This window comes from Platalea leucorodia (genome assembly GCF_965183815.1).
Source record: "Platalea leucorodia genome assembly, chromosome: 1".
Taxonomy (NCBI): Eukaryota; Metazoa; Chordata; class Aves; order Pelecaniformes; family Threskiornithidae; genus Platalea; species Platalea leucorodia.
In genome coordinates this window covers 141101424-141223319 of record NC_138823.1, presented here as the reverse complement: position 1 = coordinate 141223319, position 121896 = coordinate 141101424, and the positions used below count along the sequence as shown (strand labels likewise).

At 40.0% G+C, this 121896-nt stretch overlaps 1 protein-coding gene across 4 annotated transcripts; it reads right to left on the bottom strand.

The window, feature by feature from the left end:
- Positions 1 to 5078: 5078 nt before the first annotated feature.
- Positions 5079 to 107468, bottom strand: SLC25A13 (solute carrier family 25 member 13). 4 transcript variants are annotated; one of them, XM_082335956.1, is made up of 19 exons: positions 107387 to 107462; positions 105028 to 105113; positions 83168 to 83221; positions 78987 to 79129; positions 72297 to 72412; positions 56674 to 56813; positions 49899 to 50045; positions 48191 to 48329; positions 47265 to 47358; positions 47005 to 47089; positions 44743 to 44827; positions 44128 to 44286; positions 37128 to 37180; positions 36009 to 36089; positions 23161 to 23301; positions 11220 to 11358; positions 7276 to 7434; positions 7105 to 7195; positions 5079 to 6232 (listed from the first exon to the last, which is right to left on the bottom strand). In XM_082335956.1, the coding sequence occupies exons 4-19, from the start codon at positions 79094 to 79096 to the stop codon at positions 6043 to 6045; spliced, it is 1929 nt and encodes a 642-aa protein (XP_082192082.1). In that variant the 5' UTR covers positions 79097 to 79129; positions 83168 to 83221; positions 105028 to 105113; positions 107387 to 107462; the 3' UTR covers positions 5079 to 6042. The 4 variants fall into 4 exon arrangements, with proteins under 4 accessions (XP_082192082.1, XP_082192080.1, XP_082192081.1 ...); XM_082335954.1 differs by lacking the exon at positions 105028 to 105113 and having other exon boundaries at positions 107387 to 107468; XM_082335955.1 differs by lacking the exons at positions 105028 to 105113; positions 107387 to 107462 and adding an exon at positions 83971 to 84117.
- Between the last annotated feature and the right edge of the window lie 14428 nt (positions 107469 to 121896).

Sequence of the window (121896 nt, the reverse complement as noted above, 5' to 3'; positions counted from 1 at the left end):
ACGGATTGAGAGCAGCCCTGAGGAGAAGGACTTGGGGTGTTGGTTGATGAGACGCTCAACATGACCCGGCAATGTGTGCTCACAGCCCAGAAAGACAACTCTATCCTGGGCTGCATCAAAAGAAGAGTGACCAGCAGGTTGAGGGAGGTGATTCTGCCCCTCTACTCCCCTCTCATGAGACACCACCTGGAGGACTGCATCCAGCTCTGGGGCCCCCAACATAAGAAGGACAGCGACCTGTTGGAGCAAGTCCAGAATATGATCAGGGGACTGGAGCACCTCTCCTGTGAAGATAGGCTGAGAAAGTTGGGGTTGTTCAGCCTGGACAAGAGAAAGCTCTGGGGACACCTCATAGCAGCCGTCCAGTACCTGAAGGGGGCCTGCAAGAAAGCTGCAGGGGGACTTTTTACAAGGGAGCATAGTGATAGGACAAGGAGTAATGGCTTTAAACTGAAAGAGGGCAGATTTAGATCAGATACAAGGAGGAAATTCTTCACTATGAGGGTGGTGAGGCACTGGAACAGGTTGCCCCACCCCTGGAAGTGTTCAAGGCCAGGCTGGATGGGGCTTTGAGCAACCTGCTCTAGTGGAAGGTGCCTCTGCCCATAGCATGGGATTGGAACTAGATGATCTTTAAGGTCCCTTCCAACCCAAACAATTCTATGATTCTATGATAAATACAAAATTCCCTTTAAAAAGAAAGCATCTTCTCCAAGCTCTTTTGCCTACAAACATCCAGAGAACCGAAGGAAGAGCACAAAGAGTATGCCCCGTGCTCTAGCACTCCGAGACGCTGCCACGCCTGCTCCGGGAATGAGTTAGAAAAGAGCCTGGCTCTACTTTGGGGCCATTGCAAGTGAGCTTTCTGTGAAGGACAAAAACTGTGAGCTGGAGAGCACATCCTAACCAGAAGGGTAAGAAAGAGCAAACCCAAGTAGGGAAGAAGCAGGCAAGCGGCACCTGAAGATGAGCAATGTGGGCTAAGAAGGCAAAGGCTGAATTGAGGTTTAGGCTGGCGGAGAAGACTGTGAGGCGGATGTGGAAGAGAAAACTGTCCTGTGCTTGATGAAGAGAAGACCAGAGTCTCCCTTGATTTCAGTGCCAAGGATCAAAGCCACACCAACACAAGTGAGAGGCAGAGGAACGGCGTGGCCAGGGACTTGGGATTTGTTCTGAAAGGAGCTGTGAAAGGACACCGGGAGACATGGCAGGTGGCACTGGGGGTGGGAGCTGAGGGCATGACCTAGAAGGGCAAGCAGGGTTACTTCACCTTCATGACATGTACTCTGTTCAAGAGACCCCATGGTAGCAGAGGAAGAAGATGATGGCCAGGGCACACTGAAAGAGCACGCGCACAGCATTGGCCAACCTGGAATCTGGCCAGGACGCACAAAAACCGAGCGTGGGGCTGGAATGCCAGGCCCAGCATGTAAATAACAGCACTCGGACCAAGTGGACGCTTGAAAGGTGAAAATGAAATGGGCTACCTCGCAAGTCTGAGCACCACTTTCATTTCCATGGAAAGGCCATCAGAGCAAGTGTTTGCTGCTTGAGATTAGGCTCAGCAGAGTTGCCTCAAGCTTGTTACTTCAAAGAGAGAAGGCATGCAGGACAAATGGCGCTGGTCACGGCGATTCAGGAGCTGCAGCATTTTCCACAGGGTACTCAGCAGTGCTCCACAGCGAATCTTCCAAGATGAAAGGTGCTTCCTCCTGGGTCTCAAAACCAATGCCCCAAGAATTTGCTGCTTCTGGAAACACAGGAGCCCCTACCACGTCCTGGAACATCATAAGCTCTTACTGCAAATGACAGCCTGCATCTCTAGTGCTATGGAAACAACTGGGAATAGGTTCCTTCACACAAGACATATGGGAAAAGCTCTCAAGAGTTTTAGCAACCTTAGATACAAAGCAAACACAGCAGCAGCCTGGAAACCTCTCACAGAGCAAGATGGCATCCCACGTAGAGTGGGGTGGTCCCCACTGACCAGTGACAGAAAGAGGAGAGTCTGCTCTCACCGGGGCAGCATCCATCGTAATGAAGGACTCAGTGCCTCTTCCAGGAGTAGCAGCCTGTCCTTGGGAAGCTTACAGGACTGGTCCTCCTTGAGAGTCATAAGCAGAGCTACTTCTGTAGCAGCACCACCATGCCTGGTATGCACTGGCTGCCCAGCCTGCGGCGTGAGCGAGCATGGAGGGAGGCCAGGCAGCCCTTTGCAATATAACTGGAACAACTGGAACAAATCCTGCAAGCAACGGTACTGCTTCCCAGGGCGATGAGGAATAGTGCAAGAAGCAGTTAAAATAATCAATATGCATCTTAAAATACCATTTCTGTCTGAAAAGAAACAGACACCTTGATGACATCCTCACCTTCAGCGCCGGGAGAGGCTGCCCGTGCTCACAGCCTGAGCTCTCCGCTGCCCACCGCACAGAAAACAGAACTGCCCTACGGCACGCGGCGTTAAAGAAACCACTTCATCCCAGGCTGCTTCTGTATTGTTTGCTGTGTTTGAAGCTTTCTGGAGACACTCAAAATACAAATGTCTTGAGATTTCTATATTCTCAACCATTAAATAACTTACAAATGATCACCGTCTCTGGAAATCATCTTCTAGCTTATGCAAAAATGGCAAATATTTCAACCGAAAACAGAGTCTGAATTTCACAGCAGTGTTTAACCAGCAAGGTTGGACGGTTCCTGTCCGCCCCTCTGCCACGCGTGCGCTGGAGAGCGGAGGAGCGCAGCAGTAAGCAGCCTGCCATGCCTGTGCATCGCAGAGGGTACGGCAGGGACGTTCCCGAGCAAGCTGTCCCCTCCTAAGGAAGATGCAGAGCGGTTTGTTGGGTTTCATATTTTTAGCAGTTTTAGAAAAACCTGCCCAAGTTATTTTTGAAGCCTGTGGTATGTTTGCTCAGAAAAACGTCCCTGCAAACTGTCAATATTAAGTCAGTTTATAACCCAACCCATTCCCTGGGGACCAGGCAGAAAAGCATCCCTCAGCTTCTGCTGGACCGAGAAACACAAATACGGGCTAACTGCTTCAGAGACACCCCCACCCCACTCTCACGCTGACAGGTAACATCACCAATATTTGATAATTTCTTTCTTCTCTGAGTCCTGCCAAGCAAGGTTATATTTTATCCCATTCCTCACACACTTTGCATAACCCACTCAGAAACCCAAAGAGGACAAACATCTAAACATTGTCCTCGGGGCCCTTTGTTTGTTTGTAAGGCAATCTGACAATTTCTTGGCCTGTAAGCTTTTCAGAGCGGGAATGCATCCTTTTGTGTCTGGAGGAAGCCGACTGTGGGCACAGATCTTCCCCAAGATCTCTGGGCAGAGCTGGAGCGTGCTTTGAAATGTTTTGAACTGGGTTGCATGTTAATGAAGCGGTCGCTGGCTCTCCATCCCTTCTGCCTCTGCCTCCATCCTCTACTGGCCCTGAAAAGAAGGACAGAAGGACTGAACAACCCCCCAGAAGACAGTTAATGGGGAAGGGAAGGGCCACCATGGGTGGTGGTGGGGGTGTCAGTCCAGCCTTGCTCATCTGCCTGCCAGGGAGAAGGTGAAGGCTGTGGCCTTCTGAGATGGACCTGCCATGGGCAGGCTGTGCCTGAGCTTCGTCCCTGGGCCGGGAGCTTTGTCCCTTCATCCCTGGAATAAAGGATAAGTCATATATATACTGCCAGGCCTGGGAAAGAGAGGGCATCAGCAGGCAGAGGAATCGGTCTGAGTTATGATGTGCTTTGTAAAACACAAGCAACGGTCTTTATGATACGAGCCAAGAAGTTGTGCAAGTCTTAGAATAACCCAGCTCTAATTCCTCTTCCGTTCCCGGCTGCGAGGCCCCGGCTGCGCTGGGGTTCGGCGTTAGGCAGCAGAGGGACGTGCCCTGGCCGGCGCAGCCTGGTTCCCTCTCCAGGCTGTGCCAGGAGGGAGCAGCCGCTGGCCGAGCCCAGGCACGTGGCCAGGCCAGGCGCCTCCTCTCCCAGACCAGGAGGAGACACCTTCCTCAGCTGCTCACTTTCCACAGAAACCCTTGACAAGGTACGCCAGGCAAAAGTGAGGGATGAAGTGTAAAATCGGCTGCTAAATAGCCTAAAATCTCAAGTGTCAAGCACAGGCAGCTCCCAGTGAGAAAGCTGAACTTTTATGACAAGCCTTAACCAAAAATCCTGACAGTTAATTTTCGAGTAGTACAACGGGCGGCTTTTTTTTCCCATTTCTGAAAGGAAGGAGCTGTCATTTGGGGAGACTCAGATACACAGGGTTGAGAGGCAGCAGCCGGAGGCTGTCAGAGCCCAGCGCAGAGCCTCTGCACACTGGTTTAGCCAGACTCCAAGATGCAGCAGCAGGCAGGTGTCATCTTCTCCCCTCGCTTTCACGTGCATCAGTACTGCAGATGCTACTCCTGCCACGGCTCCATTCCACTGGTAACTTCGAAATGCAAATTAGTCCAAGAGAATAATTTTCATGATGACCCAAACACAAATACAATAATAGAGTGATTTCCATTTCAGTATTTCCACAAGTTATAGTACAATATGATACTGCATACCTAACTCATTCTTCTGCAAAGATATTGCATCTATGCGTTCCCTCAGTTTACAGCCAACGTTGAAGGCACCCACCCCAAGAAGAGAAGCAAGACCAAATTCTTCCTGGTCTTAAGAGGTATCGCAGAAGACACCCAACAGTACCTTCAGCTGACTAGGCAGTCAGACTGTCCGTAACACATTAACGTCCCCCCAAAAGTAAAGGTCAAAATACCAAAGCTTACTCCAATCCTGCTTTTTGACTGAGGAAAAATTTCTTTTTTTCAGTGACACCTACACCAACAGATATCTTTTCTACACAGGGGAACTGGGGTAATTTGTTCTCAAGCTGCAGGTGTTTTTATAGCCTACATGTCCAAATATTAACTTTATCTTAACCTAACTTTATAACTGAAGTTGAACAAGACATTTGATGTACTACGCTATTTCCGTAACAGAATACCATGTGTGCATCTGTTTGAAAGGTTTATTTCTATCTTCATAAATACATAATTTTCTAAACACTGTGCAAGGCACCAAAAAATTAAGTAAAATCTTTTCTTGTAGAGTATTTTAATCTCTTTTGACTCAATGAAGTAAATAAGAATCTGAAACCACCTATTTGCCAATTACAAGCCAGCAGTTAAGGCAGGTACCATTGATACAGTGCATGAATTTTCTATTGCAGTTATTTAAACAAGCAACGTTTTACTATAGAAGTGCATATACAAACTGAATTCCAAACACCAGCAACCCAAGATAGGCACCTAGTTATGAAATTTCCTTGTATGTGTAGTAGAATGCCAAAAGTTCTGCCATAAAGTGCAAAGACTACGGACAATAACACTTTCTTTTGAGCATTTTGATACCAGTAACATAATACAACGGCTAAACATTTATAAATGTGGTTTCCATTACAAAAACATGTTCCACATAAAAGCTTCATAATACAATCCAGAAACAGAACTTGTGCGTGTACATATTTAAAAAGTTGAAGCTGTACTGGCATACTTAGGTACCGGGTATATATTTGCTGACCTCTACAGCCACGCACCGAGTTTATAACCAATTTACATGTACAGTCAAAATCATTCCGCTTTGAGCACCGTGATATCCACTGAGTTTTTCCATTTGAGTGACGATGTGCGACATCCGCCCTGGTAATCTGCAACCGAGCATTGCCTGTAAGATGATCTGGTTCACAGCTCTCACCCAGCCCTCCCCAATAAACAGAACCTAAAATTAGTGTCTTCCCAACACAAGCACGTGTCAGATGTGGACAAATACATTCATGGTCCCAAACTTAAAACAACTGGTAGGAATTTCACAGTGATCTGGTTAAGGAAGCACAAAGACAAATGATTACATTTAAGATGAAAATTGCCTTAAAACTCAAATGAAGCTAAACTGTTATATGATGAGAAGCTAAAGGAACAAAGTATTAACCAATTAGAAAAGTGGCTCTTTCCCAACTAATAACAAAAAACCTACAGCAATAAACTTAGGGTCCTACTGCTGCAGCAGCCTTTGAGGTAGGTGGCGATGGCTTAAACCGAGGTAGGTAAAGTCCAAACTTGTTTTCAATCCCTGCAAAAGTGGCAACTGCCAATTTATAACCACCAACATGGTCAGGGTTAGGAGCAGGGAGCGTGATCCTAGATTTAGGAACTGGCTCTGATCCAGCTGGTTTTCTGCAAAATAATAAAAATAATAAATTAATTTCCATAGAGCAAAACCAGCATTCACAAAAATCTCCTCCATAAAGTAAGCTGAATGAGACATCTGAGTGTACCTCCCAGTAAGTAACTCAATTAAATGCTACAATGTAATGAGAAATACCTTGCTTTAAAACCTTCCAGAACAGTTAGGAGCCTTCATGTCGATTGAGTATGGGCAAATCCAGATAAAATTTGCAGCGCATTAATCAGAACTGCAGTGTGGGGGAGCAGGGGTTCGTAAGTCTCTGCTACAGAGCACAACCAATCCAGGAACCTCGCAGAGTTTAAGTAATGTTTGTGGTGGCTTTCAAACCACTGTCCCCAAAGCTTCGTAAATGGTCTGCAGCTGCTCCTGGGATCATATTAAACAGCAATATGCACATCCATCTGCATCGTCAACAAAGACAGGAGGCAGAGCTGAAGCTCCAACAAATCGGTTTTGGACTTGGTGACACCTATAGACTTTTTTGGATGCCAAATGCCCTGCCTAACCAGGGGCACAGCTCCTCCACCAAACTAATGAGGACTAATGCAGAGCGTATCCTGACCTGGAGGCGTCACGTTTCCCCTGCAGTTATATCCCCAGCCCATTACTGAGCCTCTCACTGTCTCTGTTTACACTAACACAGTCCCCCAGCTTGAAACGGTGATATAAAATGTGGTAATGTCTTGCTGTGAAACAGGTACTGGAATATCATCCTAACCTCCACCAGTGTAGTGTGGCTTAAACAATATTTACAAAGCCTTTGCAACGTGTCCTCCTGACACGTCGAGGAGCACCGAGACCCACACAGAACCAAGGGCAGCTTCAGGGTCCCAGGCAGATTCAGACACCACATACTTACACTCCCCCGAAGTCCACGTAAAACCATCTCTGCAGCAGCTCGTAAGTCACTAGAGTTACACCAAACTGAGGAGAAGATCGAAATACACGAGCTTGAAAGAAAAGAAAAGAGTTCCTAAGTGACAAAACCCACAACTGGAAATCACTTAGTAATCAAAGCTCTTTTACACACCTCCTGCTCCTTTCCACAGAGCCTTTGGACCTTCCTCTCGAAGGATCTTCACAAAGCAGTCTACAACGCCGCTGTAGGTGGTCTGTCCTGCCCGGGCTGCCACCTGTAGCCTTGTTTTGATCACATCCGCAGGGGTGACCAGAGAGGCCGCAGGCATACCTACACAACACAAAAATCATCAGGTGGGGACCACCGACTTGTCACATATGCTACACACCGCGTTTACCCAGGGGTAATCGTGCCTTTCATCCTTACATCAGGAGAATTCAGCCACGTCTGATTTAAGCAGAAGCTGGGAAGGAGAAGAAGCAACAAGAGGCAGCCGTTGTGGACGTGGCTTCACTCAGAGCGAGCTTCTCCTAGAGGAACGACCATATCACATGCTTCCTGCCGAGCCGGGAGGCACGGGCTGGGTTTTTCAGTGCTAACCAGAAACTTGCATAGTTAATAAGCACAAAGTTTTTGGAGGTGAGGTCGATCTTTCCCTTTCCTTTTCACGCCTCTCTGTGGTTCCTGGCATTCTGGTTGCACACTGTGCTAGAATAGCCTGTACGCGCGCGCGCACACCCGCCCTCAGGCAGCAATGTCACCAAGAACCAGATAATGCTGTGCACGCTCAGCAAGGCTTGAGAGCTAAGGTTTAAAAAAAGGGTCATTCTTCTCATTAGGAATGGCAGACTGCTCAGCTGCAAAGCCACAGCTGACATCCTCAGCAGAACACTTGGAGGAAGATTTAAATTTACCCTGGCAGATAATCAACTGAATGCAAAAAATACCAAATTACCAATGGGTGGTATTTCTAAAATCATTCCTATCCAAACTGGGGCTGCCCATGTTTAGAATTGAAAAAAAAAAAAAAGAAAAAAAGCCAAAAAAAAAAGCACCGAGACTGTACCCAGAAGACACTGTCTCTTATGGTTTTATTACTTTTCCATTCTGCATCTGTTCCAAACCAACTTGGTCAGATGTAGATGCATAAATCTCCTTTGCTTTTTTTTTTTTAGACTTAATAATTCTGTAACAACTTTTGTCCAAACCAGCATGGTCTGGCTTCAAGCACCAGAGCACCCTTCCTGCAGACTGCTCTGAGAGATGTAAGCGTGTGCCTATCACCAAAATAAGAACTCCTCCTCCTCTCCTGGACCCCCCAAAATAACGCAGAAGCTGAACTTGCACAGTGGTCAGTCTGGCAGGCAAGTGCTAAAACCCAGTGAAGGTTTCTCAACTCCAGAAATGTTGAAATTCCTCTTTGCTTAGCCTTACCCACACCAGGATATTGGTTGAGTCTTCAATTTAAAGCTGGACTTTTGTCCTTCAAAAGCCAACCAGTGTTTTCAAGGAAAACCAAAGGACATACTTAGAAACAATTCTGCTTACTACACGTTGACTTCCATCTCCTTATTCCTCATTCTTTATTCCTGAGGATATTTTGCAGTTAAAGATGTTTTTAATCTTCTTTTTAGGAGCTATGTGTACAGGACAAAAGACTTTACAGACAAATAAAAATTTACAGGTCGCTGCCGTGAGGAGCTTACAATCGAAATGAGACAAATGGCACAGCAGGAGATGACAATAAAAGAGAGGAGTGAGGGGAGGAGAAGGAAATTCATGGAAGCAATAAGCAGATGGAGCAAATTAAGGAGAGATCCTGTAGCTGACATTAGAATCATCTCAGAAAACACCATGGCACAACAGGTTGAGACATCTGGTGAACAGTGAAAACCAGAAGCAGATCAAGCTAGATGACGTGCATGTTGCATGTGACCCTAACAACGATGAAAAGGAAAATATACCCAGCACAAACAACACCCACTGGCAAAGGACACGGGTGCGCATCTGAGCACGGCAAGCTTGAACATCCCAGCAGCACGGGGCTGTGGAAAGGTGGTGTTTCCCACACTCGGACGGAGCTCATGCACACCTCTGAACTCCGATGACCAGGTGAGATCCCTGGCCAGAGCAGAGACATCAGCCCAGAGACATCAGCCCAGAGACCGAGCCAGCATTTCAGAGGTGTGGGGGGGTTTGTTTTGTCTTCCCCTTGACTTTCTCATGGCAGAACAGTGAACACATACGGCCCCACCATGCTTTACTTGTATGCAATAAAACAAATTCCTTGGTTTTGTAAACAGTACGATGAGTGTTGTATCTTTAACGCTGTAATTTGCTCATGAGAGTTATCCTAGGATGGGATTCACAGGAAGCACTGGATAAAATTCACATTATAGCTAGCTTGGTAAGCCATATCAGCAACAATAAAGACTGCTTCTGTGCCTGAACTTCAAAGGGACGGTTATCTCAGTCTGCAATCACCTGACAATGGCTAGAAAGAGAAAAATAGGAAAATCTAAGAAATGACTTGGCTTAAAAATGTCAGCTTATGTTTCAAGTCTGTAAATATGATCTAAAGTTCAAAAATTGTTTTGTTTCATTAAAATGGGTGAGAAATAAGCTAGCTGTAAGCTCCTGTTGGGGGACCTGGAGGCTGGCTCTGGTTTGGGGTGGGGGAGGGGAGAGGACAAGGGGTTTTTAAGCATCAGTCATTTGAACACAGCTGGTTTTCCTAGCGCCAGGTCGATTCCTCTGGACTATGAGCTACTGAATACAGAGCAAACCCAAAGAACTCAAGCTATACGCTTCAACAAGACAGACTAACTGATCTGCACCATCAGGCTTTGGCTACATCCTAAGCCCAGATACTGGCCATAAAAGGTCCCTGGCTCTTCAAGAGACACAGCCCCGTATATAATCCTGACCAAGAACAGTTTCCCCAGGGAGAAGAGGGCTTAAAATCAAATGAGAAAACATAGCTAAGCCACCAACCACCTATCTGTACTGGATTCATGCCACTCCATCATTTTTTCTCACCTGGCAGGTTGCAGCAGCCTCTCAGGGGCCACACTGGAGGAAGAACTTGCTCAGGGAGACCAAGGAGCCCCCAATGAACATGATGGAAATACCTGCTGATGGGAGCCCTCCTGCTCGCTACACATTCCCCCACAGGTCTTGCTGCACAAATTTTCAAGCTCATTTGTTTCCTGAAGGGAAAACCATGGACATAGCAGGAGCAGGATTCTCAAGCTCCCCTCTCCAGGAGGCAGCTACCAAATGGTGGTCCCCTTTGGGTGTAGAAGTTGGGTGCCGTGCCAGGCACCAGCTACGCAGCAGACACAAAGGCAAGCTGAGGCTACAAAGCGTGTCTGTCTTTTCCCTTAGGCTCTGGCGCACTCAAGTTAAATGCACCTGTGACAAGTTAAGCATGATTTGGCTCTCCTATCCACTACATAGCAGACTAAAACAAGCAAGCGCTCAAGATCACACTCAGCATCTCTGTCATATCTGGATATGCTAGGAATCAGCAACCTACAGAACAACAAAAATGTTTTCAAGGTTTTCTATTTTGTTTAATATAAAAAAAAAAAAATGGTAATATCCTCACAAAGCCAAGTAACTGCATGCGATACTGTGGGTAGCCAGTAATTGTCATCGTTTCGTCACAGGCTATGTCACTGTGTTTGGAGAGCTGTACTGCCAGCATGGCTTTTGGACTCCACATACCAGAATTCAAGACTCCTTTGATCATAAAGAATTTCACAAATGCCATGATTTTATTTATAAACCATTTCAACAAAACTTTACTAGTTAGTCAGCCAGCCACAAACAAAAACGGCACAGTAACTTCACAATTAAAGGTGATATATGATGACAAAACATCAGCACTTAAATCTTTCCCTTTGTTTTTCCTCCTGAACATTGTGATTATACCAGGAACTTACAGTATCTTTATTTTTAACATCAACTCACTCTACAGAATGGTAGCTTTCTGTTATTTGGGCACAAGGTTGCAAAATGCATATAGTTCTGAGCTTTTCAAAGTTCTCACTGCCATAGCTACTGCACTGCAGGTGCAATATAGTGGCATGCAAAGAAATCTCGGCACTTACCAGCTATTGATCCGGCCAAGAGCAGATTTCCAGGGCTAACCCTCCCATCTTCATTTGCAAATGAAGCTTTCAAATGAGCATAACAGGGGAAGTAAATGGCAGAGAAGGGGATGTCACGCAAAAAACACGCCTTAGCACCCTGTGTTGAAAAAGAGAACAAGTTTTGAGAATGAGCAAATTTAACATGATGAACCCCAGAGAACACAGCAACATTGGATTTTTTTGGTTTGTTGCAAAGGGCTTATAGAAAAAGCAATTCCTTCTCTCAAAATTTTGAGAGACCCATGTATTTCACGCTGCCGAGGAGTGTCTGTGTATTGTTTCTTAGATCAGTTATTTCTGTCATTGTATTTATCTTGTCTACTTGTTCTTCCTCCCTCCCTAGTATTGTAGTTATTTGCTGGTAATAGAGAAAATGTCATGTGTTGGAGTAAACTCTGGTAACACCTTTGCAGAATTTTAAATACTTGACATTGTAGCCATGCACCTGTAGTGGGAGTTTAGGATGTGTCTGAAGAAGATTGAGCCACAGGACAGGTTTGTCCCCTCTCATTCCCACTTACTTACAATAAATACTTCAAGGAAAACAGTGCCCAGTCCACGCATCTATGCAGACACTGCAATTGATATTGCAACATAAATCGAGGGAAAGAGAGGAAGAAAGAGAGTAGAGCCATAACACTAACTCTTTTGCAGAACAATAACAGGATGAATTACTTGTGATTTTTAAAGTACAGGTGATCTGGGACACAGTTTGTTTCAAGTAAGTTTCAGCCCTGACTGTTAAATTTGCCTTGCTATCAATTTTGTAAGTGGTACAAGCAGCCAGTGAAGTTACCAGCAATATAGCTGGCTTCAAATCTATGAGGGTGGCAAACAGGCAAGGAAAGTTTTGGGGTAGCAGCAAGCAATCAATCGTTTTTCAAGCAGGGGGAAAAGCAAAACAACCACTAGGGGAGGCAACCAAAATCAAATACAAAGAACCATAGAATCATAGAATCGTTTAGGTCCATGTTCCAACAGCAAAAGGGACTTGCAATCTGCCTTTCCTCAATATGGACATCCAGAGGACACCAGAGCCTGAACACACCAGGACTGAGACGGGCAGGAGGCATGAACAGGAGGTGGCTTTAGAAAATGGGTAAAATCTTCCGAGCTTGAGAAGGAAATGGTTTGTGGATGAGCCTAAGCCTCTTCTCTTTGAAGCGAGGGTGGAGTTGTGCTGAAACTGCTTGAGGTTCATCCACGAGCCCTCCCAGGGTGCCCTTGTTACTGTACTTCTCTTCTGCGCAGGTCTACCAGGGCACAGCTCAGTGCCAGAAATTTCACAGGGGACATGCTAATATCCACAGAATTTAATTAAATGTAATGATATGCCTGGACATATCTGTAATCTTAGCTTGTACTATAATAGCAGTTAAAATATAGTGCTTATCCAAGTCGGATGCTGGTTATCAAGCAAAGACACAAGAGCTGCAAGGTGTCAGAAAAACTAAAGTTGCCTTTCAGCGAGGCAAGGCAGGGGTGGGCGAGCCGGATCTGTGATGGGAAAACCAGGTCCTGCGAGCCAGTTCACAGGAGATGCTAATAAGTGCAGTCAGCAGTCAGAGAATGCCTCTGAGAAAATAAAGATTTATCTAAAAACAGCCATTAGATCTTCTAGTCAGACGTTCTGTCTGTCACAGACACAGTTATTGAGCAGGGCGAGCACAACACGCTCTGCTCCAACCCGAGGTGCTTTCCGCCACACTTTCTCAGCTCATTTCTTGATATTTTCAGACTGAGAACCAACCGCTTCCCCTGACAGTCTGTTCGGAGGTTAATGACTCCTGCTGTTAAGACCCTTTGCCTTGTTGCTTAGCTGGACTTGTCCGATTTATGGTGCCGGTCACTGGTTCTTGTTATGCCTTTCTAGATACACTAAGGAAAATGCCATAAAGGAACTCGAAGCGCTGAAGCACTGCGGTTGCAGCCCCTCCGCTGTTCACCCGCACTGAATGGGGTTATCAGCCACAGAACAAAGCGATGCTGGGCTGGATTCTCCTCTCAAAATTACCTGCAAAGCCCATACACTTTACCCTGAGGGCACAGAGAAGGTGAAGCTTTTGTATTCACCAGAAACACAAGAATTCTGGCCTCTCCTGCGCTACAGAAGCCCGTTTTACAGCGTACCTTTAATCTTCACATAAAAAGGAAAGACTAGGGTTTTACCAAGTTCTGTATGAAAAACCAACTTTTTAATGATCAAATGTCTGCACTGTATTTACCTCACAGAAAAATTATGAAACTCACTAATGAAACATTCACAGACCAACATGGTTTCTTCAAAGATTTATTTTTAGAGCATGCTTTTCCTCAGAGCAAATCTCCTCACTGCCTTTGCCCTCAGGGCACATTACTTTTATTTTCTTTGCAATGTTGTAATTAAACACTGCACACATTTTTTCCTCTGCATTTTTTTCATACTCTGAAATATCTCAACATAGTTAAAATAACTTACAGAAATCAATAATCTCCAAACGCGAGCAACTCTTAACTCAACCCAAGTTGCTAATATTCCTCCCCCTTCATTAAAAGGCTCTTTTTCATGAAGCAGAAACAGCATATTGTTAATATCAATAATAATATACGTTCAGGAACACAGAGAGGGAGGGATGTCCACCAACTTAGTTGGCTCAGTGTAAACAAAACCTGGATCAAAACTTGGATCCACTTTAATAATAACCCAGCTTGGCTCCGGTCCAGCATCGCAACAGTCTAAAGTTTCCCCCCATCGTTCCGTTTAAAGTCTGGGAAAGCATGTTTAAAAGCAGGCCTCATTTAACTTCAAGTTAATCATCCGCAACCAGCCTAGGCCAATTAGGAAGGCTTAGGGAGATTGGCCACAGTATCTTGAAAAGCAAAAGAAACATTTATTTTACTTCTCGCACCTTTTTGATGTGGACAACGTGCTGAAAGCCAAAAGGAGTTTTAATCAATCCCCAGAAAGCTGTAAGGATCATCCGCCCGAGTTTATTCTGGCAGCCAAGGTGCAGACCTGCCAGGCATGAAATTGTTGGGAGATCCTACACACCATGACATGCGCCTCCCTCACGCAACAGCCAGTTGGCTCCCATCTTCAATCTCTTTAATAACCTTAAAGCTCTTAATCTCGGATAGTATCTCACTGAATAAACCAAGGGAGGAAAAAAACCCCTGATTGTCAAAGATTCTGATAAGTAAGTCCAAGTCAGTGCTGGGGCAGGTTCTTTAGCATGCTAATTCCTGCTTATACCAGCTCTACCTGCAAATAAGGCTCTAAACAAACTATTTCTACTACAAGGGGAGGGTAATTATACTGACAAAGGCACCTCTGTGTCGGGTTGGGCAGAAGGAGCCGGCAGGTCTGGGAGACGCAGGCTTAACCTAGTCTCCTGCAGTGAATGCACATTGTCTAGTGCAGGGGGAAAAATGCCAGACTGGGGGGACCTAGCAGCATTCAAGACAACAGTGGTGCACCTTGTCTGAGAGGGTTATTTAATGCTTCTGGCACCTGTACTTACAGCCACCCCCTCTTTTTCTCCTTTACAGGTTTAGAATTTATTTGGCATGTATAATTGTTATTTTGATCCTATAGCTACAAACAATAGGCAGCATGTCATTTCTTGATCATTTTGCATTTTTCTTGGGTTTTACTACAGACTTAACCCTTTGGAATCAGAGCCCTAACAGCACCTAACAGGTTTGGTAACAGTCAGTCAAATATTACTGGCATTTGCTTTCAAGGGCTGTAATTTTTTTCTACTGTGAAATGACATTGCCTTAAAAGCTGCTGTAGGTTTTTATTCACATATATTTATATCAACAAAAATATGAAACTGATTTAGCACATCAAGTTAGAGGAATAAAACACTGATTTCAAATGGAATTCAATTGTGCTAGCAATTCAGATTCAGTTTGCAGACAAAAATTATAGCACTTCTTAGTTGGAAGGGCTTTTTTGGGGGTTATTTTCAAAAAAATTCTCTGAAGAGCAGGTTCTCACATATGAGAGAGCACAGTCACAAATAGGCATGGTGGATGCAAATGAATGTAACTCAAAACTTTTACTACTGTTTTGTATGGTTATCATCCTGCTGTAAACCCACAACTTCAAGAGGTGAAATACCTCAGCTGTTATCAAAGCGACCAGGTGGGAGCTTGGTACACATCCTGTCACCTGAGACTACACTTTCCAGGTCAACACACCAGAAGCTCATTTATGAAGTTGTCAAAAACAAACAAAAAAAAAAAAACAAAAAAAACCAAACCACAAGAGGAGACTTTTGGAAGCCTTTCTGACTAGTTTTGGAAATGCAAACTGTGTTGGTGACATCAGCCAAAGCACAAATCTGAGCTAAATACCTTCTAGTAATTGTAATCATAATCATTACCACAACCAACGTATCCTTTCCTCGAAGAATCATTTACTACCTTATTATTTACCGTCATCTTGGGATCACAGAATAACTTTGTTGTGCAAAATTATGCAGTGGCACTGTCTGTTATGCTGTAAAGCACTATTCAGAATGATTATTTATAAAAAGAGTAATATTTTATTAAACATTTTATGGCAGATATTATATGGATACAAGTTTCTATGATGTACAAAATAAGTAGGTGTACTTACAATGTGTATTTACATGAGCACTTTAAAGATGTCTTTTGAAACCAATAGAATATAAATTCAACTGACTTTAACGGGACTTTATGCATATTACTGTGTAAGACAGGCAGAAGATAGAAAATATATTAGCTAATCATGTACGATTACTTCAATATTCAACTGTGACCAGAAATTAAATAAAATCTATTAAAAATATTGAAAACCAGAAATGTATCCTTTCCCATTTCTGCCAACACAAATGACATTTTGCATTAGCTTTAATGATCTTTTCCCTGACTGGGATATGTTGTCTCCATATTTTTAAGAATAGCTGTCATCTACAGAACATCTGTAGCTAAAGAAGAATTTACTAGTCATAAGCTTCCATGCCCTGGTGCTTTCACAGCAACAATTACTGGCAGAAAGAAGACAAATAGAGGAAGCAAATTCCTTCTGCAAAAGTGCTGTTATGTGCCTCCCCAAAGGAGCAGCTGGGTTTTGAGAAGTACAATGTTTTAAAATACTTATTTATACAAGTAGTTCAGAATTTGAGACAAAGGCAGAAAAAAATATTTGCTTTCTAGCTTTAAAGAACTAAAGGGTTCCACCCAGCAGTTAGCCTAACGAGCTGTATGCATCAAATCTTTTTATTGCTGGAATTAACATGCATTTTATTTCTAAGCTGCGTATCATTACAGAATTGCTAGTATCTGAACACCCGCTGAAGGTGCAGCGAGTCTGGGAGGAAGCTTTGACTTTAAATTGTTGTACTTATTACGAAGGACAATTAATTGAAGTGAAAAAACCCCTCTGTTTTTCCAGACCTATTTGTCTTTAGTTCTTTGGTGGGGAAAGAAGAGAAGGAGAGGAGATCTAAATTATCTGACCTGGACCTCTATGCACTGTGATAGCAATTTTCCCCCAAATAAAAACCTTTAGATTTACAAAGGTACACCAAGATAAAACTGATCTTCAAGAACAGTTTCCTCAAAGCACTAGGATGGTCCATTCTACTGTGCAGAAGGTTGAGTAACCATGTCAGAAGGCCAGCATGGATGAACAGGGAACTCATGATTAAGCTCAAATGCAGAAAGTAAAAGGGAAGCAGAGGTGGGTACAGGCCACCCAGGAGAAATACAGTACCAATGGCTGGGCATGCAGCAATTGAGTCAGAAAAGCCAAGGGTCAGCTGGAGTTGGATCTAGTAAGGGGTGTGAAGGGGGAGTAAAAAGGCCTTCTGTAAGCACATCAGCAGCACAAGGACAATTAAATAAATTGTGAGGCTGTTGCTCAATGGCGGCAGGTACCCAGTGACAAAATACACGGAAAAGGCAGAGAAATTACTTTTGCCTTGCTTTTTACTAGTAAAATCTACCCTCAGGTCCCTCAGCTCCACGAGCTTACCAGAAAAGTCTGCAGGAGCACAGCATTACCTACAGACAGAGCACTTAAGCCATCTGCACATACACAACCCGTGAGACCAGAAGAGATACCTCCAATGGTGCTGAGATTGCTGGCTGATGTCATTGTGAGGCTGTTATTACCTTCAAAAGGTCAAGTCAGTCAAGGGGGTTCTGATGACTGGAAAAAGACAAACATCACACCCATCTTGAAGAAAAGCAAGAAGGAAGATCTGGGAAACTACAAGCTGTTTGGGTACACCTCTGTCCCTGGGAGGTTTATGGAGCAAATGCTCCTGGAAGCCATTTTCAAGCATATGAAGGGCAGGAGAGAGCTTGGGAACAACCAATATGGATTAATCAAGTCATGGCCGACCAACTTGTTTGCCAGACCTGTGGGTGAGGGGACAGCAATGGATGTTGTACACCTTGACTATAAGCAAGGCTTTTGAGATGGTCTGCCATAGTATCTTCACAGCTAAATTGGTGGAATGTGTGCTGTGCTTTCAGTAGATTAGTGGATGATACTGAATCAAGGGAGTAGCTAGTGTGCTATGGGGCAAGGCTGCTATTCAGAGAGACCTTCATAGGATGGAGAAATAGGCTGACAAGAACATCACGACGTTCAAATCAGCAAATGCAAAGTCCTGCATCTGGATTGGAATAGCCCTATGCAGCAATACAGGCAGAGGCTGAGTGGCTAGAAAGCAGCTTTGGAGAAAAAGTCTGGAGGGTACTGGTGGCCAAGTTGAGTATGGGTCAGCAATGCCTCTTTGCAGTGAAGACAGACAGCACACCCTGGGCTGTAGTAGCAAGGGTGCAAGGGAAGTGATTATTCCCCTCCATTCAGCACTGGTGAGACCACATCTGGAGTCCTGTGTCCAGTTCTGGTCTCTCCAGTACAAGAAAGATTTTGCCACACTGGAGTGAGTCCAGTGCAGGGCCACCAAGCCAGTTGGGTAGCCCATGGTGTATAAGGAAAGGCCAAGGGTCCTCAGTGTGCTCAACTCGGAGGAGCAGGCTAGGGGGAGACCTTATTGCTCTCTTCAGCTACTTAAAGGGAGGGTGCAGAGAAGACAACTCTTCTTGGAGGCGCACAGTGGAAGGATTAGAGGCAATGGACAGAAGCTGGAACATGGCCAATTCCAATTAGGCATTAGAAAAAGGGTGAGGGTTTTTTGGTTTTGTTTGTTTGTTTTAAACCAGGAAGGTGGTCAAATACTGGGTCGGGTTGCCCAGATGACCTCCAGACTGGCTTTCACCACAAATTATTCTGATTCTAACAGCAAGTCTGCAAGTAGAGTGGAGCACAGGGCAGAGATCTCGGCAGAGTACTACTGTGAATTGTTTTGTGTCACTAGCACAGTAGAGCACCACGTTAACATGCCAATGAATGACCCAAAAGAATATTAATCTCACTAATATAGAGGGGCATCAAAACTATGCAACCCAGCTTCTTGGTGATCCTCAAATGGCTATTCATTTGGACTAGAATGCTGGGATAATTACGGTCATAATCAATACAAGATTCACTCAGCTGGATGCAAAAAGGGTTTACATTGCATTTCCTTTGTTAATTGGATGACACGAGACATAAGATTTATTTGTCTGTGCCTTGGTTTTCTCTGTTAATGCAAGACAGAAACACTGAAATTACCTATGTCAGGGGTGTGTGGGCATTTTATTTTAAAATCCACAGAAAGTGCTTCATAGGTAGAAACTAATATAAAACACGGGAATTCAAACAACAAGCAGTAGGTCTTGCTAAGGCATGCAGGAATTTGCCTCGTGAAGCTAAGACCAACATATGTAATTCTTCGCATCTTCTGGCTGCAGTTATAATGAATGAAACTACATTCTTCCTCGCTGACTACTATATGGGACTCTTGCAGATTTTCACCTGAATTTCAGCATAAAAGATTCATAGGAACTAAGCAGAGCATGCCGGATTGATCTCTGGTGGTAAGAACAGCTTTCAAGATGATTTATTTCTGAACTGGGAAAAGAGAATTTTCACTGCAGTCCTTGCAACGCAGTAAACGAAAGAGCACCAAAGCGGAGCGAGAGAAACTGAAAAGCCAGTGTGCAGCAGACTGGATGACCAGTCCCAATTTAAGAGGTTTGTAACTTATCGACACAGAAGTAAACTCACATTGACGAGCAATGGAAACACTTCAGCTCTATTATGAGCTTGCAGACTGACTGGTAATGTTCTCATTCATCACAGAAAAACAACCGCTTAAAAATATCTGTGCTCCTATTTTGAAAAATTGTCATTATGCTAATGTTCATTTCAAGTTAACATCACGTCTTCTGGGCTCCATCTTCCTGTTAAATATGTGATATTCCTCCATTTATTCTATCTCTATAACAAGCCTATTTTCTCCACTGCTGGCAGTACAGACGAATTATTGATCTTTGTTCTCCGTGGATTTCACCAGCCAACTGTTAGGTTGAGGGAATCCCTTTTCTTCCCATCTCAAAGCAAGACCTTTAAGGAAATTCAGTAAGCAACAGAGGATCCTGTCCCTCTGTACAGCTTCTCATACTATCCTGCCCTACTTGGCCTCATCTAGACAGTGGCCACCTTCACCTTTTCCAGGGACACAGCACTACAGGCACTTGATATCCATGAATCCAGACATCAGAAGTGATTATTTGGGTGGTCAATGGTGGAAACTGCTGTAGAAAACTCTTGAACGGAGTAGCTAATTTTTGTTGGGTTTGCTTTCTTTTGGCCACAAAAGAAAAAGAAAAGAAACTAACAGAAAATAAATTCAGGCCATACCAAACAGAAAAAAAATGAAACCAAAAGTGTTGTTGTCAACTATGAAATGAAATATTACATTTAAATTTTGGATTGTTAAACTTTTTTTTTAAAAGAGAACTTAGGAAAAAAACCAAAGACATCCATTTATTTCAAATGAAAATTCCTGAAATGAAAAGTCTAGAATTTTGCTTTTAATGCTTCCAAAAGAAAGTTAATCAGTTGGTCCTAAATCATGGCTAAGATAGACCAGTGTTTAAACAGCTGGAATACTTACATGAAGGCCCATAAAGCCTATAAACAAACTCCAAGATTCACAAATAAAACTGTTTTCTAAAACAATTATCTATTTTTGTTCTTCTGCAGCAGGATGTACAGAGTCCTACTTAGATCTACTAAAATAAGTACATTCAGGGTTGGGATCCTAGCCTTGTGTCTTGAGACACAAAAGACAAAGCTAAAACAAAGACTTAAGATGCAAATGAAAGAGTTGTTTATGTTAGAGTGAACAACATGAAAAGTACTGAGGTAGACACAAAATCCTCATTCCTCTTTTAGAGTTTTAAAGCTAATTTGACTCATTAAGAGTACAGGCATTCCAAATGTACCAAGATATTTCAGTTGTCGTTAGCAGAACATTTATTATTTGATGTTCACTTGGTCATTATACTCACTAAATTGATTTATTAGAAGCACCACCAGAGAAAGTAGCACCTACCAACTCTAGTCTCATCTGAAATTCATTTTAGACCATTGATGTCCCTGGGTAGCATTTACTGGGGCTGGTGACCTTGATGCAATGAGTTATTAACCTCTGACTGGCCTCGCCAGCACTGCCAGCTTCAGCACAAGCATTCAGGAGAGGGTTGCTTTTGCTTCTAACACTACTGTTCCACAAGCACCTCAAGGCAGTATAAAACTCCTCTGACACAGACTGATGGGTTCGCCATGCCATGAAGCTGTTCCTCCCTTCGCCTGGGTACAATCATCCTGAGGAGCTACAGAGTGAGCTGGTCTGGGTTCAAAATAAACGAAGCCAGAAGGAGGAGAAGGCTCTCCTGTTCCAGATCATTATGTGGCTGCACCAACACTCTTGCTGGCATACGGGAGAGGGGGCAGAGAGGATTACCATTTTTTTTTTGGCCACGGTGCCAAAGTGTTTGGTGGACAACAGCACAAACCTGCCCAATGACAGAGCTAGCCGTGACTAAGGGTGCACTTGGACACAAGCCTTCTGACATGGCCTGTGCTCTGTTGGGTGGATGACTGTGATCGCCAGGTTAAATTCTCTAGTTTTGTCAAATCAGTCAAGTTTTTGTAGGCAATGAATCCAAACTGGACATAGAAAAGGACGTGAACACAAGGAGCGGAGTGGAGGGGTGGAGAGAGACAGAAACAGAGACAACAGAAGAGTAAAAACAAAACAAAACCCTTCCGTGGCTTTTTCGTGGAGGTAAACAGACTTAAGGAATGAACCAAGGAAACTGTGTGGCTTGTGATTAAATAACTGCCTGTTTCAATGCAACGTAGTGCTGTAACCAGCTCCTGTTCAGGTGTATTCCTTACAAATGTTCACCAATATCTACTCTAGAAAACAGAAATAATTCATAATATGATCCAAGACATCAATGCCATTTAAAAATGGAAAAATGTAGCAAATTCTGCTCAGCCACCAAGATCAGGTATTCAGGAAAAAAAAATCTTTAAAATGCTAACTTTAGGAAACTAGTTCATCACTCTTTCTCGGCTTATGTTTTATTTTTACTAGTCCAAGTAAAAGTCAGTAGCTGCCCTCCATTCCCACACAGCCTCAGGGATGCAGACTGTTTACCATATCCATGTTTTCAGTTGTAAATGTTGACCTGATCAACACCATAATGCCATTTACTAGGAGTCTACACAATAGCATCAGCTTCAGTAAAACACCTAAAAAATTAGCAAGTCAATTTAAAGGCAAAAACAACTCCCCGTTAAATCCTATTCAGACCTGCAACTTCTCTCCAGGCCAAAACATACATACATCTACTCGCAGGCAGGCTTCCTCTTTGTAATGTTAACAGAACAATTTAAAAGGATTGGGATGCTTAAAAATGGAGATGGAATTTAAATATTGTGGAGGAGGGGGATGGGGCTCATTTGGTGGTTTTTGAAGCATCTTCAATTTACAGTTGCACTGCTGTAAATAAGAAACAGCAGAATACTGCCTGCTGCACTGGAAATACTGGGACAAATGGGTAGTGTGAAAGCTTTTTCCCAAGAAGTAGGCTGCAGAATGTGAAGAAACACCACACCATGCTCTACAGTGGATGGCATTCATTACAGTTTTTGTTTCAATACTGTGCGTAATGGCTATCTCAAAGTACTCCAAGACCTTTCATACTCCCCCATATCTAGTCTCCTTCATCTAAAAGTAGAAGGCAGTATGTTAATCCTTTAAATTATTTGCAGCATACATCCTATTAGATTCAACAGAAGATGTTTCTAATCCTGCTGCAGTCTAACATTAAACCTAACTTTATTTCTACATATTTACGTATCTATGTGAGGACAGTAATGTAGAAAGCAGAACTGTAGAGTTTGTAGTATACACTCATAAAAGCAGCTTTTTCTGATATTATTTGTGGCAATGTTCTTCTAAACTAGCAAGGGGAAGCTTGCTTTAGTAGTTTATTTTTATGCTGGGCTCCCACCGTCTGTATTTCTTCACTATTATTATGCTGCAATTAATTCCCATCACCAGATTAACAATGACATCTGGGAAAGCTGCTGAATCAAACACAGAAGAGCAAAAGCACAGCTCTAAAACTGTAAGCTCTATATCATGAAGCAGATGAAAATAAGTCTATTTTTACACCAGGCAGAACATCAGGAATCACAAACTAATCCTCAATGAACAATACTTACACCGGCTGAAGTGAGAAAAAAAGTCTTAGTAAGATCCACAAGAACTACATGCTCAAAAACACGAGACAGTTTCTTCCCTTAGTTAGAAATGAAAAATGAAGATATAGTATTACATAATAAGGAAGAATTTTTTTGAAAGTTCAATTACATCCACCTATGAAAGATTCTGAGAACAATGAAATGATGTTTTGATTTGAAATATTCGTAATTGGCTTTTAATGCATATATATATAAAAAAAAGCATACCTTGTAGAGACCAAAAAAGCCTAAGTCCCGTAATACAGTGAGGGCACTAACTCGTGGACCAGTAGTAATTTCTCCAGCCACCTGTAATCGAATCTTGACAATTTCCAGTGGATTGGTAAAGATCACTTGAGAACCTCCAGCCTGAAATTAAAAGTGGAAGGCAGTACATTAACCCGTTACATTATTTGCAGTGTACGTCCTGTTACATTCAAGAGCAGACGTTTTTAATCCTGCTGCAGTCGGTTAAGCTATTAGCAGACAAGAGTTTTAATATTAATTAACAAACTGCAGCTCACAAGGTAAGAAACCTACCCCGCCACGAGATGAGTGGTCAGGGAGAACAGAGAGGAAGCAGGTCAGCCGCCGCAGGACACTGCAGTACAGCAGACACGCTAGCTCAATTCTTGCTGCAAGGATACATTCACCAACACCAATTTATGCAATACTGACAAGCCAAGAACATTATAAAGCAAGTAATGAAGTGAAAGGGAGAATTAGTAACTAAGTAAGAAACTGCGATGTGCATGCCAGTACTTAGAAAGTGAAAACACACTATTGAAGAGTAAAAGTCTGGCAGAAGCTTTTTCAACTTTGGCCTGAGTTCATAAAACAAAGAACACATGGATTCCAAAGACCAGAACTGCACATATCTTCTGCGTTTTTAAAACCCCACTGAACTACCAGTTTCAGTGCCATTAAATGCTGTTTGATTCGAGAGTCTGAGCTCCACATCATTATTTGTGCACCAGATAATAGAGAAAGTCTACAGACCAAAGGATTCCATTAATCAAGAACTGCTAAATGTTTTTAACATGTCCGTCTCCATTTGTTGGGAAGACATCACTCAACTGATTTCGAAAGTTAGTTTTAAAACACAACAGTGGCAAGCTTTTTAAATTCCCTACTAGTTCTAGCGAAGTCCATCTCATTCACAATACGTACTGCAGGGCATAACCTTTCTGCTACACTGACAGATCCCAAGTTAAAAATTTGAAACAAGAAAAAAAAGGTAACATGAAGTTTACCTAAGTGTATTCAAAAAATACTCATTCAAACTCCATCTGGCCCAAATTCAACAGAGTGTCATTCTAACTTCTGTTAATTTTTTAATTATGTGGCCCAACAGCTATGCCCTTCTTTAGGTTCTGAAATCACACAAACTATGGAAAGGGCAACCCTCACCCTCCCCACAACAAAACAAGAACTATTTTTTGTCTAGAAGGTAATGACTAAAATGAAATAAGCTGCATTTAAAAGCACTTGCATCTAGCCATGTCTAGTATGTAAACACTATATGCACATCTTTTTTAAATCATCCAAATGTTAAAAGAATTAATCATAGCTGAGATTAACTATCATTCAAAATAAAAAATATGCACAGTAATATGGTTTAAATAATGTGCTGAAGAAATGGCAAATCGGACGAACAACTATTCTTGTCTACCACTTAGACTGAGCATACACAGTGTGGTTACAAATTAAAGTCTTTACATAACCCCCAAAATATCCCAAATGTTTCCTATTTTGACCAGAAAAAGCATGCTCTTGTGTAACTCAACTGGTTTTGACTTTCAAATTGGCATAATTTAATTTAACTGCTTTTACCAAACCAAAATCCTGGTACATATAAAACTGCTATTCTTGTTGCCATCAGAAATTAGACTGATAAATTATTTGGCACATATGCTGACTTCAGTTTTGCACTTAAACTGAAACATATTAAGTAAGTATGCATTCAAAACAAAAAATTGAGACAGTTTCTTTTACTTGTCTACTCATCTTGCAAAGTTTCAAATTAAAAAAAAATCCTAGAAATGTCTTTACGGTGAATTACAAATTCCTATGTAATAAACATTTTGGTCTATGTATTACAAATATTAAGCGTTCCCACATGCCATCACACATATTTTTTTCTTAAAAGGATAAAATCCCAATTGCAGGTGATAATGTTCATTTGCAAGTTTGCTATACTACAGCCATCCTCTAAAACACACTACTTAAAAACTCATACCAACTGATCTATGTTAGCATAAATAAACTACTTTCTCTCAGTGTGATATTCTTGCAGTTCATTGTGCCAAGACTCCATGGGAAGTGTTCCTTTAACTTTCACTATGGGAAAACCATATTAAAATTTAAAGATGACAACAAAATTAGGTTTAATTTATTATTATTAATGCACCAAAACACTGAGCAATTTAAAATTCTATAAAAATGTTTATAAGTGAATGCCATATTTAAAGAAAGGAAACAGAAACATACATCTGATTTTAAAGGAGAATAAAGGCAAATAATTTCTGAATTCAAATGAATGGGAAGTACTTCAGGTGCTAGCACATATAAATGTTTATGTTTGCATGTTCAGCCTGGCTGCATCGACACTTGCAGCGTTAGATGTTTGTGGCTCTGGGTAAATCACACAAGACTTCCTCTGCTTCAGCTTGCTATTTGAAAAATGGGGATGCTATATTTACCCGCCTCATACAATCAAGCTCACTGCATTCAAATTTTTAAAACACTGAGACCTGCATGCATCAGGCATTACTAAAAAGACTATCAGTTTTGCTGCCCACAAAGGAGGTCTGAAGAAAGACATTGGAAATTTCCAGTGAAGTCTTTCCACAAAACTGTCTAGGTACTGGCCCAGAATTCCCTGAACAACCTTCGTCATCCTCTAAATTTGATCAAATATATCCTCCAAAAATCAAATGGTGAATAACTGAAAGCGATGAGCCAGACAATACCAGCCAGAGGGTCTCGGTAGGAGGGTTTCTACCACCTGCCTGCTTTGCGATGCAGAGGAAGGCTGGTTTATCAACCAGTGCAGAGTCAGTTCTAGCAGTAACAAGTACGGTTGCCTGGCAGGGAGCTTTTATCACCCTGTTATTTAACCATCTACACTGGTAACTGCAGCTCCTTACTCTCAAAATGAGGGGGAAACAAAGGCTACTATACTCTCTAATGAAATGATTTCTTGCTTGTCTAGTACTGGTAACTTCTATTGTGTTATTCATCATCATAGTATGCAAGTGTCTCATAAATATTAATGGTATTTCCTCCCAGTGCTCCTGTGAGGAAAGTGCAATGACTCCAGTTTTACAAGACAGGGATTTGAGGTAAAGAGGTTAATTGCACGCCCCGTGTGTGCGTCCCCTGAGCTCAAACACATACAACTTCTAAGAGTCTCCAGATATCCTGATCTCCAAAACAGTACTTAGAATCACAGTATGTACCAGTACTTAAAGGGGAGCTACAAAGAAGATGGAGACTCCCTTTTTACAAGGATTCACATGGCGAGGACAAGGGGTAACGGGTACAAGTTACTCCCAGGGAGATTCCGATTGGACACGGGAGGTAAATTTTTCACAATGAGAACAGTTGATCATTGGAATAATCTCCCCAGGGAAGTGGTTGACTCCACTACACTGAACACGTTTTAAGACTGAGCTGGACATGGTGCTGGGCCGCTCGTCTAGATTGTGCTAGAAAGGTTGGACCAGATGATCCTCAAGGTCCCTTCCAACCTGGTATTCTATGATTCTATGAATAGCATGGCTTCTGTCTTCTTCCTAAGTTTTTGCATAGTGAATGCAATTAAAGAAATCTCATTAATCTATTTTTTTTCAGTCTCTTCAAGATGCTGGTATAAACTGTTATGGAAAAAACAGACAAACCATCATCAGCACATCATATCACCCTGCTCATTCATTCTGTTTGGCCAAAAATTGATGAACATTGCCTTCTTGTTTGCTAACTTTTGCAGTGTATCTCATTTTAAAATATGCTTCCAAAGGTCAGAATTTGAAAACTATTTTTCGGCCAGAATAAACACAGTTTAAGCTCAGGTTGCTCAAGCTTAATGATTTCTCCAGTAAATGTCACAAAAATCACCTTTATCAACTGTTTAATATAGATAGTTCCCAGTAACACCAGTTTTTCTATATTGAAGTTACAAACTTGAACACACTCAACTCTGAATTCCTTATCACCTCTTCCAATCATTTTTAAAGAAAAAAAATAGTCTGACTGTAAAAGCAAATCTATTACTTTTCAGTTATTATTATGCGATTAAAATAAAATGTGCAATTTTGAGTTATTTATAGGAGTAGATACCTAGAGGTACTGCTTAGATAATTATCTGTAAGGGCCCACAAAGGGCCCATATTATTCTGAAAGAATTTAACATTTGACCTAATCACAAGCACTTACGGTCTTGTTTGATGCAAAGCAAGAAAATAAAAGGGAAATAGCTCCATCATCTAAGAACTCCTCATATACACATAGCTAGAAATCTGCATGCCTATAAAATGTTCAGTGTGCTTTAACACACAAACAGCTAGCTATGCATCCACACGCATGTGAATTTTTAAAAACAAGCTGGTTTTTTTTTATTTTTGTAGTACTTCAACTCTGCACTTGGTATGATATCACCCAACAAACACCGCTCGATGGCAGTACAGTCTTGTACAGTAATATAGTACTGTCTATCACATGCCTCCTTCTACTTTCCTACTTTACTGAATGGAAGGGAGAAGTAGAAATAGTTGAGGTATTTTTTTTTTATCCATAGGGAAATAAAACCCACTCTGTAGCGAAAAAAAATTAGTTTAATAACAACCGCTTAACAACACTCTAGTTTAAGAAGTCAGGACGTTTTCTACTTCTTCACGTGTTCAGATTAGCTTGCAATAAACTTTACTGGAAAATAAACAGATTTTCACTCCCGTCATTACACTAAGACAAGAACTTCCTGTTCTTTTTAATGTAACTGCATTTTGTGCCCTTATGAGATTAGATAAGAAGTAAGCATACCAGACTCAACTCTCCTAGAGCATTCACATCTCCATTTGAAAGCTTTGGTGTAGGTTCTGAAGAGAATACAGCTTGCAATTCAGGAAGAAAATCCTGTGTTTTCCATCCCAGAAGAAAGTATGAGATTCTTTTCCTTTCATGGCTACTGACCATTAGCTGTTCTTCTGCCTCTAATTAACCTTATTACCTACTTCAAATCATAGCCTTTTCCCTGTTCTCAGCTATGAGCATTTAGGGTCAGCATAGATCGTTCTTTTGCATCGCATACAACTGGTCACATATCACCTTTTAAGGTTTCATGGATGAAGAAGGGATTACTACTGCTATTAGAGTGTTAATATTTCCCAACAACATCACCAAGGGATAGCAATTATGGCAATTAATGGAATGGCAACCATTAAAATACATAAGCAGCATATTATATAATTATCCAAAATCAACCTCTGCAAAAGAAATAATCTACAATGTCTTGGTTACTCATTCAATTTACAAAAAGACAAGCAGGTGCAAGTTCCAAAATTTTTAGTCAACTGTTTATCACATTCAGTCATGCTGAATATTGTACACTGTCCCAGGCCCTTACTCCTTGCCAGTTTCAGATGCAGCTTGTTTTCCTGTGCATTTGCTAGCATCCATTAATCCTAATTAAAGTCAAGGTTCCTAAAGTGCTGAGCATTGTAGAGACACAAAATAAAGATTGTGCCCCATCATAAAAAAAAAAATCTAAATTAAAAATGCACTCAAGGGATGCAAGAATGGAAGAATTACCATCCTCATTGTATAATAAAAGGCAACTAAGGCATAGAACTATTACATGATTTACCACAAAATCACATACTAACTCTACAACAGAACAAGGCTTAGAAGCCAGATTTACGGAGTGCCACTGCAGTGCTTCAAACTGCCTCTAAAAGTCTTGGTGTTTGTATGGCAAAAGATCCCAAGAGCATCAGATGAATTGAGTTGCTGCAGAGGTGATTTCACTATGGACTTGCCTGTTACCAGAAGAGCTACCAAGCAACAGACTTCTGTCCAAATTGACTGTTTTTCTTATAGATTTCAAAGGTAACAACCTTAATTACGTGGCGCTGCATGTCAAGGGCAAAGCATACTGGGTTCTCAAAAGCTTGGTTCTGTGTTACCTTTTTTCCCGATAAAGCCATGCTTCAAAAATCCAGACAAGCCATCTCATGCTATTTTGTGTCTTCTCGTCTGTGGTCCTATCTATACAGGATCCTGATAATGCTCTTTAGCAACAGGAGTTCATATAGTAAATACCTTTTCTTCAGATCACAAGGAGATTTCCTGAGCCCTCAATCATCTGCTTTCCACTACCCCGACCAGGCTGGCACAGAAACAGCTTTCACGCTGCTCAGGCAGAGCTGTGTTTTTCTCCAGCTAATCTTTCTTGTCTTACGAGGACAGACTTCTCTTGGTCTGGCTAAGGTTTTGCTTTGGGCAGCTCAAACAGCAAACACTGCTAGAATCGCAGAGTCTTGTTAATGTCCAAATGTGCGTAAAATGTAAAGCAAGCTCCTTCAAACGCTCATGTAAAAGTGCTCATAAATAGAATTGCAATTAATCTGAACAGAAGTACATTCCTACTACTGCTTCAGACAGATTTCCAAGAGTCGGATACAGGTTGTGACGATTTCCCTACAATAGCTTATTAATGACCTGGCTAAACAGAAACAAACAGAGGTATGGTTTGTTTATAAGCACTGACCAAGTCCGCAGTAGGAAAAAAAAAAAATTGTGGATTTGATATTTTCCACGTTATAGGTAATTCAGTTCTCAGAAGCGTAGCCAAAAAATCAAAGTGGAGCCTACTTGATTGGCATTATAAAAGCAATTAAGTTAGAGACCTGTCAAAGATGTTAACATTTGGCTCGGTCTGCTCTACTTGTCTATTTTGACTACTTGTAGAATCATTTAATGATTTACAGACCTTTCAAGTCTTAAGGCATGGTAGCTGTATTAAAACTGTGACCCATTATTTCTTGGTCACATCATAAATTACTGTGACATCATAAATATCTTCCTTTTTCTCACAGAAAGCTAGATTTTAATTCCTGATTTGATTTTGAGGCTTTGGGTTTGGGTTGCTTGATTTTTTTTTTTTTTTTTTTTTAACCTGCACTGGTAAACACTAAAATATTTTACTGCCTGTAAAAGAAGTAGTAATAGGAGAAAGGGATGTGTAATAAAATATAATTGTCAAAAAAATTACATGTTTTAAGCTGTAGTGTATGGTCATATAAAATTCTGCAGTCATTATTTCTAATAAAATAGTAAAAAATTAATACATTTAAAATGGGAAGAATATTAAGTATGTTTGTGGGGAAAAAACGGGCTTTTTAATAGTTTTGTTCTATTAGAATTGTTCTATTTTAGTTATTATTAGTTTTGTTTAGTTTATTTAGTTATTATTAGTTTTGTTCTATTAGAATTGTTCTATTCTGCAATCAGAAACATATCAACCTAAACCTATCCATCCCTCTTTGTTTTACAGTTTGAAAAAAATTCCCCCCCCCCTTTTTTTTTTGGGTGGGGGGAGAAGGGATGAAAAGGAAAAGGAGAGGGGAAGCAAAAGGTGAAAGCACTTCTAATTTGTTATAGGAAATATATTTGGAAAAATATAAAAATTAAATTAAATAATCCAAAAGGAAAATTCAAAATAGTGAAATCATGTTCTGCATAACTCCTCACTGCTTTCAGGAAAGGCCAGTTTAAACAGGTATAACTGCAAACTATTTTTTAAAACATCAAAACCTGCAAGGAAATGTGGGGTGAGGTCAAAGAAAAGCAGGAACTCTATACCAGGAACTTCCCCACCCTTTGGTACAACCTCTTGGAAGGGCTATCGTGTTACTGGATGTTGCCTTCCCAAACTACATGATAAGGCTTAAATCTAAGATGAGCTGAAAATTAATCAGAGACAATTAAAACAGAGCAGTGTTGAAACACAATGGGTTTGCAAATGTGAAGTTAAATTTAAGTCCAGATCTAGCCGGGGTTTTTTGTATCAAAAGTTTACAATTAGATTAAATTATTTTCTGTATGCTGAAAATAACTACAATTACAGTGGTTCAGAGGAGAAAACTATACTTTAAAAATACCTAATTAATTATAGTATATTCCGTTACATTATATTACTTGCATTAAATAGACTTTAAATCTAATTAATTTATTTAACAACATAAATTTTATGTAAAAAGAAAATAACTTTAAATTTAACCAAGAAAAAAAAATTATTAGGAGCTTCTGAACCTTTCCTTAAACAAGAAATGTGAATGTTGGGCTTTTACACATGCAGGTAGAACTCCCCTTGAAAGTAATGGAAGTTACATGCCCTGACTACATGGAGAATGTACCTCTGAGAATAAATCTGTTAAGAGTTCAAGAGATCTATGCCATTTGCTTTCAAAGCTAATATGAGCAATCATCAAGATGATCATCATTACTTAACTATCTCAATAAACTATACCAAAAAACTTTTCTGTGTGATAGCAGTTGTTCATTTTTTTCAGATACACATGCAGAGATTTTTTTCCCCCGGCACACAAAATGCTCAGTTTCATTTTACCCTTACTCATAGCTCAGCCTTCCTTGCCAAACAGGACAGAATTTTATCAGATTTAGGTTTCCGAATAATGAAAGTAAGAATGACACCTTCAGTCTCCTTTAGCCTATAACTTAGAAATGTCTGAATTTTTGCAAGCAAGATGTCTAAGAAGTGTGCGAATTGCAGTCCATCCACCCTCTACCCCTACTGCAATGCAACAGAGAAAACGCAGCTCAGATGTGGACTTATCTTTATTACTCTCTGAAACATAAAATACATGTTGTAAGTAGCTTAATAAAACTATTTTCATTGGATCGGTTATTTGGCACAATTAATCTGGAATTTCACATCAGATTCCTTTATAAAAATTAATTCTGGACAGGATTTTGGACTTTCTAGATGAACTCCATCTTAACCGTACCTAATTTGTATGTTCCAAGCAGAGTTGAGGTTGTCCAAGCAGGTCCAATATGTTTTAACTTTATTATGATTACTATAAAGTCTCTAGAAATATGCCTAAAATTGTCTTGACAACTTAAATAAAAGCAGATCTGTACGGGGTCTGTAATTGTACTGTGCTACATGATTTAAACTGGCTAATAGTGAGCACACACTGAGCAGCTGGGAAGGAAAAGACTGTGTGTGCTCGGAAAGAGGAGGGAGAGCAGAAGGAAAGGTTAATAAAGCAAAATGTTTTTCCCTTTTCTTGCTGAACGTTAAGCCTCCGATTTACCTATATAATTGTATTACTATATGCAGAAAAAGCAACATACATTATATAGCTATTTCTTTTTAGTCATGCTACAATACTACTTCTGTTTTTCTCAATATTTTGTGTGTATTTTATGATCAGTCTTTATTTTGCATCTTTGCATCTCTTTCCTCGTTACTTCCAGACACACAATGTAAATTTTTCAATTAAACGTGGAACTGCTTTATTTAAGGAACTAAGCAAAACGACCGTCTCACCTACAAGCTCAGTGTTAAAGGCAACACCTCAAAACCCCAAAAATAATATTTATGCCACTTTTACGAATAGAGTTTTCAATTGGTTAATATAACTCAAAAATAAGAATAATGACTAGTGCTGTATCAAAAAAATCAGGTTACTTTTAACAGAAGCTTTTAAGTGAATTATTTAAAAGAAGTAAGCAACTAAACTCGGTATGACTAGTGATTATTTTTTATTTAAAATACAAAATAAACTGAAAGACCATGAAAAAAAGCTTACAGAAGTGTCAAGACTATTGCCAGTATAAAAAAAAAAAAGATTTCAGGTTGTACTTACAGCTTACCCAAGACTATTCTTTTTTGAAAGAATCCCTGAAGGTAACTTACAGCATTAGAAGAAATCAAACCTAGCATATTTGTCCACTTTTTCATTCAAGGAGGTTAAGTCAGATTCGTGGTTTAGATGCTCAGCAGATCCTAGCTCTACTGTATCATTACACTATGTCTTGGAACTGAAGCTTTTTACTAGTGTAATAATGATAAGGGCTATATAGGATTCGCATGAGTGATGAGAGTGCTAAATGCATAGCAGAGACCAGAGTTCATGGGGGGTGTCAGGCATTGTGCAAATCTGGAAGTTACATATATTTTTATGGGTAACAAATACCGTAGTCACTAGGAAAATTTCTTACAAACAAAGGAGACGGAAATTTTGAGTTAGTAATTTACATAACAACCCTCTTCAAGATTATGTATAAAAATATAAAGGTTATACTTTTAATTATATTCTTGGGGGTCTGAAAAAAAATAAATCTCAACCAACCTATCACTTTCATCTTCACAGAATAAAAAGCTATGAAACAGGCTGTTAACTGAACTAAGTGCCCACGAGGTCATGAAGTAAAAGATCTTTCTATTTTCTTCTTTTCTTCTTTTTTTTTTTTTTTTTTTTTTTTCCAGGAGGGAAAACAGTTTACAAAACAGAAAAAGACTTGTTCAATGAAACAATCAGCTTTAGTTACAAGTGCAAAAGTCAGCCATGTGTACTAATTCTCAGTAATTATGATGCAAAGCAAACTCCTTGGGGACTTAAAAGTCAACGCCTGGCAATGGTTGGGCAAACAGCGGAGTGGAGCTACTCAGGTGATACTGACCCCTTCAAAGCCCTTTGTGTTACTGACCAACCCAAACCATCCAAGTATCTGCTCGGTCCTCCCTTTCTTAGGTATTAATGCTATATTGTACTCATCAGGCTGGTATTTAAAACATTAAAATCTAGCATGCATCCCAGCACAAAGCCCTTGCATAAGCAATGAATATACTCCAAGGAAACAGAAGCACAGAAGAAGGAAAATTTAACATCTGTGTTTGTAACACAATCACAGCTGAGAATTAGATGTGGAGAGTGGAAAGGTGATAGGGCAGGTGTCTTTTATAAAATTCATCTTAGTTGGCTGCCTCTTTTTAGACTCTAACACATCATGCACTCTTGTCTTCTTGCCTCCCACATAAGTGATTACTACGTTGTGAAATGAGGTAAAAATCCAAGACTGAAAATTTTCAAAAGCATTCAACAGTGTCCTTACTGTTTCCGCAGTGAAATTGCAGGTTTCACGTTGGCTTAAACAGGGACAAAAAGTTAGCCCAATACAATGCTGAAAGCTATAGGAAAAAGCCTGTCTTTGGCATCTCATATTTTATGCGTATATTTGCATGAGAAAAATTCACCCTGAAAAACTAGGCACCACTTGTAATGAGAGTCTCTGTTGCTAGTCTGAATTGGGTTTAAAATTACAAAAAAAAACCCCAAAGACCACCTGCAGAAAAGACAAGTTCTAACCTATCTACCTGGCACTAGACTATGCCCTTAAGTGAGCACTCCAGTTAAAAGAAAACTCAGGGCATTCTGCCACTGCACGTCTACTGCTACAACTTTATGCAGCATCTCATTGTTAATATATATTTCAAATAGCAAATAGGACAAGCCAACATCTAAAGCGCATTTAAAATACGTCTCAAGCCACCTATCTGTTAAAGCAGATCCTTAGTTTACAATGAACTACTGGCAAAAAGCTTGCTGCAGCGTTCTCATGAATGACAGGTCTCTGTAAAGAGTGCTTTTTGCACTGCATTAAAAAATTCACAGCAGTCTGTAAAAATAAAAACTCTAGATCAAATGACATTTTAAATGAAAATTTTGCTGAATTCTCTATGGCTGCTATGTTCATAAGACGTTTTATTAGTGTAAGGGGCAAATACTTTTTACTCTGTAAGCACTTTATTGCATTTTTCCTTCATTTACAGCATGCTTTTTATTTAGGGCTTTAGAGACCCACATTCTTCTCTCCCCCCCTTCTTTTTTTCTCCCCTGAATGCTCCTAAAGTTACAGAACAAGGGGATCCTACCTGGCAGTCTACAACAGGTCAGTGATCAAACATAAGGAGCAGTGAGACAGCAGCCAAATCCTGCCCCATCTCCTGAGAATTACAGAAAGCCAGGGCTTCTCAGCCTGCAACGCAACCGAGCCACTGCACCCTGACGCTCCGATAATCGTAGTACGCTCTCTGCAAGCACATACGGCACTAATCTCCGCACCTACTGAGGTTAAGTCACAAGCATTTGGTTTTAAGTTGCTGCTCAATGTAGTTTTCGAGACAGGTAGAAGCTGCTTGAAAATGTGACCTCATCTGTCTTATGACAGCAGAAACAAAGATAGATTGAAAATATACCAACATTGCTTTGCCCCAGTGATCAAAGCCAGTTTAAATAAAGAGTGTTCTTTATCTGTAAAGTGCACTGGTCTTTGAACAACTATTCATTTTACCTAAAGTATTTACATTTGCTTGAACAAAATCAATACACCAGATAAAGCAAGCTGTAATACGAACAGACAGAACTAGACCAAACTGTGAAGTATTATCATTTACCCGGTAATATGCCAGTTGTTCATTAAGATACTACTTTGTGCAAGCAAAACACTCTTAAAAAACTTAGTGGGTTTTAAATACAGCCTACATTCAGGAATGCATTATGTACTGAGTTAACATTACACAGCCTACGTCTGCTATGAACTCAAAGAAGCATGAGTAGTTTTTGCCATTTCAAAAAGCCAGTATCACTGCAAAAAGTGAAAATTAGTGGGCGCAATAACACATCAGGAAAGAAGTGACGTGGCAGAGTGGGTGCCACAAAGTAGTAACTAATTATTAACTTCTGGAAAGGTTAGCATGAATCCTCTTTAGGCCATAAGCTACAGCCAACATGAATAAAGACACATTCTTTATTAAGGAAACAAACTCTAAGCCGTGAGAATTATACAGCACAGTTAAAAGGCACGATGCACAGAAACATTTACCCTTTCATCAAGAACGGCTGGCCTATCTAGGAAAGAATTGAGATGCTCTAGTAGAGTCTGCTCTTGAGCTGGATCTGTGGTTAAACAGAAGCCTTAGTCCACATAGTTACTCTTACACACTGCACTTTCATAAATCTCATATGAAGGAAATTAAAGATACTTACACAGCCACCAGCAAGAATTTCTGCAGCCAGTGGGACAGAGCCATCTTTAGTCATAAACTTATCTCTCACAAAATCATTAACCTTAAAAAACAAACAGTTATGAAAGCTGATAAATTAAAAGGTTGGAGAAAACACTCATCAGCTGTAAATTCTGTGCAACTGAAAATGCAAATACATCCATGCAGCTACCGAGCTAACAGATATCAAACAAATCTTAGATTTTATATGAAATATTGTAAAGCTGACTGTTTTTCTAACAAAGATTTACAGCATAATTCAATTATTTATTATTTAAAAAGATAACAATCACTAATTAAATAAAATCATTATCTGAAAATTAATGATAAAATCATTTAAGATTTTAGAAATGCTCGCTATGTTTACAAATTTAAATATAATTTCAAATTAATATCAGAATGTTCAATAGTAAGTTTTAAACACAATAGCAATTCAATTACAGGATTAAGTACCTTTCTTTTTTTAAAATGCGTATTACTAGCTTTGGCAAATACTAGCTTATTGGTGAATAACCAATACATTAAGATGGGGTTATAATAAGATATTCTTCAGTGCTTTAAACTCATTCAAGAAATAACAAAATTACAGAAGTAAAATATTTATGAAAAAAAAATGCATGTAAACAAGTTCTTTTCTTACCAACACTTCACTACGTGCTCATATTATCTCCTGTTGCACTAGAGTTAAACATACAGGAACCATGTGGAGATACAAAAACAAAAGCCCTCCAAGTCCAATAAATAATTCTTCGTTTTTGCTAAGAAGTGAAACCAAAGGCCTGCACTACTTACAAACAAGCAGATGAGCTGAACAAGTTGCACAAACTTGTTATATTTTGGAGTGAGTCCAAAAATAAGTTTTCAGTAAGATTCTTAAAATGTATATCCACATGTCACTTGTACACCACTTGTAATGTTCACAGGTCAGAAAGAAATAGTTGCTTTGTGCTTTTTGTAATTAAGTTTGTATCAAGCAAAGATGATGGAATACATGCTACCATGTTGCTCACACATTAAGGATAAAAATCCTTAACGCGCTAATTGTAATTAGATGGACTTTACAATGTGGAGAAATGTGAAAACAATCCATTTGCAAACTTACAGTAAGTTTTATGGCCTTCTCTGGTGCTACTCCTAATAGCTGTGGTAACAGACCTGTAACATGGAAATAGAGAATTCAGTGCATCGAGTAACTTCGTATTAACTAAACAAATCAACAAATATATGTAGAGATCACCACCTAGAAACGGGCAATTTTTACAGCAATTTTATGTTATTATACTTAATGAGAGTACTTAAACATTCCATTTTGAGAACAAACTTTGTGCTACCACTTCAAGTGCTACCATTGCCTATACGTATTTGTTTCTTCAGCTTTTTTAAATCCATATTACCTCACTTTACACTTAAACACTAATACAGAATTGCCAACTATGTTTCAGTACTCTGTCCTAAACTAACATTTATTTTCTGCATTTTCACACAAAAATTAAGACTTTCTAATTAATTTTGTGAGATACACGTTGCATCCACTTCAAAAATCGCGAGCGCAGTACCTTTTTCTGGCAAAAACAATGGCATTAGATGGCAGGACCCAAGGGGATAGGAATCAAAATAATGCAAAACATTCAAACATGTATGACTGCATTCTTGAGCTCTTTGCCCAGCTAACTCTCCAGTTCTTAAAACAAAGGAAGTTATGCTGCTTTTTTCCCAGGTATGGAATTTCCTATTTTATTTTGTTAGAAGTGATGCACTACAGAACTGGAAGTGGGAATCTCTGACTGCTGGCTTCACTTTCTTGAAGTGAATCGTTGATATTTTGTAAACTTTTGGACGACACAACCTAAAAATACGCAAAGCTTACCAACTAAGCCTGGGGCTAGAGTGGTGCTGCAAGCATTCATCAGCATAACAAAATTAGGACACTATTCAGAAATGTAAGAAAATCACCCCAGCTAGAGTTCCTGGTGCAGACCCCCTTTGTTTTAGTAGCTCAGGAAGCACCTTTGGGTACTTTCTACAAAGCGTGACGTTTTCACCTCTCCATGGTTTTATTTTTGGGGAAGAAGATAACAATTAAGGTTCCACCTCTAAGAGCTAACTTGCCGAAAAGCATTTTCCCAAAGAACTGAACGTCAGAATAACAAAGTGAAAAATGTTCGTAATGTATTCTTCCGTCCTGCTACCATCCATCAGCTCTACTGGTTACTACTGATGCTCTTAATAAACAAATGATGTTGGAGAACAGCACCATTTGGCTTGTGCTAGCAGGAGGGCCAGCCATATTTATATACTAATGCCTTTAAAATTTTGCACTTATATTAGCATTTTTGTTTTTCAAGTGTCAAAAAGAGTAATTAATTGTGTATACAGCTGATGTACATATACACCTCACATTTACCCAAGACAACTATGTTGAATTATGATCATATGGCTGAATATGCAAACAAAAGAATACAGTAGCACTAAGTTCATATACAGTTGCTCAAAAAAAAGACATTCTGCAGAGTAAGTTAAATTTCAAAATTTGAATTTCTTAAACATTTTTAGTTGCACAGGTGACTTGAATCCAGAATTCAATGAAAAAACACTAAGACAGTCAGAATTGTGTAATTAAATATTACATTTTCTGCAGCACTATGAAGAAAACACAAGGCTATACAATGAATAGGATTTTTTCAGTTTTAGCCTTATACAGACAAAATTGTCTTTGTAACTGCCATGATATTTACAATTTGCTATAGGACATGTGTGGCTTTGTATAGACGTTATGGCTAATGAATTTGTATCTTCAAAGATTAAAAAAACATTCCATTTACTTTAGAAGCACACTATCTGATCCTAAGCCTAATCCAGTAGAATTAGAGCAGGTCTGTAAGTAGATATGCAATTCCAAAAGAACCCGGAGATCATTAATTTTAAAATCCCATATACATGTATTACTACACCTAAGCTATATATAACATGACTTTGAAGTTATATCGTATCAAATAAAATACAGGAAAAGTCATTCTAAAATATCAAGATATAAAATTATAAAAATAGTCCAGTTGGAGATCTGTATGAACCTCCAGTGTTGGAAGCAACATAAGCAGGACAAATCAAATTCATTTTCACTAAACTGATCTGAAGATGGCCTTTTAAACATTTTTCATTTTTCAGCTCCTAAGACTTTGCATTTGTAAAGGCACTTGTAAAATCGCAGCAAAAACACGTTTATCTTGGCACAAGTTATTTTTTTCCCATCTAGTCCATTCCTTTTGCACTCAAATTTGAATGGGACCGTTACAACTCAAAACTTTCCATAAAACGTCAATGTAGAAGAGAAAGATCAGGTAGAAGTTACAAAAAAAAAACCCCAAAAACCAAAAAACCCAAAACCAAAAAACCCAACTGAACAACCAAACCCCCAGAGTATTCTTCTCTTTTTCTCTACTTCACACACGATTTGATAGTATAAAAGTGTTTTGTAAGTTTAATTACAGATAATGCTGTGCATGTCTACTGCAAGATAGCATACAGTATTCTAAAAAAGGTAGCATTAATTTTAATACTACATTTTATAGCCTTGCCAGATACCACCTAGGCCTACTGTCTCCAGGAGCTTAGGAAGGTAGGGGGACTCTTCATTTGCTCTCATACCTATGTAATAAAGCTATCTGTAAGTGGTACCTGTGCATTCTATACATTATGACTATCAAAACTAAATTATCTTTTCTTTATCGTTTTGATGGGAGCCCTGAAACATTGTTGAAAGATTTCTGAACATGACAAATATGGTAAGTTTTGGAAGGAAGAAAGCACATCAAGGGACACATATGAAAATGTCATTTTTCTGTTGGGGTTACCCTGACATGCTGGGAATTTTTCAGTTTTACTATGCATCAGCAGATCAGCAATATGACACATGCACAGATGTAGGACAGGCTTAGAAATGTCTGACTGTCTTAAAAATGTATGCCTCTTATAACATCAGAGAATAACATTTTACAGATAGGCAGCCTGCTAGTATAGTATACAGCAAATGCTATTCAATCCATTTTTATATATCCAAGGCTCTTTAGTAGCAATTACCACATACCACTTCATATTTCACACACTATCCTTGTAGGACTGTATGGGAAGGTGAAGGTATATGTGAGAGAGAGAGCACTGAGAGCTGCATTCAGAGTCTGCAACATCATACAAGTTACTTTCTGAAAGCAGTCTAAATACATTGTGAATATACATGCAATGGCTCGTCCAGCCCAGCTGTGGTGATGGCATTGAGTAAAAAAATCTTATTTGGCCAAAGTATTTTTTCAGACCTCTAACAGTGAAACTTCAGTTTCATACTGTGTAACAGACGTGCTTTTCCCTTCATTTTAGAAAAGCTCACTGAGTTGTTGTTCAGTCTAGGTAAAATATTTGAAACCATTTGGACATCTGATAGAAAGGCGGTAACAGAATGCTGCCAAATTTTTCTATTACTCGATTCACACAATAAATTGGACAATTAACCACCAGTTGCCATTCAAGCACAGCTCCCTCAGACTGTAAATGGGGTATTTCTGAAGATTTTGTGCTCTGATAGAACTCTGGGGTAGGAATAGGCTTGTACTTCCACTCTACAAAAATGGTACATTATTGCATACTTCTGGAGGAAAGCTTCTGTCATGGTCTTGTTGTATCATTAGCATGGGAGTCCACCAGTAATAATGAATTTGGATGATTAAAATCTAAGATTAGAAGGCACCTGGAGTCACTGCAGTGCTAGAAGCACCATCGGAAGAAATAAAACTAACAAGTTCCTTAACAGTTAATGATCACAGATAACAGAGTCTTCCACAGCACTTCCTGTCTTTTTATCATCTAAGAGAAGTGGCATTAACAGCATGGCTACTGAATGTTTTCATGAGCTACATTTTATCTCTGGTACTTAAATTTCCCATAGAATTTCTATCAAGTGTAGGTGAAATAATCTCTATTACATGTACTGCTTAAGACTGTGAAGCATTCTGTGACTCATTAAATGGTGGACTTCTGATTAAAATGATATTAAGAAATGGAGGTGACCTCATCAGCTGGAAGAGATGTTGACAAATCACAGCTTCCAAAATGTTCTTGTATTTGCATATATATATGCATATAAATACCTGTGAGTTTCTAAATATGTATTTCAGGTATAAATGTAGACACAACAGTAAATTATAGGTATACGAGACGAGTATTCTTTTCAGCTATGCTGAGAAAGAGACAGATGAAAAATTTATCTCAGATGTACAGTCTTAAAAGAATTAATCTAACAATATGGCATTCAAATAATGGACATTATAAAGACTCTACAGCGGTTTATATCATGTTTGGGTTGTTTTTTAAATCAAAGTATCTTCTCAGTGGAAACACTGATTATCCTTAGAACCAAATTCACATTAAACAAAATTCAGTGCTCTCTTTATATCCACAAGATGGTGTAATTTATCCTTATATGAGGTGGTGGTTTAGAACATGGTGGTTTTGCCCTTTTCAAGTTTGGAATAAAATAATGATACAAAAAAGAAAAATCAGTTCACTTCACTGGATGGAAATATGTGCCTTGCATTAAAAATATCATCTGAAATGGCTGAGTTCAGAGTAGGGTTTATAATTCCTGCTTGCTTTCTTGCAGTGCGGCATGACGAAGAGACCACTGCTCCAAATGTTTCTACTACAATTTTTTTAAAAGGTTTTGCATCACTATTCAGCTAAGCAGAACTCTACCAATGACTACTCCCTCCTCCAGTGGGGAAAAAACCCCACGTTTACTCAACTCTGAACCCACCTCAGTGTAAGAAAGAATACTGGTTAACAATGAGCAGCAAAAAGTAATGTACTCTGTAGTCTGTCTTACCTAGTGTAGTATTTAAGACTAGAACGAGATGATTCTTGCTATAACTTTACTGCATTAAATTGGGTGAATATACTAATCTGTAAAGTGTTCCTTTCAAATTTTCTTGTCCTCTCAAGCTTAACCAGAAAGCTTCATTCTACACTCAGTTGCTCAACGTTCTCCAACATGATCTCCTTAGAAATCAAGCAACAGTCCAAATTTACAGAACTGCACAGACGAAGCTCCACATTTTTAAGGAGTTTTCTCTAGTTGACTCTTTAAAAAGATAAGTTAAATCAGGGTGCCCTTTAAGTAGAGAATCTGTAGAAACACAGGTCTCAATTTGCCTCTGAAATGATGGTGTTCTTTGCCATCATACAATGTCTACTATATAATCCAGAAATGAGATTATTGCCCTGGGTTTAGAAAGTCCAGCTCCACCAAACTGTGTGAGATTTCACTATTCAGTACTCCTTGGAAGACTGAAGAGTAGTAAAGGGGATGGGGAACGGAAAGACAAGCTATACTGATGAATGTTCCTAAAGTTCCCCAAATTTGGCAATGAAAAAATCACTCCAAAAACACAACACTCAAATGGAGAATACACATTAAGAATACACATTTATGACATTTCTGAGGTTTGTTTTTCCAGATGAAAAAATCACTGTGCTTCAGAGTTTCAATGAGACAGAAGCAGATAATAGTGGAATTCTGCACATTTATTCTTTCAGGATCCTGGAAGAAGCAGACATACATTTGCAGGCAATACATTTTGTTCTTTAGCCAATAACTGGGACTTTTTATGATTCTGATTGCTATAAATCCTTACAAAATAGAAGCCATGTCAATACTCTTTATTAAATTACTAGGCTTACTCAAAAAATTGCCTCAAACTCAGTCAATAATAACAGAACCTTCCCATCTCCAATTGTGCTGAAATAATTACGAAGTCTGTATTTTGTGGAGGAGCTACTTAGCCAACCTCCGGTAACTCAGGTCATATGTTAAAGAGTGCACATGTATCACACCACTTACTTTTAATGTTGTCTCACATGTTGTCTTATAAACTGTTAAGTTTTTTTCAGGTGCATATAGCTTTGCCAGATCATAACAATATTTTACTGAAATCCTCCATTCTTCATTCCTGACTCAACTGCTTCGAGCAATTGATTTCTGTCATTACAACATTCTTATTTTCAAAAGTTAAAAAATGTTTCCCAGCAAGCTGGCTAAAAAGGAAGTAAGTAACACAAGTTTCAAATCCTTCCCAATGAAAATGGCAGTGGGGGGATAAGAGATGTCAATAATTGGGGTACCAGAAATATAATTTGCTTTATCTCTGTGACAGAGGAGAACCGCAGTCTCATGCAGTTCATGATTCTTTATGACTACTTCTGCATTACCTGAACTTATGACTACTTCTGCATTACCTGAATTTATACCATTGATGCCATAACTGGGACAAGGATAAAATAAAAAAAAAAAAGCCACCATCTAACGGCAGGCACTTACCTAAGATACCCAAAGTGATGACGATTTACATCCTGAACAGAGTAAATGAGCTTTTGGAGCTTTCTCCATTGACTATAAAGGGAGCTTGGAACAGCTAACTTGATAACGCGGGTGTATTGGTTATGTATATAAAGCTAAGTGGGTTGAAACCCAGCTAATCTCTCTGGCTGACTCAACAGTGACAAGCTAAGAAGAGGTATACATAAAACTTGGTAAAGATGACTATTCCCAATGATTAGTGAAGCACATGCAACTGGTTCAGAGAAACCTTTTTGTCACAAAAGATATCACAAAAGGAGATCTGGTTAATAACAAGGTACCATATTTTCTCTATGTTTTTATGTTTTTAAATAGAAAGAAAACAGATAAGAAAGAACACTGAAACAAAACCCCAAAAACAGATGATCTAACTTCTACCAAACAGGACAAAATATTCTTGGTACTAAGGACTGCTAAGGAAATTAAAACTTGACTAACAGTATACTTTTGCTGTAGGAAATTGCTATTGTTGCCCTACTGCAGATGAGGAAGGAAAGGACAGAAAAGTCCTACAAAAATGCTTGCATTACAATGAGGTTTTAATTATCAAGAAGTTTGTAAACTCTTCACCTATGCAGAATAGAAGCAAAAGCACAAATGAGGCAAAACTGAAGTCTTAACAAAACAGGCTTAAAAATCCAGAGTTCACTGAACTCTTATCAGTATCCTATCATTAGTACATACCACCTTTTAAACTTACCTCTATAAAGCCCAAAGAAACCTTCATAACGCAGCACTTTCTTGAAGCAATCAAAGCTATTTTTATACATAAGTTCTCCTACAAAAGAGCCTGTAGAGCGCTGGTTTTGCATTCGAGTTTTTACCAAATCAATTGGGTAGACTGCAGTGGCTCCAACAGCTGCAAATAAAAATCAAGCTATAAGAAAACATGATTTTGCATTTGCAGTGTTTGACTGCAACTGTCATCTTCCACATTTATATCTCAAATATCAGTTCTATCTTTTTTCTCCACAATATATTCTGGATACATTAAACTACCTCCCACAGTTTTAACCAAAACTTCCTGGCCCTACCTCATTATTAATCTGATTCTTCTGAAACTGGTTTGATTACAAATCAGATAGCAGCACCACCTGCAAACTCCAATGGCTCGTAAATTCCAAACCTCTCGTAGACCAGATGACCTCTTCCCCTTCCATCTTACAGTCATCCCATCCCTTAGACACGGCTTCAAGGGAAAGACTGAGAAGCCTTCCACACTTAAATGAACGGCAGAAGGGGAAGAAGGGCAGAAGAAAAGAAGAAAAAACCCAAACAGTGAAGATGAATATTCTTTTGCTCAGCCATGACTAACCTCCAGCAACTGAACCAAGGGCAAACCTGTACGCTGATTCTGCAATCTGGATGAGAACAGGTCGAGACACATCGCCTGGAGCTTTCTGTCCAGGCAGGATTTAAAACAAAAGAAAAGACAAGAAAAATAATCAGAACACTGTAGTTCATGAGAGAACATCTCATGATCAGACAGATATAAGTATAAAGACACCTGGAGAAAATCCCACAATACACTGAGGATTTTCTAAGTGCCATATAATGTAGCCTCTTCAGATTGGAACAGCAAAGAAAAGAAAGACTGATACTACAACAAAATTAGACAACTCCAAAATCAATGATCCAAATGTGCATATGTGGGCACACATATTGCACCTTAAGTAATTAATTTTCTACAGCTAAAAGCAACTCCAGTTTGGAATTTCTTTCTACTGTCGCCAAAACCAGGTATACCTATTACTTCTCAGGCTATCAAAACAAGTATGCAAGCACTGTTCATACATATTAGCTAAAGGAAAAGAAGGTTTCATAAAGCACCCCCACAATTTCATTTTGCTCACAGTCTATGAGTGCTAGATTCCACCCAATGAAAAATAAATTTCAGAAGTGCTCCAGGTATAAAATTGCTATCTAATGAAAGAAAAGAATTAGGAAAACAGAAGTTCTGCAAGGGCGTTAAGTCTTACATAGTTACTAACACTTTTTGTAATACTTTTTTTTAGGATACTACAGGTAAAAGGACAAAATAAAAATATGGACATATTTTTTTCCTGAAAATGTGTTTATGTTTTAGCTGATATTCCAATGTAGCTGGAGTTGGACAGAAAATAAATTGAAGGTATCAATGCAGCTGAAAAATCTTTTCAGTCTCAGCATCAAGCAGCTGACATTAAAAACGAATTGGATGGAAAAATGAAAAGGTAGAACACGTATGCAGAAGAAATGGTAAGATTTAAGTAGGTTCATATGTCCTAGCCTCTTAAAATGGCATAAATCATACAAGCAAAGATAGTGGCCCCAAAGCAAAAACTGAAGAAGCTGCTACTCTCACCATCGCATTTTTGGCTACATTTTACTGCCACCTATTGTAACTTATGTTACTTGATATTCAGTCCAATGCAAATGCTTTTAACTCCTTTAGGAGTCTTCTAGGAATAGATGGTGAGCTTTTGGGAGCCAACTCATTTGAACTCATCCCAGCATAGTCAACATTTAGTCACTGCTCAAACAAACAGAAAACCGCCACCCTAGATACTGTCTGTATCCTAGGTACTGTCTGTACCCCCCAGTGGTGGGGGTGTCCACATGTAGGGGAAGGAGAAGAAGAAGAAAGAGAAGCAAAGGAGACGCATGTGTACACACACACACAGGCCTGGCTTATGGCCTGGTAGTCCTAAAAATGTAGCCTGCATCAACTCATTGTGGTCAAACTGGCGTCTCCGCACAGACCCAGAGCAGGAAAAAAAAAAACCAACAAAAAACCCCGTAGTCTCACAAGACACAAAGTTAAGACTGCCTTAAAATAGAGACAGAGAAAGAGAGTAACAGAAACAGAGGGTTAGTTTTTAATCTATCTGTATAGAAACTTGTGTCAATAAAAATATAAGATATGCTAAAATAAAGCTAAAAAATCAACAGGTTTGACATTTAAAGAACACTCCTATTTCTTTTTGCCTCAAACACAACAAAAGTTCATTTTCTGTTATACCACTGAAAGTCAATATCCTTTAGTTTTTGGAAATGCAGAGAAAATTAATGCTTTTACTGAAACTGTGATGGTAGACTAAATGTAATCTCTCCTATTTTGATATTCAGCAGAGCATAAGGCAAAGCAGAGAATACTCTGAAGCTGGAAACATGCATGTGTGTTCAGAACAAGGGCTGCCATTTAATAGGCTAAATATGAATTTACCATCCATATTCGAAGCAGGAAGTCTTCTTTCCTCATTAAAAAGAACAGAGCGCAACAGAATCACAAAACATAAACACCTTAATTAGGTATACGCCTAATATTTACTGCATGGTTGGATGACACACATATACGTTTTATCTTTCCAAAGTAAATTACATTTAACCTGTCAAAATGCAGCCCAAGAGAAAGGGGCACAGAGAAGAGATGGAGAGGACGTGACACAGGTTAAAAATTCTAACAAGAAGGTATTCCTCACAGATATGACAGAACATAAGAGAAAAGCAACTTAGCTAGCAACACAGAAGGAGGTTGGCTATCTATTTACCTGGCACTGGAAACAGATAATAGTATCACGCTGGCTTCTGTTCTTACCTGCCTCTGAGCCTCAGCCAGGTTGTAGGGCAATGTCCCTTCCTCCAGAGGAGCAATTCTTTCAATATCAGCTAACGTCATGCGCCTGAGGAAATTAATTCAGCTTAGCATTTGCTTAGAGATGGGTTTTCAGACCACAAGAAGTTACCTGCACGTGACCACTACACTACACTCACCTGTTCCCCAACACCACCTCCCACTCCTTCCAAGAAGGAGATGGAGAAAAGGAAAGAGAGGAGGACAGGCAATTCTCCACTTACCCCCGTGGTTCATATAGATCTGCTAACTGAAACAAGATGTCAACTTCCATGGGTGTAACCTGACCAAATTTCTGAGCTGCCAGAACAAACTCCTCTGCAACAGAACAAAAGTACAGAAAAGAAGAACTGATCAAACCAGAACAAATACTCCAGAGCACCCCAGAGTTGCTTTATATTTTAGTATTAAGTAGAAGACTCTGGTGGGGGAGGGAGAAGGGGAATAAAAGTGACCCACCACAAAAGTGTTCCTGCCACTATATAAATGTATGTTTTAAATGGTCTATCGTTCATGCACATAAGTACAACTCTTGGGTTTTAAAGCTTAGCACTATCAGCAGGATTTAGGATATTTGACATACGGTATCAATCAGTTGCGGGTCAGAGGGAAAAAAAGTAAAATAAAAAGCAAACAGAAAAAAAACCCAGGAGTCAAAAGATGTGGAACTTTTCATGCATAGTCCCAGTAGGCCACATTAATGAAACTTTGGCGTTGCACAGGGAATTCTCTATAAAAGTGGTTAGATACAGCAGATAACATCTTGTTCCAAGCTTGTAGATCAGCTTACTGTGCCGCCAATACAAGTTTATGGAATTCTTCAACTACCCTTGAAGGTCACTTTAATAGGCTGCCAATTTGGCAGGAGTCCTAGGAAGTTTTTTAAACTTTTAAATATCTTTACATACTTTCCTCACCCTGCCCCCACTGCCGGTTTACTAGGACCTTTTTCTGATTGAAACAAAATGAAAAACCTGGAGGGTGGACTCCAACAGGAGTGTACAAAACTGAGTGGCGTACCAAGGAACGCTAATGAGGCAGGCTTTTTCCCCCTCCCATTGATTTAAAAGCATACAGATGAGGTCTTTCCCTCCACCCATCCCAACCAAATGCCCAAGGAAACTTCCAGACTGCAAACATTTCTACCAACCCTTAGTGACTTCCACATCTTTTCTATTTCCAGCCAGAGTACTGTAGATCTTTCTAATGAGCTCCATGTTGTTAAGGAGAGAATTAAATCCATTAAAATAGGAAAAGCTGACCTGATGGGAAGTGGTACCTCCAGCAGCCTAGAGTAGAGACAGTAAAAGAAGAAAAGAGAAAGGAGACTGTTACAAGGCTAAGAAAAATCTTGAAATAAAGGTTTTCAAACAATGTTATTTTACAAAAGAAACAGTAGCACAGGGTTGCTTTTCTAAAAAAACTGCAAAATAAAGAAAACTATGAAAGATTCTTATGTTACTGAAACTAATCATGACCAGAATGTAAAACTCTCCCCACCCTACAAACCTAAACAAATACATATGCAGGATTATAACAACATAACCAGTAGTAATTTACAAAGTTCAAGTTTCAGTACTGCTTCAGTTGGAAATGTTTCATAAGTTGGCTTATTTCTAGTAACGAGGAAATCTACTTCTACATGTAAAGTATATTACTATACAGAAAATTTCAAGAAAATCAAAACATATTCTGAAAAAGGTCAACTGAAACATTTAAATTCACAGGCATTTCAAGTCATGGAAAACCAGCAGTAAGCTCTCAGGCTTACATCAGGCAGTCAAACAAAATGGGAACAGTAAGGTTCAAACAGTTATTCATTCTCAAATGAGAACTGAGCCTAAATCTTTATTTCAAAGTGGTGTTGGGTCTGCACACAGAAAAATTATTGGATCAATTCCCTATTTAAAGTATAAGATTGGTGATCAAGTAAATTTCTGAAAACAATGCATAAGCTTGCCAAAATTTAACTGACCTTGAAGGAGAATCAAAAATCTTATGTTTTATGAGAGAATATATGACCCAGGAAAGTTGATAACAAGGCTGGGGAGAGAACTGAGGAAGAAAGTATCAGATCTCATTGTCAGACCCTAAGTCTTCTGGCTATGCTTTTTGCTGTATGCTTCTTCCAATATTCTGTCCAGAGTTTGCAGTTCTCATCACTTCACACTTCTCCCTGGAATTCTCCCTTGCAAGTCAAAGCAGAACAGATTTCTTTAAACCTTGATATGGCCAGACTTTGGATTACTTGGAAAGTGCTACTGCAAATTCCCAAGATTAGAAACTGTGGTCAAAACCAAACGTACCTTTTTTTTTCTTCAGTGAAATTGCAGAATTGTAGTATTTAATTTGGTTTATGCACGTCAAGCTGAAAAAAGTGTACACTCAAGTGTAACGATTATCAGTTAATATATAGTGAATGTTCTTGGGTGATGTTCCAGTTCATACACTGTCCCAGGTGCTGGGAAATTACACTCAGGAGCTTAGAATTGACATTACAAAGCAAGTCCTTTGAAGATGACTTCCTAAGTGGGATGCAATGGCATTTTGACATATTTGACACAGGCTACTAAGATGGAATGACTGAAATAGTCAGGCAAACTCTACATTTGTAGGCCATTACTAAGGTCCATCTACGGGCTTTGTCTTTTGTCTCAGGAGACCAGGAACATTGAGGATACATATGGATACATATTCAACAAGGGTTGACTTCCATATGTGTACATAATAACTGCTGAACTTAAAAACACGCATCCATAAGCTGAACTACATGCCACTTATAGTGGCAAGATACATAAAAAAGGAATCCCACACCTATGTTCCACGTCTTTCCCAGTTGGGATACAAGAACTACTCACAGCTACTAGACATTCTTCTACAAATGGTGTCAGCATGTGTGGCCGGATAGTGACCATAATGTCCCTGAAGTCCATAGCTGTGACTCTTCCAGCCTGAGCATTGTCTCTCTGCACAAAAGCTTGTTTTGCATGTTCTAACTGTATCTCCTGAAAACATACGGAAAAAAAAAAAAGTTAGGTTCAAAATCATCACCTTAATAGTTAGATTTTATATAATGCAGTCCTACAGGATATCTCATACTTAACAAAACACGATTACATGTAATCAAATTTAATTGGATATTGTATGTATAACTGTCAGCCTTTTCTATCGGTGGCATATATGGTCTCTCATCATTGAGCTCAATACCTAGGACAATCATCATGATTTCTCTGCTGCCTGGACATTAGGTCATGCAATTCATTTAACTGAGAAACAGAGAGCACGTATCAACATACCAGTGCAGGTAATCTCCCACTCATGAACCTTAAAGTGTTCCATGATGTGTATTGTCCACTTTATTGCATGTGTCACAGCAGGTCAAAATACTTTCTGTAGAAGCATTTGCTACTCCTTGAATGGGACAATGCAATCATCAGATTTCCACATAGACACCCACTAATCTTGAAAGTATTCCCTCAAAAAGCATCCTCATTTAAAACATAAAGTTATTTGTCTACAAAAGACACCAGCAGTTTAATTTAGAACTCTTTGTATCGTGACTGACTAAAAATCAGTTCTCAATATTTCAGCAGTAGTAACAGGCACAGATCAATCACAAGCATTATCTGATGCAACCACCTGATAACCTCATTTTGTGATTCAAATGTACCCCTGAGAGAAGAGGGGAGAAAAAAAGGCATTCAATCTCTCAAAATCATATCTTTTCCTACTGTGACCTTCACCCTTTCTTCATAAATTAGTTAGACTACTTCCTTATTTTTTTATTTTCCATTTAAAAGGAACAATCCTGCACAGATAGTAACTTGATAATACATATGAACTTTTTGTTCAGTTGTACAGGTTTGTCAAAACCAGAAATAGGTTTGATTTTGGTGATGTAGACAGACTTCCCAATCTATACTTCTTTGCTGAATGGAGGAAAACAAATCATTGCCATGTCCTCCCTTTAAATTTCAAAGCTTAGAAAAACTTCTTCACTGGAAATACAGCGCTTAGTCTGAATACATATTCATAATCAGTTATTCAGAAAATGGAATCAGAGCAAAAGTATGTCAGCAATACTAAGCAAGTAGTCTTGCAGTGAACCATGACTATTCTATGATTTCCATTATATTTGCAAATATATGCCTTAAAAGTCATATTAAGACAAGACTCAGGCTAGTCAAGAATCACCAGCACGATGAACATGGTCTCCTGTAAGTTGATATTTATCTCACATCAGCATTCAAGGGAATAGAGAGTGAAGGGCAAAAGGCAAGTTCAGCTGGCATAGGATCAGACCTGCCAGAGGCCTGCAGCCGCCATCCCTCCTTCTGCTCATGCCACGGCCGCCAACGCACACTGCCACTCAAACCATGCTTGTCTTTTCATCTCAGCCTCCTGACCTCTCCAATTTTAGTCCTAATTTCTAATTAGGACACTGTACCCTGACCTGAAAGGTATGATGAAAACCTCCTAGTATATTAGGCAGGAAGAGGAAAGGGGGGCGGGGGGAAGGACAGATCAGTGTTTCAACATTGCATTTCACTCATGGAATTATTCAGAAATTTCTTCTTTTCATGAGAAACGCTTGTGGGGGTTATAATTTGCAGTGTTACAATTTCAGTTCTGTCACGTTTCCTTTACATTACAGCCCCCTATGTGGAGGTGTTACAATTCAGCAATAACATTCACTCTGGCTGGATGCAGCCATGTAAGCTCTTGCTTCACTCCAATTGTGACTGTAATTTCAACAGAAATTTGGAAGCAAGCAATTTTGGGAGGTTTACGGTGGGAGGAGCACAAGAACACAAAAAACCTTCGTCAGCTTGAGGCAGGCAGCTACTCGGGAGGCAGAGCGCTCTGAAGAGGAATTAGGTATAATAACTCTTGTATCCCTAAATACTCACCACCTGGCAGGTGGAAACGTATGAACAAATAAGCAAAATTGTTTTTCATTAAGTGGCAGCATCACCAAAGAAAAAATAAATTGAATTTAGCAGAAGGATTACATGGGCAACTGTGAATGTTGCTTTCTTCTCTTCTCTCACTCAGTTTGTTCTAACCACTGAAACTGCTGGCAGTGTTGTGCTGGCAGAATCCAGCACTAAAATGCAGTAAAAAACCTGGACACCACTTGCAGAAGTCCAGTCTGTTACCATCTGCGTACACCCGTCAGTGAGTTTGGAGGTATGCATACCATTGGTGGGACCTTGGCTGACAGCGATGTCTCAGCCACAGAAGCAAAGCGGGGCTCACGTTCCAGAGAGATACGTTAAGTGCATGTTTCTTGTCATCACCCAGCTAATTGCAAAAAGGCTGTACAGCTGAGTACAAGCCAAAACACCCCATCTTCTCCTTGCTAACATGATTCCTTTCAATCTTCTTGGTACATGTGGAATCCACTAGAGAAAAAATTATCCCACTTGGTTAAACACATGGTCAAGGACCACGCTGTCATTTGCCCGTACTCTCGTCAGCTAGAAAAGAGCTGCTTAGCTGCAGACAGGCAGCAAGACAAAACTCTGAATAGGATGATGTCAGTCTTCTGGAGCTCCCTATGCGCACCTCCTCCTTAGTTTAGAAACGAAATGGTTTAAGCATACTGCAAATAGATACAGAAGACTCATCCCACCTTCTCAGAAAGGTAGGGTCTTTTTAGGCTACAGTTATTTTGAGATGTGCTATGCGTTTTCCAGTTGCACCGAGCAGAAAAAAGCACGGGGACCTTCAGCCACGTGACATTCCCAAACCAGGACTATGGCAGCGACACGGCATACAAGAACATGCAGACCATAACATGGTAACACACTTAATCTCAAAACTGAATTTCACCTATAAAGTCTGTCACAAAAAAACCCAGACAGATGTCACTTCTCTAATAACTGTACATTGCATAACAATGTAATAAACTCCTTAAAGTGTTTAACTCAAAAGAAAGGCTATCTATTCCCTCAGTCTCCAAGCCTGAAAGTTGAGACATCTCACAGCATGACTAGCTGCATTTCAAAATGAGGCTCAGTAGCTACCAGCAATTTATCAGGGAAATCGTTATGAGATGTTCGTAACGTTGCCTATGCTGTGTATACACAGCCAACATAAAAAATACTCCCTTAAAAATAAACTGAAAAATAATAGACCAAAGTTGTAGTGTATAGAGATGCTATCTGACTTGCAATAATTTTTATTGTTTCACCTATTTCAGGCCAATATTATTTACCTAGACAGGTTAAGGTTTAAAGAAATACAATCCCCATTGCTTCGCAATACAAATTACACATCCTAAAGAACCTTCTCTGACTAGACTTCTTGTAAACTTAGATATACTTAGAAAACAAGCTTCTCCCTTGGTGCTGGAAGTCCAGAATACTCCCAGGTAGCATAAGACTTTGTGAAAAATTAATTTGCACATCATGGCAGGCATGCTGACACCAGAATTTTCATGAAATTATTTCCTATCTAGAGATTTTACCTCAGCTTTCACTTACAGCTCATTAAAAGCTTCTTTACTTTCCACTTAGATAGAAATTTATGTTTGGGTTCCATCCCAATGGATTCATCAGATACAGGACAAGCCTTTCCACTGGTGTAGATCCCAGGGTTCAACTATAAAGAGTACTACTTCATCAACTAATATGCTGGGCACAAATAAATTCCCAGACAACGTGGAAATGGATTTACCAGGCCCACATACAAGCATATGTTAAAATTCATCCTGCGGAATAGATTTTACATGCTGACAAAGGGGCCAATGTTGCTCTTTTTGAAGCAGACTTGCCACTTAAGTGATGATGGAACTTGGCCATAACCAAACAGATACAGATGTGACAGATATATAGTGGAGATATATGAGCTAATTTTAAGCTAGCAAAATGAGAAGCAGGGTAAAACAACACACCTTGAGCTCTGGGTTGATGCAAATAGATTGTTAACTGTATTAGAGCCAAGCAGTTTGGACGCTATACTTTTGGGCATCTCTGTTACTGTAGACAAAAAAAGTGCTGGCAGGATATAAATATTCAGAATCCCATATAAACTCTTCTTATTTAAAGCCAGAAGAGATCCATCTTGTGCATGGATAAAATATACTAACATTATTTTCCACGTACCTTCAGCTTTGCCAGAAGAGATGATTAGCCCAAATGCTGCAACAGATAATGAATATGTAACAACTTTATGTGGCATAATAGGACCCAACGTGAATGAATTTGAATCTAGCTGGATTATTTCATTAGAAGTTGCAAATTGCATTGTACTTACAAAGCAGTACCTGAAGCGCCTTACAGAACCATCTGGTCCATGTTAAGTGCAATGTAAAGAGCATTCACACATCAGGAATGCAGAAAGGTAATTTGGTATCCACTGTGGTCTCCTGCTGTCTAAGGTCCAAGGTCTAGACATCAGACCAAGGAGACTGACTCATGCACAGGCAAGAATGTCAGAAGGAAAGACTGAGTACCAAAGGTTACAGAGCTTAAAGAAAGATTTCTATGCCTGTGAACATAACTCTCCAATTTGTGTTGAGAGTCATTTCTGTGCTCAAACTTCAATATCTATAATACAACGCTGCAAGGCATGAATCAGCAAGGAAACTTCTGGGTTTCAAAGACTTACAGTTCTAGAAAGTGGGTAAATAGATGTACTGAATTACTGTGGCTGACTGAGCATCCTAACAGACTGTACTGATAGCGGACAACTTCAGCAGCGTCTTAGGACAATTAATTTATTTGAAAGTCCTTGCTGCCTGCACCAATGCTCAGAGCATCTTTACTGGCAGCCTTAGAACTTTTCCTGAATGCATCTCACCTCTCTAGAGGACACCCAGCATCATCATCCTTATTCTTCATGTTTATGTTCTTCCTCCCTCTTTCTGTCCTATATGGATCATCACCACAAAGAGATGTCTGGCTAATAAGGACCACGGACATGTTCCAACACAACCCTTTACTCTGCACTGCAACTAGCTAAGATTCACTTTTGCAGTAGAGACAGTTAAAAAAACAAACAAACAAACAAGGCAGGGCAAGACACACCAAAACCAAATACACTTCTCCCCTGAATATGATCACATCCAAGAAAAGTCCTTTTAGACAAGGAAAGACGAACACCCCTCCACAGGATGAGAAAGCCTAGTAGTTAGGACTCATCTCCAAAGTTAGAAAACTCCTGCCTCGGCTCTTGCTTTTCCTAATTCAAAGAAAAAACATGAAAGAACCCAAAGACACAAAGAAAGAACTCAAATCTTCCAAATACCCAGCCATGAGGTTATGGGCTCTTTTAGGCCTGTGGCTCTAACCTCCCTCACCACTCCCCGCCTCCCTCCTCTTTTTGGCAAAAAGTGTCCCTTTTTTCATTCTAGGTTTTTCTTCAGGTTTTCCTCAGATCTCTAAACAAACAGATGCATGAGGCAAACAGGACTGGTACTCTGTTAAGACTGTGATTTTAATCCACCAAAATCAGGATACATGAACACCAGAACACGTGGCCAGAGACATTTTTTTTCCTAATCAAGTAACACATTTTCATTTTTATCCCAAAGAAGTTCTAGTTCACTGTTCTGTCACAAAACTGGTCTATGTTTTAGCTACTTAGGAGTTACAATAGTCAACAGAAAACCTAAGGGAATACGATTTAATCATGTGATACCTGACGTCCTCTTCATACGAAGTTAATTATGCTCTGTTCTACAAAGTCAATTTGAAACATTTGTCTCAATAGCATTATCTTAATTATTCCTCATCAAAATGATACCACCTCCTACTGTGAACTAACATACTTGTGTAAACAAGAAAAAAAGAAACCTTGCAGTCTTGAAGCAGGTTCCCATTTTAAAACTCTCTAGTGTAAATACTAATACAGGCATTAACTATTCAGAAGGAATACAAATAAGAAACTCACGTGTTTTACCACTTCAAGGATCACTTTTCCTACTGAAGACTATTTTTAACAGTACTGCTGAAATACAGATAATCTGTTTATTTTTTTATTAGCACAATATTTTGTTTTCTGTAACAAAGTACCCTAACGTGTAAATAGCCAAGAATTCCTTGCAAAAGAAAGACTGTATTTTATTCTCTATATACCACATTTCCCTGAGATACTCTAAATTCAAAAAAGGTCAAAAGTAAAGAACTGTGTGGAAAGGGCTTGCAGCAAAACATCATCTTTATTGGATACCAGCACCGAATTAAACACAAATTTGGTAAACATGCTGTTTACAGACAGTACTTTTTCTTAATACCACTCTGGTGACTGGGTCCAAAATGTTCAGTACTGTTATTCAGCATTCTTTGACTCATGTGATTTAAATATACAGGAGATTTTCAGACTTTGAGGTCTAGGTTTTTGATTTCATGTCTCTGTCTACACAACAGTGTAGAAAAGATCACCTTCTGCACACAGGTGCCAAAAACAAAACAAAAGAAAAAAAATAGATAGCCTGAATCAGGAATTTTACCACAAGCATATCCTCTTTGTCAACACACTATTAAAGTCCAGCACTCTGACTGTAAAAGCCTACACTCGCTCCATCTTGCAACTTTCCTACCAGCGTGGTATTTGGCAGGTTTGCAAATACTTTGATTCTTGCATTCTTCTTATTACTGTTGACAAACTGTATTGTATTAGACCCACCAGTAAAAACTGGGTGAACTCCGCATATGTTAGGTGTCTTTTTCTATCCTTTCCAAAATGCAGCTGTACGAACTCTGAATTCCAGTTAAACGGAATGTGCTGATGAATTGTGGTCTGGCCAAAAACTTGCTTAGCATCCTCTGGGAAGAAAAGAAAAATGTTCATTTAATAATAAAATAAAATAACAATAGATACAAGCATATATTTATACAAGTAAAACAAATATGATATTTTCTAACAGGAAAGCAATACTGTTCATATAAATTAGTAACATATTGTAAAGCAAACCTGATCTTTTTGTTGTCCAAAATCGTAACAAATGAAAAGTTTTGAACACCCTCACAAATACAATCTCTACATAGTCTCTATTTGTGAAGTTTTATACTCACAGCATGTGATTAGGAGAGACTCAACTAGATATTTCAAGTTTCAAAGTCAAGCAAGAAAAGCTTAAAATTAAAAGAAAATTTATAAAAAGATGACTAAAGCTAACCAATTTTCAGCATGATCTTTTCAAACTGCTAACAACGAAAGTTTTGTGCCACTATAATTCAGGCTTTTGTATTATTCCCAGAGTCCTCCACATTCAAACAAATCAACTACAAAAATATCAGTATTTCAAGACCCACTTTTCTGCAGTTACCTTACAGGAGCAGTGACATGCAGGGCAGGGGATGGGGGGGACAGGGCAGGCAGGAATACAAACTTATCACCACCTCCAGCACTAAGCAAACTTTAACCCTAGACCTCTGCCACAAGGAGGGGGGCAGTGCGACAAGTTTGTTTAATCACACCTAAATGCAAGCTTCATAGTTTAGTTCAGTTCAGTACTTGTAACTGGGCAATGGTTTATTACAGGCTTAGCAGACTTTTTGGTAATACATGGCATTTTTGGTGAAGAAACAACTATTTGAAATACAGCAAGTTGTACAATCAGTAATAAGGACCATACATTGCTGCAAGTGGACCGTACAAATTTTAACTAATGGAAACAGCAACAAGATCTGAGGAAGTACTTGTCTCACATAACAGTGCCCAGTTCAGTGTGATAGTCTGTCTCAGCCAAAAATACAGGGCAAAGATATCTTCTGAAGACAAGCTCAAAGCCAGAGGTTCCCAGCTGCTATATACCTTCTTAATTGCCCTATGACTCCTCCAGCAACTCCAGCCAAGAGCCAGTTCTTGTCTCCTGCTAGTTCCTGCAGGCATGGAGAGCTGGTTCCCAGGAGCCACTCCCTACCCACCAGGCAGGGCCAGGAGCTGGTCTCCTGCTCCCTTCACGCTTTGTGGAAGAAAGACCAGGAGCCCAAACCCAGCGCTCCTGTCTGTCTCTACAAGCAGCAGCGCTGGAAGCCAGTTCCCAAGCGTGGCTGGTGCCTGGGGGCGAGGAAATCAGCACAGCTTTGTGCCTGCCTGTGTGCAGAACAAGCTGGGAGCCACCTCGCTGGAGCCAGCCTCTGCCTACCAGGCAGGCCTGGGAGCCGCCTTCCAGCTCACCCCAGTGCCACAAGCAAAGGTGGGAGCCGACTCCTTGGAGCCATGAGGTCCCGTCTCTTGCACAGGTTGAGTTCTGGTTTCTGGTTCAGCCCATGCCAGGAAAATCCCAGGAAATCAGTGGTGAAGGAACAAGTTAGATTTAACCTACAAACAGAAAGACTGACCCCAGCTAACCTCAAATTCTTAAAATTCAGAATTTCAAGCCCTAATGTCCCATGAGAATTTTATCCAAGCAACATCAGACAGTGCCCCCAGGACAGCATTGTTCATTCACGTCTTCAAGCTCCATCACAGCCAGCTTGGATCTTGTCTGCCAGCATTCTCCAGGAGCAAAATTCTGCTCTCAGGGCAACAGGAGGGAAAGCCAATCAGTTCAGGGTGAGGTCCTGTCCCTCTACTGAATGTCTTTTATTTAGGATGCTTCCTACTGACACAGCTCGAGGCACCTTGCCACATGTCATTGGAGATCACCTCTATAAAGTCCCTGCTTTCTGCCAAACTTCCTTCCCCACCCCTCAAAGAAGGGAACCAGCATGAAGAAGACAGACTGTGTTTTCCGCAAGCAAGAGGAAATGAAGGCTGTCTCTTCCTGATAGCGACCACTCTGCTCTTCCAGAGGAATGAAGATATTTCCAGAACAGCTCCAGTACCTGCCTCTTGCACAGAAACCAGATGCTCATCTGCTTCCTCTTTCTGTCCTATTCCATCTCTTGAATTTCCCCAGAGCAAGACACTGCTACTGTCTGGATGACATTAGGAACAAGTCACTGTTTACCAAAAGCTATGTTTGGCTGGACTCCAGATTTGCCTTTGTCAGCACAAAAAGGTGCTTTCTTACCTCGCATCAAGCAAGAGATAGGAAAATCTTAGCTAGTATAAAAGCAGTCTCAAATTCCTTTTGATGGGGCCAGGTTCCTCAACAATCTTTACTTTGACTTGTTAACATATGAAAGTTACAGAGTGTCCTCTGATTATGCCACTGTAATTTTAGTTTAATTAGTTATCATACATTAGCTATCTTGAAGGTACAATGCATTTTGCTCCCCCAACTCTGTGCCTTGTAAACCCTCCTTAGTTGTGGCCCAAAAGAAAAATTCCAGCTCAAGAAAATCAAACATCACGAAGTGAAAAGAATGGTAATTTCAGACTAAATACAATGTTTAATTATTGGCATTACAAATGGGAAAGGAACTCACAGCAATGGAACTTAAAACATCATCAAGCCAGCTAGGAATACAGTAAGGTATATATCCAGGGCATTTGCATTCCCTTGTCTATTTTAGAGATTAAAGGCTACATGCATGCCTCAGAAGTTCATATAAGTAGAAATATCCTTCCGAACAGTCCAAGCAGGAGATGTATACTTAAATTTTGCTATGACTTGGAAAACACAGACTATCGCATTAGCGTAGGTATTTAGTACAATAGCGAGAGAACTCCGTACACTACTTGATCTTTTCAAAATCATACTGTATATTGATGTCATTATATCTTAGCAACTAATACCAGGTGCTTTTCTGACAGGGTGCACGTTGGATTATACTGCGCAGGTAGCTGACTGGAAGATTGCCTACTGTGCTTCTACTGATTCCTTGATGGCATGAGACATGGTATCCTGTTTGCTAATGCCTTTTTACACTTACCTTGCACTTCCTTTTTGCACTGCTTATGGTTCGCAAACTCCTATACACACTCAGTGGACAGCGTTTTCCTCGCTAGTCTCATCACCCATTCTACAACAACGTGACTGACTCAAGTCTTGTCTGTGGTCAGATTGCCCGATTCAGATGTTAAAGACCATTTGTGCTCCTTAAGTGTTTTAGCCTGTGATTTAACCATAAAAATGTATCCAACTACATACTAGAACTCACTCCAAGTTATTGTTCAGTTCTAACAGTGTCATCTCCTAATCATCTAAGTCCAGTATTAAAATAAAAAATGGACAATTTTAAAATGTAGTTTCACCTTAAACCTGCAGCTGAAGTTCCATGGCTATCCACAAGTTGCTGAACTAAACACAGTAAAGAGCAGCAATGTCCTTCAGTAGCCAGGAGTTATTTTGTTTGTATAGACTTTTTTTTTTAAAGGAACCTGTTTCAGAGAGTCACAGAATAATTTGTGATTGAAAGGACATCTGGATGTCATCTGGTACAACCCCCTGTCAAAACAGGTCCAACCAGTTCAGGTTGCTCAGGTCCATGTCCAGTTGAATATCTCTAATAATGGAGATTCCACAACCTCTCTGGGCAACTGTGGTTTGATCGTAAACCAATATTTAATCAAAATATTTGATAAAGTGAAGCTTTTCAATGCACATTAAAACACTGTTTATTTGTTCTAGTTTTGAAAAGACAAAATGTCAGTGCTCCACTGTCTGGAGCTGTAAGAGCACAAAATCTAAAGCTAGCAAAAACCATTTCTGTGTTTGCATTGTTTGAACCAGAGCTGTTGGAAAGCAAAACAAACCACAGGTTGGAGGAGAAGATTTTAAATATTCATTTTTAGAAATCCATGCTGTCAATTTGTGTCAATCTTTAAAAAAAAACTAAACTTTGAAATTCAATTTTAAAACAAATTGCAAAGTTCTATAATAAATAATTGTTTTTCCCCATGCTGCCTCTAATTAAAGAATAGATACCTTGTCATTGGTTTCTGATCACTATACAAAAAAGATGTTCTATTTTCTCTCCAAGTGAACTGCCTGCTGGTTTACAGTGGGGGTTTTTTGTCCTTTGGATCCTAGGGACTTTCTTCTCCCCAGTGTACTGATGTCTATGCTTAAATGCTTACTGTACAGACAAGTATACTGCATTCACATTTCCATGCTGTGATTAAGAATTATAACCAGAAATAAAGAGTGCTTTGGAATAACCACAGACCCTCATGACACAATGAAGGCCACTGGATTCCCCAAGTGAAAATTATCTATTTCATAATTTGAAATTTTAAACGGAGCAAACGGAAAGTCATTCCCCCGCTATATTTTGCATTTAAGAAAAGAACTCAGAAATTCTCAGCTCCTTCTATGCATTAATCAAGTTTATTGGGAGAATTAGTTGCACATGCCATCTAGTCACCTGACAGAACAAGCTACTAAAATCTTTACAGGCTACAGCACATAAATAGCTGATGTATTAAATCCGAAATTCTTTCAAACTTATTTGCACAAGTACCTGTTTCATGCAGTGTCATCATTCAGTCCAATGCAGTTAATACTATCTCAATGCACAGCTAGAAAAAATGCCATGATCATCTACAAAAATCCCACTCCCCTTACAAAATAGCTGCAACATTTCTGCAGAAAAGCTGTCACAATTGGCTTTATTTTCTATGTTATATGCTACATATATTTTATATATGATGTATGTTATACCTTTACGCACTTAAGCAATTTGTGCATGGTCTAGAAAATCTGTACCAAAACCTTGGGTCTTGATAAAAAATGAGATTTAGCCTGATGATAATGGTAATAGCAACTTTTGTAAAGAACAGAGGCTACCTTCTGCAAAGAGGAAAACAAAAGACAAATTTGAAAAGACATGAATTATCATAAGTTAACAAGAGTTCCACATGCACCAATAACCTTTTCAAACCCTTCTGCCAGTAACTACTTCTATATTCATCATACTTAAGGCCTTGAAGAAGAACATACAAGCATTATAGCTACAACTTGGATTAAAATAGCAAAATTAATGCAGAGTGTGGAATAGATATTTTAATATAAAGAGATAAGCTTTTTTAAACCTGAATATGCAAATCCCTGTCATTCTGCTCAGACAAAAGGTGATACCTTTACAAAATCATGTTTTGTTAATGGTTAAGCACTTCCATTCATGCATTTGGAAACAGTTTCCTTTAAATGGCTGTAATAAAAAAGTGCATTTTTTTCAAAGTCATGTAAAATAAATCCTACACAGAAGAAAAGGAAAAGAAGGAAGTCCAGCTGGTCAAATTAAACCATTAATAAAAGTAGCTGTTTCAGGATCGTGACTAGGAAACCCCAGCACCTTGCCGACTGCCAAGCAAGACCTGACTTAAAGCTCAGTGGAGATGAAAAAAGAATGATTTCCACAAGCTTTGCAATGGGTCCTCACTGACCATTTGAAACAACTCTACATTTTTCCATAATCTTCATGACCCTGAGTGCAGCACCAGGTTCTGCAACCTCTTCCCCATGCCCCACCCATGAACCTGTGGATCAGGGTCTGTGCAAAGTGTGGGAAAAACAGCTGGGAGAAACATCATCTCAGGTCCTTGGTCCTCCTTGCCTGAGCCACCCCGCAGGGATGCCTGTGCCTGCCCATGCACTTTGGTGACCCCAACCTCCTGACTTGGCTTTGCAGCCTGACCTTGGACCTGCCTCGTCCCTGCGGGCTTGTCTGGCCTTCGCTGGACTCTCAGCTGAGCCTGGTCACTGTCACCAGACCTGCTCTGCTGTCCTTGCTCAGGCTGCGTGGGACTGCACCCCTTGCTGGGTGGTCTCTGCCCATGCCCTGGCTTCTTGGCACCCTCGCTCAGCTGCAGGCTCACCTGCCTGGCAAAGCCACTGGCCCTTGATGCTCCTGGCCACAGAAGAAGTACAATAAACTTGTGCAAAAGTACATGCGTACAGAGGCATGCATATATATATGTCAAAAATACTCAAGTAATAATATTTTGTATTATCTTGTTTTACTGGAATTGTTGGGGTTTATCCAAGGTCTGGGTTGGCTTTTTTTTTGTCTGGGTTTTTGTTTTGTTGGTTTTTTATTTACTGTTGTGAACTTCAAATACACAGCTAGTTAATATGGTCTGGCACTAGGACTGTTCTATAATGATGACTTTTTATTGTGGAAAACATATGTCCACATCACAACTGCTCAGCTAAGATGTGGAACGATGGGTAGTCCAAATACTTGGCTGGGTTGTCCATTTATCCCCATTTACCCAGACAATACTTTGGAAGTGCAAGCGCTACAATCACTTTCTTGATCTCCCAGCTGCTTTGTCAAGGAAATGGGTTGAAATAGTTTTACAGGGGCTGTGCTGTAAATTAAATAATACATTGGAATAGCTTGATTACTAAGGATTCCAAAGGAAAGGTACTTATCCCTTCAACTTCCCTCAACAAAGCAATAAGAACAGGAAGGACTGTCACAGCCACCTTCTTCCACAGGTTAGAACCCCTGAAATAATACATTAATGCTGTATTTTCACTGCCTCTTAATTCCTTGCAAAACATGGACAACCTATTCTGCAATTCTGAATTAAAATAAATAAATAAATAAATTAGGTTCTTTCCTTCTTAAAATATTACTAGGAAGGTATCTGGTAGAACACTCAAACTGAACATGGCACACTAGAAACGGAGCACATAATTTGAAGATAATGGGATTATTACACAACTCAGGAAGGGGGGGAGTTGATCTGAAAAAAAACAGCAGCTCAGGTCAGTGCAATTTATCTGCACTCTATCATGTGGTAGTGCTACTGTTTTAAAACAGACTCATTCAAAAGAGTGCAAACCCCTCCATTAGTGCACCCAATCCATTTAGACTAAGATCAGTTTCACCTGCACCTGAAAAACGTGGCTGCACATATACACTTGCATATAAACACCTAAAAAAACCTGAATTCACTTTTTTTGATAATTTTGTGTGTGTGCACACATGTGTAAGTGGTAGCTTGGTTTTTTATAGGACTAGTTACTCCAAATTCAGAGAAAATCCCCAAAGACAAAATTAAACTCAAATAATAAAAACGGTAATTTTAACCAATTTAGCTATGTTGAGCTAGTCCAGCTGTGGACTAGTGCTGAATTGTAATGGACAAGTAGGGGTTTCTGCTGCTTAACATAAGCCAGTGTTGCTTGTGTGTAACCAAAGCTGTCCGATCAAATTCAAGGCCCCCGTTTCCATGTGGGTAACTGAAATCATCATCTGGACTCATTTCTGTTATCCCTGTCATGGAGATGTTAAAAACGCAGGACTTTCAGAATGCAGACTGACTCAACACCTTTCTTTACACTGGCAGGGGCTGACTTCGCTGTAGTTGTCCAGGAATACATATTTACTTCAGAATTCACATGATTGTTGCCTACAGCAGTTTAATATACCAACCCAAGTGATAAAAGCAAACTCCTGGCTCGAAGACATTATCCTAAACTTTACACGTTACTCTCCAATACAGACTTGAGAGCTCTATTTCTTTAACAGCTATTTTGCTTAGATAGATGGTATAAAAAAAATCACTTTCTTGCAAAGCATTAACATACATTTTCCCCCACTTAAATACTTCACTTTCAAATGCACCACAAAATGTACTCCCACAACAGTACCGTATTAGTATAAAACTATTTTAGTTCAATTAAAATGTCTAACTATCTACCCCCAAACCTACCTAAACTGTAATTTTCACTTTGAGCACTTCCACGATGTTCTCAGTTTTGTTTTCTTTTATCAGCTTATCAAATCAGGTCCTGCATTCCAAATGTTGGAAAAAAATAGTCATTAACTGCTAGGTAACAGCAGATTTTCCAATTTAGAAAACTAAATTACACACACTGCAAGAGTATGTGTATTTTGCTATCTGAAATTTCATATTAAAATTTGTAATAACAAAACACTTTCCTAGCTCTTAGGGCCTGCTGAAGTTTTTACCTTCTAATCTGTAATTCCAGGACAATTTGAAAAGCGGATGGGGAAAAAATGAAAATAAAAGTCAAGCTTAAAGTGGTATACTGCTGCTGCCACAGTTTTAAATATATTCTGGTGTGGAAGCTTCTGGTTCATCCCCAAATGCTGCCTATTAATCATGTTGGGCTTTTTTTTTTCCTAAGAGAATATGCAGCTGTATGAAAGATGGCTAACCCTCACCTTACTGTTAACCAAAGAGTGATCTCATATAGTTGAAATTTACTCTCAAATTGTCTTTTTCCCACCTTTTCTATGCCTATTTTTTTTCTTTTTAAGTAGCATGAAGTAGCAGCAGAAAGCACAACATTTTAGCCATCTGAGCATGTAGTATTCTATTATCCTACCAACTGGAAGTGCTCTCTGTTACCTCTGTCTTTTAAAATTGGAGCCCTTATAGTCAATCGTGCAAATCTACAGTTAGCCTTTCATAAAAAGTGGATTTTTGACCCACTGAACTGGAACAGCTTCTGAGTAGTTCTTCTGATCTCTGACAAGATACCATACAACACATGCATGCCAATCTGATATTGGTGTGCATCTATATTCAGTTGTTCAGAAAACACCGCTCATAAGTCATTAAAAAAAGTTTCAAAAATCAGAGCGGTTCTTTTTGTAGTACAAACTGATCATTTAAAGAAGTGCAATAAAGCTCCACATATATAAAAAATGGATACCTTCACAATAGTTTTCCACCTCCAGGTAACAAACTAACATCTGGAACACATCAATGGAAAGCAAAAGGTTATGATATTTGTTGGGATGCCCGCATAAAATGCATTGGTTGACTCGGCACATCTCCAGGCAGAAAAGAGTCTGTACTGCGACAGCCCCAAGGGAGTGCCAGCACCCTTAGGGGCAGTCACAGCAGCGCAGAGAAGCAGGATGCTGGAGTCTCTCACTAAAAGTGACTCCTTCCGTCCAGATGTGAACCACATATGTTTTGTGGTTGGAAGAAGCAACAAAGTCTGTATAGCACCTGTTGGACACAGAGGTGAGATTAAGACCAGGATTGCTAACCAAATGTCTTTCAGATGTTGTAAGTAGACTTTAAAGATGACAACAACCAAAAAATGCCCCAAAAGCCCCCAGCAAACCACAAAGTCCAGCATGAATCCTAACAAAAAGTTCAGCATGCACTCCCTTTCAAGAGAGAGGCACTAGCTACTGAACAAAATCCATTTGGGGGAATTTTGGTGGTTTTTTTTTATTTCCAACTTCACTGCCCTATCTAAACTTTTCAACAAGGACAGAGCAGCCTTACAGGTTAATTTTACGTTAATGAAAACATTACCACGAGAACATGCTTGTGCCTTCATGATTTTTCCCAATCAAAAGATCTACGATAAGCTTCAAGTTTCACCCCTCTGCTGAAAGTGTTCTCACTTTTAAAACCTCTTACCTTCCCCCTGCTCTGATAGTTTGTGCTCTTGTCACTTCTAAAAACTATGAGCTCACTTCCTCGTGATATATCCATACACTGTCCAGTTCAGCTTGGCCCTCACTTTTGACTGAGATATCTGAGCACATCTGTTACCTCTGCTAAACATTGCAAATATCCCAAAAAGCAGGCTCTTTCCAAAAGTACCATCACTTTCAGCAGTTAAGACTCTGGATGCAAGTTTGTCTGCTTCTTCTGTCCTACTTGGGGAAATAACATGACTTTATACACAGAATATTACATAATTGGCTTACAGAAAAGGTTTTCAACCTTTTTCGAAGATTCAATCCCTTAAAAATATTTCTACTTAAGCTGTGCATATCCATAATTTCCATTTACTGGCAACACCCTTACATTTCATTATTACCTTTCCTGGCCTCCTTAGAAGTGAGGAACAAACTGCCAGAGCCCAAAGACCACAGGTTTGGAAAGCACTAGGCCCTGCAAGGGCATAAAAACTAAATTTACCCCTTTTGCCCTGAAGAAGAATAATAAAAACATCAGATCACTTCCACCAAGGTAAACAGCATAACCTGGCTAACTAAAATAAAATACCGCTTTTATTTTCTCCATATAAGATAGTCGAGGGCTGATGCACATGACATGCGTGGAGAGGCTGATGGTACGGGGTTTTCTCAGACTGGAGGAGGGCGGGCTAAATGAGGACCTCATTTAGGTCTACAGCTACCCAACTGGAGGGTGAAGGTAAGATGGAGATGCACAGTGGAAGGACAAGAGGCAATGGATACAAGCTGGAACATGGGCAATCCCAACTAGGCATCAGGAAATAATTTTTCACTATGACAGTGGTCGAACACTGGAAGATGCTTGCTCACAGAGGCTGCAGGGTCTCCAGTCTCAGAGATATTTAAAACTTTGATTGGATGTTGCCCCCAGAGCAACCTGGTCCTGATGGCCCTGCAAGGGTTTGAACCAGATGGCTGCCACAGTCCCTTCCAACCTAAACTGTTTGATGATTCTATGATCATTCCTTGGGTTTTGGTAATGAACAAGAGAGATGTTCAGCCTTCAGCATGATGTTTGTCAGTACACAACTTTGATTTAAAAAAAAAAAAAAAAGAAAAAAAGACAAACCGAAACACAAAATTTCAGTTCTGGATGACTTGGAAAACTCACATTGCATTTTCTAGACCAAATGAAACACAACTGTGTAAAAGGATGGATCTTCTCTAATATTTAAAATGACAGATTTACTTTGTGACTAAACAGGCTTTGTTTTACTTAAGATGCCTTTATGAAAGTCTGCCTAGTTACATAACATTTTAGTTAAAAGAAAAAACAAAACAAGAAAAACTTGCCAAGTTGACATATGCCTAGAAATGAAATTCTCCAAAAATAGTATCAAGAAGATTTCAAAAATTGTTTCAAAGAAAATAAATATACTAACAAGCCTACCTTACATCCTCTTTTAATTAAAACTGGCCATTACTTGTGCAAAATCCAGTAGAAACAACAAAAAATATCAGAGACTAAACAAATTTTGCATTTGTAATGTTGCCGTTGAGATCATCATATCTAGGCAACTGTCATTTATAAACCAACAAATGTTTCACTGTGTAGGTGTAAGCTAACACATCACTAGCTACAAATGGTTTCTAACCAATTTGAAGAAGCAATGGAAATTTCACTGAGAAATACTGAATATTGCAATTTATCAAGTGATCAAAGCTTACAGCCTCAGCAATTGATTTTGGTAGTTCAGATTTAGCTTTTCCTTGCTTTACATGGTATTGAGCGTACCAGGCTGGACATCACTAAGCTAGGTGTTGTGCAAGAAAAAAAAAAAGAATTACAGATCCCATAAGGAAAGCCAAGTCATACCAAGCAATTACAGGGCAAAGCATAAAATAAATAATCCTCTGTAACAAAAGCAAGAGCTAGCTCACACAGTCTGAACCTACTCCTTTGGTCAGGAAAGCAATTGTGAGACTCCTGTAATAATTCTTTGCATATTAAAAAAGCATCAGAGCACTATCACAAGAGGAAAAACTCTGAAGCTCATCACAATAGCTGTATAGCTATTTAAACCTCTGTTAAGTGCTATGTGCTTTTAGAAAGTTTACAAACAAGCATTCAGGCAATTCAAGTATCAGATAAGCAAACAGAAGTGCTTAGTAAGATGTATCCTTAATTAATGTGCTTATCTAAGAACTGTACTGATATAATTAATAACAGAAGCAGAGACCCACAATAGCTGATGTCTGCATGTAAATAAAGTTTTGTTTTGAGACAAAAGCAGAATACATTGCTCGATTCTGCAGCTGTTATGCTAAACAAGCAACAATTTTGGGTTTGCTTTCCCCAATCCCTTCGCATTTTTTCTGGGCTTGGGGGGTTTTTTTAGCTTTTGCATTTTTTTTTTAAATTAAAGGACTGACTTGTTTTACAGCATACTCATATTTCTCAAAGCAGCACAGCGTAGCATCCATTTTGAAACAGTTTCAGGTTGAATTACAGGACCTTTAAAAAAAAAAAAAAAAAAACCAAAAAACACACAAAACCAGAAAAACACACACTATACCGCAGCTACATTTCATTAAGTACAAGAGCAAGAACTTCTGTCTGGTGGAAATTCTATTTTAAAACAAATCAGAATTAAAATCTTCAAAGCCAGGTTCAACGCCAGTTGGCAGCACAGACTCGGGCAATCACATCTCTTTTTGTGCCTTTCCTTTCTCTGTGATCAAAACCAACATGGACAACACTTATTTTGCCCTTCACTAGGGCTGCGAGAACCAGTACAAGAAAAGGAAAGTTCCAGTCCCTGGATCTCACCGCTGCGTTATTCACAGCTCAGAACTGTTAGCTCCCATCATTTCATTTATCCATCCGAAATTAGAGATGGAGGTTAAGACGACTTAGTTTTTAAACACTGACATTTTTACCCAACCCTCTCGCCTTTTTTAAATGCCATCTAGTAAAGAATTTCAAAGGGCTCTGCTTCTTTAATGAGGCATTAAAATACAGTCATACGACAAAAAAAAGCAACTCTACTAAGTCTCTTAAACCCCTGGACTTACATTATCAGCTTTTATGTGCCTGTCAACACTCAACAGTAAGAAGCAATGGTTTGCTCTTTGCCTCGAATTTAAAAGCCAGCTAAACTTCCTCCCACTTTCCTGCTGAGAGCTTTAACTCCTTGCAAACTGTCAAAGCTTTGACACTTCAGCAGCAGATAAATCTACGACATGATGCAACGGCCAGGTGTAGTCTCAGTCAGCCACTGGCCACTAATTTACTAGTGGCCATTTCATTCACCTCAAAAAGCAATAAACTAGGAATACTTCCCCCCTCCCAGACACACACTGCTTGCGGACCAGCCCTTTTAAATAGATGCTAGCTCTGTCAAAGAACCAGGTACAGTTAACTTGTAACTTGAAAGAAATGAAACATTTAAAATTGTAGAGATGTCAACATATGGCTAAAATGCAAAGGCATTTCCAACCCAGAAGTTAGAGTGCAGCATTTTTCAAGAAAAGTAAGTGTAAAGTATTAAATACTGGAACTTCTTTACCCAGAGCATTTCTCTAAATATCCACAGCCTGAATGTGGCACTCAGTGTAAAAGCTCATTGATGCAAAGCCCATTATTAATTTGTTTTACAAAGGTGCCAAGCTAAGTGCACCTGTAGAAGAATAAGATTTGGATGATTTGCTTAGTAGAAAATGTGAAGTTCACAGCTGGGAAGCCCTATATTCTGTTCGGTATAAGCTAAAATATTTATACCATTACCTCGGTATACAGAAAAACAACGACTGCACAGATAAGCCATGCTGTTTCTTTACAACAATAAAATGAGATACAGACTTAAAATGGGATCCTTGAGATACTACACTTAACAGCAGTATAGTGAAAAACGATCCTTTCCCTTTTCTTCTGCTCCTTTCATACTGTAATTCCACAGTATACAAAACCCCTATTTAAGTCTCCTAACCTTGATAAGGACTTGATCCCACTCTCATTCAAGTCAATGGAAAAAGATCTCATAATTAACCTCAAAGACGCATGACTGAGGCACTGAGTGGCAAAGTTACAGGACAGCATTGTAATAATTTATTCGTGAAAATACTAGGGTGTTTTTTTTTTTCATAATAGGAGAAAAAAAAGCTTTTTTCTTAGGACAGAAAGTAGAAAGTAGCTTTGTCTAAAGGTCAACCGTCTCTGCTGAGAATGCACAACACTGAGACAGCGCTCACATCCTCCCCACTCCAGGCGTTTGCTGGGGTGGTAGCCACAAGGTACTATACAGAAGTTACAAATGCATTTATGCTTTCAAAGGGGGAGAGGAAGGAATTTAAAAAAGCTATCTGAGGTTCTGCCAATGTTGGCATGCCTCCTCTTTCAAATACCTTAAATACAGCCTGGCATAGAAGTTTCTCTCATCACTAGAAGGACTTCAATGGACTTCAAATGCCCAACAAATCCCTTGACTCACTGTGTCAAACCCCAAGGGAAGCGTTTGCCAGCAGGACAAATACAAACAAGAATGCCAAGAGTTAAAAAGTTAAGTCGGACTGATTCAGCATTCAGATCAAACGACTACAGTTCTTCCTAGATTATTAACGAGCGCTCCAAGCAACCGGGGGCTCTGACGCAGACAAGAACCTGCACATCACAGGCATTCCAGGAACCCTGGTTTGTCTGTGCTGGAACAAAACCTCTGCAAAATATGCGCGCCCTCCTGATTTTAAAGCATGCTGTCTCTCGTTGCTTCTCTGTCCACACACATGCACAAGACTGTTAGGCACAAAATACTTCCTTCATCAAGGTTATGATCTGCAGAACTTTTTCCTGAAATTCTTTCAAATCCTTTAGCATCTCTAGTAATTTTTAAAAAGCTGTTCTAACAAGTAATATTGCACACAAAAAGCACATCTTTCACAGCCTCAACAGACGAGCATAATAATGAAAAATGAAAATGGACACAAGAAGAGACAGTCTTCTCACCAGCCGCAACTTCAAATACAGATTTTTGGAGGTGGTAGAAGGAATACAATGATGCTTCAAGCAATGGTAACAGGATCTTGTCAGTTCAAATGGAAAGGGAAGGGCTGTTTTAACTGAGTATAAAACATGTGTGGGGAATGCCAGCAAAAGACAAAGGACATGTGAACCATACATTTCGGAAAGACAAAGAGTCAATGTCACCCAACTTTCCTTTTACTTAAAACTGTTTAACAACCACTTAATAAAACTTGAAACATAAGGATAACCGTGTCCAAATGTAGCAGATTAGAAATAGCAATTTTATCCAGTGTAGGTACTTAGGGAAAAAAAAATCCCCCATACTTTTTGAAGTGCAAGCTCAATGTCTGAAGTTATTCAAAACTAATTTCTGAATCCCTCTTGCAGACAGAATGGCCCTTATCATTAGGCAGGTGGCAGACAGTCCTGCAGATATCAAAAGCTGTTTCTACAGTATCTAGAAATAAACAGTCCCCATAATCAAGTTTTAAACTGGCCTGAATATTTCTCATGTTGTCAGTGCAAACACCACACCTCCAATGCACAGCTGAATTTTCGGGGGCGGGGGGAGCGGGGAGTAATAATGGATTTATTCCTGTAAAAGCTCACAGAAGAAAGTTTTAAGCCTTAAAAGGAAGCCAGCTTGAAATATAGCCAATTTAAACAAAAAATAATTCAGGGTAATTTCAGACTCAGCATTCACCCAAGTCTTCTGGCAACTTTCTTGCGGTTTTACAATCATTTCCTATAGTCACCTTTCACTGCTGTTCTAAAGACCTGCACAAGCATGTTGGGGAAGAGAAAAAGAGAGGTGACCAGTTCTCCAGAGAAAACCATGAAGATGACCATGACCTTGACTTCATATTGTGCACATGTAAATGATTAAAAAAACTCAGCCAGAAAGTTGCTTGGCACTAGAGTAGTTCCACTACCAATCACTGTGTTTCCTATGGTAACAGAAACTGAAATAGAGTTTAGTGTAAGTAAGGATTTTTAAATTAAGAGTGTACATTTAAGAACAGTCTTACCAAAAGTAACTTCTCCTTTGCCAGTCTTGTCAAACAGCTGAAAGGCTACTATGAACAGTGCATCTGGAGCACACAGTACTGATTCAAACGCCACAAACTCTTGAAAGGATATCAGCCTAAGGGACAAAGGAAAAGAAGAGCTATGAAACCACTTGCTTGCAGAAAAATGAAATACAATATAACGTAGATTATACAAAAGAAATAAGATCATAACCAAAATGTGTACAAGATTTTATCAATAGGGATTAAAGTTTATCCTAAAATGCCCTATCACCAATGTTGTCAGGAGGCCTTTATATTGTTAGATGGAAATGACTTTGTTGAGCAAGGAACTATTCCTCTCAGCAAGTCACAACAAAACATAAAATAAGCAAAGTGCTCAGCATGGCTACTCACCTCAGCTTTAATATCTAACTTAACTGCCCTCTGGGGGAGCCTACCTCCCTCTGCTGGCAAGACAGAGAGCCAATAAAGATATGAGTAACTTCCCTCAAGACTCAGTACTTAAGGCTTCTGTAAAGCAAATCCATTCAAGACCTACATGCTGCCACTCACTTCAGAAGGAACCGATCAGAATGTGTTATCTGTTTGCTAGCAACTTATTAGTCATCCATCACAGCCCTCCAGTCCTGCGTGTTGAGTCACAAATCTCAAGCAGTAGTCTGCACGTTCTTCCTCAGCCCAAGAGCAGTTTATTCAAATTCTTTATTACAGCCAGGTTCCCAATGCACATTAGCAGAGCAAAGATAAAAGTAGAGGTGCCCTTCCCTAAGTTAGTTAATAAGCAGAAATACATGATTAGACAACTTGGCATTGTTTCCAGTGGTAGATTTGATACAGCAAAGACCTTGAGCAGTTCTAATTTCTCTGGGTCACACCCAAGAGTTCAAATGGAGATCAAACTCCTATTCTTACAGAAGGAAAGGCCAACCATTCTTCTGTTTTGCTACTTCTTTAATGCCTAGGTTGTACAGTTTAAAATCATCTTCAAATGTGTGGCTGCAGGGCCTGCTGGCAGTCTGGGAGGTTTAAGATTGCCCTCTCTCGAGGCTGCTTTATGGCAGCATAGCAAGCGTGTAGCTTTAATGGGTTCACATGGCAGTAGCTGGGGAACAAAGATTTATTTCTGAGAAGCACAAAATTCAGCGTAACAAACGTCAAGAAACACACACAAAACAAAATTATTTCTTTTTTCTCTTAGAATCTAACTGTATCCTTAGGACTTCTACTCAAAATGACACTGCAGCCAGTTCAATGAAAACTTCCACTCAGTATGCAGTAACAGCGAAGAACAAAGTGTTTGAACAGGTTGGAAAAGACATTAATTCCACCAAGTTACGATGACCCATGACTATACAGCAGTTTGCAGTCACCCTGTCTTAAAGGAATTAATTTCAAGTCAGACAGAAGTCTGCTTGCTGCATGTCAGCAGCCAAACATCCACAGGGTAACAGAAGCTGATTTCCGTGAAGAACGTGAAAACACAAGATGAACAAAAGAGGACATTAAAAAAAAGCATGGCACAGAGAAGGCCAGTAAGCGGTTCTGCTTTACCTCCCTCAATATATATATGCACTAAATAAAAGAAAGCATATGTACAGTCAGAAATAGTCTAACAAATAATTAGCTCTGGGAACTTGCCACCATAGGTTATTATGTAGTGTGAGAAATAAATAAAAAGAAACCTCCTCGGGTATTCTTAATATTAAAATCACAACTGACGATGCCAGTAAACATATAAGCATGCCTTAAGCTTTACTGGCAAAGAAGCCAAAGACTTACTACATATGCACATGTTAGCACATGGGTAGGCCATTGAGTCGTTTATTTTAAGCTCCTTGGGAGCTCTCAGTACTCCTCACTGTTAGATACTTCCATCTCTCCTAAGCCAAAAGAAATTTTTAAAAATGCAACATTTCTTTCAATTTTAAACCAGTATTTCACAACCTACTTAGTTTTGCATTTATGCATATTTATTGTTACTATGTGACTTACAGCTCATTATTATCCGTTATTATTGGTTACATACCTGACAACTTCTACAACAGCAACCAGATACAAAGGACTGAATTCTTCTGTCCAAAGATTACAAAGCCCGCACAAAGAAAGAACAAAATAGATAGCAGGCGACAAGACTCTAGAATAGCATTGTTTAGAATTAAAAATGTAAAATATCTACCAACACCATTTTGATAAAGCCGCTTTTTGTGGGAAACAACATCCAGCAGATGACCTTACCAACAGATCCCAGCACAGCGATAAGAGCACAGAAAAGAAATACAGCACCTATCCCAGCAGAATCCTAGCACCACGCTAATAACATATTCTATAATAACATATTCTATGTTATTAGGTCTGGATTTGATTAAAACTTCACATATTAACACTGCTACAAGATTTTATACTGGTAGAAGCATTCTTTGTCAGTACTTGCAAGTAATAAATCCCCCTAATAAGTCAGAGATAAATGTTTAAAATAACCCCATATCCATTTTTAAAAACAATTATTCATAGTACTAGGAAGATTAAAAGTGTACAAATTGTGTGGTTCTAGCCAGACTATTAAAGAAGAGGCATTAATATCTGCTGTGCCAGCTGAATTCAAATTAACCCAATTTTTACATGTTAATTAAACCAGCTATTTTCTTCTTATTGTATTTTTGCTCCCTAAGTAGACTAGCCTGCTAGTGATTCCCAACAGATCTATTCTAACAACAATGACGTATTCATTTACTTCTATTATGACCATACAATACAGTAACTGAGCAGTAATTTTTCACAGTCAATTACACGTGTGATTCTTAATGCTTAAAGATGCTGAAATAATGTGTACTACATAGCCATATGCTCACTTCTCTATACCGCATAAGGGTAGTTGCCTGGGTAACACATTTTCTCTCCGGTTTAGCATCACCCTTTTGGGTTTAGCATAACCCTTCACTGAATATCATTAGGTGTCATTACACAGTACATATTAACATGGACTTCAATATACTACTTAAGAGTTATTTTATCTAACTAAACAAGTGCTCATTTATGTTACGAAGGCAGAGAAAAACCTAATGATTTTAACAGTGCTAAAAGAGGAAGCTGAAATGTTTACAGAATTTTACTTCAGTCTTGAAGATATCCTACCCAACTGGTCGAAGTCTTCCTTTACCTTCACATCCTCGTTAACAGTGCCAACACTGCACAATTTATTCAGGAAGACTGAAAACCTGATATTTAAAAACATCCACACACAAGAGCTACAGTCCAAACACAACAACTGGGTATGGTGCAGCGAGACCACTATTTACTACTCTCTCCTTTCTTCCACACTTCTGCTTTTGGTGCTCACACCCATGGTATCTGGGCACCACACAGACATAATGCATTCCCACCAGAGAAAGTCCGCATGTAGCCATGCAAAGAAAAAAAGCTATTACCCACTGTAATAATACATACAAATGCAATGATGAAGAGGTTTCTTCAGAAATCAATGCATATGTTTTTACTGTATCAGCAATTTAAACTTGATAACATAATGGGACACAAATTGAAGCCACATCTATTATTTTACGCTGCAACCTAGTTAAACTAAGTATAGTGTAAATTGGTGCATTAGAGGATAAATTTATATCAAATAATAATGGAAAATGCTGGCATTTCCAAGTGTTATTTTTGAATAGTTTGTCCTTTCTAAAAATAAAGCATACACTATTTTTCAGTAAAGTGTTAGTTACTACAGTCCAAACAGAGATGTGCAGTAAATACTTATTTTGCTAGACAGATGTTTAAAAGTACAACAAAAGACTGAAAAACAATATGTACCAGTAGGCAGGATGGAAAATGCTTGGCCTGTTGCTGATAGGCCTTGAGAAAGCCACTGCATTTTGGCGGAGTTTCTGATCCAGCTGAAGCCAAAGGAAGCATTTTTTTCCAACTAAAATTAGGAATGACAAGCTTAAGGCTAGGAACCAGTCAAGGCTCTTTAGACCGTTTCATAGAAACTACAGCCATGCGACATAACACTTTTAAAAAATCTGTGCTATTACTGATCGACTACTTTGAAAGGCCCTCTGGCCATCAGCAAGAAAAGCATTTCATTTTTGTAAAGGAAACCTTAAAAAGATGCCTCCGTAAGAGGACGGAAGGAAAGCCTACCTCCAAATAACCCTATGCTCTGACTTAAGACGGAGGCAAAACTTGCTCCCATGGCAACAGATTCACTGAACACCAGAGGCGTCTGCCTTAAGAGGTCTCCTACCTTTGTCACACCACCAGCAACTCCTGTAGATACCCTCAAATCCTTAACCTCTGGCAATGCAGGAATTGTGCTAGAGTTACATGAGAGATTTTGTCCACAGCAACCAGAGTGAGACTGTACGTAAGAGCTACTGTTCTTTACACTTCATACTCAGGACTTCTTCAGTTCTGGTGTAAGCAACTCTTTGCCCATCTATTTGTTCTGCTCATGAATGAGAAGCTCTTGTGCTGTCTGCTTTTCACCCGTGTGACTTACCCATTTTAGTATTTCTCATTGATTACACTTAGTACCTATACCTAACTTCTCACCAAAATCAGGAGTTTAAAAACATTTTTAAAAGTGCTAGGAACAACCCTAGTGATTCCGGGCTCCGACCCTCTTGGTGAAGAGTGGTCACGCTCACCAGTCATGAAGAACAAATGCTTCTTCAGAGCAAAACTGAGATCCGAGATAGTGGATAAATGCTTCTAGAAATATCCTAGCAGTATTTCCAGAACCACACTACTTTAAGCCACTAACACTACAACAAAATTAACTTTTCATTGCTCTTGCAAGCTACCTTCTATTTTATACTAGAAATAAAGCTGAATTATTGAACAGACTCTCGTGACCTTAACAAGTGTAAGTCTCTAAACACTGACCAGCCTATTAAAAATGAACACTAACAAAAGTGGTTTTGTACTTCATTTTAAAACCAGGAGCTCTGAACTGCCAAGTTGGAAAAAATTCAATGGGAGAAGACCAGTAGGTCTTATTGCCATGCCTTGGAGATTTCATTCCAGGAACCAAAAAGCAAGTGACCCTTGCTTCAGACGATCACTCTGCTAATTACTTTATACACCACTAGAACAAGGTACAAATGCCTGGCCACATGGCAAAAAATGCTACAATGCCAGGTTAGAGAGAGAGGAATGCTATTCACTTTCTGAACTTTCCCCATTCTTTCACATATTAGTATAGCAGCTAAACAAGACAGCCTGAATACCAGAAGAGACTCCCCAAAGACATTAGGAACATGCAGTCCCCTGTCACTGCACAGTCTGGACTGCAGAAACAGTCTTTACCCATGGCAGAAAGCAGCAATTAGAAACCTCAATACTACACCACAAAACTCCTGCAAGATCATGCCAAGTTATGAAATCCCAACTTGTCAACAAGTTCACATAGGCTACAGTTTTACATTTTGCTCTTCCTGACACCGGCTTCTGCTTGTCAGGGAGATCCAAATCACAAGGTACGGATTATACTCTCAATCTTCTTATTACAAAATGGATTTGAAGCCATGCAATTTGGAAAATGCTGGTTTTGCAGGCATCGAACCAAGGGAAGAAATCTGAGAAATGTTTAATGTTTTCAGTCAAACGCTATCTGAAGCCACCGCTTTCTTGCTGCCATCATGCCAATGTTACCAATACAACCTTTTACAGAATTCTTTTATCAGGGTAACAATCATCACATTAACTTGTCTGCAAGGTTTAAGGTGTCCGGCTGCCAGATACATGAGGCTGGCTGAGCAGAAAAGAGAGCACAGAAACTATTGCAAATGTTCTCAGTTATGCATGCATCTGTTCCCTAGGAAGCCTGCATTCTCTAGTCATGTTTTATTTATCTCACATTTTACTCTCTGCAACCACTGATATGAGTCATGCCTGAAGTTTTCTGGTTTCTAAAAATGCCACAACTACAGACTTTAAGTCCACAGCTAATTATTCTAAAGTTTCTCTAAAGATACTTTAAAGGCAGGGTTCAAAAAATGCATTCATATGGGTGAAGAGACAGCTTGCCTGGGCAAGTACCAAAAGCAAAAGCTAGGATTTCATTAAAGAAGGGGGGAGGAAGATGGAGGGGTAGCTAATCTTGCCTATTGGCAAAGTCAGCCTTTCAAATGCAAACCATGTGCAACCAACTTCACTGCTGTCTTCCCAAGATTGCAAAGTGGCTCCCTAAATACCTTAGTTGCTACTCCTCCCTCTCATGTGAAAAAAACAGTGGCAAAAACCTTTAACAGCACTACAGCAAAACAAAGCAGGGGCACTTTTTTCTACAATCTCTTCCTACACCATCTGAAGTTATTTTGGATTGCTATTTGAATGTGTTTGTGACAAATACATAAAGTAAACAGAGACAGAAAGACTCATGGAAGGAAAGGAAAGAGGGAGTTAGGGGATGCAGCCAAAAAACATAAAAGGTTCAATGAATTAAAAATACGTAGTACACAGAAGGCGGTTTGCTCAGCTAAATGGTACATGCAGCCCAAAACATTGTTTCTACAGTATCCACTTAAAAGATACTGTATTCTTTTATGTATCTGCAGGCAAAAAAAAAAAGGCAAAAACCAAAAACAAACCCCACCGCCCTTCAGGGATCAGATTGTTTTGGAAGAATGGGTTTGTATTTTTTAAATGAAAAACATAAAAAGAAAAACTCAAAAAACCACTTACCCATCTTTCGTTTGATCCACCACACCTGCAAGGAGCTGTACAGTGCTTGCATTAGGCAAACCATCTCCAATTATCTTCAGGTACCGTGTGACAAAGTCATTTGGAGACATGAAGAATTCACCATTCTTCTCCACACTTGCATACTGTTAAATGAATACAATATTTAGTGCCTCAAATACATCCTTCTCCAGGTATTTATTACCACCACCCATAGTTTCCAATCAGGAGCAGGCTTACGTTACAGCAGATGAGACAGTTCTGCTCTGGAGAACGTACAGCCGACACCCAAACAGGAGAGAGTAAGTGGCGAGTTATTCAAGCAGCTGAAGGCTTGGCTCCCCAGGCAGAAGAGTGGCAGATATACAGTTATTTGGTTATCAGGTCAACAATTTCTCCATGGTGGTCTAGAAAGAGTTAATACTCCAGTACCGAATGTTTTTTTGAAGCTGAACAAGAAGCACACATGCAAACATGTATGTGGCACCTCCGGCTCACCGAAACTATAACAGCAACAGCATACTCCAGCATATTTTGTTTATCTGAAATGACTCCTTTGGGATGAGAAGGTAGGTTTACACCTGTGAAACAACTTTACAGTGCTAGTGGAGTAGATGATCCCACAGGAGTGTCCACCTGGGGGTGCTGTTCTGGAGGAACTCCACTGCATCACCTTCAGCCACGGCTGGTCTATAAGTAAAGGAGAACCTACAGGTACTCCTCCTTGGTTGAACTGCTGAAAGGAGGCCAGAGAATAAGCATTTGCAGAAAAATATAAGAGAAAGCAAGAATTTGGACGCTTCAGCATACTGCAGAAACAAGAAAATGGGTCCGAGACCTTACCAAACACCACTGGCGTACATTACTCCAGCTCTATACCATAGTTACTGGCTTACTACTCCAGAAACAGCACTTGACAGACCCAAGCATATTTGCTTCCAAGGGAAGCCTTCAGTAACATGTTACATGTCAAGGAAAAGGAATATTAAAATATGTTGAAGGTAATACATAAATAAAATTGCCTTTGTTACCACCCTTACCCTGATTCCTCAGTCATCCCTCAAAGTTTAAAGCCCTCATTTTCTGTAGAAGGATAAACTTGAAATCAACCCTAAAAATGTTTTCAAAGAAAGAAAAAGGATAAGGACAATAATTAAGAGGAAAAGAAATCCCAGGCAACATTCGCAGAACCATGTGTTCGCTTTAAGGGAAACAGGTCTGTCTCAGGATAACAAATGTGCAACAACTGAGAACAGGAAAGCAACTGTTAATTTCTTATTCTTTTTTAAGGTAAGGTAGGATGATAAGCCATTGTTGCAGCTCCCCACAGAGCATTATCCACACTAAAGTAATAAATAAATTAGATGCCTATTGCTATTTTGTAGCATACTTCAAAGACACATGTTTTGTTTTACATTGCTATGGCTCTGCTAAGGGAAGGAAACTGCCAGTTTTCATTTCACAGAGCCACACTGGTGCCTGCAGAGTACCGTTATACCTGCTGTAGGCATATAACTCTCAGAGGGATGCCAAAGTGTAACAGTAAGTAGATTATTTTATTCTAGTGCTACATAAATACAGTCTTCAGGTACAGCAATATCTTCAAGAAGCAAGGCTTCAGAGAAGCAAGCCCAAACAAAACATAACTTGCTTTGGCATCTATATATTGGTTAGCATTTAAGGATTCATGTTTCAATAGACACTGTTCGTAACGCAAGCTTTCTAGTTGATACACTGCAAGGAATTTTCAATTGTATACTTTTATAAGAACTAGCAGATCAATTGATTTCAATGTAATCATTTGCAGGGAGACAGAATCTTTCAGAATCCCAGCCTCAAAAACTTTTAACACAGCTGCTATTGAGAAACAAATCAAATAAGTCAGACAGCCTATGCTTCTATATTTCATTTTTTTCTTCCACGCTAACCCCCTGCTAGGGCACTCAATAACAGAAAACAGCACAAGGTTTCAGTGTCCCCCTGTTTCTTGTCACTGTGATTTACTCAAGTGTATTTGAAATCCAATCACGTACTCTATACTACATATAGAAAATGACCTTGGAAAATGTCAGCTTGATCACTTTGACTAAAATCTAATCTCTTAGGGGTTATGGTAGAAGACTCAGAAAAAGTAGAGTTACTCTTGGAAATTATCATAACAAAAAGAGAAAAACATCAATTCTATTGGTTTTGGAGGAGAGACATTAAAAAACGGTTCTTTACAATTGTATTTTTCCTCACTTTGGCAATTATACCCACAGAGAATTTGATATTATACAATAGTACTTAATGGCTTTTTGGTAACTTATTTCCATACATTTTAGATAGTCAAGTATTAACCAGTTCAACCCCATTTTAAATAAGATTTGCAAACATTTTACTGGGGGTTTGATGTATTAAAAATGCTAAAAGTTGACTGTATTTAAACTGATAGCTTCATATTTATTTCTACACAGTGGCCACCATTCCTACCTGGGAATCATATTTTTTAATTCTTAATTGAAGTAGAAAGAATGGCTGTCAAGTTATTTTATAAGTGAAGATCCCACAATCTGCAGAAGCAACTGTATTGGCCTCACCACATACAATCGTCTGAAGCAGCTTAATTAACACTCTGGTCATCGCTTATCTGTAGAGCACAAAACAACATACCACATTCACTCATCCTTTCTCCTTCTCAGTAGAAAGTGGCATGACAATCTCTGTATTACACTGAACAAAACGTTCAGCTCATATTTCATTACTCTGCTTATTGAGACCCCTTCTTTAAGTGGAAGGGGAAGGAAAAAAGGATGAAAAAGCAGCTGGAGGTGGTATTTAGTGTGCTCAACCATGACTCATTCAATCCACCAAAACTGAAAGCTGAGGGAGCTACAATCTTCAGAAGCACAAGACAGGTGAATACCCACAGGCAGGTAGGAAAAAACTTTCACACCATTCTCGGCAAACCAACCGACCCCCTCACCACAACTGAGTGCTGCCTCACATTGCAGAAGAGACCAGGCTTCTCTCTACAATGTTTATCCCCTTCCTCAATGCTACCATCTTCTCGGGTCAACGGTCTACTACTCCCTGTATGCCTTTTCTGCTGCCTTGCTCCTGCTCTTCAAGCATTTGCCTCTGAAAATCCCATTATCCCATTCTTTTTCAAGAGTCCTTTTGCTCTCCTGACAGACAGAAGTTCCAGGACTTAATAAGTTAAATCCTGGCTTTCTCAACTGAAAATCTGATTTCAGAGCTATAAATACTGACAGTATATGATAAAACTATAAATACTGGCAATATACATAGTGACACCTACACACATTGTTAATAATAGCTCACAAGGGACAAAGGAAAACATGCTAAGAAGTGCATGGAGAGTGGGGCATGATGCTGGAGAGAGGGAAGGTGGAGGGAGGAACTTGGAAAGGTACGAGCTCTCTTGGGCACTCAACTCCTTCATAAAAATAATGCAGACAGAACAGCTCCTTGTAGCACTGCAGCACCTACTGCACATATATTCTCCAGACCCACCAACTTCTGTACTCGTTTTTCATACCAGACTACCAAACTAATACAGACACTGTACTAATAAATATTAGGAAGGTTAGGAATAATTATTTAAATTTAGAAAATGGGTCAAAGAAAGCCATATTCCAGCAAAACACTAAAGCACGCTTCGCTCAAATATACAAGTACACGAGCCATTTTGTTGCTTGCATACTTCTACAGCAGGCAAACACAGAAGGAATTTTAGTGAAAAAATAAATATGGTCACCACTTCACAAAGTGAGCTTCCCGACACTTCTACAAATTAGAGAAGAAGAGATAACCCTGAAGGAAGGAAGGAAGCAAGGATGGGAGAAGAAAGTTTACCAAATGGTCTAACAGCAAGGTGTCTACACGAACATTTTACCATGTGTAGGAACAATATTGAAACTCCCACCCCATTCTCCGAACAATGCAGTTTTTTTCTAAGATAGTAATACTTCTTCTGAGTCAATACAATAATCACTCAGGAATGTATCTGACTTCTTGGTGAGCATTGTTCAATTCTGATAATGGTATTTAAGTCTAACATGGTAATAATACAGTGAATGATTAATGGTTGGAAAAACTATCAAGAGTTGTATGCTGCAATAAAGGAGCAAAAGATATGAAAAATTTAAGCAGAAAGAGTAAAATATTTACTTTGTACATACCTTCAAAAATATTGTTTTCAACTCAGCTGGATCAGCTCTCTTGGTTAGAGCCACCTACAAGTAAATACAATTACATTAATATGCATAATTTATACAAAAGATGTCAAGGTGTCATTTAAAAGGAAGAATTCAAACAACAGAACAAGTGATGAAAATAAATGTTCACCTCAGATAAATTAGGTACTGCTTTAGCTGGCCATGCTTATTTTACTCATTTCACATTTACACTAAGTTATTCATCATTTTTGTTGTAACTGCTTCCCTTATGCAACCCTGCAATTCTTAAACAAGCACACATTAACTAGTCATAAAGATATTCAGGTATCAAATCTTTTCAACATACCTCTCTGATGGGATTCAGCATTATACCATCTTTACCATATAGATTTTTATACTCCCAGCATCTTTCATCTAAGGATTTCGGAGTACCATATGCAGCCCCCAACTGATAGATGGCAAGAATAAAATACTCAGACTTACAAACTTGTCCAAGAAAGCAAGTCCCTAAAAGACTGAATTCCAATGTAATTATTTGGTTTACTGGTACTTATACCTCCTACTTCCAAATTTTAAACTATTTAAACTTACAGCATAGACCTTTTTTTGATGAGGTAAATTCAGAAAGCACACTATCCAGATTTTTCTGCAGATCAGACAACTAGCCAGTCCCAACTAAAATCTAAATTACATTTATCACCACAAACTCAAAGTAATTACATTTTTTTTTCCCCAGGACACTGAATTAAAAAATATTCTATATCCACTATGGAGTAAGCCCAACAGTATTTTCCCTGTCGACATACCATGCCATCCATTTGCTGCTTTTGGCAGTAAGAGGATTCATCCCCTCAGTCTGTGCCTGCTATAGAGTTTCCCTTTCTTTCTTCAGGATGCTTTGATAAAATCTTGCTTGCCAACATAATAACCATCATCTGATAAGTCAATTCAGCACATCCATCTACTTCTAATAAAAAAAATTATTTTGCAAGCAAACATGAATTTTAAAAAAACTTGTGAAAAATCTCTGTAATGGGGAATAAACATCCAAAGGGCAATACGTAAAATCTTATCCTCACCTAAGAATTAAATATCAAAAATGTTATCAATAAAACATGACAAACCTACTTTCTTAACTGTCCAGAGCAATGGTAGACTGTAAAGGCGAATGTGACTGCAAGCGCACTTCTAGTAGCACACTAGACTACTGCAAAAAATGGTAGTAGTTTGTGTAAGTCTGTACAACAGCTTTATATCCTCACATGTACATTTAATTAAGAATCTTTAGTTTTTCCTCACCCTAAATGGATCATTTCAAAACTAAAAAAAAAAAAAGACAAAAAAAACCGCACCACACAAAAAACCCCCAGAGTATTTTAAGAAAAGTGTATGAATAAGGTTTCTTATAAAATTTTAGAAGTTATTTTAAAAGGGAAAAACCACACCTGAAGTTATGCTAGGACTCAACTGACAGAGTCCACAGCTGGAGTCCCAATTCTGTGTTTGCACAGAAATCCGTGTGGAGGCAGTTGCAAAAAATCAAAGTGTAATTGTGAAGCTGGGAATCTAAAAATGTGTATTTTCTAAAGCACAAGCTGTCCTAAATGTAATCACTGTATAGTAAGCAGAGATTTACTTTAACCCCATTTGTAAAAATCTGGTACTCTAGAGCAATTGGGGAACTTTGTGGAAAGAAAAAAAACCCAACATTTCTACACTGCTGCAATGCAGAATCTTGCCACAATACATGCAAACGAAAGACATGTCAAACATCTGTATCCATTAAAAACATAATCGGTATCACACTTAATCTGCCTTAAAGTTTAAATTTTATACTCTCCCAGAAATCTAAGCGTAAAAAAAACAGGGATGAAAAGAACAAAGTAAAAGGGTACATGCCGACGGCTTAACTTCCACTCATTTCCCTTTGGTTTCATTGACATCAAGCATCTTGGGAAACTTTGGAGACAAAATGTGCTCACAGCCCAGCTGCCATTTTCCAGCCCCCTTTTGATTATGGGGCGATTTGTTTTTTTTTTTTACAGCAAGTTTCTTTCAAACCTTATACTGAAAGACAGTCTGAAGCTGGCCAGGTCACTGAATGCACAGCAGCACTGCAGACCGGCAGCCCAAGCAGAAGCTGCAGACCAGGGCTTCCCTCTATTTCCCGCAGTCTACTTCCACTTCCCAGGAAACAGGAGAGGAAAGGGATGGTTAGCACCGCGTAATAGGTTTGTTCATGTGTCACCCACCAATCTCCATTTTGAAAGGTCTATTTGATCCCAAGCAAGGAAAAGAGCCTCTATGACGTTACGTTACAGCTTCAGGAGGCCCAATGCTAATGCAGCCATACCAGCGCTAAGAGGAGAAGTATTTAACTCAGCCTTTCATCCATCCCCAGCTGTGGGCAAAGCTGAAGCTGCACACACAGACACAAGAACTGATCCTGATGACAGGCGTTACTAGCAGATTCCCCTTCTGAAAAAGGTCAAAATATCACTTTCAATACCATTCTGAAAATTGTTCCCAGTTATGTTAGCAGCTGAAGGTGGGCTAAGTAACCTGATGCCATGCAAGCCAACGGGTAGCATGCCTGATGAAAAGTGACCCACAGACAGAAGCTGCTTCTCCTTGTCAACTCAGGTGATATTTACTGACTTTCATATAACTGGGCTTAGGTGATGTGTGACTGGAAAGACTGGAAAGACTTCTCCATTTCACTTTATCTTCTCTCCATAAAGACAAAACCAGCCTGAGATAAAACCATCTATGAGCTGGTAGGCATGATATCTCTCTAATTGTGTTAGGAGGCATTTGATAAAGCAGATGTGAGGGAAATGTTTGTTACTGCTCTTTACAAAGAGATGCTTTGTAACAGATACTAACACTTTAAAAAAAACAGTAACTTTTATTAAGTAAGGTTCAGTAAAGAAAGCTCTCCAACAAACAACAGTTATTTTTAAAAAAACAGGAGACAACAGAAACTGAAGAGAGAGTACAGAAACTGCAGTGCAGGATTATAACAAAGTCCAGACATGCTACAGAAAAGACTGGGATAACATACAGAAAATGTCAGCAGGGATTTTCATTCCTAAAGCAGATACTTGAAAGTTTTAGCCAACATAAATATGTGTATATGTGCATTAGACTGTATATGAAGAACCAGCAAGCACCATACATCTAAGGCAATATAAGGATTGAATTTAAAAACTCCTAATCCCTCCCATTAGCAATGATGTTCAGCAAAGGGAGACAGAGGGTTCACAGAGAAAGGGAAAGCTCTGTAAGTGAGGGACAGTAACACACGGGTTGATTTGCACACTGGAGCTGTTTGTATCCTTAGACTCCCTTGCACCTTGATCTTAATTTCAGCCCATTTTCTCCAGTGGAGCTCTTTTCTCCTTGTTGACTTATGCTCGATTTACAGTGACATGCATTTTCAGTCTCACTTCCACCCAGATTCTTCCCAGAAAAATGTAACTGTACAACAACGCAAGAAAACAGAATCCACTGGGAATCAAAGAAAACTATATGGCATTTCTAATCAACTCTATTAATACATTTGTCATACACAAGGCAGAAGGAACAAGCTGTCAGATGGTATGTGACATCAAAAGATATGAAAGGACTAATAAAAGTAGTGAGCATGCTCCACCCAGTAAAGAACAACAACAACATGGGTGGGCAAGAGGGAAAAAGGGCAGTACGAAAATCAGAATTAATGCCAATAAAGCATTAACCTAATGGCAAATACGAAATGTCTGACCTGCTCACCTTTATGGTAAAGATCACTTTAGTAGCCACTGTTGGATAGAGCAGAAAGGTGATGGGGATCCAGGAACGCTTGGGTATTGCTACAATATTCCAGAAAGTCTACTGGGACAACATCAAGTCCTAACTAAAGATAAAGAGATAAACATCTCTAATACTGTTTCTTCCTCATGGTTTAACCTGAACACAGCTCAAGTGTTAGGGAGAAAGTTGATGGAGGCAAAGATGTCCCCCTCGACCTCATTATCTTTAACAACTCCTGACACCGAGCAAGTAAGACACTGGCGAGCAGCCCTTCTCCAAGCAGCAAACCAGAGCTGTGGCAGGGCTGCCTTGCTGCTGGGCACTGGTGAGCTCTTTCTATTTAATGCTAGAAAATACCATCTATGTGCACATACAGAGAGAAGATGTTTCATCAAAGGCCTAACAACTGATCACAAGCTCTAGTAGCTTCATGTTGAAATTAAGATTTTTTTTTTAAAAGTTTTTCCATTCTTAAGCCCAACTAAAGAACGCGATGTATTTGGCACCACTAAAAGACCTCAAATCAAGATTGAAACCTCATGTCTTCTAGAGGTATTCTTCAGTTTCATCACAAGTTATTGAGTCCACCTGTAAGACTCAAACACATGTGGCCCAGTTTATGTAAGAGGTCAGATTAGATCATCATAATGTTTCCTTCTGGCTAAAAGTATACATATACATCCAAAACCTACAACTCCAAAGGAGATCAAGCCAGGGTTTGACCTTACATTCTTGTTTAAATGAGTGACTGCAATATCAGAAACCAGTTAAAGTGCAGTTACTGGCCAAGTTTGAATTCAGACCAGAAATCTACTAATACTGTATGAGTATTATGCTAAAACAACACTCCAGTTTGTATTTTAATAGAACTAACTTGCTTACATTGATGAGAATCACCTTCCTCCATATTTACACTAATACTACCACAAACACACACAATCATTATTCTAACCTAGCAATTTGCCTTGGTCACCCTCTCTCATCACTCACAGCATCATAAGTTACAAGTGTTCTGCATCAACACCTGTCCAGGGCACCATCTCGTTTCAGCTGTCCCAATAACCACTTTTTGTTAGCCCAACATGCTTCAGCATATTCTCACCTCAGCAAAAGCACAGTCGTTCCTTTTGCACAACAGAATCCAAGTGAAAGAACCGGACTGTGATCTGAAATGGAAAGCAATCTACGCAGAACTCAGCATCACGGGGAAGTCTGCAAGCAAGATGTGCACCAGCTCACCAAGCAGGGAACCAGACGACTGCAAGGAGAGCTGGCACAGAGTGCAGACCACAAAGACCTTCTTGCCAGACCTCCCTAACAGTAAGCTAAGTATTTCTCCTAGGAAAATATAATCAGATGGCATTTGGCATACTTACCTAAAGGCTTAGGGTAAGAAGCACTGTAAGGGAAGCTGATAACTACTGAACAGGTACTTCTACCACATTCAGTCTTATCAGTCAGAACACAGTCATCCTTGAGACAAAAACATTTATTTTCTACAAACAGTTCTCATCCTCAGAGTTGAACATTACAATTACATTTTGCAAAAATGTAACCCTACACTAAGTAGCAGTTACTGCATTCCTTTGTCTAATAAGACCTAGCTAAGCTAAGAAAAAGAAATGTTATTAACACTAATCAACAAAGTCTCTCGGATCCTGCAAGCTGATTCAGTATGCAGAGCTACAGAATAAACACTACTGAAACTAGACAGTTGTGCTGAGTCTACCCCACACAAGGGTGAAGCAGAACAAAATTTGCTAGCTAACAGAGACAGCAAATCTCAAGCTAAACTATTTGCATCCATCTTCGCTCTGTCACAATTACACATCTCCGGGCAATTCCCAGTCCAGCTTCTGCACCATGATAAGTGGAAGCCTCACTTCCCCCAAGTGCATCAAAGCTAACAGACCTACTTTATTGGGCAATTACCTGCTAGCTTTGATCCTACTTTCAAAGTCTCAAAGCAAATGCAGATGGCTTTTTCATAAGGCAGTTCTCACACAAGGAGATTCCCAATAAACCATCGTATTTTTGCATGCAAACTGACTGGGACCAACGCACAGTTATCAATTACCTACACCCAGGAAAATGCTTATCCAGTTTGTCCAATGCTTTTGAGCCGGTACAGAAACAAAGGTGGGAATAGTATACATCTTAAGGAAAACTGCTACAAGAATTTCCAAGAATAGCTAATTAATGCTATGTAAAAAGACATCTAGACTGGGTACTACAATTTTCCTACTTAAAGACCTGGAAACCAGAAGGACCGTAAAACTAGCCCAATACTAAGGTAAAAATAGCTAGGCATTGTCACTGCTCAGCAAAATGGTTTAACCAAAGGAAAAAGCATCATACTGTGACCAATACTATCCACTCCAAACTTTAAGCATGTATCAGAAGATACAGTTAGGAACAAACTGGACTATTAGTTTGTAGTCAGCCTCTGCACTAGGACAAGGATGCAATTGCTGTCATTCCTACAACAAAATATGATTCACTACACTACAGCAAGAAACTGAATCTGAAAACCAACTCTTTGTGAAAAACAGAAACTTCTCTTTCACTTTTCATGTTGCTATCAGAAAAAACTCAGTTCTCCAATCACTTTCTCTACCTAGCTATCACAAAGTGCTACACTACTCTCCATCAGTCCATCTTCTTTCTCAAAGTAATATTCCCTGTTGTCTCACAGCTCCTCTACAACACGTTTTTACTCAGATGTTCTTCAGGACTGTGATCCAAAGATACACAAGAAAGCTGCTTTGCTATGGCCATTATGTAATATTAACATATCCCAACGTATCTCAGCAAACTAGACCTCACCACTCACTTGAAGAAATGCAATAACTATACATAAGATATATTAGGGGTTCTTCAATAAACAAGTTTATTTCCAGATGAGCTACTAATGAGAATGGTCAAATGGCATTTCCATCAATTCATGGGTATTTTTCAAGAATACCCCCCTCCTGCTCACCATAGATGGATGGGATGGTAGATACTAACACTCTTACTTTGCTCTCCCTTTTGCTTCCTTACACCTTTTGGAAATGGAGCATTACGAATGTCAACCTGCTAAAACGTATTTGGTGGCCACCTCATCCCAGTTTATAGACTTTCTCTTTTGATTCTCTCAGGGCTTGTTCTGTTACAGCAGTGCTATTGTACAACCAGTGCACTGACCATAAGCTCAAGACATCAACTGCCTCACGTTCATCTTCCAAAAGTGGTCATCCCAGTGTTAACAATTCATCTTCTAGAGCTAATCTTCAGGCTCGTATCTGGCAGGAAAATAGTCATCTCACTCAAAGAAGCAAAGGATAGGAAAACTCTCCAGTGTAACAGCAAGATCAAAAGTAGTTCCTGGAGGAAGCAGAAGATTGGATACTTGCTATCACTGAAAAATGTTCAGAGAGAAGTGGCAGACTATTAGAGCAGCATGAATTTTATCTGGCACCCAATGTTATTAGCGTAAAATATGTATTTGGACCAGGATTAAGCAATGGGTAAGCCACAATTAAGACAGAAGGCCATTTAACACCATGTTTTTCACAAGGTGGCACCTTCAGGAAGCATCATCTCACAGCTATGCAGAGCACCAGTGAGCTCTGGGAGAGCCACTGCTGAATGCAACATACAAACTACTAATGAGCCTCTCCAAGGTCCCCATGCTCATGGTGCTCAAGGTTCCCAGCAGCTCACAGCTCAACAGAGACAACTACTCCTGGTTTCACCTGGATCCTGGCTCCAGCCCTCAACACCCAAATGCTCACTCTGCCGCTGGCATGGCACAAAGCAGCTTTTACAGCCTAAATGTGCTTCTACCAGAGGAGTCGCAAACAAAAGATTCAAAACAATAGATATGATGCTGCACCACCAGGGAACATCTTGAGAGTCCTGCACTGCACCTGATACTACGCAGTGCACACAGTCACCTAAAAAGAAGTGTCCCACGCTTTACCTGACACCTTCATAAATCACAGAACCAAGACAGCAAACAATGGCAGGAATAGACACCTGAACAGTGTTACAAAAGGTTTCTCCGTGATTTTCTCTCCCAGATGTCAATGCAATGGAAGTTATACTGTGACCCAAGGTCCCAGTGAGTGAGGAGGATCGTTTGCAGCAATAAACAAAAACCTGCTGCCCTTTGAAGAAAGCAAACCTGGAGCAGTGCCATACAGGGGTATCGTAACAGAATGATTTGGTCGTAGATAACTACTAATTCTGTGATAAGGAAAAAAAAATTATACGGATGTGCAATCAGTGCCTATAAACTTGTGGAAAGGTCTGTCTGAAGTTGTTGCTAGAGTAACTGTTGTTATTTGTGACTGCATGCTTGTGAAGGAGCAAGTGAAAGAAATGCGCTGGAGAAAAGTTCCTATACATTACATGTCTTGACTAATAATTGTGTGACAGGAATTATGTAGGAATAACTGACAGGTAAATGTATTTTGTTTCGGTGTTGTGTTTTCTTCTTTGAACATAGAAGTTCACTTTTCAAGATCCTATTTATAATCAAATCCATCTATTCAACTCTATTCAAAATGCTACACCTCAGCAGCTCAGAGAACTGGGAAGGGTGTGGGAGTGGGCATGAATCCCTATGTGTGCATGGATCCAATTCTACAACCTTAAAAAGAACAAGACAACTGCACAATGGAAACAGCATCACACACAAGAAGCAAACTTATTAAAGGCTATAAATGATGGAACTCAAAAGAAAATCTTACATCCTGCGGTCAGGAACCTTTCCTTATAGCTAACAAAATTAACAGCAGCGTTCCAACACATGCTTGGGCAAATAACAACACTGCGCTACTTGAAACAATAAGAAAAAAAAGCATAGGTTCTTTTTTTCTTTTCTTTTTTGACTGTACAGCACTCAGCACAGTGGAGTACTGGGTTACGGGGAGCATGCCCGTGCTCTGTGACAGCTGAAAGAGTCACAGTGACTATCCACCCCTCCCAGTTAAACGTGCTAGTCAACCTATGACTATGGAAAATCTGGACCTTCAAATAACAAAATCTCTCTCTCTCCCTTAAAGATTTTTACCTGTCATCTCAAAATACATATGTCAAAATATGAGTTTGTAAACATGCTCTCTTTTGCCTGCAAGCAACGGTATCACTGTTTGTCCAACTCCCATCATATTCAGTTTTAAATTATTAGATCGCCTCCCTGAAGACAGGGCAATTACAAAGTAAAGGCAGTTTAACGTTTTCTTTTACAATTCTTATCTTCAGTATTAACAATAAGCAAATGCTTGGTGCTTAAATATTAGCAGACTGCACAGTTGCCACAGGCCACTGTGGGCACGTGACCTTCATTCTTGCTAAGGACCTGAACAGAAAGTTGAAGCTATCAAAGAGGGTACTTGGAAATAATTTGCAGTTTCATGTCGGAATATCAAATAATCCAATGAAGACCTAAATCGTTTATGTAAGGCTGTGACCGTAATACTAAAGGTTTATCTGCCAGTGACTTGCCGCAACTCAGTCAAAATTGTTAGAGAGTTCACAATAACTGTCCATAATTTGCAAAAGTTGTGAGATACCTGACAACAATAATTAAAAACTTCTCATCTCCTTAAGAAACTGCAGAAACTTTTCCAGCATTTTAATACATTTTAATTAGAAACTATTCTGATTTTAGCTTTAATGATTTTGGCTTCTTATCTGTGAGCCTATATTATTACATATATTTGCATAAAGCAATAACTGTTTCATTAAAACATTAAATTTACTTCTGCTGCATAGCCTTCAGAATATTTTTATGAGATCATTTGGTTGCAGTGGAAATGATGATGATGTCAAACTGAGCATTCTGATTTAAAGATAGGAATTTTAAAAAAAATCCTGAAATTACTTGCAGGCAGGTTTAGCAGAGAGAAAACCAGAATTAAATCATTTTTGTTTGCCAAGAAAAGGATTTCCATTTTCTTTGGGGGCACTGCAGTTCAACTAAAATCTAAAAATGCCAGATTAACCAAACACGGAGCAGAGTTGAAGGTACTAGAGAAATTCTAGCACTATTCTTTCAATGTCTCATTAACCAGGAGTTCTTCCATTTCATTCCTTGGACACTTGGGTTGATGTCAGCATCCTGACATCACCAAAGAAGTTCAGAGCAGTACGTCTGCCGTCCCACAGTATGCTACTGGTATCAGATGACAACATAGTTCCCTTTTTGTCATCAACTGTCAAAAATGTAGTAAAATTCAAAAAAATTATTTCTGACCAGTTGATCGAGCCCTTTGAAACGCAAAAGATGAATGCTTTGCCTCATGAAAACGCTGGGTGATCAATCAGTGGTTACTCCTCACAGCTTTCTCAACCTGTGCCAGCCCAGTAAGTCTTCAAACAGTGAACAGAAAAGCCAAGAGACCTCACACTACTTTTCATTATATATCCCTTTGTTCAATCAAACTGTGGGGCACACACCACACAAAGTACCCCCAGGCCTTCAAAGCCACAAAAGAATTGTAGACACATATTCTGTATAAAACTTTCTAAAAACACTGAAGGAAAATAGTGTATTTGACAGTCTTTTTGTACATACTTTGCTAAGCTCCTTCCATGATTTTCAAAAGTTCAGTGCCCTCTTTCCCTCCTTCCCTTCCCACCTATCCACAAGAAAAAAGGAAAAAGCTGGTTTACTATCCTTAACTTGTCAATGGCACAAAGAATAAGGAACTATTAAGTGCTATTTTAATTTTACAGTATTTGGGTTGAATGTTTACACACTTGAGAATTAAGTATTCTGGTTTGGGCTATTCTTATAACTGAGATACTGAATCTACTGGTTACATGTAACGGAACACCAAAAGCAAATTGCAAGAGGCTTACAGTCACTATCATTTTCTTTACTGTGAGAAGAAAAGCCCAATACTTTTGTAGTACAACGTTCACAATGCAGAAAAGACTGAACCCACTGTTACGCACCAGTCAGCCTTGAAAGAAAAGATGCAGCCCAAGTAACCGATTTGGGCATGTGAACAGAGTAAAAGCAATTGTAGAAAGTTTGTTGTTGCCATGTTTTTCTTCCTTTTGAACAGCATCAACATGGGACTAATTCATGATCTTTACAAAGTAGTTTCCAGTTAGACTGACACACAATGGCAAGCAGCGTTAGACAGGTGAAGTGACAGGAAGGAGGAAGGCTGACTTGATGTCAGTGACAAAAACTATTTTAATGGAAATGTGAAATTATTCAAAAATTTCTTCCCCTAAACACGTGAAGATTTCTCTAGTCAGATTCAGACTGCACAATGGGCTGAGAGCAGGAATCAGCCAGACACAGTATTTTTACATACCGCGTTTTTTCTAATGGCTTTTCATACCCAGTGCCTCACTTAAAGGTTTCTTCTGCCAAAGATCTGTTAAATCAGTGATGTTCCATCAAACAGTAGTTGTCAAACATGATAAAGACCTACAATAATAAAATACGTGACCAAGAGGTTTTAGTAGCCGAGGATCTGGGGAAGAGTGGAAGTAGGTCATATTTCCAAGGCACAGAAAGATGACAATAACAAACAGCCTGCTGTTTCTTCAGTAATACTAATTTTCAGACCTCTTTTCTTCTATCCTAAAATCAGACCTATGTATCAGGTCATGCGAGGGACGGATGTGACAGGAAAGTCACGTAACAAAGGATAGATGATAATGCTTCACTGCTACTGCAGAACACACCTTTCAATTAAGTCCTCTAAGTAGGGAGCCTCCCACCCTGCTACCGATACAGGACAACATCCTAGTCTCTCTCCCACACCATAACATCACACACCAGACCAGAGACTCGACTAAGAAGCTGTAGTGAGCACCTGGTGTGAAAGAACTGCAGAAAAAACACAAGGCAACACAACAAACACGCAAAACGTAGGAAGAAGCATTAAGGCGGCAGATTTCATTTCTCACTGTAGGAAACCATGTGTGCGCACGTTTGAACACAGACCTCCAAACCAGAGTTGTGTGCGCAGACGTAGAATCTTTGTGTCATGATCCTGCTGACGGCCTTTTATGTTTTGGAGATGTTACCTGCATTTTGATTAACACCTATCAGTCTCTGATGAAAGATGTAGTCACATGCCGCTCAAGCTACTCCAACACTGAATAATTTGCTCTAATTTATTCCTTAAAAAACTATTCCAATTTACTACTTTACTTAGATGAAGTGGGCACATTTGCTAACTACCCAGAATTAAATATCCATTGACTGAGGCAAAAACCAAAAGCCCCAAATAAGTGATGGTTCTATTGGCTGAGAGAGTTCAGGGGAGCTGGGATAAGAAACAGCAACTTAAATATGAAAACAATTAGAATTTCTTTCTCCTACTGGCTGCATGATTGGCATTTGGCTTGGGACCGTCCTTGTGAAAGCATTCTCTCCCGTTGACTAAGTGCACTTATAGGCAGTATGCAAACACTATCAGGAAGAAGGCAGAAAAATACATGCCCTTCTATGACTCCATATTCTGAAATCTACAGACATTTTTCCAGTACGCAACATCAGAAAGAAAAACAAAGAACAGAGAGTGCTAGTTGTTGTTCTCTCCTCATCTCCTTGCAAAGCCAGCACTAAAAAAAGACTCCAACCTGCCAAGGAACCTTCTTTGAACCTTCCATTTCCTGATACGTTTAAACTTATCCTCTCAGACAGAAATGAAGCTCAGCTCCAGGAAAGAACATTTTTAAATCTTCAGTGAATAAAGATCAGGTAGCATTCACCTACAGAAATTGAAATATGGGAAAAGATAAATACAAAATTTTGCATGAAACTGGAAAGATCTGTGGTCGATGGCATTTTATACAACAATCTGAATTCCAGTAAATCAATTTCAATTACGAAGGAAGTACCAACAAGATTACAGTGTCACAAATGGAGAGAGAGAAAGAATAATCTCTGTTGGGGAAACAACAAATGGAATTCAAATACAGCACATCACTGTTCTCATCCTTTTCCTAAAGTTTTCAGTTTAAGAAAAACTTGTTCAACTATATCAGAAATATTCAGAATTTGATCCCCTACGCTTCCCTCCCTGTGCAGTTCCACAACTGCTCAGAAATATTATGTTTTAAATTTGCTCCATGGCTGTTTCGCTCAACAGCAAAGGTTTTAATACTTCAGAACACTAATTACGTAAAGGCATCTGAAGGAGGAGGGGGGAAAAAGTCAGCTTCTATCTATTTATAAGGTTGGCTAATACTATGGTCATCTAGCTACACAACACCTTTGTCCATATTCTAGCTTTGGAATTAAGGTTGCTCTTTGCAATTCTTCAATTGCCCTAATCATCAAGGACATAAAAATCATAGTTGTAAAAAGCACATGTATTACTCTTCTGATAGGTCCCCATAATTGCAAAAATAGCCTTTAAAAGCCATGAAATTCTTATACTGATAAGAATTTTTTTAAAAACTAGACTTTATGAGTTTGAGGGTATATTATCTTCATATGGGATTGATTTACGGTGGGACCTGAAGACTGGAAAAAAATTAAAGAGTACATGCTAATACTCTTCAAGTAAAACTATTTTCTTAATACTTCTGTTTTGAACAGAAGACATAATCGAGTTCCATCTCTATAATTTGTGGCTAATCTCAATATAACCTAATGATAGCTCTACAGGTAACTACAACTCTAGGATTATCATTGCTGTCTTACCAAAACTTACACCTTAGCAGGTCAATCTAATTCTGTATTCTGGCAGCTTTTAGAAAATAAGATATGCTGGTCAAAAAGCATTTAATGTGCTTTAAAAAGGTCAGTTTCTAAAAGACTCTTCTTCAATTTACAACATATGATTAACCATTTGCCTCCCTGATCAGTCTGTTTTGCTGTCAGACATTCCTGTCCCAGATACCTGAGAGAGTTGCTGGAGCAGTACATTCTTTATCTGCTTTCCGTGAAGCACTGCACTTCACATAAAAAGGTGATCTTACATCTCTGAATAAAGACACATGTCTGTGTGTTTCTCTCCACATTACAGAAAATTTAATTAATCTAGCACTATGCGATAAGATGCAGTGTCAACATCTTTTTTCACTATTTGCACCTCTTTTTAATCAAAGAGAAGCAGTAATAATTCAAACAGCCGTAATTAATACGGCTAGGAAGTCTTTACCTATCCTAAGGACAGTTTGTGGAGCAAGAATTAACAGTTTCAAGCGCCGTTGTCTGTCCTTTCATTGCAATTGCAGCCACCTAAAATATTAACAGTAAGAATGCCAAAAATGTGGAAAGACTAAGGAGACAAGACAGGCTCATATGAAAATCTGCAACATCTACTGATAGCAAGAGGTGATTTGGACACGAGTTGACTGAGAGCTTGGGTGAGAACCAAAATTGTTTCACCTTCTCAGCTTCCAAGCAAACACTGTGGTGTAACTATGCCCTATCTAAAACCAGATGAAGCGCTAACTGATGGCAAGCCCGAGATCCTCCAAAAAGCCTACATGTAAATTCAGTAAACTCAAGTGATGGTGCTTGAGAAGGAACACAAACTGTCAGGCATAAGAAAGGCTGCCGCAGGGACAAAAACACTCTCTATCCCACAGACAGCAGATGTGGAGAGTAAAGAAAATGTGTCACTTAGGAATGGAAACATATTTTAAAATAACTAAAGCAATCGCAAGTTGCAGTGGTACTATTTATTACAAAAAACTCAGATCGGGTCAGTTTTCCAAATATGCTATCTGGGTTAAAAAAACCCACACCGACGACTCCCATTAAAGGTCCCACGTGCCTGTTCCCAGAGGGATATAAGCCTCCCTTCGGCTCTGGTCCAAAGCCTTTGAGATTGGGCCTCCTGCTGAAGAGAGGAGCAAAGCACCAGCATTATTTATGCTGACATGGGCTGGCTGGTAGGGAGCAAGACTGAGGTGATGTGGAGGTCACAGTCATAAAGGCAACAGTAACCTAAAACACAAATACATGAAACCTGTTTGTAGCTACATTTTTCATTTTGGCCTTGATACATTTTAATATGGATAATTCATAAAATGCCACAGTGCTTAACAATTCATATGTGTATCAATAATTCAAAAACTACCAAGCTAATAAAAAACCCATGAGGATTACTGCACCGCATGCAAGGTTCCATCATCTTCACCACTAAGGTCACTCCCCTTTACTCTCCCACATTTCCAAAGGGAGAAAAAAGCCTCAGAGTTAGGATTTCACCAGCTGCCCGACTCCTACAGGCTAAGACTGCAGTCATCTTCTGTGTGTGGTGTTGAGCTAGAATTGATCAGCACTGTTAGAAAAACGTGTAGGGGCCAGCTAGGCTAATCAAGGCAAATACAACCATAAACTTGCCTAAAACAGGAGGCAGTTATTCCTTCTACAGCAGTCAGTTCACATTTGAATACATAAAGAAGCCAATCAGAGACATATCTTTTAAAAAACAAACAAAAAAAAACCCACAACACTGATTTTTTTATTTCTGCTTCCATGGAAAATTCACATCAAAGTTTTCCTTTTAAAAATGCTCCTATCAGTCCAGTTACTGGGCTGTATAGAGAAAACTGGATAAAAGACTTTCAAAAAGTTTAGTATAAATATTTAAGAGAAAAATGGTAACAAAGTTTCCTTGGTGTTTCACTTCCATTTTTTACTTTCCCTTTCTGAACATTTAAACTGACTGTTGCCCAATGGCATTTAACTAACTAGTGGGTACATTAGTTGACCAATTAGTTCTATGACAAACTCAAAATTTTGCCTATGCAAAACTTAGGGTTACATCCCCATGCCTACGTTCTTGCACCATGCCTCTTACATAAAAAGCCCTAGCACCTGTACGGTTATCCCATCGTGAGTCAAGCATGAAGGGTTGTCATCGAACGAACCGCTTGATCCACAGAAAACACCACAGACCTACTTTTGGTAAAAAATAATTCCTTCTCATTTCTCTGCTAGGCAGTGCAAAACGCAAAAAAGTCTATATATGCAACGCAGTAAATAGTCCTATGGTTGTAATACAAGACGATCCTTCACAGGTTTTCAGCTTAAGGTATTTCTATGCTCAGCGTTACATTAGAGCATGCCATCCACATAACTCTTTACGCTGCTTTGCTATGAACCATGTTAGGGAACTGCTCTCACTTAAAGCAAACAAAACCAATTTATATTAAAAAAAAAAAAAAGCTGGGCTAATTTTGCCAAGTCAGTTACTCACTCTAATTCACGCCGGCACCATTACATTACCCTAGTATTGCTATTGAACATTTAGTGATATCCAAGTTGAATCGCAGCTTCAGGGTTACCACTGAATTAAAAGCACAGCAACCTGGTCGTTCAGGAAACAAGCAGGTACCTCTCCACACCAACCCGACCAACAGAACAGCTATGTGAGTTCAGCCCTGGCATCAGAGCAGCGAGACAATCAGTCCAGGATCAGGAAGGCAAAAAAGGCAAAGGACAGGTCCCAGAGGCCTGATCCAGCCTAGTCTAGGACTCCAAAAAAGAACCAATAACCTCCTAAAACTACAGAAGTAATGATGATAGTAAGAAGATTCAAAAATTATTTTTAGAAGGTTTGGCTGGGCATAAGTCTGCCAATCTCAGCGCTCTCCCTACAAATAAATAAAACGTGTGTTTGTGTGTTTGCAAACTCCACTTTGCTCGGCCTCTGAGGGTCAGAGCCATTAGCACACTCCACTACCTCAGTCACAGCATGATGCAAAAAACAATCCATCTACGAGCAAAAAGGCACATGCGATTTAAGTTTTTTAGCATTCCAGAGGTTCCACCAAGGTGCACATCCAGAACTGCCACAGCCCTGGCTGAGCACGTGCAGACATTTCAGATACACTGACCAGGCCTCCCCACTCCAGCCCAGCAGCCATGCATGCAACACACCTAATGTGCGTTGGCAGAGCTGTATTAAGCATCAAGCACGGCAAGCCTCCGAAACCGTGGCAGGTGGAGGTATCGTTCATGCAAAATGCACAAACTCCACTGGCAACAGAGAATCCAAATCTTCCTACTCCCAGCTGGGTGCCTTAATTGCTAGCAACTGCATTGGGTTCTGGCCCACTCCCCTGTCCCCTCAGCGTCCCTGCCTGAAACAGAGATGTAAGCTTTGCTGTTTGAAGATCCTCCCCAGGGATCCCTATCTTTTTTTTTCCCACTGGCTGACTTAGATGCTCCCTGGCCAGCATGCTGGCTGTTGCGATACCTGTTCCTGGGTACCTCAGGTAGGTTTCCTAATTCTACTTGTGGAATTCTTAATTAGAATTAATTAGGTTTCCTAATTCTACTTGTAGCCAAGTGGATAAAATTTAGGCATGGAGATCTTGATCTAGAGAACACCAAAAAGTCGTCTTAGCCTAAATTCCAGGCTCTAGTTTTCTAGTTTTTTCACATGGCCAAGAGTAAGCCAGTGAGTAAGGCAGATCTCCAGGGAGATCCCCTGAGCTTGCTGGTGAGTATAGAAACAGCTCTTGCAGGCTGCCTAGGCATGCAAGACATCAGAAGCATATGAATCCAGCAGCTGAGGTTAAGCACCTCACAAGTATCCAATAAGAGGAATTTGATCAGGCTTGCAACAAGCTCTGTTTCTTCTGTTTCTTCTCTAAATGTACGTAGCTTGGTGCACATGCATGCACTTCTCCACTCTCTCTCAAATGTTTCTTTTTTTACATCTTTAGAGAAAAAGAAAAATACCGACAACCCACTCCTTATGAGCAATTTCATCCTTTAACACACTGGGTTTTGTGCAGGCCAAGTAACATTTTTGGTAAAGAATATAATTGCAATTGCACATTTCTAAGGTATTGTAAATAGCATGAAATTGTTTTAAAATGTTATGAAAAATGCATTTGCAGTGTTCCTTTAAGTGTTTTAACAAAGCTTCAGTTGAAATTGCTTTATTCCAAAGCAATCGAAGATAGAGTATTTTTATAAGGACCTCTTTATTTCCCTGCAAAAGACTGAGATACAAATACTTTCCAGAAAGAGAAAATATGCAACCTTATGTTGTACTAGCCATAGTTACCTAGCACCATAAAACGTCAGCTGCTCCGTTTCTAAAGATTGTGTCGTAGCACGATTAGCAGAGTCACAGTAGTGCCCAGAGGCCTTATGCAAGTTTAGGTTTGGCGCCGTACAAACATACAGGCTCTATTCTGTACACTCAAGCCATTCTATAGCCAAAGCAGCAGCAACTCCACAGATCAAAAGCAAAAATGAAGCTAAAATTAGGCAGCACATTCATGCCATCTTCCAGGAAATACGGTATCACATACCTCCTTGTCATACTCCTTGGACAACATAGATAAATAAAATAGATATAGGCCTAAACAAGCTGATCAGAAGATACATTGTTATCATTCAGGGCTGTAAGCTTGTCTACATTACAGGACCGGGAGGAGTGCCTTTAACATGTTGTTTGAAGCACACCTGGAAGAGCTTCTCTAAGCTCCTGGGACACAAAGCTGCATAGAAAGAGGAATTCATTTCCCGATGTGATAAGATCCAGGTAAGTTAAAATACTTTTCAGTGGACATCACAACAGATGAGACGCACGTGAGGATGTACACGGAATTGTTGGGTCCAGTCACGCTCTCCCAGAGCCATACATGAAGCGAGGTCACCCTGCAATTCCTCTTACAGGGACACCATAGTGGAAAAGAGCAAGTTTCAAAAACTGTTAAAACCACTGGCAGTTGCAACATGTGATCCCATCAGTACCTCTCTAACATATTAAAGACATAAATTAACCTCTTTCACCACCTTCTCTCTTCCCCAACTTGCTCTGATAAAGAAAGGAGGGGGGGAAATAGTAGGTCAAAGAAACAGATAAACTCAACTAAGACAAAAAAAACAGTGTAATAAAAGCTCCTTTTCAGGGTAACTCGGCGTTCACTGCAGAAGAGAGCTGTATGGAGTTTTTCCACAAGAGAATCGCTCTGTGAGTGGCTTCCCTGGGATTATTCTTGCCAGTCGGCCCCACAACTCACTGTGCACCTTGTGGGATTAGGACTCAAGCCGTCACCTAAAGGTAAAGGTCAGGAGCAAAGAGTTGTGCAGTGAAGGAAACCAAATTAAACTAAACACATAAATAATGGTGGGGAGGATGGGGAAGGGGAGTAAACGATTTGCTTTCTTCTCTGTTTCAGTTGCAGTCATCATGCATGCTACTTTGTACTTAGAAAAGGTTTGAAGTTATCAACACTCATACAAATTCAGTGTCCCTTTATCAGGAAAATTCTGGTCTCTTAAGAAGTCAAGATGCAGTAATAAGTCATAAGCAGCATAAATGCATGTTTTTTCTGAGGGGGAAAGCGGAAAGAAGAGTCTCATGATACATAAGGTATTTAAGAATTTACACACTTATGCGCAGTTCCAAAATGTAACTACACATCAGCAAGCACCACTGGACCTGTGCTGACTAGCAACAGGACTTTTCCATGTGGATCTTACATGGTGCTATCACATCCAAAAAAATTACCATGGTGACATTAAGTGTTACGACACTATGAAGCCCACAGTACACAAACTCAGTGATACTTCAGGGAAACAAAGATTCCTCTCTCCTTACTCACCAACCACTTTCCCCCCCGCAATTTTGATCTCACTGAGTGGCTGGAGCCTGTCCGTAAGGGACTCCACTCCTTTCACGGACACAGTAGCCCATCATGATGCTAGGATCCCTCACCTGTTCCTTTCTGAGGGCCCATCGAATCCACATGCAATGCAATGCAATTCTTCTCTACCATTTTGCTGGAGGAAGGGAAGAATGGCATCAACGAGGACAAGAAGAGTGAATTCAGTTGTTCCCAGGCACATCCCACCCTACTGCTAGCACAGGGGAGAGGAGCACAGGAGAAGGGGCTGAACGAAGAGGCACAATGGAGCTGGATGCTGCACAAAGGAACACGCTGGGTATGCACGACAGCAAAATAACTGACATGGCATGGTTGCACCAGCATCTAATAGTTCCGCCATTGTTTGGAATCGCGTTCATTTAGAATGGCATTGCCATGGTGTCTGTATTTCAGCCATTGCTTATCCAAACCTCATTAATTCACATCACCCAGTGCAGGCATTGGATCATTTCTGCACACAAAAAGACCGATAGAGCCACAGCCAGCAGCATCAATCCTTCACAGGACTCCAATTAATTTAGTCAAGGTGATGCATCTTGCAAGACTGGGGTGTTCAGTGGGAAATGTCTGACTATATTAACATCAAGACATACAGGCAGCCTGTGATGGGGACTAACTATTTTTGATATGACAACGTTTAGGATTTTAAAGGTAAATATGACAGTAACTGGAAAAAACATGTAACTCCACTGATACAGCTTCCATAGTAAACACTTCCAGAAAAACACAAGCAGAAAGAGAATAAAAAAATTGTTAAATATACCAAAACTGCATAACAAATTTTCTTTACCTTGCATTAGAAACATCCCAAATATTGTCATGTAAGTGAAGTCAGCAACAAATCTCTTTGTGTTACCTTATTGATATATTTCTGACAGTCAAGCACTTGTTCTTCAAAAGACTTACGCATGCACTTAAAATTAAGCATGCAAGTAGTCCCACCAGGTACTGATGTAAGGTTCATGCCTTCACTTGAACAGTCATTTTACAACTAGCTTTTTTAGAATGTGGTATTTGTGTTCACTTTGTTCATAAGACAATGATTTTAAATAATGTATACATTCTAGGTAATGGAGGCAACCAGTATGTGCCCAATGGATAAAAGTTCACGCATGCACCGAGAAACAATTACATTAGAAAAAGAGAAATATACCACAGTATTTAAAAATCATCTCCTATATCAGTACTGTGCAGTTCAATACAATTATCAAAATTTATTCACATGCTATCCATAGCAGAGATGAAGTTTAATGGGGTACAAGTGATTCCATGCTAAGCCCACAGTTTTTACACAGTTTCTAAGCTTTAATTTATCCACTGAAATTATTCAAGTTTGGAATTTTCTTTAATGCAATTTTTAACTGTTTTGAGTGTAGCTTAGTGGTTATGAAATACAAAGTTTAAAAATATTACATATACTAGCTCCCGTTATAAATATCAGTTTCTGACCTTATGTTGAACAGACAAAGTAGCACAGTGGCAAAGGCAAAATCAGCTATGGAAAGAGGTCTCATTGAGAAGTACCTTAGAACTTCCCACTGAAAATAAGTTTATATTTTACCAAGCAGTAGGACTTTAAAAAGACAGCAAGTCACACTTTGCACATGCATGATACAACAGCTATGCCCAGAACTGTGTAGCAGTATCTGGACCAAGGGTAGCTTACATTCACTCAACAGGCACAGTTAATTTTGCTGTAAAATACACACTGGGTGAATGGCAAGGGGCATTAGCTAGACTATGTAACTTCTCTTGAGAAGTATCTGGCTAAAGGGCAGAAAAAACATTGTGACTGCATTGTTAAACACTCAAAACGAAGAAATAAAGCATGACACACTCTATAAAATGTCATTATTGCTCTGTACCTGCGTTACCATAAAGACTTTCCACATAGCTTGTTTTCTGTGCAACTCAGAAAAAGAAGCGAGTGTCTATGATGGTAATTTAATTACCAGTGGGGTAAAATCTACCGGAATATCTCACCTGCAGTTTTTACTGGCAATTTGTGCAAATATAAATTACAGTTCAGTGTTCACGAAACACTTTCAGAAAATGTCTTCAAAGATTCAGAAAAGACACTGATGTGCAATATACATTGTATAAAACATTGTATAAATTGTAAGACACTGAGTAACATACAATGAAGAAAATTAAATGGCACTGTAATGGACATTAAAGATTCCATGCACAAAAGCTTTGCCCATTTCTTGATACCTGAGTGCTTAACTATGCAGCCTTAACAGTATCCCGTTTGGGTCTTCCTTTCGACAGACTGAATTCCTAGAGTCTGCTTAAAATGTCAACAATTGAAATCTTGCAAGCAAAGAACAATTACATTCAATCCCAAAGACTCATATGCCTAAAAGGGTGTAATTAAAAAATTAAAGGAAGCGGTCATGCAGGATACTGGCAAGGAAAAGGTACTGAAGGAATTTTAGAAAAATCATTTGACTCACCAGTCCATTGTTTGGCTGAGGTGAAAAAGGCAAACATTACTGAGATGCATCAGTGAGGCAGTTAGAACACAAATCAAGGCCCATGCCTGCAAGCACATGTGAATAACTTCAGGCCCAGAAGCTCTTTACGTGGCAAAGTTATTCATATGTGTGCTTGCAGAACCAGAGCTCAGATGTTACCGTTAAGAGTACAAAATGCTTACATTTTGCCACTGACTTCAATAAAAATAGAAATTCATCTGTGTTTAACAGCAACTATTTCACCTTGAGAAGATAAAAACCCATCAAGTCTCACAAGGTAACTTAATAATTAATCCATTCTAGCTGCTCCCAGCTCTACTTTTTTTTTTTTAAAAACATAAGTCTCTAAACACACTCAAGCCCGCAGAAGCTATGTGAGGGCTGTAAACCCTGCAGTACAAAGTGCTGTATCTCTGTCTTGCAATGCACCAAGGATGCTTATGACACTAGTGACAAGCCATTATTCTTTATATCAGGTATCTCTCTGCCAAGCTTGACGTAATCAGAAACACTACATTCAATTCAGTTTCTCCTCAAGTGTTGAGCCTTTTCAACATATGCTTGTAAAGATTTTGGTGTTCTGAACTGTGTAATAAGCCAAGGCAAAAGAAAAAGGACCCCATGCAAATGTGTAGCATGGAGCACACATGTATACCAGATGAGACAAACACTAACTACATATACAACATTTTTTAAGTGTATGTGAGTAGTACGGCTTGAAATGCATTGCGGATTAAGAACTGCTGCTTGGAGAGGAAAGGTAAGTAGATGGTTCATAAATTCAGTGAATGGAAGACTTTGAAGTCTTTTAACACCAAGAATTTGGTAAGATACAACTGATGTGCTGTGTGTATGGACCAGTGGGCAATGAAAAAAGAAAAGCTAGACAGGACCGCTAAGATTTATAAATAACAAACATAAGATTTGGGGATGACTCTTTCATCTGCCCCAGCAGAGGAATCGTATGTTGCCCAATCCATTAAAACAATATGCATTTCAGATAACCTAAGCTCTCAGTGAGCAAAGGTGTTGACCGGAGCAGCTCTGTCATGGACTCACTGAAATAAAGGAGCGTACAACTCCGGCCAGACTGAGCACATGTGCTGCTTTGCGTTGTTTGGGGAAGTTTTGTTTTCTGATGTTTTCTCGATACAAGTTCCATCACTGACTTCCAAAAAAGCAAGATGTGGCCCAATTTTTTTTAAAGTCTCAATATTCAAAAAAGAAACTTAATGAAAGCCCAGTAGTAAGTTTTGAAACATCAACACTACGTATGAATTTATCTGCCATTAAGAGTGGAATACCTATTTTTATATGGCCTCAATCCAGCTAATGGCTAATTTCTTTTTTTTTTCTGGGATGGAAGTATGTTATTGAGCAATTGATAAAAGTATTTCAATTCATTTATCCTTCTGAAACAGCACAAAAGCTTAACTAACAGGTATCAATCTGACAGGAGAGCAGAGAGGCATGAAAGCAGTTGGAAATTATAATCAAAAGTGAAAACAGAAGGTAGGAACAGGTATATGGAGAGAACGGGAGAAAAAGCAAAAAGGGACTATCACGCTAAGGCCTGCAAGTGGGGCAGGGCCAACACCAGTGCCCGCTCTGGACACGGCGAGCCGACAAGGTGCTGACCTGCCAGCTGCTGCCCCAAGGACCCACTGCGTTCTCTCGCCCGAAAATAAGTGTATATGTAACACGTATGGATGTATATTTTTATGCACCTACGTACTGTGTGCGTATGGCGGGGTGCTCACCGAGGCACGGCTGGGCCTAGCGGCGCTCGGCGGAGCCGCGGCCGGGCCGGGGCGGGGGCGGCCGGCGGGGCGGCTGGCGGGCGGCGGCGCGGGCCGGCCGCACCGCTGAGGGCCGCACCGAGCCGCGGCGGCGGCGGCACGGCGGGACCAGGCACCTCCCGCCTCCCCGGCAGCGGGAGGCGGCCGCGCAGTGTCAGGCAGATGGTGCATTACAAGCAGAGAGCAGGCCGGCTCTCCGGGGCTGGCAGGTGGGGATCCCCGCCGCGCCGCCTCTGTACCCGCCGGCACCGAACCCCGCCGGCCGGGGGGGGCCGCCCCCGCCGCGGCGGCCCCGCAGCCCACCCCCCTCCTCCCCCGGGGCCGGCGGCGAGGGGCCGCGGAGCCGCGACAATGAGGAGGAGGAGGCGCCTCCCGCCGAGTTTCGCCAAGGACAGGCCCGAGGTCAAACCCGGCAGCCGCCGCCTCCCGCCGCGGCCCCTTCCCCGCCGCCAACGGCCGCGCTGGCGCGCAACGAGAGCCCGCCGCCCGCGCCGCCGCCGCCCGCGCCGCCTCCCCGCCCGCCGCCGGCGGTGCCTTACCTTGGCAGCCATGCTGTGCCCGGCGCGGCCACCCCCTTCCCGTCCCTTCCCTTCCTCCCCTCCCCTCCCTTCCGACCGCGGCAGGCAGCTTCCCCGCCTGCGCACCAGCCCGCCAGCGCCGGCCGTCACCGCTCTCCCAGGCGCGGACGGGGCGCTCGGCGCCGCCAGCCCATTGGCTGCACCCCGGCCGGCCCGGCTGCAGCCCGCGTGATCGCCCGGCCCGGCCCGGCCCGGCCCGGCCCCGCGGGGGCTGCGGGCCCGCGTCTGCGCTCGGCCGGGCCGGGCGGCGGGAGATGCGGCCTCAGGCGCCGGCGGGCCCCGGCGTTTGGCGGCGGGCACCGCCTCGCCCGTGAGCGGTCCGGTTTACCTCGCGTGTTCTCCTCAGCGTACGGCTGATGGCCTAGCAGCCTCCCGCTCGCCTCAGAGGGACCCCGGGCTCCGAGGGGCCCTGCAGCCCCTCCGGGCGCGGGGAGAGTCCCGAGTGACCGCGGCACCGATTAGTGACCCGTGCTGTTAACCCGAGGAAATGCCTGCACCGCGTTCGCAGGGCGCCGGGCAAGCAGCAGAAGGGTGCCAGACACCTTCACCGCAGCCATGCTGGTGTTGCACCTCACAGCAAGCCCCGCTCTCCTGCCCAGAGCGGTTTCCTTCCCCGCCAGCCAGACTGCTGTTTGAGGGATGTTTCATCCAGTTGCTGTATCCCAAAGGCTTCATTCCGGGATGGCCTGAGAACGAGCTGTGCTTTCAACCAAATTTTGTTGGTGCCATTTTAGTCCCTAAGTCAGCGTGAACATGACATGGAAGCAGCCTCACTAGAGTCCACGGCTGTACCCAGGATGACCACAAGTATGGCACGCTCGGCCTCACAGACAGTTTGCCGACTGTCTACAGACAGCCTGTCTGGGCATGTTTGGCAGCATACCATTTGGCATGCAGGCCCGCGGCTGCGACCAGGGCAATCGCCAGCCCTGCCGATGCCCGCTCTGGCTGGCCTTGGGGCTTCCGGCTCCTGGGGGGATTTTAGGCTGGCCTGAGGTTGGTAGTGCAGACAGGGAACTTGTCACGTGCGTGTAGCTAAAGGTTGCTTGTAAGAGTAGCTGGGGGGTGAGGTTTTGCGTTTATAATTGGGTATCAAGTTAGTCGTAGCTTTGAGGTAGGACTTCCAGCACTTTCCCTAAAGTGAGTTTTGTAAAGGTGCTAAAAAGGCAGAGGATCTCAAAGCCAGATTTATTACAATATAAACCAGAACAATTAACTAGTTAATTGTCTTTAATTGTCTTAGATGGGGACAGTAGAGAAATTAAAAGGATTCGTAAATGCATCTGCCCTTTCCCACCCTATATCTTTACAGGATGTCTCTTTTTATGTTTGTTTTCAGTCCAATGAATTAGTGACTTTCTGGTTTTCAGCAAATTATACACAGTCTCCTCTGTGTCCCTCGGAAGTTTCTTCCATCACCTCTGAGTCCCGGCAGCACATTTACCTCCTTCGCTTCTCAGCAGCCTTCCAATCTCTGTCTCTTGTAAAACCCTCCCACTTGCTGGATTCTCTTTCTTTCCTACCTGCCCCGCATCCATGTGCCCGCTGCATGTGCTCAGCTGCTCCGTGAGACAGCACAGCCTTTCTCTTCTTCCTGCATCTCCCTGACCTAGAAAACAGCAGTTAGAGCAAAGCAGACTTGGCATCTTCCTCCAGCTGCACCTTTTCAAATGAACACAAAAAGCAGATTAGGTAGTGTCTATCTGCAAATAACTAGATAAGTAAATACTGTTACCTTGTCATAAATGAATAGATAACAGCAGTCCATTTATAAACAACAAAAATCAATCTCAGATTATTTTAATAATACCAGTAAGAAGAGAAAAATTACAGAGAGAAAATAACATAACAATTGTCTTAGAATACAAATACAACATTCTGTGAATATACAGAAGCCAGGATATTTAGATGTGAAACTGAAAGTCTGTCCTATTGAGCTTTATTTTTGTGAAAACAGGCTTCAAAGGGATTTTTTTTCCGTATTAAGACTGCTAAGAAAATTACTACAGTTCTCACATTATACTGTCACGTGGTCTTGAGTCAATTGCCAAGGCAAAACACAAGCAAAAAACCTGCCTATGTTTCAAGTAGACTAGTGGTGAAATTCAGAGAGGTAAATATAAAAGGATGACCCTGCAAAGCCTCATCCAACTGCTCCCTAAATGTGACAGCACCTGAGCTTTTCTAGTACTTAGAATCATAGAATCATAGAACAGTTTGGGTTGGAAGGGACCTTTAAAGGTCATCTAGTCCAACCCCCCCTGCAATGAGCAGGGACATCAACTAGATCAGGTTGCTCAGAGCCCCATCCAGCCTGGCCTTGAATGTTTCCAGGGATGGGGCATCTACCACCTCTCTGGGCAGCCTGTTCCAGTGTTTCGCCAACCTTCATCGTAAAAAATTTCTTCCTTATATCTGGTCTGAATCTACCCACCAGGTTGGACAGGGCTCTGAGCATCCTGATCTAGTTGAAGAAGTCCCTGCTTATTGCAGGGGGAGTGGACTAGATGACCTTTAAAGGCCCCTTCCTATATCTAGTCTGTATCTACTTCATTTCCCAGCCTTCAAGAGGCGCCAGGTGCCTCAGGTCCTGAGCATGCCTTCAGCAGTGCCTTCGTCCCAACAAGTCTGGAAGGTCATTGCCCAGCTTACATGAAAAACAGAGTGCAATCAGTGTAAAGGGTTTGGCCTGGCAGGTCTCTGACTGTGTCCGACGTGCACATACAAGCCCAATCTCCTTATCTTCATAGAAAAGGCAGGGGAGGATAATGTTCACTTTTAAAACGGCATGCGATATGACTGTAGTAGATTACAGCACTCTCTTTGGCTACATAAGCAACTTGTTTTCAAAGTCTGCTGTTGACTGAGGTTAGATTCAGGCCCATGTGTCATACTCCTTTCAGTATGTTTTAACCACAAAGCCATAGACTGCTCTGGGGAATAGAGGAGGAACATTTTTCATTCTTTCTAGTGAAGCTGTGTCATTGTGCAGAGGAGAATCCAAAATCAGCTGGACTGGACAGAAGCGTCACTCTTCTGTATGGTAAAATGTGATGGGATGAGGGTAAAACTGTGAGTCAGTTTTCATTGCAAAACATAGAAGCATTTCTTGGAGAAGTTAGGAGGTTGTGTCTCCTCAACCAACAGCTTTTTCTGTGTCTTACACATAACACTCTCAAAACAGAGCACACAATCATTCCAGGGCTCCACTCTGCAATGAGAAACGACCTAGAGTTAGCTCCTTCTTGTGCCCTCTTCTGATACAGGGCATCTTGAGTTTGTTTGTACATATGGGGACGGGTTTTGCAGGAAGAGCTGTAGCTTGTTTCCAAAATAAGCCACAACCTAGTATCTGGACACTGTCCTTGAGGTGAAAAATTAGGTTTTGATTGTTTTCATGTAGATGAGGGAATGAGAGCTGATTCACTACTTGGTGTTTTAACTGTTAGGGTATTGTATAGCAAGGCAACCGTATCTCGATAGGCACATGTGATCTTTGCTGAGCTTATTAAAGATTACCCTGGGGAGACTAACAGCCTGGGGCTCATGATTTTTTAGACTTGATAAAGGACTGGTAAAGGATCACCATTTTCCTACTGACTAGTGTAAGGCAGAGCTCAGTGTGCTAGCTATTTTGGATCTTATTCTGACATTCATTACTCTTTCTATCATTTCTGTTACCATGTTCCGGATTTTGCACTGTCAGACAGATGCCTAAAATACTGTATGTAGCTTAAAGGCAAGAAAATATCTTCTTGGATCTGGAAAGACCTGAGTGCAACTGGAGAGATCTGGAAAGGGCTGGATCTGGAAAGATGAGATCTGGAAAGATCTGGGTGCACTGAGTACCTTGGTGAAAGGCTAAGGTAAAGCAAAGACTGACCCAAGGCCCTCAAGACCTATGATACTATCCAAATTACTGAGCTGTTTTCCTCAGTATACCTTCTGTCTGCCCCACAACGTAGTAATTGTCTTCCAGGAGGCTTCTTTTCTGTTGTATTATACATACAGCAGCATGGATAGCGTGCTGTATGTTAACTTACCATAAAATTTGCACCAAGTATGTCTTCCTATAGTAAACAAGTGGCCTCATTCCTAGTGGGAAAGAGCTGAATGTTCAAAAGAAATGAGCACAAGGTTCTCCTGAGCAGATTTTGTATAAACAGTTCTTAAAACTCTTTATTGACTCCTCTCCCTCAGTGAAGCCTCAAGGAATTGCATGAAGCAGTATCCCCTTCTTTAGGTCAAGGGTTTGGTTGGGTTTTTTTGTTGTTTCTGTGTTTGTGTGTTTTGGGGTTTTTTTAATAAAGGATGTCTGGCTGATGTGAGTTATCACATCAGTTTTAGTGAATCTTAGCCAAGAATTTGTGCTCACACAGTAGGCCTAAGCCTGAGAATTTCTCTAATAAAATAAAGTATGACTCAGTTTGAATGAATCATTCACAATTCTTCTTTCTCTGTTTGAAGAATATTCACAGCAGATCATGATTTCCTCAAATATATTTGCTGTTTTTCTGGTTATTTTATAACATTATCTGATGATTGTCAGTGTTTCCTTTTTTGCTGTTGTTTTTTTAACACATCACACATATTTGTAATTTAAACCCTGTTGTTTATCTGTGATTGCTGAGGAGGTCAGCCAAACATGATCTTGTTTCCTGTTCCTTAGAACATAAGATTTTCAAATAGTTTCACATGCATGTCTAAAATTCATCATCTATCAGTGTTTCTGCCAGTGAAGAACCAAACTGGTCATTTAAATAGTTCAAGGAAAAGTGAGAGTAAAAGCAGCACGTAGAAGTATGAATTCATTTAAAAATCCATACAAATGGTAGTATATTTTCATGGCTTTCCCATCTCAAAATACGACACTATCCCCCACTGTGTGTATTACGTCTACAAGGAGAGAGTAGAATTCACAAAGTTGGAAGGAGACAGCTGTGATTCTGTCTTACGGCTGATAATGGCATTTACACAGACATTACTGTTAAAATGGAACAGTTGAAAATGTTTTACCAGGGCTATGTTTTAGAAATGCATCTGAAATAACTCGGGAAACATTGATGCTGATGATGAATAGAGGGTTAATTCTTCTGTTGGTGTAAATCAGCATAGCTGGTAGATTTGTGCTGATTTACGTTGGTAAAGCCCAGAAAATAGAGGGGATATATGACAAACAAAAGATGCTATATTTATTTCGTAAGTGAAAAATACTTCATAACTCAGGCACACCATTGGCATGAATAAGTTATGAAAAATCTTCACAGCCAAAAGAACATAATCATCCTTCATGTATAACAGATTTGTTTATTCTGTAAAGATTCATTTCAGTTGATTAATTATCAGTATCTGCTGATGGTGGAGGTAACAAGCCATCTCTGATGAGAGAATCATTTTAGGACATGCTCAGAATATTTTATCACCTAGCACAAGTTGTGTATGCTTAGAATATTTATCATACCGTGTACCAATAGTATCACATTTTTAAAGCTAAGTACTGAATGTAAATTATATTACAGATATAGGAGTTATCTATATTTTTCTTGTTTTTTTTTAATAAGGGGGATATAAAAAAATAAATTGAAACACAATAACAGTTGTGTTTGCATGTCAAGTGCTGAACTGTGCTGCTACATTAAATCATTGTTATTCTGAACCAGTAAAAAATTTGCATAAGTGCAAATGCCAGCTCCTAACAATACCATCAGAATTGTTTCTGCTTACACCAAACCCAGTCTGTACCAGCCACATTGCACGCTCACTGGCCATTATTCACAGATGGAAGTTAACAAGATGGAGGTTTATCAAGGGGTAAATTACCTTCTTTTTCTTGCAATTCTATTTATTAAGTAAACAAAATTGCAACACCAAGTTAAAATGCCAAAAGAGGGATTAGATCTTCTCAATTCTGAAGCATTTATGAAGAGGAAAAAATTATAATAAATTTGTCAATCACTGCAAAATAAAGAGCAAAAGTAGATCAGATTTAACACAGTATATTAATTTGCTGTTTATAAAGTTAACCTAGTCACCAAAATACCTAGAATGTAAAGCATTATCCGTAACAAGATAGATTGAAATCTGTTAGCAAAACCGTTTGCCAAAATGTTGGTCATATTTGAATAGCCACACTACTTTAACCAGACTTTACTCACAGAAGAGACTGGGCATCATTTAATGGAACATGTGTCTGTCTATGAAGTGTATGTGTGAATGTCTGCACACAGTGAACATACATTGTGTGCAAGAAGACAGCTGGATTTTAATTAGCCAAGACTTTGCAGAAAGTAGTCGAACCTCTGCAAAGTTTTGTACAAAGCAGTGACTTTCTCTTAGCTTCCACAAACATATGTGTTTGAAAAAATAAACATTTGGTCATCTTGAAACTCAGTGTTTTCTTTCATTTTCCAGCCAAAACCCATCATTTTTTATTTTCCATGGAGATACAACATTTATTAATTATTAGTACACAGTTCCAGAGGACCCACTATGAGCTAGTCTTTTTCCACAGCTCAAGAAAGATGATCTAGCTCAAAAAAACTCATTAAAGCCAGGTGGAGCTTTTCCATTAGTTTCAGCCCTTTGCTTAGTCTCTAAGAACATCAACCACCTAGGTATTTACAGCTCTCCGTTATCAGTGTATCCCAGCTTTTGGTATTTGTTTTGTTAAAACGAGCTGGATAAAGACAAAAGTTCAAAAAGTTTTTAATGACTTACAAGACTGGAAGCATTGATAACAAGGGTGTTTGCCTAGGAAAGATGATAACTTCTAATTACTTGGAGCACTTGTTTTTAATTTGATTACCAAGAACAGCAGATCACATTGCTTTTGTATGTATCTGGTCAAAAGTCAGCTGTTAGCCAGTTTCAACCTGGCCTGAGAGAAAAGTAGCGGTCTCAGAGGTCTTACATTCCTCCAGATTTGGTAAAAAACAGCAGCCTGATAAAGAATAAAGATGTCTTATTGCTCCTACTGAAGAATAGACTACATTGTAAGTTCATCTCTTAATAGACTCCAAAGAATCCATATCCAAAGAGAGAGGAAAGCCTAACTATGGGGGAAGATATCAGCCCAGCTACTGATCTCTTTAAACTCCAGAAGAATCCACAGGAAATCAGACTTTCTGGGTTGCTCTGCTCACATAGCTGCTTGCTTGGTGGATTGCTTCTCTCCTCGTTTTTTTGGTTTGTTTGTTGTTATTTTCCGTTTGGTTGGAACAAGCCTTGGAGAGATTGGAAGAAACCATCTGGATATATGGTTTCATACTTCAGAAACAGGCATAATATTTCAGGATGAGTTGTCTGATCGGCGGTGACTCAGTACAAATGTGTCGTGCAGCTTTTGTGTTCAGTGTCTCAGAGCTTTCCCAGCCAGATGTCCACACTCTACATATCAAAAGGAGATTTTAGGGGCTTTCGTGTGAGTTCCTGAAAGTTGAACTGCAACAGATGTTTTGATTGTTTAGCCCACTACTTCTGCGGGTAACAAAGTTTAAACAATAAATACAGAAAATCCATTGCTATGCTTACTGAAATCAATAGGAAAATTCCCATCTGAGAATATGATTTATCCTCTATTAGATTTTGTGGGTGGATAGTGATGTATGAGGCAGAAAAGAATCCAACTCTTTTCTCCTTCTCCACTGCTACTACTACAGTAACAGGGCTAATCAGATGTGAGTCAGCAAAGTATCCTTTCCAGGGAGAGAGAGGAAAACTCGCAAAAGGGAAACAATTTTTCATCTCTGCCGTGGTGAAGAGAACAACTTCGTCATGTACTGCTTTGCTTGTTTATATTAATACAGAGTGACTTAAAGTGCACGTCACTGAAACGTTCATCGCCTGGTGAGGGAATCCATTAGCTTAGCCTTCTGTAGGAGCATCAGAGAAGTAGTCATAAAATGCACTCAAGTCCTGTGTATTTTCCTCTTCTAGTATTTCCCTGTCAGTGCAGAGTATGTACAATCACCATGAGACTCATTACTAGATTCATCCAGGTAACGCAAATAGGTAGGGTATATTGACTGAGAGAATACGTGCAACTTTTGCTGCTGAGATTTGAAAGCAATACCCTTCTTGAATCCTCAGCCACAACTCAGATGCTAAGATGATAACCAGCACTGAAGAGCTACAGGTCGGTTGTTCTCCTATAAGGGACTGGCATTTTCTTTGAGAGTGGATCCACTCACTTTCATTTTACCTCTTTGAGACTAGGCTCAATGAGGTCCACAGAGAAGCTGAACCTGAAGAATGTTTGGAACTTCAGAACTGTATCGCTGTCTACTTAATAGTATGGCTGTTGGGGGAATTGTATCTTTATGAGACTCCTGAAGGAGCCTGCTAGTATTGTTATATTGTTCAGAAACTCATATAGAATAGCATTTAGCAGCTGGAACTCTTATAGAGAATGAGACACATCTGTCAGACTTCTTGGCTCTGGGCGGTTGCAAAATGCAATGCTTATCTCCCACCCTGTCAGGCTTGTGTTGGTTCCCAAAGAGTTCCAAGGTATCTAGTGGAGAATCTGGTCTTAGTTTATTTGCCCTTAAAAGCTAAGCAAACTAACAGCCTTCTCTCTATTCCCTTGTTGTACTTGATATCAAGTAGGAGACCCATATCCTGCAAAGGTTGGGCATAAGCAGAAATGACCTTCAGCTCCCAAACATGCTCTCCTTTTTATTCTGAAAGGCCTGAATTTGCTAACCTGCAGTGCCTGTTGCAGAGCTTTTTGGACAAGAACCAAGGAGCTGAGTTCTGATCAATTTTTGTGGCGTTGTTTATCTCACTTTGCATTGGCACATTTTAAGCGAAGCTTAACTAATCATCATTTGAGAGTCTTCTTATTAGTCCAAGCCAGAGAATTATCTCTGGAGGAAAGAAAATATTCCATGAGTGATTATGTAGAAACAAGCTGAGCCTGGGCATTTAAGATACCACTCTATATTTCAGGGGGAACTTCAGATACTTAGGTCAAGTATCACAACAGCTGAGCTTTCAGTTTCCTTTCAGCCAGATCTTCTATATACTTTCTGCTCAAATGAAAGATACTCACTTTGGTGCCACCAAGTTTGAAAAGTTTATGTAAATCATTAACATGAACCATTTATTCTGACCACAGCTACATGGTCTAAAGTTGATATTTGGAATCTGTTAATCATTACTCGTCAGCTACTTGCTGCATATCAGAAGGTGATTCCAAGTGCTCCCGCCAGCTTTTCAGAGGTCAGTACCTCTGGCTCTCTTTGCATAACTAACCTGCATCCAGCTTCTGTTAGAGGGTCTGAAATGCCTGGTCGGGTCTTTTTCATAACCTGTTTAGTGCTACCTGAAGAGATATCCTAAATTCTCTGGGTCAGATCCATGAAAGGATGGTGAAACAGTTGGGAATGTGATCTCAAAGCTGTGTTTTTTCTTGAATAGAGTTCATCAGCACTGGAGCCCCACAGAAGCCTCCCTGTATGGCTCCGTAAGCGCCCAAGGCAATGCCTCCACTTGGGTCCTTACTTGTCCCATTCCTGTTAGAGCTGAGCAGCTTAGTTCATAGTTCAGCCAAGGTTTTAAGGGCCAGAAACTGGCATTCCTTTGCCTCAGAGGGCTTGATCCAGCAGGGACTTCAGACACTGAACAGATACTTACACAGCGTGGCTTGCAGTGGGTGCATGAAAACCAGTGAAAGCCTCAGAAATACCTGAAGAAGGAAAAGGTGGTGCCCCCAGTTGCTTGGTGGCTACCGATTTTAAGTATTCCTATCACATTTTGCTCTGTTGCAGAAGATAATTCAGGATCATCGGACACATAAAAATATTCCAGTTCTTGAAGGGACTATAGCCCAGTGCTTGTATTTTTAGATTATTTTTTTTTCCCCCCAGTCATACACAGGTCAGTATTGGCCTTTCATCTACTACTCTCCTGATAATGTATTGTCCTTGTCTCCCTCCTTTTCATATCTTGATCTCTCCCCCACAGCTGTTCTATCTCCTTGGCTGCTCCTCATGAAACTCCTTATCTGACCAGTTGCCTTTCTCTCCTCGGTCCTCATTTCATTCTTTCTGCCGCTGAGCAGCCTTCCCCACTCTGACTAGTTTCTAATCCTAGTATTTGCAACCTCATCCCTCTTCAGTTGATCTGGTTTCTTTCTTAGCCCAGTGCTTGAAGCCCTTTGCCAACTCCTTTTACATTTTTTCAATGGCTCCTCTTCCGCAGCCTCCATTTTCTTACCTCGAACTCTGCTGCTGTTTCCCAACATATCAGCTCTGACTTGTTTCTCTTGTGCCCTGACTGAGCCATTTTCCCCTCTTTTGTGCACTGGAAGCAGAAAAGATATTCCCTAATTTTAGTTTAGCTTTTAAGTAAGTGCTGCATTAGCCAACAAGAGCAAAGAGTAGTCATTCCATGGAAATGCAGAGAGCCTACTTCCTTCAGCTGCTGGCTCAATGTAGAGCAAATATTTGAAGAATTTAGGTACCAACCCTGAGCAAACGATTACTGAGAATCTGGAGATTTCAAATTTTCCAAACTTTTCATCTTGTCCAAATTAAATCATTTTACTGACATGAGGTAATAAAAAGCACATCCCTAATTAATACAAGCATTAGCTGTCTATTAGTTTTCATCCATCTGTTCCAAAGTATGGTGGGTGCCACAGCTAACTTTCTGAAAACTTTTCTAGCATTGAAAAAACAGTCTTTTCATCTTGTTCTTCAAAATGGCTGCATCAGTTTTGCTAAAACTTTCAAAAAATGTCACTATGAGCCAGCCAGCTACCATGGAATATTCTGGCCCGGAGTGGTGGGTTAATATATATCTGATCTGATCTGAATTCTCTCAGTGCCAGGAGGCACACAAGGCGCGAACATCGTTCTTCCACTTTGATCGGTCCGCGGCTGTGTGCTCTGGAGTCCAAGGGCCACAGCGCAGTCTTCTGTTGTTTTTTTCCTCAGGACATGACCGATCCAGTTCCATCTCCTCCTCCTCACTTCATTACTGATTTTCTCCATCTCCGCCATTTCGGGTTTTTTTTGAAAGTTGATGCTCGTTGTTTCTGCAACTTTTTATTTATTTTTTTTTTTTCCGGGAGGAGGTAGTTGGCCTCCTGCCCAACCCCCATGACTTGGAGGGCCAGTGGTTTTTCTGTCAGGGTGGCCTTCCCTTAGGCTGCCTTGGTTCGCGGCACCTTCTTCAATTTTATCCGGTGCACCCTCCAGAGAGGGATCCCCTATCCACCACCCAGGGGACGCGCCTTCTAGCCGTGCAGCCCCAGCCGAAGGGGGTTAATATACAAGCAATTGAAAATAAGACCTTATAATGGAAAACACTGAAAAAAAACTTTATATTTTATCTCCAATTGTATGATGAATAAATGATTTGTATAATCCCATTTTTTTTCTTTATTGCATTCTTTTATTTTTTTGAGCCATAGAATGTAAGTAGGTACAATTAGAAACAATACAACAGCAGAAAAATAAGTGTGATTGCTTGTTGTATCAAAATGCCAGATGAGAGATTCTACTTGCTTTGAAGAAAAGGACAGGTTACAAAAAATAGCTTAGAGAAAAGCCAATATTTTTTGTCAGAATTAAAATGCCTTGTATGTTCAGTCTTCTAGAGAGGTAAATGACTGCACAGAATGGGCTGTATAGACAGTCTTGACATCCCTTGAAACAATCATTGATCAGACACTGTAAAGCCTCAAACAGAGGTATGTTGGTCCTTAGAGAACGACAGAAAATTAGAACAGATTAAGAATATTTACTTTGGCAAGACAGAACCAAAGTTTCTGAAACAAAATGTTTTTTGACACAGTCATAGAAATAATGGTGTAACAGTGGAAAGAATTCCAACTAGAAATGGGATTTGTACAAATCACTGATTTCTTTGTTGCCTTTTGCTTCAGCTGGTATCCCATTTTATTGCTGTAACTATTCTTTAACTTAGAACTAATTGTATATGTAAGGTGCAAATGGATTACAAATTGGTATTTGCAAATGCAAAAGAAATATCAATTCTTCACTACTGGGAAAAATAAAATTATTTAGTTGAATACAACTTTTGATGTAAAAATTCTGATCCCAGATTTAAAAACAAAATCTTATAGATAACAGATATTATTTTAACAGTCATGGTTCAGCAGTGTTCTGTAGAGATACACTGTTTCTTAATGTTTTTTCTCAGGGAATTCATTCCTCATGATGAGCAGTACCTTAAAGCATAATTAGTTTCACGGGGGAGAGTGGTGCCACTCCTGAATTTAGAAGTTAGGGTTAATAAGGATCACAGACCTCACCTTTAGGTTTGCACAGTCCTTTTGCTGAATAAATCAAGGAAAATAGAGTGCATTGACAATATGCACCACTCATTTTTAGTGGGAACTGAAGTTTTCACGTGCTGCTGTGTATTCTTACAGTTCTCTGGAGTGGAAGTCACATGTATACGACTGTTTTCATCGGGTGCCTGGGGGAAATTCTGAGTTCAGGCTGCAGTGGTCATGCTGGATTACCCGGAAGGTGAGGGAAAAGATTTTTAATAGATGCACAGAAAAAAACCTGGTTGAGGGCTACTGCTGTTGAAGAACTTATTTAGACAAGAATAAACCAAAGGCTGAACTGAAAGATTTAATTAGTTAATTATAGATTAATTAATTACAAAATTCTATAATGTTCTCTACTCCTCAAGAAACAAAACAAAACAGTGCTCTAATTTTAACCTGAAGTCTTTGTCATTAAGTGTAAATCCTCATTCTCATTAATGCAAAGCAAATACAAACAGTATTCTTCCATTACACAGATGTATTGGTAGTTCTGAGAAATTCAGTTTATATCTTCAATATATCCCATTTTGTAAAGGACCACTTTGTAAGCTGAAGGACATTCCTGAAAACTTGTCTTTTTCTTCTGAATGTTTTTCTGCAATCCTTTCTGCACTGCTGTGACATTTTTAAGCTGCAGGTCTCCAGTGTTGTTTTCCAAGGGAAGCTATTTCTACGGCCCGAGCGAGTGAACTGTGCAAAACAGGCCACAGTGCAGGAAAAGGAGAATGAGCGTCCGAAGGAAAACAACCACAACTATGAACAGCAATTGCAATGAATGAACCGGGGGAGTCTGAGGTTTTGCAACTCTCTCAAACTAGCCTTTAGAAAGCAAAAGTAGATTCAGGTCACAAACATGTTTACTTACTGGGATGGTTTTGTGATGTGTATTTTCCTTAAGGTCCCAGGCAGGCAATTTCTGCCAAGGAGTGTATGACAGCATAAGCAATGGCTTAGAATTCAGATTACAATTAAGAATACCCACAGTAAGATTTTGTTAAGGAAACTAATCACGTTCTCCAGGAGCAGATCTAGCGGCCTTGATTCATGCGAGTTAAAATCCTTCTGAGGTCAACAGGATTATTTGCTGGAGTGGAGAAGACTCTGAAGAAAAATGAGCCATTGATCCAAACCCTGTATACAGTCTACAGCTTTATGTAAAGCTGATTATTTGTCCTCACTGTATATTCTGGCATTTATGGTAGTTGACCCCTGGCTATGAGAATGCAGTCACAGGAGTATGTTCTTCTTCACTCATGTCTCTCCTTCTTCACTCATGTCATACCATAGTCATAACTGATTCAGGGACCAATTTACAGAAGTGTCTCTTCAGCTGAATAACCATGAGTTCCAGCATCTCTCTGATGATTTGTTCCGAGCTTTGTGGAGACAGATCCACATTCAGATACAGGATCATGTCTGCTTGTCTAAAAACCGTCTGTGGTAAATCTTAGAGAGTGGAGATAAGAAGAGTATTTCATCCCCAGAATAGGACCATCCTATTCAGTCTCTTAGTGGTTTGTCTAGTCCAGCTGGAATGGATTCAGGTGATACAGATTTCAACATTTTCCTTGGAAACTGGTAAGAAATTCTACTATTAGGAGAACTTGCATAATATTACACCTAAATTTTGTTTTGGTTATGTCTGCATTTCTTTTGCCTGTTTCCAGCTGTGGCTAGCTGAAACTTGGCATCTGTAGGGATTTTGAGGTAGAACAACAAGGGGGAAGAGGACATGTGCACAGACAGAATGGTGAGGAAATCCCTTCCGAAGTTTATGAACTTGACTCCTTTGGGTCTACTGGAAAAAGGAGTGATGGTGAGCAGGAGGGATGTATTTTAAATGCTGGTGTCTCTACTTCCTCGCTCCAGACAGGCTGGTGTATAACACTTTGTGAGATTAAAAGAAAAGCGGAAAATTGTTGCAAAAGGATACCTGTTCCTTTTAGCTCATTGCATCTCTCTAGATTCCTTAGACTGCTTTCAGCATCCTACTATAAACATCAAAGTCCACCAGGGAGAAAACAGAAAGCAGGAGCAAACAGCATGGTAAGTTATTAAGAATGAAAGCGGATAATAGTCCTTATAATATAACTGGAATGATACCAGAAATTGTGACATTTCTGATACAGTCGCATTTGTGGATATCTAACTGTGGATATCATAT

Coding starts and splice junctions, on each gene's coding strand:
- SLC25A13 (XM_082335954.1), bottom strand. Junction 47,359..48,190: donor AGATGTGGAAGTCACTAAGG/GTTGGTAGAAAT, acceptor GTTCTGTTGCAG/AGGAGTTTGTTCTGGCAGCT. Junction 7,196..7,275: donor TCTGTGGAAAGGAGCAGGAG/GTGTGTAAAAGA, acceptor TTTTCTTTCAAG/CTCGTGTATTTCGATCTTCT.